This window comes from Hyaena hyaena, unplaced genomic scaffold (genome assembly GCF_003009895.1).
Source record: "Hyaena hyaena isolate Hyena2069 unplaced genomic scaffold, ASM300989v1 scaffold_602, whole genome shotgun sequence".
NCBI lineage: Eukaryota > Metazoa > Chordata > Mammalia > Carnivora > Hyaenidae > Hyaena > Hyaena hyaena.
Genome location: NW_024081229.1, coordinates 957,686 through 1,101,864, shown reverse-complemented (window position 1 = coordinate 1,101,864; position 144,179 = coordinate 957,686). Strand labels below are relative to the sequence as shown.

At 38.3% G+C, this 144,179-nt stretch overlaps 2 protein-coding genes and 1 long non-coding RNA gene across 10 annotated transcripts; 1 reads left to right on the top strand and 2 right to left on the bottom strand.

Annotated features, from left to right (window-relative positions):
• Positions 1 to 10,723: 10,723 nt before the first annotated feature.
• Positions 10,724 to 15,135, bottom strand: LOC120248585. Of its 2 annotated transcripts, none has more exons than XR_005532611.1 (2): positions 15,075 to 15,135; positions 10,724 to 10,997 (listed from the first exon to the last, which is right to left on the bottom strand). It is a non-coding gene; the product is annotated as an uncharacterized LOC120248585 (long non-coding RNA). The 2 variants fall into 2 exon arrangements; XR_005532610.1 differs by lacking the exon at positions 15,075 to 15,135 and adding an exon at positions 11,974 to 12,455.
• Positions 15,136 to 27,615: 12,480 nt separating this feature from the next.
• On the bottom strand, positions 27,616 to 132,115 carry ZMYM2 (zinc finger MYM-type containing 2). Of its 7 annotated transcripts, none has more exons than XM_039256946.1 (26): positions 132,001 to 132,114; positions 130,805 to 130,870; positions 100,793 to 101,294; positions 100,438 to 100,531; positions 95,818 to 96,106; positions 93,700 to 93,865; positions 92,729 to 92,941; positions 79,194 to 79,265; positions 74,918 to 75,068; positions 74,124 to 74,239; positions 70,928 to 71,044; positions 68,774 to 68,924; positions 66,146 to 66,318; positions 58,435 to 58,600; positions 57,854 to 57,888; positions 50,270 to 50,399; positions 49,028 to 49,143; positions 48,246 to 48,429; positions 46,619 to 46,744; positions 45,127 to 45,221; positions 43,237 to 43,405; positions 42,835 to 42,986; positions 31,286 to 31,400; positions 30,310 to 30,561; positions 29,872 to 29,992; positions 27,616 to 28,490 (listed from the first exon to the last, which is right to left on the bottom strand). In XM_039256946.1, exons 3-26 carry the CDS (start codon positions 101,282 to 101,284, stop codon positions 28,298 to 28,300), a joined length of 3,888 nt encoding a protein of 1,295 aa, XP_039112877.1. In that variant the 5' UTR covers positions 101,285 to 101,294; positions 130,805 to 130,870; positions 132,001 to 132,114; the 3' UTR covers positions 27,616 to 28,297. The 7 variants fall into 7 exon arrangements, with proteins under 7 accessions (XP_039112877.1, XP_039112878.1, XP_039112880.1 ...); XM_039256947.1 differs by having other exon boundaries at positions 48,258 to 48,429; positions 132,001 to 132,113; XM_039256949.1 differs by lacking the exon at positions 132,001 to 132,114 and adding an exon at positions 131,732 to 131,831 and having other exon boundaries at positions 48,258 to 48,429.
• LOC120248577 (alpha-hemoglobin-stabilizing protein-like) lies at positions 35,766 to 36,044 on the top strand. Its single transcript, XM_039256950.1, has one exon. The coding sequence runs from the start codon at positions 35,766 to 35,768 to the stop codon at positions 36,042 to 36,044; it is 279 nt and encodes a 92-aa protein (XP_039112881.1).
• Positions 132,116 to 144,179: the final 12,064 nt, after the last annotated feature.

The window sequence follows — 144,179 nt, the reverse complement described above, 5'->3', positions numbered from 1 at the left end:
GTATGTATGAATGTATGTATGTATCATAAGGAATTGCCTCACGTGATTACAGAGGCTGACAAGTCCCAATCTGCAGTTGGCGAGCTGGAGACCCTGGAGATCCAGAGGGGTAAATTCTAGTTCCACGGCCAGTAGACTTTGAGATCCGGGAACAGCCAATGTCTAGTTCAAGTCTGGAAGCAAGAAAAAACAGCAACGTTCCAGCTGAAGGCTGTCAGGCAGGAGAATTCTCTCACCCACAGGAGGGTCAGCTCTTTTGTTCTATTCAGAGCTTCAACTGGTTGAATGAGGCGCAAGCACATTGGGAAGGGCAATCTGCTTTACTCAGCTTACCGATTTAAAAGTTAATCTCATCCAAAACCTCCCTCAAAGAAACACCCAGAATAATGTTTGACCAGATATCTGGGCATCCTGTGGCCCGGTCCAGTTGACATATAAAATTAACCATCATGAATGGTTTGAACCAAGTTTGGGGCTATTAGGAACATTTGTGTGCAAGCCTTTATGGGGACGTATTTTTAGTTCAGAGAGTGCAATGGCTGGGCTGTGTGCTGAGTGTGTATTTAACATTTCAAATGAGCTATACAGTGTTGGCCAAAGTGGTTGTACAATTTTATATCTCTGCCAACAGGGTAGGAGAGTTTCAGGTAGAGCTGCCAAATTCTTGGCAAATTAACATGGGGATAAATATGTTTGTTGAAAATAGAGGAATCATGAAATATATGCAAATAGGTTTTTTTAATGTTTATATTTTTGAGAGAGAGACAGAGATAAAGCATGAGTAGGCGAAGGGCAGAGAGCGAGGGAGATGCAGAATCTGAAGCAGCTCCAGGCTCTGAGCTGTCAGCACAGAGCCCGACGCGGGGCTCGAACCCACGAACCCTGAGATCCTGTCCTGAGCCGAAGTCGGACGCTCAACCGACTGAGCCCCCAGGCGCCCCTCATAAGCTCTTTTAATATCCTGACTTAGCTGATTACATCCTTGGCAGTTGAATCAGTGGAAAAGGACAATCCAGAGTTACCTTTTAGGAACCTGGTGTGTCAGTTACTTGTTGCCACAGTAACGCTGCCTAACACACAGTGACGCGCGACAAGCAGCAGCCGTTTCACCTGCAGGAGCGCAGGCTTCACCCCGTCTGGGCTGGGAGGTTGGCGCCGGCGGGTGTAGCCAGCAGCGCCGGGCAGCCCTCTCCTCCCGCTGCGGCCGCTCGGGGCCGCAGGTGACGCGGGCACGTGGCTGGCGGAAGGCGGGTGGCTCTGCCGCGTTCGCGGCCCGTCTCCCAGCGGGCGGGCCGGGCGCCCTGGGGGCGGGGAGGGGCAGGGGGGAGGCTGGGGGCTCCGGCGCGTCTTCTCCTGCCCCGGCGCCGCCGCGTCTGCGGGCTTTCCGCGGCCAGGCAGCCCCGCTCCGCGCCGAGCAGGGGCCGAGGCCGCTCCTCAGTGACAACCGGAGGCCCCACGGCGGTGCACGCGTCCCCACGGCGGTGCACGCGTCCCCACGGCGGTGCAGCGTCCCCACGGCGGTGCACGCGTCCCCACGGCGGTGCACGCGTCCCCACGGCGGTGCACACGGGAGGGTCAAGCGCCCTTCAGGAAGGCAAAGCCAGCGGGGGAGGTGCGGAGGGAGGGGTGAGGGAGGGAGGGAGGCCCCCAGGGTCCCTGCTGTCGGCGCCCTGGGGCTCCGAGACCTGCCTCAGCGCTTCCGGAAACAGCCGGCACCGGGGCCGCGGGGTTTGTGTTACCAAGTGCTTTACACACGTACGTTCCACCCACCCGGTGCGAAGAACAAGGAACGCAGAGCATTCACGAATCCGCCCTCAGGGGAAGAAATACAGTATGACTGGGGCGCCCGGGGGCTCAGTCGGTTGGGCGTCCGGCTTCGGCTCAGGTCACGATCTCAGGGTTCGTGGGTTCGAGCCCCGCGTCGGGCTCTGTGCTGCCAGCTCAGAGCCTGGAGCCTGTTTCAGTCTGTGACTCCCTCTCTCTCTGACCCTCCCCTGCTCACGCTGTCTCTCTCTCTCTCCTAGAAATAAATTTAAAAAATTAAAAAAAAAAAAAAGACTCGTCTTCCCTTCCCAGTATAGTTTCAGACGGTAAAAAAAAAAAAAAGGACGCTTTTTAGTGCTATGCAATTTTTTTTAATGTTTCTTTATTTTTCGAGAGAGGAGTGCAAGCAGGGGAGGGGCTGAGAGAGAAGGGGAGAGACAATCCAAAGCAGGCTCCAAGCTGTCATCGCAGAGCCCGACACAGGGCTCGAACTCCTGGAACCGTGAGATCGTGACCTGAGCTGAAGCTGGATGGCTAACCAACTGAGCCACCCAGGCTCTCCTTGTAAGTCCATTTTGATTGCCGTACATTAACCTTCTCTTTTATCTCTTCAAACATCCATATTACGATTTCATATGATAATTCCAGTATCTTCAGTTCTCATGGGTCTGCTTCAGTAATTTAATTCTGCTGACTCACCGCTGTGTTCTGTGCATTTAGTGATACGGGCCTGTGAGCGTTTGTTCTTTCGAAGTCTTTCAGTTGGAATTCTTTGAGGTCTAGTGTTGAGTCCTGGGGTCATTATTAACTCAGGAACATTTTGTTCTGTTTGTTTGTTTTGGGGGTGGGTTTTCTCAAACCACTCACATAGTGTAAATTCTGACCATACACCACGTGAATGAGGGTTTGTGGTTTACGTCTCTCAGGGAAGAGTGATTCTTGCCTTCACGAAGCAACTTGAATTCTAGTAAGGTAGGATGCATAATAAAAATAAAACAAAAAATGAGAAAATGACAATACTTAGAATCTGATAAGTGCATGCAAAGAGAAAGAAAACATAGAGCAGAATAAAGGAGCTGGGCGTCCAGCGATGTGAGAAAGCTGATGAGCGTTAATAGATTCAACAGGGTAGGCCTCACTGGAAAGCTGACATTTGGGGAAAGCCTTCAACGAGGTGAGGAATAGCTGAGTGAGGAGTGAGTTTGCGTGCCCAAGGAAACACCAGACGGGTCATGTGGCTTGACCAACGTGGGGGAGGGGACAGAGTTAGTTGATGAGGTTGGAGAGGCAAGATACCTAACGCAGCACTGTAAAAAGTGTGCTTTGCTCTAAGTGAAATGAGGAACCACCGCAGGGTTCGGGTCAGGGACGTGATCTGATCTGACCTGTAGCAGGGCCGCTCTTGCCACTGTGTTGAGAATAGACTGCTGCAGTGCAAGGGCAGAGCGGGCATTCAGGTAACCCAGGCTACAGGTGACAGTGGCTCAGACCAGAGGTAACAGTGGAGGCGGCGTGAAGCACTAAGACGTTACTTATAATTAAAGATAAAGCCATTATGATGTCCTGTCAGATTCATTGTGCAAAATGGTGACAGAAAGAGAGGGTTCGAGGATTCACTTGAGCCTCAATTTCTCTGGCCTGATGGGGAACACAAGGGTTCAAGATAAAGTCCATCCAAGGAATCGGACTGGTACCCAACATTTGACACCCCAAATGACTACAGCTTAAAAATTAGAAGAAGAAAAAAGAATGAGAAATCTCTCCCCTCTTGAAAGACCACAAGAAACTTGGCTGCTTTAATCCTTGGTGCTAAATGGGCAGGGGAGTCATGCCCCCAGGTAACTGAGAGCCAGAGCGATTCTCATGCCCTTTACAGCCTGAATTCACACCACCAGTTTGAGAAAACCTCTTCACACTGAGAACTGGGTTTAAGGTGTCTTCATACTGGGAAAAACACCTTTAAATCCTTTGTAGAGGAATCTGTCTCCATCCTACATCTCAAAGAAACCCACAAATGATTTGCCAGTGAGGAGCTACTGGAGAAGTAATAATCTCTTTCCCTTTGGTCAGCGAGAAAAATTCATTTTTTAATACCGCTTACGCGGCACACGGATAAAACTCATTACGTGCACAAAAGAACTATGACAATAAACAGAAACAACAGACGGTAGAAATAGACCTACCAAGACTGCAGATCTTAGAATTCTCAGACACACAATGTGAAATAACTATATTTGTTATTTTAAAGAACTAAAAGATGAAATAAAAACATGTGCAGAGGGGCTCCTGGGTGGCGCTGTCAGTTAAGCAAGTAACTCTTGATTTGGGCCCAGGTCAGGACCTCACAGTTTGTGGGTTTGAGCCCCACAGCTGGCATCATGCTTCGGGCGTGGAGCCTGCCTGGTGTTCTCTCTCTCTTCCTCCTTCTCTGCCCTTTCCCTCCATTCGTGCTCTCCCTCAAAAATAAACCTTAAAAAAATACATGTGCAGAGAACAAGAAATTATAAATAATGACCAAATAGGAGTTCTAGAAATTAAAAATATGATTATTAAAGTTTAAAACTCAGTCGATAGATTGAACGCACAGCTGAAGAGAGAATTGTTGATCTGAACAATAAGGATCTAGCTGAAGAAGTTACCCAGGGTGCTACATGGCGAGTCAAAGAAATGGAAAGGATGAAACGGAGGTTCAGAGATAGGAAGAAGAGGGAAGGTCTTATATATATGTAACCCATATGCTAGAAGGCAAGGAAATGGAAAAGGAGCAGAGACAATAACTGAAAAGATTATAGCTAAGAATTTGCCTGAATTAATGAAAGATCTGATCGAGTGAAAAATAATAATAATCTGCACATTATACTGAAGGTACAAACACCAAAGCATTAAGAAAAATACAAAAGACATTTAGAATCTCACGGCCTGGAGATAAACTTTGCTAACATTCATTAATAGCTTTTTTCTGGGGTGCCTGGGTGGCTCAGTCGGTTGAGTATCCGACATGGCCGCGAGTCATGATCTCGCAGTTTGTGGGTTCGAGCCCCACACTGGGTTCTGTGCTGACAGCTCAGGGCCTGGAGCCTGCTTCAGACTCTGTGTCTCCCTTGCTCTCTGCCCCTTCCCTGCTCATGCTCTCTCTCTCTCAATTATAAATAAACATTAAAATTTTTAAAAATACTTTTTTCTTAATACATTATGAACCTTTCTCCATGTTATATGCATTTGCTTCAAAATCCTAATTTTAAAAGCTCCATGATATTCTACCATATAAATGTATGAAAATTTGTTTAAACAGAATCTAATTGTTGGACATTTAAGTTATTTCCAATTTTTATTTATTTTAAAGAATACATATTATATGTAAATATCTTCCACATCACTCTTTCTTTCTTTTTTTCACTTTTTTTAAAGTTTATTTATTTTTGAGAGAAAGAGCAAGAGCGTGAGCAGGGGAGGGGCAGGAGAAAGGCAGACAGACTCGGGGCTCAACTTCATGAAACCATGAGATTATGACCTGGGCTGAAATCAAGAGTCTGATGCTTAACTGACGGAGCCACCCAAGTGCCCCTACACCACTATTTCTTTAAGACAAATTCCTAGAAGTGGGATTGCTGGGTTGGTGGATACAAACTCGATTATGACTTTTTGATTCATAGAAGACAACCAGTGGCCAACAGACCCATGAAAAAATGCTCAACATCACTAACCCTCAGAGAACTACAAGTCAAAACTACAATGAGAGATCACCTCGCACCTGTCAGAATGGCTACAATCAAAAACCCAAGAAACAACACGTGTTGGTGAGGATGTGGAGAGAAAGGAAGCCTCTTGCACTGTTGGTGGGAATGCAAACTGGTGCAGCCACTGTGGAAAACAGTATGGAGTCTCCTCAAAAAATTAAAAATAGAACTCCCCTGTGTCCAGCAATTGCTCTACAGGTTGCTTATCCAAAAAACACAAACACACTAATTCCAAAGAATACATGCACCCTTATGTTTATCGCAGCATTATTTCCCACGGCCAAATTATGGAAGCGGGTCCATCAGTAGATGAATGAATAAAGAAGAGGTGGCATATATACATACAGAATGGAATATTTTTTTTAAATTTTTTTTAATGTTTTATTTATTTCTAGGAGAGAGAGAGAGAGACAGCGTGAGCAGGGGAGGGTCGGAGAGAGACGGAGTCACAGACTGAAACAGGCTCTGAGCTGGCAGTCAGCACAGAGCCCGACGCAGGGCTCGAACCCACGAGCCGCGAGATCATGACCGAAGCGAAAGTCGGACGCTTAACCGACTAAGCCACCCAGGCGCCCTTACAGAATGGAATATTATTCAGCCTTAAAAAGAATGAAATCTTGCCATTTGCAATGATATATGGATGGAGCCAAAGAGTATAATGAAGTAAGTCAGTCAGGGAGAGACAACTACCATGCTTTCACTCAGATGTGGAATTTAAGAAACAAAACAAGTGAGCAAAGGAAACAGAGAGAGAGAGAGAAACAAAGCGAGAAACAGACTCTTAACTATGGAGAGCAAACTGATGGTTACCAGAGGGGAGGTGGGTGGGGGGATGGGTGAATGCGAACTAAAGAGTGCACCTATCATGATGGAAAAAATAATGATATTAAAACAAGATATTACAAATTATAAAATAAGTATGCGCTCCTGTTACTAAAAAATAAAATAAAATGTTACTCGTTTAAAGTCAAAAAGAAGGCTTCTGGATTCATATTGTCAAACTGCTTCGCCCCAAAACTGTAATGAGTTAGGCCCCTATCAGCAGCCCAGCAGCTCACGTGTCTCAGCACGTAGGAGGGTTCCTCCTAACTTTACTCCAGTGCATTCACGATAGTTCGGTGAGCTTAATCCCCAGACGTTAATGGACTTTCATTTATGCTTCTGTCCAAAACCGAAAGACCCTGATGCTTAGGAATTAGGGAAAGAGCATCATTTCACTTGCCGCTTAAGAACTAGAGTAACCGAAGTCCCCAAGAACGCAAAAATATGGACATTTGGAAACATTTTCAGCTATTTTAAAACTCTGCCTCCCTGTTTTCCAAAATGACTATTCATTTACTTGAACAAAACATTTTAAAATGCAGTTGTCATCTATTCTATGCCTCCAAGAGCTGGGCAGTTTGTTTTATAATAAATGGTGGCCTTAGCCCGTACCATGTGATTGAAGGGCATTCAGCACACGTTGGAGCCTCTAATCACAGCCTGTAATCTCGTTTTCACATTTCTCTCGGGTATATCCTACTTGACCCTGCTTATTGAAGCACTTTTATTGTGCTGGTTCAAAGGACAAGGGATTGAGCAGAGACAAAAGCGAGGTCTGAGAATTGTTTTTATGCCATGTGCCCAGTCCAGCTCTACCGCTAGATGAATAGAAACCATCTGGAATCCAGCCAAAGCCACTTGATGGAAAACTCTGACTTCCAAAAAGTGTTCCTGGTGCTTTTTAAAAGCATCACAATTTTCCCAGGTTGAAAGAGAGAGGTCTGTCTGCTCACAATGAGAGCACAGCGGGCTAGGTAGGCAGCCACATAACCCAGCGGCCGCCACACTTTCTGTATAGAGCGACACAGTAAACATTTTAGATTCTGCCAGCCAGACGGTCTCTGATGCAGCCACTCAATTCTGCCACTGTTGCGAGAACCCCAGAGAGACTATGTCACCCAACGGGTGCGGCTGTGACCCAATGAAACTTTACCCAAAAGGTCTGTGGCGGGATTTGGCCTCCGGGCAGTAGTTTACAACCTACTAGTGATCTCTGAAGTCTTCTCCAACTCTGAAATTCTTCGAATCTGTCGCTGGGCTTGGACTCCGGGGGCGTGTGGCATTTCGGATTTAGGGCGCCCAATGCTGGCTGGTGTCTGGGGTGAGGGTGGAGAAAAGGGAAGTTCCGCTAATCTCCAGATGCAAACAGATTCAGTACATTGGCCTCAAAAAACACCCGTTGGAAGAAGCTCAACACAGGGTTTTCTCCCTGTCTCTTTCGGCTCCGAGGTTAACGTTTGAATTTTTTTTTAACTCAGTTCCTGTTAAATGTCTTCAATCACGGATGCATCTTCCGGTTCTGCAGGTGTATGGAGTCTGTTCCTACACTGTGTTGTGCTGACAAGTGGCCAGTGGAAGCTTCCAGCTCTTCAGAGGACACAACTGCTCGCAGAGCTGGGAACCAGCGGGCTGAAGTCCGGCCCCATCACTCGGACTCTTCTAGAGTCAGGATGAATCCCCTTCTGATAAGTGAAGGGCCTGCTTCCAGGGCAGCCCCAGAAGGGAAAGAGCTCTAGTTTCTCCCCTTCCTTTCCACCAGCCAAGTTCTCGGAAGGGGGCAACTTTACTTTCTCAAGTTCCCAGTCTGTATTTTTCTTTTAATTTTTTTAAAATGTTTTATTTATTTCTAGGGGAGAGAGAGAGAGAGACAGCGTGAGCAGGGGAGGGTCAGAGAGAGAGGGAGACACAGACTTGGAAACAGGCCCCAGGCTCCGAGCTGGCAGTCAGCACAGAGCCCGACGCGGGGCTCGAACCCACGAGCCGCGAGATCATGACCTGAGCGAAAGTCGGACGCGTAACCGACTGAGCCCCCCAGGCGCCCCTCCCAGTCTGTGTTTTTAAGTCAACATCTGTGTTTGCCCCACTGCCTCTGACATCCTAGACGCCCCCATCTTTTTTAACCGGCACCCCTGCCCTACAGCAACGTGTTTACCGACCGCCAGGCTCCTGGTTGTGCCCTATGGTCACTTCTTTCTATTCTCCTTAGATGTGGCCATTCCCAAAATTCCTGTCCTTTGTCCTTTTCCCTGTGAAGTTCCCCTCCTGAGGTCTCATTCGTTTCTCTGTGATCAACCCCAATCCCTTCCTGCCTTTCCCTTGAGCTTCAACATTTCGTCTAGGTTCCAAACTCAACACATCCAAAGCTGGATTTAGGAAGTGCTTCAAACTCAGTACCCTCCTAAGTGTCCTCGTTCAGCCTGTGGCATCCTTCACCATCCCGAGCTCAAAGCCTCAGAATAATCGTTTATTTCTCCCTCTTCTTCAATCCAAATTGTATCCATTCTTCTGTCCCGGCTCCTCCGCCTGGCAACCCTCCCTTTGTATGTCCGCCACTCATTCCCTGGCCATTTAACCGTATTCTCTGCCTGAACACCGGCCCTCGTGCAGCCCCTCTTGAGCAAACCCACCCGGATTAACATTTTAAAGCTCCATTTTGAAGTCCGTCGCCTATTTACAAACAATCTGTGGCTTCCCACTTCAATAAATCTTCAAGGGCCTCCATAACCCAGCTCCACGCTCTTGTTGGCTTTTTCAGGACCGTGAACTCTGCGCTTCAACAAACGTGGGCCACTCGTTCTTCTTCTAACATGCCCAGGCATCCTTTCTTCAGACTGCTTTTATTTGTCCCTGGTAATGAAACGTCTTCTGTCTAGGGGCGCCTGGGTGGCTCCGTTGGTTAGGTGTCCAACTCTCAGGTCGTGACCTCGCAGTTCATGAGATCAAGCCCCACTTGGGTTCTATGCTGACAGCCTGGAGCCTGCTTCAGATTCTCTCTCTCCCTCTCTCTCGGCCCGTCCCCAACTTGCTCTCTCTCTCAAAAGAAATAAACATTTTAAAAACATAGCTTCTGTCTTTCCTGATCCCCTCTTCAACCACAGTTTAAAATCCAGTCCCTCAATGATATCTCCCCCAACTGCTGCACGCAAACACATTTCTCTATCCCCTACACACCATGGCACTTAACTTGTATCCCTCCCACCTCATGTATCTTACGTGGCACGTGAAATGATGCTCTTTCCCTAATTCCTAAGCATCAGGGTCTTTCGGTTTTGGACAGAAGCATAAATGAAAGTCCATTAACGTCTGGGGATTAAGCTCACCGAACTATCGTGAATGCACTGGAGTAAAGTTAGGAGGAACCCTCCTACGTGCTGAGACACGTGAGCTGCTGGGCTGCTGATAGGGGCCTAACTCATTACAGTTTTGGGGCGAAGCAGTTTGACAATATGAATCCAGAAGCCTTCTTTTTGACTTTAAACGAGTAACATTTTATTTTATTTTTTAGTAACAGGAGCGCATACTTATTTTATAATTTGTAATATCTTGTTTTAATATCATTATTTTTTCCATCATGATAGGTGCACTCTTTAGTTCGCATTCACCCATCCCCCCACCCACCTCCCCTCTGGTAACCATCAGTTTGCTCTCCATAGTTAAGAGTCTGTTTCTCGCTTTCTTTCTCTCTCTCTCCTTCTTTCCCTTTGCTCATTTGTTCTGTTTCTTAAATTCCACATCTGAGTGAGAGCATGGTATTTGAGAAGCTCCACTACAGGACACTCAGCTACTTCTCCTGTAGATAATGAACTCATTGAGGGCAGAAGCCGACTTGCCCATTGTCTGTATCCAGTTAATATTGATTAAATAAGTAAGCATTAATGAAAGAATAATATCATTTTTGCCATTCCTGGAGAAAAGATCCACAAGAGTCTTTTAGGGGTTAGGTTTTTGTTGTATCTTTTAACCCATTTCAAAGACTAGCACAGACATGAACTTCATTGGTGGGTCTGAATAAATATGAAATTAATCTTAACAACAAGTAAAACAGAATGGCGACCTCTTCCTAGTGATCTTACGCTTAAAAACATTTTTAAGTATGCCATAGTAAACTACAGCAATCTTTTATGTAATGAAAAAACCATCAAAGGAACTATACAAAAACACATGATATTTCAATGAAAATGTGGAATATAAACATAATTATATTTGTCTACAAAGAATATAAACATAAGGATAAGGACCAAACAGGGGAAATAATATGCCAAAAGATAAAATTTGAGATCTGTTGTGTTAAAATGTTTCCCCCTCATGCTGACAATTTAATATTCTTTACTGCTCTTACAAAATAATCTGAACCCCCACAATTAAAAAATCCAAAGCAGAATATTTTATCAAGAAGAATATGAATTGTCCAGAAAGCTTTATTTAAAAATCCTGACCTTAAAAAGTAATTAATCATTTTCTACTATCTCTGATACAAAAACGCTTTAATGTCTTTTTGCTTCATGTCTTTGATTTCCTGCAGTTCACCAGAATGTGTTTCCATCAGCCTTTCATTATACAGCGTCAATATGCAGCTGCAGTTCTTTGCTGTGTATTAACTGAAAGCTCGACCACATGACGGTCTCAGACATTTAATTCAATCGGATGGAGAAGCTTCTGGTCAACATAAGCAGACTGGGGGAAGAGAAGAAGAAAGAAGAATGTGAATCTAAACAATTCCCTCTTATTTCAGAAGGCTTGGATTTTCATAGAAGAGGCTTTGAGCAAAACTCAGCTGGGTCTTGCGGGTTTCTACAAGACTACCGTGGAGGTGAGAGTTCAGTTATAAAATAAACCCAGTTCTTTCTTTGGTGACGCTCCTCCCCATCACTAGCTGGGCCGTCCCTCAAACAGGGCGACCCAACGCACACTGCCGAAGAGAAAAACTCTCCTTCGTGTGCGCCTTGAGGAAGAAAAACAGTTGTACATGAGGCCTGAGAAATACATACAAGCTATTCAAGTTGTGAGGATAGGAAGCTGCTTGAATTACCCACCCACTTAAGTCAACACATGCTGTTTTCTTACCCAAAGGAACAAATTCAAGTATACCCAGCGGGGCTCAGGTGACAACAGATAATACTTAAATGCAGATCCTTTACCTTCAAGGTTCAGAAACAATCGACATAGTTTTACTCTTGCTTTGCTTTTTTCTCTCTTTTAATGTTTATTTAGTTTTGAGTGAGAGAGAGAGAGAGAGAGAGCACATGAGCAGGTGGGGGAGGGGCAGAGAGAGACGGGGATACAGAGATACAGAATCCGAAGCAAGTTCCAGACTCTGAGCTGTCAGCACAGAGCCCGACGCGGGGCTCGAACCCACGAGCCGCGAGATCATGACCTGAGCCGAAGTTGGACGCTTGACCCGCTGAGCCCCCCAGGCGCCCCAACTCTTGCTTTTCAACTGAAGAGTTTCGCAAGCCTAGTCAACCCCCGATAATAACAAGAAAGAATTGCTCTTCCCAAGTACCTACCGCGTGCCGGACACCGTGGCCTGCGGCTCGGCCACCCCCACCGCTAGGACTGGGGACAAGAGGCAGGCCAGGCCGCCCGCTGCTGGGACCCGGGCCAGCAAAGGGCACTAACACATGGCCAGAAACGCAGCTGTTCGCTGAACCTGCACTTGGTTCTTGCTGAGCGTCAAGCCAGAGACGCGGCGAAGCCAAAGCACAGAAGGAAGGCCGCACTTGCCACAAGCAGAGGAAAACACCAGGCGTCTTTCCCCAAGCAGCGTCTCCTCCGGCAACGAAACCGGGGAAGTTCCGGGCTCGGGGTGTGGACGCATTCATGGAGGGGGGTGAGCGGCGGGGACTCAACGTGCAAGTGGGGCAAAAGTCATCTCAAGGTGACTGAATAGAGGTCAAGGTCAGGAGGGTCAGCAAGGGTCGATGGCAACAAGTCTCTGGCTCCAGCTGGTCCATTATCTGAGCTCGAAGGGGTTTAGGTCTCGCAGAGATAAGCCGAGGGTGTCCATCAGGGCAATCTTCACTCGTGAATCAGCACCCGGGGTTTTACCCCTGATTTCTTGTCCCTGACGCGATTAGATTTTCTCCGGCCTGATAGTGGCTGTTCTATCTGTTCTTACATTCTCACACAGGCTTCCCCGGGTTGGGGGGGCGGGGGGCGCCTAAACTGTCTATTTCTTACGTCACCAACAAGCTGTGTCTTTTGGGGGGGCAGGGGGAACCCCTAATTCTCTGCTTACATGACCCCACAGAGAAAACCGGCCTTTGCGGAGGCCTCTCAGCAAGAGCAGCGTGCGTGGCGGGAAGGTGCGGGGAGAAGAGGGGCTCCCCCAAGGGCAGGCCCAAACCGCAATCTGGGACGGCCCCCAGCTCGCCTCCTCTGGAGGGCGGCGCAGGCGACCGCCTGTCTGCCGAGTGGGGCGTGGAAATTAGAGGCCTGAGCACCTTCCGGGAGAGGCTGAGTCCTTCCTCCTGCCTCCTTTTTACCCACCACCCCTTCTCCGTTAAGTGTTGTTTGAAGAAGGCCGTTAAAGGGGTGCCGGAGGACGAAGCCCCCCAGCCACCAGCTCTATTTCTGCACCAGCCCCATTTCCGGGGCCCCCACTTCCGGCTGGCAGGTGGGAGGCCGGGCCTCCTCCCTCTCGTCGACTACAACGGCGCCGGAGGTCAAGGTCAGGACGCGAGCCCCGGTCCGCCCAGCGCCCAGGGCCGCGACTCCCTACCCCCACCCCCTGGCGCGCATGCGCCCAGCACCCCGGTGACCCTTGGCCCCTCAGGGCCAGGGCTCCGCTGTTGGTTCAACCCCCGGTGGCGGTGACGCTGTGACTGGGTTCTGAAAGGCTCCTGCGACGTACGTGTCGGGGGCTTCGCACAGCCTCCCGCTGGTGAGGCGCCCGGAGAGTCACGTCACACGGTCCCCGTGAAGTGGACAGTGCGGCTGAGAAACGCGGTTCCGGGATCGGCTCGCCTCGGGTCAGGACAGACACAAAGCGGCGGCGGTGAGGGATGGGGGGGCGGGGGAGAGGTGGGGGAGGTGAGGGAGGGGTGGGGGGGGGGGGGGAGGGGCGGGGGAGGTGAGGGAGGGGCGGGGGAGGGGTGGGGTGGGGGTGGGGGGGCAGCACCCACTAGGCCCCTCCCCTTGTTCCCCTCGGAAGACCCGGGCCGGCTCTGCGCCAGGCCCCCAGCCGCCTCGCGCCCACGCCACAGGCTCTTTCTCCTCCTCGTCCTTCCGGTGTGAGGAAACGCTATCCTGATGCGATCGGGGCCCCTCACACCCCTGCGAGGTCGGCAGGCGCGCCCGGAAGCGAGGCGGCGCCGCGTGACAGCTGCCCTCTGATGCCCGCGTTTCCTCAGGAGAGAAGTCCTGACCGAGCTCCGCGAAGCGAGGCGGGCCGTGCGGGCCGTCAGCCGCGGGACGAGCCGCAGGACTCGGGCGTGGGAAACGGTGTCGTAAAATGCCCCAAATCGCTCCTTCTCCAACGAATGTGGAATGGTTTCCCCAGAGACGTTAGTAACGCAAGTCATCAGGTGTGAGCTAATGTTCTGCCTCTTCAAGACATGTGCCCGTATCTCGAATGTACCAGTTTTATTACGTTTAAACTTTCTTGTTGTGATTAAAAATAGACATAACGAAGTTTGCCATTTTAACCATTTTTAAATGTGCAGGTCAGTGGCATTAAGAACATCCACATAGATGTGCGACCGTCCCCACCGTCCATTCTGAGAACTTTTTCCCCTTTCCAAACCCAAACTCTGCACCCGTTCATCGACAGTCCCCTGTTCTCCCCTCCCCCACCCCTGGCAACCGCCGTTCTACTTCCTGTCCCCGCGGGTTTGCCTGCTCTAGGGACTTCGGTCAGCGGGATCACACAAGATTTGCGTCTCTGTGTCCGGTTTCACCGTAATGTTTTCATCCATGTTATAGCGGATGTCAGCATTTTTTTTTTCCTTTTAAGGTTGAATAATGTCGACTAGGTTTCGCTTATCCATTCATCTGTTGATAGACCATTGGAGAGTTTCCACCTTTGGGCAGTTGTGAGTCAATTTAAAGTGTTTAAGCGATACGTTTAAATAATTCAAGAAGAGAGCAGTACTAAAAGCCGTGCGACAAAAACTAGCAGTCTCCTGTTTGCCCTGTGGCTCCCCAAGGGCAAGAACTTTCATGTCGTTTAGCTCCATTTTCTGCTCGTTTCGGCCATGTTTCTAAAAGTACTTGTAGGGTATTCTTTTGTTTTTAACTTTTTACTGTAACCTGCTGGCCAGCACCTCTCCATCAAAGAAAAGCTGGCTCTCCTAGGGCACACACCCTGCTTACAACTAGAAAGATATCTCCCCTCTACCATTATGCCAATGCAACTACTTCACACATTTTGATAAAATACATTTCAGGGTTTGTAGTACTGTATGCGACAGTCGGGGTCCAGCCAGGAGGCAGAACCCATACCAGTAATATGAACAGAGAAAACTTAACAGGAAGATTTATTAACTAGCATTTAGGGAGATACCTGAGAGAGAGAGAGAACTCTAAGTAATACAGAAATATCAGGTGTACAGAAAATATTTCCAGGCCAGAAGGGGAGTGCCCAGAGAAGGGCCACCTCAGAAAAGCCCTCTCCTCAAGGTGACAGGGTGTGGTTGTGGCAGAGAAGTGTGAGGAGGTGCTGAGGCTGGACTAATACCCAGGTGCCCACCACTGAGGTGCCAGTGAATCTCACTGGGAAGCCGCCTACTGAGAATCTGTTGGCAGCCTTACCATGAAAACGAGGAAATCAAATTCTGAAACTCAAGAGAAGCCCTTCCTCTGCAGTGTCCACCAGTGCCTCCTACTGACAAGGTTTGACATTGTGACATCAGCAAAGGAAATTGTAGAGTCCAGCTCCAACATCAGAAAGCGGGGCAAGGAGGGATGGATGTAGAACTGAGATATGATAGTTTGGCTAGTTACAGAATTCTAAACTCTCTTTCAGAATGTTAAAGGCATTGCACCATTATTTTCTAACTTCACTGCTGTCAAAAAATCCTGATGACGGGGGACCTGGGCGGCTTAGTCGGTTGAGCATCTGACTTCGGCTCAAGTCATGATCTCACAGTTCGTGGGTTTGAGCCCCATGTCGGGCTCTGTGCTGACAGCTCAGAGCCTGGAACCTGCTTCAGATTCTTTGTCTCCCCCTCTCTCTGCCCCTCCCCCACTTTTGCGCTGTCTCTGACTCTCAAAAATGAATAAACATTTAAAAAAAATTTTTTAAGGGGTGCCTGGGTGGCTTAGTTGGTTGAGCGTCCGACTTTCACTTAGGTCATGATCTCGCGGTTCATGGGTTCGAGCCCCGCGTCGGGCTCTGTGCTGACTGCCAGCTCAGAGCCTGGAGCCTGTTTCAGTCTGTGTCTCCCTCTCTCTCTGACCCTCCCCTGCTCAAGCTGTCTCTCTCTCTCTCTCCTAGAAATAAATAAAACATTAAAAAAAAATTTTTTTTAAATTCTGATCACATTCTAATTCCTGATTTTTTGTATATGATCTGTTTTTTGGATTTTTTTTTCTTCCTCTGTGGAAGCCTTTGAGATCTTCTCCATATTTTTGAAATTTAACAATAATGTGTCTTGGTCTGAGTTATTTGCTCCCTGGGCATTCTGTGCCCTTTCAATAGGGACAGTCCTGTTCCCTAGTTCTGGGAACTTTCCCCATACTATCTCGCTGCCATTTTCCACACCTGCACTTTCTCTGTTCTCTTTCTGGAACATCTAGTTGTTGATGTTGGACCTCCTGGTTTGAACCTCTGGGAAGCTGCCCACTGAGAATGTGTTGACAGTCTTACACTGAGCACTGAAAACAAGAAAACCAAAGCCTGAAATCCAAGAGAAGCCCCTTTCTCTTGTGGTGTCCTCCAGCGCCCTCTGCTGACGAGGCTTGACATTGTGACCTGGGCAAAGTGTTTATGGGGTTCAGCTCCAATAGCATGTAGAGCTGAGAGGCAATACATTTTTCTTTCTCACACTTTCCCTTTTTTCATCCTTCTTCTTGGCTTTATTTTTCTCAACCTTGTTATCCAGTTTTTCTACTGAATATTTTATTTCTGCTATTGTATTTTTTAATTTTTTAATCTCGTTTAATATTCCTTTTTCAGCCTGAATGCTTCCTGTATGTGCTTAGCTTTCTTCGAGTATTCTGATTTTTTTTTAAGTTTTGTCTTTTTTTTTTTTTTGCTACTTATACTGTGGCTTTTTCTTCCACCTTTTTTATTTTATTTTGATCTCCATCTTTCGTTGAAGCTTTCCTCAAATGTTTACTTAGTCATTCTTAAAAATGCAAAAACACCGGAGAGGAAGCTCTGTGGGTGTGGGTATGTTTCCTGACTGTTGGAGTTCAGTATATGTTCACTGCAGGTTGTGATGTAAGCGACTGTAGGTATCTGTCTTTTGTCTTGGGCTGGTTGTTTCCCAAGAGGAGCCCTCAGATCTTCTGCCACACAGGCTAGAAGCCTGGTCTCAAGCATCCTGGGCACCATAGGTCCGGACTCTCACTTCCACGCCTGTTTCCAGAAAAGCTTTTCACTCCTGCCTCAGTTATGCCTGGTTTCTGAGACCAGGCCTCTCAGTGTCCCCCTCCACCAAGCGTCCCGTTTTCTGTAGGCACAGGGAAAGGCTGCATAGATCGAGGATTTTGCAAAGTGCTAAATGGCTTCTTCTGTAGACTTTTAGTTATTCTTAAAGTAATTTCTATGCCCAACATGGGGCTCAAACTCATGACCCCCAGATCAAGCGTTGCATGTTCTTCTGACTGGGCCAACAGATGCCCCTCTTTTGTCGACTTTCGAACAATCTCCTGTATCCTAGTTTCAGAGTGTCTGGTGATTCCAGTCTCCTGAGACTTTTGGAATCTCTAGCATTTTGTTAGCTTATCTTCATGCAGACATACATGCTTCACTTTCTAGACACTGCAGTGCAGTGAATAAGCCATGACTGCTTCCTGGAACCCTAGTTCCATCACCAGCTGGTGAGCTTGGGCAAGTTATTTAGCCTCTTTGTACCTCAGTTTCTCATCTGTAAAGTGGGGATAATATACAATAATACATATATACATTAATATATAATATATAATAATATTATAGCTTATAGCAGGGGTTAACACACTACAATCCACAAGCCAAATCTGGCCCCCAGCCTGGTTTTATGGCCTGTGAACTAAGAATGGTTTTACATTTTTAAAGGGTTACAAAACAACCTGCACTCACAGAACATGTGACAAGACGTTAAGAGAACCATAGAGCCGAAAATAGCCCGTGTGTCCTTTTCCAGAAAAAGTTTTCTGTCCCCTGGCTCATGGGGTAGTTGTATTAACTGAATTAATACAGTTGAAGCAGAATAAAATGAAGTCATTCATTCATTTATTCCCAAGGTAGTTTTCAGCAGATCAGTGGCATTTAAAGCCATTGAGACCACATGACACTCCCAACGGATTTTTAGATCAAAGAGGCCCAAGATCTGACCTCATCAGAGGAGGAGGATAGCAAAAAAACAGAACAAAACACTGAGAAGAGCAGCTATATGAAATGGGAGAGAAATCATAATGTAGAACGCTGGAAACTAAGTTTTAAAAAGCATTTCAAAAAGGAGGAAGTGGTCTGTTTTAAATGCTTCTGATATGCTAAGTAATATGATGAATTAGGATTGCCCGCTGGATTTCACAACACAGAGGTCATGGGTGACATTAGTGAGCACAATTAGTGGAATGATGGGACAAAAACCTTCTTAAATAAGAGGAAACAGAAGACAAACGAAAGACCATGGAGACAGAAAACTGTCTTGAGAAATTCTATTAAAAAGAGGGATACAGGGGCGCCTGGGTGGCTCAGTCGGTTAAGCGTCCGGCTTCGGCTCAGGTCATGATCTCATGGTTCGTGGGTTCGAGCCCCGCATCAGGCTCTGTGCTGACAGCCAGCTCAGAGCCTGGAGCCTGCTTTGGATTCCGTGTCTCCCTCTCTCTCTGACCCTCCCCTGCTCACGCGGTCTCTCTCTCTCTCAGAAATAAATAAAAACATTAAAAAGAATTTTTTAAAAGAGGGATGGAGAAATGAGGCGAAGGGAAGTAGTTAGGTTTGAAAGATGAGATCAACAAGAGATTGTACGCTACTAGAAACAATACATATGCACTTGGCAGGTAAAGGTGACTGTGGGATCATTGGAAGTCTCTTGATTGCTTTAACGTTGCATGAATTATTTTCACCGAGTTAGGAATCAAGGTAAGCACCTTAAGCAGGGGTTGGCAAATTACAGACTTGCAGGCCAAGTCTTACCCACAGCCTGTTTTTGCATGGCACACTGGCTAAGAATGGGTTTTATATTTTTAAATGGTTGGGAAATTAAACATGCTTTGTGACACATGAAAACCACATGAAATTAAGATTTCAGTGTCTACAAATAAAGTGTTACTGGAATACAGTCATGCTTTTCATCTACATATTCTGACAGCTGCTTCTGCACTACTAGGGCAATTTAATTTCAAGAGTAGGATGTGGTGCTCTCCTGGGTTCGGGCTGCCACTCAGTGACTTAGTTGTAATAGGACAGTGTCTCAAGTGCCATGTGTATTGCCATACACCAATACTTAATCCCCCCCTTTTCTTTTTTTACCAGTACAAACCTATCATGTCAAAACTTTTTTGAATGTCACACTCCTGAAGCACAATGGAGTGTGCATTAATTTATCAAATTAGAAAGCATTGCCTTTTTATGCAATGATACTATAGCTGTGCTAAACGAATACAATGGCCATAGATATTACCAGACTGTGCATTCATCACAGTGTTTTCAACTCAGAGGAAAGCAGTGGTCAGAAAAATAAAGCTTAATATGGAATTCCAGAATTTCCTCAAAAAATGAAAACATTCACAAACTACAACCAAAATGTTTCCAAGTGGTTCATTTGTTAGCCAAGCAAACCATTCACCAATGGTAAGTTAAACCATATCCAGATAAAATAAGCTTAGCCTTTTAAGTCACTTAAAAATTTAAAAACAAGGTAAATGATTTCAAGCGGCTTTTCTTAGCCCTTGATGAGTCAAAAGATTTTTTTACCAGTATTGCTTAGTTGTCTTTTCAGGGAGTCAATGTCAAGTTTGAAATGATCGAAGAATTAGCTCTATGAACAGTCTGTAGGTAACAACTACTGGCAAGAATATTTCCAAAGGTGAAAATACCCTAATTTAGTGAGACCTGAAAAAGTAATCTAACATGTATGCAGTTGTGGCCAAAATATGTATGGAGTATAAAAACTTGGTTGAAATGTAAATGTTTAAAGCCTATGGTCGTTCGTGGTATTGTCTTCAGCAGGTAATGAACCTGATTATCAAGGGTGAAGTTCATTCTCATGGACTGAACCCTCATCAGTCAGTTCTGTGAATGTGTCAGAGAAGCAGCTGAATATCCGCACTTGCCCTACTGCACAGCAGTCTGATGGCTTCTCAGTAAGGTGCTGTGAGGTTCTGAGCTCAGGGCCATTACACTGAAGAGAGCCACGCTGAAGAGAACTCAACCACCACCATTGAACACTGAGGAACTTGGGGAATTAGCTTCTGTTACAGGCTTGATAACGGGTCCTCAAATTCAACCTACTATGACAAGGCAAAACAGTGCTTCTCTAACAGCCACGTTGCAGTGATTCCCAACAACTCGTGCTGCTGGAGCCACAAGTCACGCCGCTTACACTTGTCCTGCTGTTGGAAGCCAACAGCGGCTTCTCTACTCCCACACGGTTTCACAGCAGATGCGGCTTCCGGGTGCACACCACAGCTCCGGCGGTGCCTGTCGCAGATCAATGCGAGTGTAAAGGAGAATTCCCTATTTCAAAATTCATTCAACTGTGCGTCTGAGGGGATTCCATCTAATTTTCAATTGGAAGTGATTCATCTGCAACGTGACATGCTAAAAGGCAACTGTCAAGAATCTAATTGGGTAAATGCCTTCCGTGTAATGAACACGCTTGATCAAAATCATGGACTGATCAGTATTTGGCAGTACTTATGTGTGAAAGGTATTTTCAGAGATGAAATGCACAAAATCTAACAGATGAACATTTGCAAGAGATTTTGATAGCTTCAAATTCCAGTTCAGCCAAATGATACTCCTCCCCAAAAGCATTCCATCCTTCCCAACAGATCAGTATTACTAGATTTTGAATTTTGTCAATAAACTTGTGGGAACTTATTTTCTTTTCAGTACCTACATAACCTCCATGTTGCCCAAAATATGGCTTCTCCGGTCCTTTACAGAGTTTGTTGGCTTCTAAGCTTAAGTATGGGGGATGTGTTAGAGATTTGAAAAGAGGGAGAGGTAGGAAATAGAAATCTAGGAGAGTGAGACAATGGATGGACTAGAGCATTGTTGGTCATGGTTGTGTGTCTCTCAGCCATGCCAAGCTGCAGATGTGCAGGTAAGGGCAGACGAGGTTGTGTTGTTGGTGTGGCAATTACTGGCTTTGCAAAGTCTATCTCCATTTAGCCATCTGGTTTCTGTCTTCCAAAATGTTGCTGCATCCTCAACAATGACTTTTGTCTTGGCATATGCTTACTAAACACTCGTTTTGTCATTGAAAAGCAGCAAATGGATGACCAGTGTAGACTGAGAGGATTACCTACTTTCATGTCTGTAACAGTAAATGGACAGCAAAAGGTTAAGTAGCACTATGAGCTTTCCTATATAAAGTCCAAAATTTGGATCACAGCCCCAGCACTGTTTATGTGACCCTAAGCATTTACTGATCTTTGAATTGGAGAGAATACAAACAAACCTTATGGGTTATCACACCAAAAAAGCACACCAATAACTACTGATTTTATTCCCACTCTTCCCCCACCCCCCAAAAAAGCCTCAAATGTATAGAAAACAGGCAGAGAAATAGGTCTATCTCAGATAGTCCACATTAGTTTACTTATTTCAAAATGAAAAGCATGTGTCTCCATAGCTCACGACCCTCTGGAGCTCAATGTGAGTAAGCTTAAGTGGCATTTGAAAACAAAATGGGTGCTTAGATTATCCATAAATCCTTCCATAAATGTGGAGCTTTCCTTAGTGAGTTTCCTAGAGGGCTTTCAAACTTTGACTGAAAAGCAGAAGAAATAGATTTTATATTAGTCATCCAATACCCAAAGACAAAAGTTTCACGAGGAAAATACCTTTATTGTGTTCTATTCCACTCATTTCTATTTTTAAAAATGTTTGTGGGCCGCTTTTTTTTTCGGGGGGAAGGGGTACTGTAGGCCTTCAGGGTTTTAACCTAGGAATTAAAAATGCAGCTCTATGGGGCAGATGGGGGGCTCAGTCAGTTAAGTCTCTGACCGGCTCAGGTCATCATCTCGGTTCTGGAGTCTGAGCCCTGCATTGCGCTCTCTGCGGTCAGTAGAGGGCCTGCTTCAGACCCCCTGTCCCAGTCTCTCTCTGCCCATGCCCCACCTTCTCTCTCTCAAAAATAAATTAAAAAAAAAAAAATGCAGCTCTGAGACCCACTGTAAATCTTACTAAACCAATCTCTGAGGACAGGTCAGAAATCTGCATTTTAACAAACTTCACAAGTGATTTTTATGTGTCTATATTTTGAACACTACTACAAACTGAGGCCTACATCCCAATCCCCTAGGCCCTCATAAATGGAAGGTTACAGAATTTACACAGGGTATACTGTATACATATACACAGGGTAAGTTAATGACACACCCACCCACAGAAACACGAGCAAGTGTTCAAAGGCACACCAAAAATTAGGCATGACCTCATCGATCATGGGCCCTGTTTGAATGGTTCCTTAATTGTGCTCATTAATTTCAAAGTACTTAAAATCATTAATTCATTCAACAAACATTTGTTAACAACTAGCTTAAGCCAGGAACTTGTATAGGTGCTTGGGATATGGTAGGAACAAAAAACTCCGTCTTCATGAGCTTACCCTTCTAATGAAATACCTTCTGCTGCTGCCGCGTGGTCATAGCAAACTGAATTGAAAACCACTAATAACCTTTGAGAACCTTCAGTGTGGAAGACGTTCCCTGCTGGCGCCTCTCCCTTTCCAGAGCGCCTGATAGGGAGAGCTGGAGCTGCAGTCAGGAATTGAGCTGAGAGTAGGATACTGATAAATGACTTGACTGAATATTAGTTTTCTTTCTTTTTTAAAATTTATTTCTGAGAGAGAGACAGAGCCCGAATAGGGGAGGGTCAGAGAGAGAGGGAGACACAGGATCTGAAGCAGCTCCAGGCTCTGAGCTGTCAGCACAGAGCCCGACGCGGGGCTCAAATCCACGAACCATGAGATCATGGCCTGAGCCGAAGTCGGATGCTTAACCGACGGAGCCGCCCAGGTGCCCTTAGTTTGCTTCCTAATACAAGCGATTGTTCTTATTCGGACACTGCCTCACTCTTTCATTTCTCCCCCTGACTTAATGTGCCTGAAAGAATCATCAATCAAGTTATTGTTGAATGAATCAATGACTGGTCCCATCGCATGACTGCAGCTCTTTGTAAAGGTCTATCACCGGTGAAGAATTATGCTCCAAACACAAATGCAAAATGGAAAGTAAAAGTAGTTATTTTTTAAGTTTCAGAATTTAATAATGGTTCTGGAACTGCCGTTTTTATTTATGCTTGTTCTAAGCATTCCTTGCATTTTTTTCTTTAAATATAATATGCAAATTTTACAGACAGCCTGTAGTTACTTCTATCAAAATTAAGCGATAAGAGAAAACATACTATTTTATTAAAAGAAAAATACTAGATAGAACATTAAGTTTAATTACAGGCCTGCAGTTCCTTGTTAGCAATTTTGAGATCTGAAAAAAAAGAAAATCTTGTTTTTGCTGTTTGTGACTATAGCCATACAGTTTATTCCACTTACTGTGAATATCTGATCTACTGCTGTAGACAATGATTATGGGGTACTGCCCCGGGACCCCACTGTGAGGATGTTAAGTAATCTATATATTTTTGAAAAGGGGAAATTTCTCAATTCTAAAACTCCCCAAAGTTTTCTGACCAAGGGTCATCATTTACTCACAGTAGCATTAACAAAGGGGGGGGGGGGCGTGCAAGTGAAGCCCTGTGAAACCCTGTGCTGTATACTATTGCCATCTGCTGACATCAATTTAGAACTACAAATGTGTACTCAAAATGGAAAGGCTTAATTTTGCTTATAGGGTTAAGAATAGTACATTCAAGAGTTAGAAAATATTTGAGAGGTTCTATTTCCAAAAGTGTTTAGTGTGAAAAAAAATCCTTAGTGGATGAAGTTCTAAAAAAACATCCTTAGTAAATTGCACCTTGTATGTTCCTTCCATCCATATAACATAACCTAGAAGTTGAATTACTCACCTTGATTCGATGTGGTTTAATGCCTTTTAGAATCCTCTCTAATGCAAGATGAGGGTGCTCTACGCTTCTCCTTTGGGTGCTATTTTTAACTACTCATGTTGTGCGCTGGCCTGAAAGCCAGAGATGAAGACTGATGTCAACAAAATAGTCAGAAATCATGCCACTGGCCATCTTTAACAGAGCTAAAAGCACTATCAAGAAGGTTATAGGAATCCAATGTTTTATATAATCACAGGTGGTGGTAATGCTATGAAACCTACTCTAGACCATAAAAGCCTTTTAGGGTTTTTGAGTATACACAGTGTTCTCTGTTGTAAACTGTCATGACTATATTCTATGTTCCTTAGGAGATTAAATGTACGTATAACAGCGTATCTTGCTTACAACCCATAATTGCAACACTAATGTCTTCTTAATCTTTTACTTTCTCTTCCTCCTTAACTACCATGGTTGGCAATGGTTCTTTGGTACAAAGGAAATATGTAATGAAAATTCACTGTTTAAGTTTTAGGGTAGTAAAACTTAAGTTTTATTATGCTGAGTTTTCTTCCGAGGAGTTATTTGAATAGGACTTATAAAAATCAGGTCTGACACAGTGTGTGTTAAGGCTATTTTAGGAAAGATCTTTCCCCTCCAAGAAAATGTGTTTCTAAATAAATCATAAGGCTTCAAACATAAATCTCTAAGATTTACTACTAACACTCTTAAATCATATATCGGCTGTGCTTAATTTGAAACTCCACAATCAGAAATCAAGGCAATACCTTCATTTTACAGATAAAGAAATTGAGGCCCAAACAGAAAAAAGTATGCAGCTGAAAGTCCCAGAAAGAGCTGTAATTATTCTTTTCACTGCACTATGATAGAAAATAAAATACACTTGGTTAGGATTTACACCTGCCTTCCTTCAAAGATACAAAGACCTCTGATTCTAGACCCAGTCTGTGGCCCTCTCTCTCTTTGGTTCTATTCTTAATTCTTTATTTACAGATTAAATCTCAGCTTCTCTTTGGTTCTTTTTCCTCAAAAGGCCTAAATTCATGACCTTGTTTAACTCAGTAATTCATTAGGACACTTTCTGCCCAGATTTTAAGGAACAACTTTCTCTTGTCCAGTTCATTATAAGGCAAGGAATCAATCACAGCAACGTATTTAGGGTGTCCCTCTAACATGTAGCTTCTAAGAAAAAAACAAACAAGCAAACAAGAAACAAAACAGTACAAATTGACACACCACTTGAGATGCCTCTACACTCAGACCCAGACTGATGCAGTTAACCTGTTTTGGGCATCAACTTCTAAATTTATAAGATTTTGTTAGTAGTATCATTTTCAAGTGTGATAAACCCAGAAACAACAAAAAGTACTTAACACTGGAAAACAGCATTAAAAATGGCCTATTCCTAAAAACATAGAAAACAGAATAAGTGAAATTCAAAGAACTTCTCTAAAAATGAAAAAGGGGCTTATTAAGGGGGGAAATCCAAAAGTATTATAATTTAGTTAAAGAAATTTATTCTTTAAAAATATTTTCATGTACACTTTCATGACTATTTTGTCTGAGGGGAACAAGGACATTATCCTACAGTCAGTGTTAACTTAGAACATAAGTGACATATTTAAAACAATACATTTTGGAAATAACTGGCAAAATAAAAGTGTAAATTTTTATAGTGATTTAAGACTGCATGATATTTAAGATCTCAGATAAAATGAACCCATAGTAGAGTAGTACAAACCAAAAATTTGCAATTTTGACTTCTCCATTATTGTAAACCTTAATACTATGCATAAATGAGTTTACCTCATATCTGAATTATCCCACAAATGAGTCACCCCATTCCATATTGGCCAGGACAAACGGAAATTCCATCAGAAAAGCAGTGACAAAAGTTTGAATGCACAGTACAGTATGCATCTTCTTTCCTGTCTCAAGATGTTTAACACACTGGTGACAACTTGTATAATAAAAAGGCTTCTTATGCAAAAAAAAAAAAAAAAAAAAAAAAAAAAGTTGAGCTTCTTGCCTAGAAAAACCTTTTAATGTCTTATATTACCTAATACAGTGTAAAACCTAAAAATTGTGTTAATGAAGATTCAATCTGCATGGGAAATTCACTTTTCTCAATAGGAATAAAAACTTTGATTCATTTTAAATGGCAAAATCTTCAGAACAAAAAAATATAGCATCTCCAATAGACATCTAAAGAAAATAAAGTTATATTTACAGGATGCTATAATCAGAAATCATTAAGAAGCAAAAAGAAAACTACCACCATTTCCCTGTCCTTTTTCTCAGCAGTCAGCTATGACCACACAAACTAAGGACATCCAGGAACCAATGAAATGTATTCTAGGTGAAATTAAGTTTCACAGAACAGACAATTCTTATAAAGTTTTGTTTTTCTTTTCCCCCTGAGAGTCAAGTTTATCAGTCCTTAGATTGCATTCAAGACAAAAAAGCCCTAAATCCTCAATCATGTCAAGATCAAAGCTATGTAGACATTTCTGTTTAGAAAAGCTAATGTACAATAAAGGAGATGTAAATAGCAAGACAAGGTGCTTAATGGTAGTACCATGGCAGAAATGTATGGTATGTGGTAAAATAAACATTAAGTGACATTTGGGGAAAACATTATTGCTCTTGATGGAATATAGCACCACTCTGAAGAATAAAAGATGGTTAGGATTAACCGCCTTTTAATCAACAATATGCATTTATAGGAAAAGTGCTTAAAGTACTTCTGGAAAAAGGTTAAGTGTGAGGAAATTTTTGTAGTATATATTTTAAATGTTACCCACTTTTCTTTAAATAGACAATGAGCAATCTATTTTAGTAAAGTAGTATCAGATTTGCTGTCAGTCTATCAAATCAACAAATATAAAATTAAGGGACAGAAATGTTATTCAAACTTATAAAACAAATTAGAACGTTATAATTTTATGCCAAAAACATTTCTGACAATTATTGCTTAAAAATACAGTGATTACCATTGTGAAATTTTCTATATCCTGACTGAGAAAATTTCTTCTGAATGCTAACATTTAACTAAGCAAAGGAGAACATCTAAGGGATGTGTAGACATTGCCTAATCACTGTGGAAAATAGCCCAAATTCCCCCCCCAACAATTTTAAAAAACTAATGTCACCATGGTGAGTCAGGAATCAGAAACAAAACAATATAATTACACACATGCTCTATGAAGTCAGCCAAATGGTTTCTTTATAATAATTTGCAGCAAGCATATTGCTCAGTCTCTATAAAGTAGGTTTCTAAGTAAACTTCCTTGTTCTAAAAGAAAAGGTCTGAACGGATAAATTGCTATGCAGAAGCACAAAGTTTTAAAATGCTTTTATCTTCTATAAGAAGTAATTAAACTTTAAAAGCCAAACAATCTAACATCAAATGTGATTTCCTCTGAGACAGACTTTATCCATCAGTTTCTTTTTTCTTCAATCATCTGAAATATCAGAATTACTACACTGGTAATCTTCATTGTAAAATGATACTATCTTATTTAAACTTGATTAACTTTCTATAACAACTATTTTAGGAGTGGCATCTCTAAAAATAATTTTATCCAATGTATCCATCAGTCATATTTAAAGGCAATATAAAAATCCTAATAAAGTTGGTAAAGTTTAGAGTACTACTCAGATACTGCAACATGATCTGTATCTTTAAGGGGGAAAAAAGAAAAATCAAACTTCTATAAATGAATGGGATTTTGGATATTTATGGTTGGCACAGAAAACAGAATTTTGTACTTTCATTGGACATTTTTACAAAGAAAATGTCTCAATGATCATGTTTTCAACATCATTCTTCATATATATATATATATATATACACACACACATATATACATACATATATATATACACACACATATATATATATATATATATATATATATTATTGACTGGGGTGATGCAGAAAGCCACAAATGAGAAAAGGACACTAAGGTTTTAATAAAGGGAACAAAAACTTGTTTTCACCAGTATAGATTCACATTACAGTACACCAATATTGACAGCATTCTCTTGTCTATTTTTGGTACAGAAGGTGGTATCTCTCTACATAACCTTGTAAGGCTTCAGTAACTAAAACATAAAACAAACAAAACCCCCAAAAAACAAAACAAAAAACCCAGCCTATTAGTTTACAGTTTATTTTAAAAATTCTGAAAGACACTGCAAGTTCTAAACTTTTAGTAGTGCTACCCATACACAACCATCTGGTAAAGAACCCAGTAAAAGAGCCTCCTTTCAAGGAAGCTTTGCAACAGTAGAGTTGTGCAATATGGATGTTTCTTACTACAAGAAAAAAATTATACATGGCACATTCTCATTCGTATTTTGTAATGTAAAAAGTTACAAACATACCTAATCAAATAAATAATAATAAAAAAAAAAGAATTTGAATGTATTTGTTAAGTATCCTAAAACCACTACATAGAATAATGGCAACTTTCACTCACAGATTATTTACATGGTAATACCCAGTGTGGGTACACTGCTACAAAACTCAAAACAGAAGGAGTAAACTTGAAATGTTTTCCATAATAAAGATCTAGCAGCATGACTATCTAATGCTGTTTTATCCCGATTGCTTCTGAAACGTTCCTTTTTAGTCTGTGTCTTCATCCAGTTCATAATTGTCTTTATCATAAATATCTTTTACTAAAAGAACCCGTACAAGCATATTTTCCAAGGTGTTTCGGTCCAGTGAAGTAGATGTGTACCAGACAGGGCTATCTGTAGAACTAGAGCATTCTGGTTGCAAATAAAAAACATCCATTCTCTGATTAAGATTCTGTGGACTTTGGGAGAAAGGAGAAAGTCAATTTCACAGTATATATACAAAATTCCCCACAACTTTCTTTTCTTCTTCCAAGAACAATTCTGTTACTACTAACCATATTATGTGGTCAGATCATGTCTCATTACTTACGTTAAATATTTTATCATTAATATATTTTGAAAGTTAATTTCTGTGACTAAAGATTATGTTCCCACCAATATAAATTATTATTTCACTGAATCCAAAACACCATCAAAACAAACAGTATATTTAATCTTTTGAATATTGCCACTAAACAAGTAGAACACTGCCAATTATAATTTTATGATCTATCAATTATAACATGCATTCCAGTTTCAGAGATATTAAATCTGAAAAATGTGTCTTAACATTGATGAAATATAGCAGCTCGTAAAATAAAAATACCTAATAGCATTATATAATAGAAATTTAACTTTTAAAATACCAACAACACTGAGATAGGGATTTCCAACTAACAGTTACTACCATCAGAGCCACCCCAAACCACTGTCCGAAATATTACCAGCATCTGCAGGTGACATCATTAGTTCTTAAGAGCTAATTTAGGGACCTAACTATAATTTATAAAACTTGACATAAGAAAATGGTGTCACAGTTAGTTCATATTAACTCTTTGAAAATTAAAGAGTATATATATAAAGCAATGGACAAGCATAAAATAATTTATGATCTCTAAACATTTCACTGGTTTAAAATTTTCTAAAATGCTGTTGGTCTTAGATTGGGGGAAAAAGTGGTGGTATAGTTGAAAACCATACATAGTGTTTCAGAACACTATGTAAGACCTTCTCAAAGGAATATTTTCTCTTAAATGTAAGGATTTCATTTTCATCTCCATCTATCTATTCTACCTTTGAACATCCCTTTTCAAACTAGCCCAACCCTTGTGTTAAGTTTCATAACACAATAAAACTGTATACTATAAATACTATATAAATACTGTAGATCCATTTATTTATATATAGTATATGGCTGGTTTCTGGCTATAACAATAGAATGGAATAGCTTCAGTAGAGACTCTGTAGCCTAAAAAGTCTAAAATACTTACTATCTGACCCTTTACAAAAAAAGTTCGTGCCCTATGCTTTATATAATTACTGGAATTGCTGTAATTTAAAAGATGACAATAAGAGTAGTAATTTCACTAGACAACAATTTCTTAACATATGCTTGAACCTTAAAATATAAAGTATAAGCTAGGTATTTTTAATATTGAGACTTATAAACATTACATGTGAGTGAGAAGTGAAACAAAAATCTAAAAAAGATCAGTGAAAAAAGTCACCTCTTAATAGTGTTAAATTCAAGGCAGCTAACCTATACTACCATTTAAAAAGTTAAATATCATCAACACTTACCTTTTAGACAAGTAGCATTCAAACATTTTCACAGGACATCTAGAAGGATTGGCTGTATTTTCAATTTGTTCAAATACTGGCTCATCATCTTCATGTTTTCTTTTTCCAGTAGTAATTTTATCTTAAAAAATAAAAATTACATGAACTCTCTAAGACTAATTTTTTCTTGAAGAAAAATATTTTTACTATTCACTCCTTGTATCTGTTACACCAAATATGTGGCTTCTGGTAAGTCATGATTTTTCAAACAAAATGAACTAATAAGAAACTAAGCCTAACCCTAACCCTACTCAAACTACTATTGAGAAGGTCCAGGTGGTCTTACTTTGTGAAAATGGCAGCCCTGAGATTCTCGACCAGTGACCCACGTGCTCTTTACTAAGGCAAGTCTGGCTATCGGTGCCACAGCAATCTGAAAATAAAAATCTGTTACACTACCTTCATTATCTGTTCCACATAAGGAAGACACCTGGTATCGAAGACACGCTTTGTTTTCCATTGTTAAAGGATTTTTTTTCCAGTGCCTGAACACGGTGCCAAAGGAGAGTCTTAAGTGTTGCTCCACTGTTTTCAGGCCAAAATACTTAGTGTTGAAGTAGAACAGGGTGTTCAGAAGAGCTACTGGAGAGTGCGAGCCTAGTTGTTTTATCCTCCAGAGGTAATCCTCTTCAACTCGAGAAAATATTGACCCTTAAACAGAGAAATATTTTTTAAAAATAATGATCACTTAACCATCTAAAAAAAATAAAGTTAATTCAAAAACAAACCTATTTCAATCCTCTATTCATACCCAGTCAAAACTGGAATGAATTCCAGAATTGCCGATGCAAAAGACGCTAGGCAATGCCCACGACTGCGGAGCTAGCATCTCTGGAGTAAGGGACTGGGTGTTCGCTTCTGCTCTTCTATAGGACAAGCACTTGATACTCAGAAAGGAATTTAAATCTGCATGATTGCTGGGGAAAAATTAGGTGACTTCCATTCACAAACACATTTTCTTCACCATCTCAGATTTCTTACAGAAATTTGTATCACAATAGCCACTGTAGGGCTTAAGAATGTACATCCAGTTTCTTAATCCAGAGAAAGTAGGTCACATTTATCACTAAGTTCTTCATAAACACTAGTTATCAACTACATCAACAAAAGGTGAACAGATAAGTTCATAAATAAGTACTCTGAAAAACATGCTAATTTAAATTATTTCCTATTTTTAATATACCTTCTGTAAAAATAAAAATCCCAGTAGCAAGTTAGCAACACTTTTATTTAAACAAGGATTACCTCCTTAAGAACCAGAATACTCAGAAGGAGGCGCAGATACAACAGTACATAAATTACATAAAAAACTCTCAATCCTGAAAAATTAAAATATATATATTTTACACACACACACATATATAAAGAGCATTACCATCTGGAAGTATACTTGGTTGCCAGCTTCGAAGTATTTTATTCAATTCTTGCTCAAATGTCTGGTATCCTGGATCAATAAATATGTTGTCTTTTCGATTACTACCACACAAGTACTACAATAAAAAAAAAGTTTCTTGAAGGAAAACCAACGTATTATAAAGAGTGAATATATACTTATACTCTGTATATCTTAAGAAAGAAAGAAATCTTAGATCTAAAAAATCCACAGGCATACTTACATAACAGAAGAGCTACTGGCTTAACTATGTTTCTAGAAATCATAAAGAATCAAAGTTACCAATTACTCTTTTGCTTAAAAAACTCAAAGCTGAAATACAAACCCAAGAATCCAGAATGTAAGAACTGGGAGAAATCTTCAGATTGTCAGATAAAAACAGAGTATCTGGCTCCAATGTTCATTATATAGAACATGGAGAAAACAAAATGAGATTTTCAAGTAAGAGTAAGTTATTATTAAAGAACAACTCTGAATGGTACAGATGGGATGCAACGTTACTCTGCAGCCATCTGCAGATCCCTTCTAGCACTTTGGTAAGGAATGCTTTTTTTTTTCTTCCATCTTATGATCATTTTTTATTAATTATTTTAGAGTATAATAATGTAGAATTATATATGTTCTGTTCTACAGTTAGGTTTTTGGGCCAGTGATTTTCAATCTTACCTACTCATTGGAATCACCTGGCTAACTTTTTTTTTTCCCGAATAGTTTATTGTCAAATTAGTTTTCACATAACACTAGGAATGCTTTTTTAATTACTGCCTCCCTTTAACTCCTGTGAGTCAGTACAAATTTGACTCTAATAACTTACTATGACAAATCTTAACAGTGAGAGTTGTTAAGGAATGATTTAAAAACTAAAGTTTGCAAAGTCCATCTCCAGTGGAATCTAAAAATAACATAATGTAGAAGTGAAATGGCAACGAGAGCACAAAGGGAGGCGCCGGGAAGCTGACAGTCTTAAGGCCCATACGCTGTGCATAAAGTGGTACAACACTCTGAGGGTAGACGATGAACTGAAGATCCTAGGGCAACCACAGCAAAAAACAATTTTAAGAGGCAAAACACAAATCAATAGTAGAGATAATAGAGAATCGTAGAAAATAACTAATTCAAAAGAAAGCAGAGGGGAAAAAAACAACCCAAAAAAAGTAAAGATAAAACAAATAGAAAACAACCAAAAGGACAGATTTTCATCCAATGGCAGCTGTGATTCCACTGAGTATAAAATATCTAAACGAGGGGGCGCCTGGGTGGCTTAGTCGGTTAAGCGTCCGACTTTCGCTTGGGTCATGATCTCGCGGTTCGTGGGTTCGAGCCCCGCGTCGGGCTCTGTGCTGACTGCCAGCTCAGAGCCTGGAGACTGTTTCAGTCTGTGACTCCCTCTCTCTCTGACCCTCCCCTGCTCACACTGTCTCTCTCTCTCTCCTAGAAATAAATAAAACATTAAAAAAATAAATAAAATAAAATAAAAAATGAGGTAAGAACGCCCACCATCGCTTCTGTTATTTACCACGATTCTACAAGTTCTAGTTCAAGAAGAAATAAAGCAGAGTTGCGAGTAACAAGCAATAGAGAAAAATAGGANCCTCTCTCTCTGACCCTCCCCTGTCTCTCTCTCTCTCTCTCTCTCTCCTAGAAATAAATAAATAAAACATTTAAACAAAAAAAAATCTAAACCAGGGTGGCAAATGAGAGCCAAAACTGGTCCAGTTCCTATTTTTGTCAATGAAGTTTCCTTGAGGGGCGTCTGGGTGGCTCAGTCGGTTGAGTCTGTCTGACTTCAGCTCAGGTCAAGATCTCGCAGTTTGTGAGTTCAAGCCCCACATCAGGCTCTGTGCTGACAGCTCAGAGCCTGGAGCCTCCTCCCAATTCTGTGTCTCCCTCTCTCTCTCTGCCCCTCCCATGATCATGCTCTGTCTCTCGCTCTCAAAAATAAACATTTTAAAAAAATAAAGTTTCCTTGAAACACAGACACAATTGACATTTGCGTATTGCCCAAGTCTGTTTTCACACTGCAATGGCAGAGCTGAATGGGCACATGATATACCAGTATGGCCTGCAAAGACTAAATAAAACATTTACTATCTGGTTCTTTATATAAAGGGGAAAAAATGTTTGTTGGTCTAAACATACCAAGACAAAGATTGATCAATTGGATTAAAAAAAAAATCCAGGCCCAACAATATGCTGCTTAACAAGAAAGCTACTATATTTATTTATTTTTTTTAAAGTAATCTCAAAAAAAAAATAAATAAAAGTAAAATAAAAAAAAAAAAATAATCTCTACACCCAGCATGGGGCTTGAACTCACAACCCCAAGATCAAGAGTTGCATGCTCTTCCAACTTAGACAGGTGCTCCGAGACACCGACTTGAAATATGCAGACACAGATAAATGAAAAGTAAAAGAATGGAAAAAAAAAAAAAGTCCCTCGTCGGGCTCTGTGGTGACAGCCCAGAGCCTGGAGCTGCTTCGGATTCTGTGTCTCCCTCTCTCTGCCCCTCCCCCACTAATGCTTTTTCTCTCTCTCTCTCTCTGTGTCTCTCAAAAATGAATAAATGTTTAAAAAAAGAAAGAAATTATTTCCCCCTTATTGCTTGACTTCTGGCTGAGAATTATTTCATGGTCATTTCTCTCATTTTGTATTCTGAATGCTGCTTTACGGTAAGAACAAAAGATATAAATTGCTGTTCCGAACATGAGGAGTTCACTTCTGCAATTGTTTTATATAATGGGCATCAAGTTTACATTAAAAAAAAACTATAGTCCCATTAAACAGGTTGAATTGTGATACTGTATTTTAACCAATAATATTGAGGATTTCCAGACAGATACTTTTATAGAATTCTTGCTCTCTGACTAACCCAAAAGTAGGAGAGGGGCCTGACATTGTCACTTCATTGATTGCCACGCACTTGGTTTGGCATCCTATTTGCAAGGCATTAATTAAGAATTTTTGTTCTACCATTTTGAAATTATATTGACTCTCTTCCTTCTGACTAGCAGGACTAAAACTAGATTAGTTCAGATGATGATCTGCTAGTCTGAGTTTTGATTCTTATGTGGTGGGGTTTTTTTCTTTTTCCATTCTTTTATTTTTCATTTAACAAAAGGAATACTATGTTATGGTATAGCCATTATTCTCCATTAAGACAGTCCCAATTTACAAACACCTAATCTGCCCCATCACCAAAGCCCAATAACTCTTGTTTTTCAGAAGCAAAGGAGAAGCCATCAAAGACAGCTACACCTTCTAGAAGTAACCCTGGAGAAAATGCTGTGACGGGCCAGGCCTGTCTGAAGAGTATCAATCTTTTTTTTTTTTTTTTTTTTTTTAAGTTTATTTATTTATTTTGAGAGAGAAAGAGAGAAAGAAGGAGAGAGAGAATCCCAAGCAAGCCCCTCGCTGCAGGAGTAGAACCATGAGATCATGACCTGAGCTGAAATCCAGAGGCAGACACTTAACCAACTGAGCCACGTAGGTGTCACAAGAGTAGCAATCTTATGGGGCGCCTGGGTGGCTTAGTCGGTTAAGCGTCCGACTTTCGCTTAGGTCATGATCTCGCGGTTCGTGGGTTTGAGCCCCGCATCGGGCTCTGTGCTGACTGCCAGCTCAGAGCCTGGAGCCTGTTTCAGAGTCTGTATCTCCTTCTCTCTCTGACCCTCCCCTGCTCACGCTATCTCTCTCTCTCCTAGAAATAAATAAAATATTAAAAAAAAAAAGAGTAGCAATCTTAATAAAAAATTTTACTTAAAAATAATTACTAATTACAGAATTATTTGAGTTAATAAGTATTCTCTTTCCAAAATATAATTCCTGTACAAGGATTCTGGTTTCTCATTGTATTTAGAATGCTTTGGAACAATATTTGAGAGAACTAAAGATCCACAGATAATTTTGGAAGCACTGCATAGAGTATCATTAAACAACAAAATATAATGTGATCTACACATATAAATCTCTAAAATTTCTAAAATTAAAAAAAGTTATAATTAAATATTTAACCCAATATATCTAGGTTTATTTACTTATTTATTACTTAAGTTTATTTATTTTGAGAGAGACGATGCAAGTAGGAGAAGGGCAGAGAGAGGGGACAAAATATGTTTTACATTTTTAAAATAAAAATTCTTTAAAATCTTATGTGTTTTACACTTAGATCACTTCTTATTTCAGATGAGCTAAGTTTCAAGGACTCTGTTTTCCTATGGACGAAAAAATGCAAAGCAGGTAGGTATCTATTTACTTAAGCAGAAATCCTGGCAGTGGTATTTGAGAAGCAGAATATAAGTCCACTATAACATAGTTGAAAGTGATGTGTTTTAGGCTTTAGCCTGCCAAGTCCTGGAAATACCTGCTTTCCTCATGGAATAAGGAAAGAGGGTATCCCTGGGGAACCCTTGTACGTGAGAACCAGTGCAGCCACAGAATTTTTAGTGTTGTGATTTTAGGCAGATGGCCCTTCTTCAGGCCAATAAGTATCTCATTTCCACAGGAATGAAGGAATTTAATGTTCTGCTGAATCAGCAGGTCTTCCCTAATCCTTCTGTCCCAGAAGCAGCCAGGATGACTACGGTGGATGACTGGGTGAACTTCTACATCAATTGTTACAGGAAGCAGGTGACGGGAGAGCAGCAAGAGGAGGAGAGAGCTCTACAGGAACTTGGGCAAGAGCTAGATACTCTGTCTGCCCTTTTCCTGGCCAAATATATGGCCTTCCTGAAGTTCTTGTGAGCATCTAAATCACCCACTGTCTTCTCCCTAGCCAAGAAACCCAGGCCTGTATCCCAAAGAAACTCTTAAATCCTGCCTCTGTACTCTTCAAGTGCTCAGACTCTACCTTGACACTTAAATAAAGACCAAGTTTGGTTTGCTGGTCAAAAAAAAAAAAAAAGAATATCATCTGTTTTAGAAAATATGTTCAGCCATTAACATGTTTATTTAGTCATAAACTGTCACTAATACAGTATTATCGACATACCGACATACCATTCCATGAGAATAACACTGTTTAAATAGTATTTGTGTGTGTGTTTCAAATCCTTGAGCAGAACATATTATAGCTTTTAAGTCAGACTGCTTACCAGATTCAAAACATATGAGCTATATATAAACTCAGGTGAGCTACTTAACTTTCCTTCATCATCAAAAAATGGTGACAAAAGTAGTAAGGTTGTTGAGAGGACTAAATGACATGTCAAGCAATTAGTACAGTGCATGGAAATCAGTAAATAGTCCAAAAAAAGTAATCTCCAATAACTACTCCAATGTTCAGTGTTCACCATACAATAAACAACTAATCTCTCTTGAAGAAACTAAGGAAAGGATTAGCAAAACTCTGAATGCATTACACCACTGCTATGAAAAATGAATCAAATTCTTAAGGCCCTTCTAAATCAAAGATTAAATAAATTTTAAAATGTTATATGTATTTTAATAGCATTCAAAAACCCTATGTAGAACTCAAATTAACAAGCTACAAGTGAGTTTACTCTATTTTTTAATTTAATAAATAGAGTTCTAACTCTCCTTTTAAAAAAAAAAAAAAAACCAACCAACCAGAATTCATCCGGATAAGAAATTTTGGGAAAAATTTTGGAAAATGAGAATAACTATCTAGAGTAAACAAAGAATTCTCACAAATGGAAAGTGATAAACAACCCAACAAAGGAAAAATTCACGGAAAAGGAAATTCAAATTCAAACCGCCAACGAACATAAAAAGATCCTCAATTCTTTTGGGAAGCAATCTCATGATAGCTTTTAAAATAAAAAATACATAATAAATTAAAAAAAAATTTAAAATAAAAAATACATTGGGGCACCTGGGTGGCTCATTCAGTTGAATGTCCAACTCTTAAAATTTCAGCTCAGGTCATGATCTCCCAGTTTTGTGAATTTGAGTCCTGTGTCAGGCTTTGTACTGACAGCACAGAGCCCATTTGAGATTCTCCCCTTTTTTCTCTGTCCCTTCCCTGCTTCTGTGGGCACGCTCTTTCAAATAAACAGACTTTTAAAAAAATAAGTAAAATTTTAAAAATAAAATAAAAAATAAAAGCTTTTTCTTATGATCTAATAATAATGTCCTTTCTGAAATCTTATCTCATAGAAATAAGATCTTTAGGATCAGGGCGCTTGAGTGGCTCGTCAGTTAAGCATCAAACTTCGGCTCAGGTCATGGTCTTGCGGTTCGTGCGAGCCCTAAGTCAGGCTGTGTGCAGACAGCTCAGAGCCTAGAGCCTGCTTCAGATTCTGTGTGTGTCTCTCTCTGTCCCCCCCCCCCACCCCAGCTCCCCGCTCACGCTCTCTCTCTCTTGCTCTCAAAAAGAAATACAATATTTTTAAAAATTAAAAAAAAAAGATCTTTAGGATCATTATGTAAGATCTGGGGAAGAAGGTATACATTATCTATAATAGCAAAATTTTATAACACAAAAGGAATGCCAGTCATGGTTGAAATGACTAAATTAAATGTGGTATGAACTATGCAGTCAGTTAAGTCTGTTCCTACTGACTTAGAGGGACTGCCACAGCGTGCTGAGAAACAGAAGGAAGGAAGCTGTAGCACAAAAGTAATATGGCTCCATGTTCTTAGTTGACAAACTATTATATCTTTTGCCATATTCATAAAAACTATAGTGAAGCATATACATTCAGCTGACCATGGTGCGGTGGAGAAGACTCAGGAATAGGGCATCCACAATTCAACTGACCATACATTTGGTGTGCAGCACACATGTTCACAAGTGTAAGATAACAGTGATGAAAGAAGGATCATGATTTAGGATCTTGTACAATTTTCTTTTTCAACAATAACCATTATCCTTGTACAACGGGGGCGGAAATCAGCTGTTCTGTTTATGAGGGAGGAAAAAAAATGCTGTGCTCCCCTTTCACACAGTACTAGTTAAACATCCATAATTACATTTAAATTTCTCAGTATGCAGTACAGAAGTGGCTACCTATTTATTCCCTACATTCACAAGACTTAGGTCTCACAACGAAAGATGTTATTCCTTCGAGACACAAATCTAAGAAAACACTACTTCTTCAACATTATCTTTTTTGTCAGATGTGAACAAAATCAATAAATGCAACAAAAATATGTACACTTTTCCAAAAATAGTTTCTATTTCTGTACACATCCTTGAAGTAACATTAAACAGCAATGATTTCTGTAAAGTATATTTTAGATAACTTATCTTTACACTCAGGTTTGAGATTGTTTTTTAAAGCTGCTTATAAATACCATACAGTCTTTTACAAAATTAAATCAAGTCTGTGAAAATATGTCTAATGATGAGAACAGTAAAACAACTTCTTTTAATTGTAAAAAAAAAAAACCATTCTAAAGTGTACAGTTTGGCAGTAAAAGAATTTTTTCAGGAAACATTTTTTAGTAAAATGTAAAGAACCTGTTTATAAAGGGGGGAAATTCTGACATATGCTACAATATGGATAAGCTTTAAAGGCATGCTTAGTGCAAAAAGCCAGTCACAAAAAGAGTAACACTGTATGATTTCACTTCTACAAGATACCCAGAGTAGTCAAACTTATGGAGACAGAAAACAGAGTGGTGGCTGTCAAGGGCAGAGTGAGGAGAGAATGAGTTATTGCTTAATGGGTATAGTTTCAGTTTTGCAATATGAAGAGTTATGGGGATGGATGGTGGTGATGTTTGGGCAGGATTACAACTGTCCTTAATATCCCTGACTTACATACTAAAAACAGTTAAAAGGTTAAGTTTTATGTTATGTGTATTTTACCACAATAAAAACAATTGGGAAAAAAAGAACCAATTTAAAGACATAATTTATAATCCTTTCTTATGCAATCCATTTAGCTCTCAAATCTCTAATAGTATTTGGAGTTCTAATATTTAAAGAATCCATTCAATAAAAAGCAATCCAGGGGTGCCTGGGTGGCTCAGTCGGTTGAGTGACTGACTTCAGCTCAGGTCATGATCTCACGTTTCGTGGGTTCGAGCCCCATGTAGGGCTCTGTGCGGACAGCTAGCTCAGAGCCTGGAGGCTGTTTCAGATTCTGTGTCTCCTTCTCTCTCTGACCCTCCCCTGCTTATGCTGTCTCTCTCTTTCTCTCAGAAATAAATAAAACATTAAAAAAAAAAAAAAAAAAAAAAGCAATCCAGAGATTCAACTTCCTATAATAGGGTTATAGGGAAACCAACCAATTCTCTTTACTTAAATAAAATGAAAATATTTTTTAAAATTTGTGGAATGCAGTTAAACTAGTTAATAAAGGAAAATGTATAGCTTTAAATGCTTTACAAGAAAAGAAAAACAGTCTAAGATCAATGATCTTAAGCTGGAAAAAAGAGAACAAATTAAAAAAAGAAACAGAGATCAGAGATTCCAAAAAACAGAAAACAGAAAAACAACAGAGAAGAATCAATGAAACCAAAAGCTGGCTCTCTGAATAGATCAAAAAAAGAAAACTGATAAACTTTTAGTTAGATCAGGAATATAGTCAAACCAGAACCCTACCCCACTAGGCCCAATCCCACTAGCCATTTGTTTTTCACAATGTATAAACTAAGAGCTATATTTTTTATGATTATAAAGTTGTATTTTTAAGCTGCTATCTACCTATCAACATCAACCTAGGCTAACAAATATGTGACAACTTTGATGAACTCAAAAGAAACAGTGATGTAAATAACCTTATAGAAGTTAAATGAATTGACTTAATAATAATTTAAAACTACCTCAAACTGCCCCCCCCCCTCAACACACACACACACACACACACACACACACAAATCCATGGCTTCACTGGATTCTGTCAAACACTTAAGAAAGGAATAATACCAACGCTCACAAGTTATTTCAGAAAATATGAGAAAGGGGAGTGCCTGTATAGCTCAGCTGGTTGAGTATCTGACCCTTGATTTCAGCTCAGGTCATGATCTCAGCGTCATGGGATCAAGCCCTGCACCAATGTGGAGCCTGCTTAAGATTGATTCTCATTCTCTCTCTCCCCAGCTCAGGAAGGAAGGAAGGAAGGAAGGAAGGAAGGAAGGAAGGAAGGAAGGGGAAAGAAAAAGAAAGAGAGAGAGAAAGAAAGAGAGAGAGAGAAAGAGAGAGAGAAAGAGAGAGAGAGAAAGAAAGAAAAGAAAAGAAAAGAAAAGAAAAGAAAGAAAGAAAGAAAGAAAGAAAGAAAGAAAGAAAGAAAGAAAGAAAGAAAGAAAGAGAAAGAAAGAGAGAAAGAAAATAGGAGAAAGGAACACCTCCCAATTCATTTTATAAGGCGAGTGGAATCACCAAAGCCAGGGAAAGACCTCTTCAGAAAACTATGGACTAGTATCCTCAGTGAACCTCTGCAAAGTCATTAACAGTAAATTAGCAAGTTTAATCAGCAATATATAAAAAAGATAATATATCAGATCAAATGCAGTATCTCTCTGAAATTCAAGGTTGGTTTAATATCTGAAAATTAATTAATATGCCATTATTAATAGAATAAGGGAGAAAAACCATATGATTATCTCAATAGATGCAGAAAAGCAATTGACAAAATTCAGTAACCAATTATGAGAAAAACTCTCAGTAATAAAATAAAAGGTTAAAAAAATTCTCAGCCAATTAGGAATGGAAAAGAACTTCCCTGACCTAGTAACAGGAAACTACAAAAAACCCACAGGAAACATCATACTTAATGGTGAAAGATCTTTCCCCAAGAATTAGAAAAAGGTGAGGGTTTCTGTTCTCATCATTTGCTTTCAATGTTGGGAGGAGGGAGGAGGTCTGAGGTCCCTAACCAATGTAATAAGACAAGAAAAAGAAGACATGCAAATTGGAAAGAAAGAGGCAAAATGGTCTTTAACACCACCTACCAAAATGAATAATGAATTGGTACATAGAGAATATAAGATAAAGATACAAAAATCAATTACATTTCTATATGCGAAATAGTGTCCAAGGAAAGGAAAGAGCTAACAGAGCAGAAAGTATGTGACTTTAGGGCGGTGAACTGAGTGGAAGAGAGATGGGTAAGACAGAGACTTCTAATTTTGTTGTCTTTTATTATGCTATGACTTAAAATTATACTATCTAGATACTGGTTTTTAAAGCTGAATTTCTAGCAGAAGCCATTTTTAAATGAAATTTTATGCAGAACCCTAAAACATACCAAAAAGTGGAACTGCATTGAAACAACACATATAAGAGCCTAGAACTCAATCTCCTTCCTTCCTGCTGGGTTAACTTGGAAGAACCCTAGTATGTTCTTTAACACTTTTACAGATGATTGATCTGAACAACAGAACTATTTCTAAGTGATGATATAAATGTTCTTTCTTAAAAAAGATTGTTCCACCTTCTTAAATACATACACACAATAAAAAGCAGAAGAAAATTGGATACACAGATCTATTGTGTACTAGTTGTTGACAATTATCCAGGTCAACAAGTGCCTTCATTAGGGACAGCATGATATAAGACACAATTCCTAAATGCTCTGAAGAAGAGTCTTTATTATGTAATAAGTAACTTATTTTGAAACCAGACAGCTGAGATGGTTTCCCCTATTTCCTACTTTTTATCTTTTTTTATGTTAAAAAGGGAGTGGGATGGGTGGGAGAGCACACAGCTCTATAAACCCTGAGCCAGAACCACTGAGGCCAGATATGTTTTAGAATTTAGATATGTTTTAGAGTTCAAATATCATATGCTTGCACGTATAGGAGGATTAGGAGGACCATGGGGGAGAAGAAGTGGGGAAATAGTGGGGGAGAGGGAGAGAGACAAACCATGAGAGACTCTTGAATGCTGAGAACAAACTGAGGACTGATGGGTGTGGGGGGGGGGGGGGTAGATGGGCATGGAGGGGGGCACGTGTGGGGATGAGCACTGGGTGTTATATGGAAACCAACCTGACAATAAACTATTCGTAAACTAACAACAACAACAACAAAAAAAACTTCAACAGAACAGTTTCCTTCCCAACAGGCTGGAAAAAGGTCAACTTACACGCTACCTGTCAATTGCCGTAACATTGTTGGAAACGAATCTGGCTGTACCTGTTAGCTTTTATCTTGGGAAACCTACCCTATAGAAATAAAAACATTACATAAGGGTGAAAAAAAATATCCTTTATAATATCCTAGTATTTTCAAATAGAGTAAATTCCTTTTTGTCTTCCTTGGCAAGCCAAGAAATCATTATGTTCCATAAAGCTACCCTTAATATTCTTAAAATGTAACATTTTTCTCTACCAAAACTACCCCAACAACCTTTTTTTTTTTTAAGGTTTACTTTTGAGAGAGAGAGAGCGCGCACGCCAGCCGGGGAGGGGCAGAGAAAGAGAGAGGGAGACACAGAATCTGAAGCAGGCTCCAGGTTCTGAGCTCTCAGCACAGAGCCGGACATAGGGCTCAAACCCATGAGCTACAAGATCATGATGTGAGCCAAATTTGAATGCCTGACCGCCTGAGCCACCCAGGCACCCCTACCACAACAACCTTTCTTATTAACATTAAATCCAAAAGTAGCCATCAAACTACTAACCTCCTGTATTCCAAGGCAAAGATAATAGATGCTATCAGGTGCATAACTCTCTCCATTTGGCCGTCGGATCTCGTTGACAAAATGGGCTAACCCATAGTTAAGCTCAGCCGTGGTATGAGAGAGCAGATCCTCTTTCAACTTTACTGATTTAGCTAAAGAGAAATAAAACATTAGTAATTATTATTTATTCTTCAGATTAAGAAACTTCCTCTTTTTTAAGATTAAGAAACTTTCTGAATTGATTTATCCTATATTAGAATTTAAAAGTAAAATGAAAGCTACATTTAAATGTACTTAAAATATTTTAAGCTACATTTATGCGTTTTTTTTAAGTAAAGGTAGTTAATAACAAAAATCTTAATTTGAAATAGGGTGTAAAACAAGCAAAATCAGAACACTTACGAGATTTTAGCTCATCTAATACCAGAAGATCTTCATCAAGCTGCCTGGTTCTGACCCAGTGTTTCCATGCGTTCACGCCATACGTATACTTGAAGGGAAAGCTGCATTCTGAATTGTCAGAACTATCATCATGAGACTGGTATCCGGATACAGCCTTTCTCTTGGCTCCCTACATAGTAAAACAGGACTGTAGAATCTTTTTGTAAAGAAACCTGTATTATTTCATGACTTTATGTACGCCATCTCTCAACAAGTGCAAATTAAGAGAAATAACATTTACTTATATGCTTAGAATCGACTGGTATTCCAAAATCTAAGAATAGCTACCTATAAAATTACTTGAAATATATGTCCAGAAATGTCATATTTCTACATAAACCACTTTGTATAACAAAATCATAATAACTCTTGCTGTGAAGAGTCACTGATAAGAAAATTAAGATATAATTAATAAATTAATAATTTGAAAAAGATTCTAAATATTAAGGTAAGAGAGAAATTGAACTTTTCATTGATTCCAACTTATGGAAATGACTACTCAACTCCTTTGACTTTCATGATGGCATTATTTACTATATAAAAGTTTTAAATTCTGATGTAGTACACCTAATTCACCTATTTTTTCCTTCTGTTCCTTGTACTTTTGGTATCCTATTGAAGAACTATGCCTAACCCAAGGTAATGATAATTTAGGCCTATGTTTTCTTTTAAGACTTTTATAATTTTAGTTTTTACATTTAGGTCTATAACCCATTTTGAGTTAATTTTTGTGTACAGTGTCAAACACAACTCTAACTTCAGTCTACTGTAGGTACTCACTCCTTTTTCAGTTTTTTTCTTTCTTTGTGGGAAAATTTGTGAAAGTCATCCTTTTTGTTTCTTTTGATCTTGCTAAAGCAGAAATATGTAAAGTTGTTGATGAAGTACTTTTTAAAATCATATGTTAACAACATTTATCTGGTCCACTGAAAGAGACTGTCCATCATGTCGTTCTATATACTAGCATGCTTAAAAAAAGACCAGGTATTATAAACGGTGTAACTTAACCTCGCAAATTAGCCTCAGCAGAAATAAAAGTGGAAAAAACAGATCCCTAGGAAATAATTTCAATTCTTGTCAAAGAGCTGAGTTTACTTTTTTAGCAAATATGTCAACCTTTTGTTAGGATAAAATTAAAAAGAAAAACTTGGGGTGCCTGTGTGGCTCAGTGGATTAAGTGCCCGACTTTGGCTGCAGTCATGATCACATGGTCCATGAGTTCAAGCCCTGTGTTGAGCTCTGTGCTGACAGTTCAGAGCCCTGAACTTGCTTCTGTCTCCCTCTCTCTCTGCCCCTCCCCAACTTGCGTGCACACGTGCCCGCACTCTCCGTCTCTCAAAAAATGAATAAACAGGGGCGCCTGGGTGGCTCAGTCGGTTAAACATCTGACTTCGGCTCAGGTCATGATCTCACGGTTTGTGAGTTCGAGCCTCGCGTCAGGCTCTGTGCTGACAGCTAGCTCAGAGCCTGGAGCCTGCTTCAGATTCTGTGTCTCCCTCTCTCTCTCTGACCCTCCCCTGCTCACGCTGTCTCTCTCTCTCAGAAATAAATAAAACATTTTAAAAAAATGAATAAACATTAAAAACAAATTAAAAAATTAAAAAGAAAAATTAAATGGCAATAATACTTGCTCTTCTATGAGGCTAGAAGTAAATACAAGACATTTTTATTACTTAGAAAATTATTTTATTATTTAGACATTAATTCTTAAAGTCTTTTTACATCTAAGGGAAAAAAGGTCTTCCCATATTCTCAGGCACAGCTGTGGGTCACTGTATCCTTGCTCTACAACTAAAGAGGTATCACTACAAAGAAATAGTAGCTGAATGCAAGAACAGTATTAATTTATACCTTTTTTTTAGATCGAGGTCTAGGCTGTTCCTCATATTCTTCTCCAAAAACAGGTGGTAATAAAAATTCATTTTCCATATCAAGTTCCTCAGCAGCTAGCAATCAAATCAAAAGAACTTTTATTTCCAAATATAACAGCACAGGCTTACAAAAACACTGCCAACAAAGAACTAATAACAGAATATAAACAAACACTTATATACGGGGGGTAACCTGTTCTACAGGGGAGGGTAATCCACCCACCACCCTCCTTGAATTCTCTATTTGAGAACTGTCTATGAATTCTGATAAACCCTACTCAGACTCATAAAACACATGTATAATGAGGGTGCCCAGGTGGCTCAGTTGGTTAAGCGTCCTACTTCGGCTCAGGTCATGATCTCACGGTTCATGGGTTTGAGCCCCGCGTCGGACTCTGTGATGACAGCTGGGAGCCTGGAGCTGCTTCAGATTCTGTGTCTCTCTCCCAGAAAAAAAAAAAAAAAAAAAAAATTAAAAAAAAAAAATCTAAGATCTAAATGGTTCTCAATACAGGAGCACCTGGGTGGCTGAGTCACTTAAGTGTCCAACTTTTAGTTTCAGCTCAGGTCATGATCTCATGGGTCATGGGACTGAGCCCCACATCAGGCTCTGCACTGACAGTGTGGAGCTTGCTTGGGATTTTCTCTCTCCCTTTCTCTCTACTCCTCCCCTGCTCATGTTCTCTCTCTCTCTCTCTCTCAAAATAAGTAAAGATTTAAAAAAATTAAAAACAAATGGTCTCAGTACAGATCTGTCTCAACATATCAAGTCTTTCTCAAAATAAAATGATTAACATTCTTTTTTATATTTATTTGTTTATTTATTATTTATTTATTAATTTTGAGAGAAAGAGAACTCTCCACTACCAGTGAAGAAGTCAAGTCAGACACTTAACCCCCTGAGCCACCCAGGTGCCCCAAAATGCTTTACACTGTATTCAGTGTATTTATTAGCCATCAATAGATTATGAAAATAATGAAAAATGGAATATATTTCTTTTATAACAGAAGACTTGAAAATAATTTTTTCCCTTTGAAGGTGAACAAAGTCTTATAAAAAAACCATTTTATTTAAATATTTAAAAAGAAACAGTCATTACTAGGGGCACATGGGTGGCTCAGTCAGTTAAGCACTCAGTTAAGTACATTAAAAAAAAGAAACAGTCACTTCTTTATCCTTTCCTCTATTTCCAAAGTTTTTTTACACTGAATTACTTTGAGAAAGATTTTTTTTAGGCTCTAAGAAATTTTCTTTAGGTCCCTTCAATTCAATCCTATACCTCATTTCAGAAATTAACGGTTTCATTTTGTTTGGGTAAAAAAAAAAAAAAACAAAACAAATATAAACAGTAAAGACAATAACATGAACATTAAATGGTTAATGATCATAACCACAGTCATGACTCCATAACTAAATTCCATAACCATAGTTTACATTGAAAGAATAAAACAGCATACAGCATTTTGAGTACCTCTGGGGAAATCTATTTCGATATCCAAATCTGGTTCATAAGGTACATCAGGCATACTGGACTGTGTCTCTGGGTCAGAGTTCTTCAAGAGATCTGAACCAATTATGTCTGTTTCAATAATTACACCTGTAATCAATTCATTATATAATTAGAAATCAAAACACCTATGTTTGTACATTTAATCTGGAAAACATATGCAAACAATATATAAAGAAGAATAGATACATGTATTAACATGTCATGAAAGGAAAAGTTATATAGCTATCTTGAAATGCAAACTACTATACAATTGTTACATAATCATGAGTACATGGAAACTTTTAATCCTTTAAGTTTCTGACTGCCCCTCTTCAAAAGTTAATTTGACAGTAAAGTAATTCCAGTATGTATAATATTTCTAAAAACAATCTCTTACCAAATAAGCTAATGAGGGTGGATAACTGCAATTTTCAACACTCTTTTTGAATTGTATCCTAGGTTCATTTCGTTACAACTGCTTTCTAATGTTCTGATCAGTTGCTTTCAAACATTTTTATATTGTAACCCACAGTAAGATATGCATTTGATCCATTTCAGGGTGGTGACAGCAGACAGAAAGACAAACACAGACACACACACACATACACATACACATACACACATACACACACACACACACACATAAAACAAAGGTTTCACAAAACAATACCCTCTCTATGAGATTAACAGTGACATTTTTCCCATTTCAAAATCTTCCTTAAAAGGGGCGCTTGGGTGGCTCAGTCGGTTGAGCGTCCGACTTCGGCTCTCATGATCTCACGGTTCATGGGTTTGAACCCTACATCGGGCTCTGGGCTGACAGCTCAGAGGCTGGAGCCTGTTTTGGATTCTGTGTCTCCTTCTCTCTCTGCCCCTCCCCTGCTCACGCGGTCTCTCTCTCTCTCTCTCAGAAATAAAAACATTAAAAAAAATTAAAAAACAAAAAACAAAAAATAAAATCTTCCTTAAAAAACAAAACCACTGGTGGTAACAAAGTCCTTCACAAACAAGGTTACATTATGAAATAGATAATTTATAGTGTTTCTATTGTACACGAGGGTAAAGGGAATTAGGCAGCTCGTGGTTGAAACTGGAGTCTGGGTGCTATCAGAGGAATAAGGGTAGGAATAAATATTCTAAGAGAATCATCCATGGCACACTCATCATATATACCATTTGGCAAGCACTGCCCTAACAATAAGCCCTCGTTTAGGTAATGCAAATTAGTTTACCAAGTATAGCCCACAAACAAATTGGGGATGACCATTACAAAAGAAGAGTTTGGATCACTGTTAAAGGCTACTACAAGTTGTTTTTGTGTCTGAGGTAGTCCATTAAAACAGGAAATATTCTCAGTTAGTTAATTTTAGAAGTCAAATCCTATTATAATTACAACAGGCACCATTCAAATTCCTGCTTGAAACCCGAGCTTGAGGGAAGAGAGTTTGGGGCTAGCTAGAGTATGGGTCTCTTAAAGCACTGTTGCAATGCCTCCCCCATTCTGCTATCAACTGCTATCAAGTTGAAACCTGATATGCTCTGGAACATACTTTAACAATTACAACACTTATTGAGAACCAAGGATACACTTATTCACAAGGTGAAATACAGTGCAGCTCACTGTTGATGTTGGCAGCTTCTGTCTTCCCCTCATCTTCAGCCATCATATCTGTCATTGTAAGCAGCTCTGCATCGAGAGAATCTGAAGAAACTTTGTTCTTCAGCTCCTCAACTGCTGCAGGGATCTTCTCACTGCTGTCCAATGAGGCAGGCAGAAAAACAGGAACCGGCACCTGATTAACCAAAGTATTTACTGTTAAGTTTACTCCACGTTTAAACATGATTTTCCAGGGGCACCTGGTTGGTACCGCCAGTGGAGCATGCAGCTCCTGATCTCAGGGCTCTGAGTTTGAGCCCCATGTTGGGTGCGAAGATCACTTAAAAACAAAATCTTTTCTTAAAAAAAAAGATAATTTTCCAAATTAAAAATTATTCTAACACACGATCTTCTTTATAATATCACACTGGATAAAAGCTTTGGGAAAAAAACCCCACATATCAACTGTAACAGAGAAAGCCCAGAATACAAGCCAGCTACTTTTTAAAATAAACATTAAAGAAAAATAACTGAGGTACTTCTGCCCCCCAGAGGGCAATAACAGACAGCCAAGCCGTGGCATTACAAGTGTTTTAGGACAAAATACTGTAATGATAATATATACAAAATTCTATTCGTGTTTCAGTTTTAAATCTTACAAGTTAACTGGTGTTAAGTGAAGACCCAACACTCTGCTCTACTGGCCTCACTGACACAGTAGCTACAACGACATGCCCTCCCCACCTGACACCCGATAAACTTCCTACTGAAAAAGAACGCAGAGTCTGACTTACGGGAACAGGAACTGTGGTAGGAACAGGAATATTCTGGCTGTACATGTGCATAGGTACTGGGATGTACACAGGCACAGGAATAGGCACTGGGACATATTCTGTCTTCCAATTATCATCTAAAAATACAAAATGCGTTTAAGTAGCACTTATGTATCATTACTCAATGTTAAAATAATTTGGTAGCAGAGAAATATTTAAGTGCCTCAGTTCCCATTTAAAAGAAATTCCCAGTTTCCACAAAATTAGGTAATGTAAAAGCAACAAAACTAAATACAGTAACTGTAATAAAGAGTGTAAATAGAATTTAGGTCTTTTTTTAATACAAAGAAAACATCCTTTTAAAATGTTACATAGTTCCAGATGTACTATTAGATCCCCCTCATAACCCCTGCAAAAATATTTATCTAATCAAACAACAAGGATACATTTAAATCTCATAAAAACACATATTTAAAAAAAAAAAAAAAGGCAAACCATGAGACTCTTGAATGCTGACAAAAACTGAGGACTGATGGATGGGTCGGGGGGGGGCGGGGAGGAGATGGGCACGGAGAGGGGCACTTGTGGGGATGAGCACTGGGTGTTATATGGAAACCAACTTGACAATAAACTATTTGTAAAAAACAAAAACACATATTTGAATTATTTCATCTCATTCTGACAAGGAAATAGAACGGTTAACATTACAGGTCACTCTTAAAGAGATGATCTCACAGGGAACGCTGTTAACTTTAGTGAATTTTAGCCCCAAGGAAATTTTTAATATAGCTTTTCACCTGTGACATAATTTATATTCCTTTAACACAGATTGATTTTCATTAGTGATTTTAAATATTGTGCTGTATTCTCAAGGTAATATCTAAAATTGGATAAGCAGGGGCGCTTGGGTGGCTCAGTCGGTTAAGCGTCCGACTTTGGCTCAGGTCATGATCTCACGGTTCGTGGGTTCGAGCCCCGCATCAGGCTCTGTGCTGACAGCTAGCTCAGAGCCTGGAGCTTGTCTTCCGATTTTGTATCACTCTCTCTCTCTGACCCTGCCCTGGTCACGCTGTCTCTAACTCTCAAAAATAAATAAAAAACAAAAAATAAATAAATAAAAAAAATTGGATAAGCAACATCAACAGAAAATGACAAAGTTACCAAGCAAATACATTCCATAGACTATAATCTGAGAAGAGCATAATTTCGGTAAGTGAAGTGTTAAGTATAGGGTAGTATATAAGTCAAATTTTCCTAAGTTACCTGTCTGACAAGATTTGGTCTGCATGTGAGGTTTACAATAAGTAGCTTTCGTCATTGTTAAAGGTTTGCAAAGAACGGCTTTGTTCTTCATCTCTTTGTTAGGTGTTGGAGAAGGAGGTGGAGCTGAACCCTACAGAGAAGCAAAGGGAAACAGTTTATTTTTTGCCTCTAATTTTTACTACTTCCTGGTGTTTAATGAGTATCTAGGTCATGTGGAGGGAACACACAAAAGTGTAAAAGTGTAACTAGATTGTTATTATTATGTTTACCATAGTCTTACTAAAAGGATCAGTATGAATCTGTCCTAACTACAGACAAAACCATAGTAATCCTTCATTCTACAGAACTGTGTGACCTTCAATGGACACCACCAGCGTAGATTTTAAAAAAACCATAAACAGACAATTGTCACTTTAAGTAAAAAGAAAAAAAAGCAAGGCTGTTAACCTGAATTTTGAAAATAATTAGGCTCTTTAACTTATCTGAGAAAGTGAAAAGTTCTTATTTATTATGGCCATCTGATACATAATAGTTTCCTGTACTGGATAAATAGCTTATAGATCTATATACTAAATTTTAAAAGTTAAATGAAATGGTGAAAAGAATTACCAAAAATATTATCAAACTTCAAATTGTATATTCTTATATCCCAGCAACTGCAATTTCAGAAACTTATTCTAGATAATAGTCTCTCAGATGTTTTCACCATGTTCACTGTAGCATTATTTAGAATTGAGAACCACCCCCCACACATACACACAAAATCTAAAACAAGCTAATGATCTGTCCATAAGGGAGTAAACATAAGGTGCTCTCCATACCACCTGATGATAGAGGAAAAAAGGTACAGAATATTTGAGGTGCTTAAGTTCTAGACAGTCACCATGAATACTACTAAACCATTACTCCAAAAGGAAATACAAGGTGAGGTTCCTGCAAGCCTCTGGTCACAACATCAACGCATAACCTTGTTTCTGTTGAAACACCCTTGATTTCATATATATTTCTTACAAAGAATTATATGCAGATTCTTCATAACACATTATGATAATAGCATTTTTGTGTGTTGTACTATGATTACGAACTCAGATGTGTACACACACACACAGTACAGATACAGTACACACATACCATACAGTACTCATACTCAGCCCTGTTAACACATACTATATATTGTACACTAATGCAAATAAAGTCCTAGGGAAAAAAACCCAAAGATTAAACATTTAAAGTTTTATAAAAACATTAACATCTTACTCTTAGCGGACCTGCAGGATGTACAATGGGGCAGTGCACTGTGTGGTTAAACCTCTCAACCTTTGGCGAGCCCATAAAAACCAAGGGAAAGGTTGATGACAATTATTCTGCAGAAGAGGAAGAAGTCGATGAGGGTGACATGGTGACATCTGGCAGTTCTACCTCAAGAGTTTGGCTCTTGCAACTTGTTGATAATATCAGCAACTCCCTCCCAAACTGGCTTCAAAACACTAAGTCAGCCTTGTCTGCTTAACTTTTCTCACCTCAAATCTTTTAAGCATCTTGATGTAAGGAGCAAACACAGTGGTGCTTAAATTTGAGGCTTTGTTCAAGCAGAGTCACATTCTTCCACTCAGGTCACTGACTGTTTCCCAAGGCTGAATTCCATTCCAATATTGCAGCCACTGTTAGAAGACTAATTCTTGGGAGTCTCAGGCTGACTTTCGTCACTGAATCTGATTGCTTTTCTCGGTCATCTTGTCCAGGTCTTCATCGGTGGGCTCTACTGCCTTCTCTACGAAAACTTCCTCCACATCTTCTTCCTGCATGTCCCCAAAGCCTTCTTCACTTACTTGGTGCAATACCATTATATTTTTAACACTGTTCTTTTTATTTTCTGTAACACTTCAAAGATTGAAATTTTTCAACGCAGTCTGGTCAAAGAATTCTCCAACAATTATTACAGTAGCTGCTTGATGCTGTCCTACACTGTGGCAAAATAATCACAGTGTGTATGGTGACTGACTTCCAGTGATCTATCAGGGTGGTTTCCTTGTTGGTGTTGAGAGCCTCGAAAGCTTTCTCATGACGTAGGCCTTGAAAGCTTTAATTACACCGAGACATAAAGTTTGAGGGCATAAAAGGAACTACACTGAGATAGGCCTTTTTGAGTTCTTCAAGGCAACGGATATTATCCAGTATAAAAACCTCAAAGGCAAGGTTTTCATTCTGGACACCACATTCAACCTCTAGGATGAAGCACTTGAGAGAACCGAGCCCAGAATATTTTAGATAACCATCCATGTATTTTGTCCCACCTCCGATGGGCTGGCGTACAGTTTTTTTCCCTGTAACTGTTCATGGCTATGGGGCTCTATGCACCATGAAGAATTTACACATAAAGTTACTCTTGGCACTGGCACACTATAGCAAGGTCGTATGATCTCTCTAAATGACTTGAAGTCAGGGGCTTTGGAAACGAGGGGCTTTGTATTCTATGGGTTCACTCGCCACTGACCTTGTGAGAGCAAGCCAGAGTCATCTGTGTTGAAAACCTGCTTGTCTGGACATCCCTTTTTCCTGTGGTACTACTTAGCTGGTATTCTTCCACAGCATCCTGGTCCTGATCTGCAGCACCCACCTTGCCTGCAAGTTTAACATCTTTCACACCATTTTTCCTTAAAATGTGTGAGCCAGCCCCAATAGGCAAGGAGGGTTTAACGTGTTCGTGATCCTGGGAAACATGTCGTAAGCTCAAAGTCTCACAACAATGCCATTTCATTGTTTGTTTTTTTTAAGTTAGTCCTAAGTCCATGAATCCATAAATAGAGTAACTGTTCCTTCTTTTCCATAGCTTCACCATGCACTATAGGTTTTATTTTAGCACTTGGAGTTGTCTCATCTATAGATTGGTGAATTTCTTATTCCTTTTTGTGGGTGTACCATATTGTTGATTCACGAACATTAAACTCACTGTCAATTGAGTGAACACACATTATTTCCTCCGTAAGGCAAAGAGCAGCCTTCCTGTGCTTAGGAACACTAGATAGAATTTTAGTACTATGTTTAAGGGATCTTTTATAAAGCAAAATCACCAATAAAAAGGACAAAATATGAGAAAAGTGGTACTAATTAGACTATGAAAAAGACACCTGTTTACTGGATGAGCTGACAAGAAAGGAAAGCCTTGCCTTGTTCCATCTCAGTGGCAAGATGCACTTCAGGAAGCTCACATTTTTCACCACTCTGCACATGTCTTTGAAAGCATCATGGGTATTGATTTAGGGATTACAAATACATCTTAGAGAACAGTCAAATTTGCAAATATGAATGAGGGTCAATTGTACTTAAAACATTATTACTGTTTAATAAATTTATCTGGGGGCACCTGGGTGGCTCAGTCGGTTAAGCATCTAACTTCAGCTCAGGTCATGATCTCATCATTTGTGAGTTCAAGCCCCACATCAGGCTCTGTGCTGACAGCCTGGAGCCACCTTCTCCTTCTCTCAGTGTCTCCTCCCCCATTCATGCCCTGTCTCTCTCTCTCTCTTTCAAAAAGTAAATAAACATTAAAAAAATTTTTTTAATAAAAAATAAATAAATAAATTTATCTGTGCATATTTAAAGGTGTGGAAAGATAACTTTTTAAAAACTGTTTTCAGGGGCGCCCAGGTTGGTTGAATGTCTGACTTCGGCTCAGGTCATGATCTCACGGTTCAATGATTTGAGCCCCACGTCAGGCTCTGTGCTGACAGCTCAGAGCCTGGAGTCTGCTTTGGATTCTGTGTCTCCCCCTCTCTCTGTCCCTCCCATGATCACGTTCTCTCTCTCTCTCTGTCTCTCAATGATAAATAAACATTTAAAAAGTTTTTTTTAACTGTTTACGGTAGATATATCACAAATTACAAATAATACATTTGGCCACAGGGCTGGTACTAGTGTGAACTTATTCTATATTTACCAAGATTTCAAACCACATAATTAATCAGCTAAGAAAAAGAGCTATGAACAAGAACCTAGGGAATTTAGTTCTAACACTATTGCTGTAAAATATCAGGCAGGTGACTCAATCTCATGTCTCAATTTCCTCAATTGTAAAATGGGAAGAATAATTTAACAAACAGTTATTGCATATCTACGGTAAAATAAGACTAGGTAAGTTTAGTCCAAATTAGAAAATACCCTAGAGTTCCCACATAAGAACAAGGGGTCCAAAATCATATGTATCCTAGATTACTCAATGTTTTACTTCCTGTCAGTCTAGAAACATTACATCATGTCAAGTAAACTGTCACCTGGGGCACCTGAGTGGCTCAGTCAGCTAAGAGTCCGACTCTTGGTTTCGGCTAGGGTCATGATCTCAGTTTCATGAGTTCGAGGCCCACATTGGGCTCTGTGCTGACTCTGCAGAGACTACTTGGAATTCTCTCTCTTTCTCTCTCTGCTCCTTCCTGGCTCATGCTCTGTTTCTCTCAACATACATAAATAAAAACTCAAAAAAAAAAAAAAATTATTAAAGGGGCACCTGGGTGGCTCAGTCAATTAAGCAGCTGACTTCAGCTCAGGTCATGATCTCGCGGTTTGTGAGTTCAAGCCCTGTGTCGGGCTCTGGGCTGACAGTGTGGAGCCTGGAGCCTGTTTCAGATTGTGTCTCCCTAACCCTCCCCCACTCATGCTCTGTCTCTCAAAAATAAATAAATGTTAAAAAAAATTTTTTTAATTATTAAAAAATAAACTATGTCACCTGGGAAAGAACTACACTTGATAAGGCTTCTTTTCTGCTAGTCAACAAACAAGACCTACATCTATTTATAATACTGAAGGAGGACCCAAAACAATGAAATTATAATGACAAAAGCTACCATTTGTTGAGTATTTGCTTCATTCCAAGGACTATGTGCTACAATGTTTGTATCTTCCTAAAATTCATATGTTAAAATCTAATACCCAATGTGATGGTATTTGTAGGTGTGGCCATTATGTGGTGATTATGTCATGAAAGCATAGCCCTCCTGAATGGATTGTTGCCCTCATAAAAAATATCCTAGGGCACCTGGGTGACTCAGTCTTGATTTTGACACAGGTCATGATCTCATGGTTCCTGAGATCAAGCCCTACATTGGGCTCCACACTGAGAATGTGACGTCTACACTGGGCTCCGCACTGAGAATACTCTCTCTCTCTTTCAAAATAAATAAACTTAATAACAACAACAACAACAACAAAAAACCCTAAAGATTCCTCACCCCTTTCTACCATACGAAGACACAGTGAAAAGATAGCTATTTATAAACCTGGAAACAAGCCCTCACTGTTATCTGCTAGCAACTTGATTTTAGACTCCCAGCCTAATTGGGAAGAACTGTGACAACTTCTGTTGTTTGTAAGCCATCTCATTTATGGTATTGTGTTACATCAGCTCAAATGGAGTAAGAAATTATGTAAAGCACCAAATTTACATAACTCACGAAATGAGTAATGTAATTCTCGAAACATTCTAAGAAGTAAGTCTTTTAATCTCTCCCACTTTACAGATGAGAAAACTAAGGCTCAGAAATTAACAACCTGGTAAAGATGCCAGAGCTAAAAATTCTGAAGTCAGGATTCAAGTAAATTCATCTAACAACAAAACCTATGTTCTTAAGTACTATAACATACTGCCATTAGGAAGTCTGGAACATAGCAGCTACCATGTGTTTCATACTTACTATGTGATAATCCCGAAGTAGGTGCTATCTTCATTCCCATTTTACAAATAAGGAAATTCAAAGAGAACTTGTGTGAAGGGACTTGTCCAAAATTATACAGCTAAACTCTCACCCTTTGAAGTGTATGGGTGAGGAATTAAGATTCCAAAAGCTTAGAAGGAAAGGATGGGAGAGGACTTTTATACGACAAAAGGTAACAGGTGCAATAGCACACTGACTTATTCTTCCCTAGGCCATCCTGTCTGTCAGAATACTGTGGTTCAAGTGCTCTGAGAGGGAAAAAAGTACTGAATTTTGTGCTGGTAAAAGGGGTACCTTAAAGCCCTTTGAAACAAGGCTGGAAGTTGCCTTATGGATATACAAAGTTAACAAAATAGGGAGTGACCATCCTTATACTCCTTATCATAGATAAAAGTGCCTGGTACTATCTGGCTAAATACTTCAAAGTATTTATACATTATCTGATTTTAAATGTATTTCTCCACAAGGCAGAGGGGATGCCATACGGGGGAGGAAAGCAAGGGAGAAAGCACTCTTACTTTTCTAGGATCTTAACTAGTGACATCAAAAACAAAACTGAATGGAATAATGTAAAAACTCCAAATTTTCCTCTATGTCAGTGATCCTATATTATGGTTACATATTAAAATCACCTGAAGAACTTTCCAAAAATATAGAATTTCTGAGTCGGGGCCTAGGCATTGGAAAGTTCTGAAAACTCTACAGGTGATTCTAAGAACCACTGATTGATTCTTTCTTACCAGGATAAAAACTAGCCCAGAGGCTTAATATAATGCTAATAAATGACTCCTATGGAGTTTCCCTTTCTTTTTCTTTTTTAAAAATTTTTTAACATTTATTTATTTTTGAGACAGAGAGAGACAGAGCACAAGCTGGGGAGGGGCAGGGAGAGAGGGAGACACAGAATCGGAAACAGGCTCCAGGCTCTGAGCTGTCAGCACAGAGCCTGATGCGGGGCTTGAACCCACAGACTGCAATATCATGACCTGAGCCAAAGTGGGACGCTTTACCGAATGAGCCACCCAGGTGCTCCTGGAGTTTCCCTTTCGTAAGGATACCAGAAATACCTGCTGCATTCAAACATTGGTTAGAATTGTTACTCAGCATACAAGAGAGTAGGCCCACTGTGCTTCAAAGTATAGCAAAACATTATTTCTTCTCTTTATTCATTACTCATAAATGGCCACTTTCAAACTACTAAAGTCTTAAAATGCTAACATAAAATCAGAATTTGATGTATTATACCAAAAGACTAAAGAAAAAAGAAAAAAAATCTACAGGACATATTAATGAAAGTTATTTCTCATATGTAAAAACTCGTAAGTTCTGGCCTGCGACATATGTCTTCAGATACCTATTTGAGAAATATATGCTCAAATCCATTAACAATCTGGCCCAGCCCATCTTTTTACCCTCATTTCCCTTGAGTTCACCACGGGTCCCCCTTAAGTTTGGCCCTAATGAACAGTTGTGCATGCCCTTACCACACCGCTCCCACGTTCCATCCCTTTCTACCCAGCAGCCTGCTGCTCAACTGTTGAGAAGTTGTTTCACAACCATCAGGAACAGACACAACCATTCACTCATTTCAAACATACTACTGCTGCTGCCAAAAAGATTACGGGCACTTCAACTTAAATACCATGTATATGTCTATCTACCCCAGTGTGGAGAGAGGCCATAACTAATTCACCTTTATATTCCTCAGTATTTATGAAAGTATTTGTTTTAATACTGGGTAATTCAGCTGAATATTTCAACTGTCCCAATAGAGGAAAGTAAAATTCTTTCTTTTATTATGATCAGATTAAATTGGACTATTTATTTACACCCACATTAAAAAATCAACACTTAGTACTTTACTTAAGCAAATACTTACTGTCATTTTGGCTCTGGACGTCTGACAACCCTGATCTAAAAACAAACAAATTTAAAATAAGACAACGCTTTCTTCACAAGGTTCTAAATCTATATTTCTCGTTGAATGTTACTGATTTTTAAAAGTAGTTAATGAAGAAAACATTTTAAGCTATTTTAAGTAAAGAATATAAAATCTGAGAGCTGAAATACAAAGCTAACAAATGGAATTAACCCTTTTCCCATTTTGTCCTTTCAGAAAGTATTTGTTGCTTTGGAGTCAATACCATGTTCTTATGTTTAACTCTTCAATAAATCACAACTTGTAAAGTGTTTTTATTGCTCCTCCCAACCTACTTTCAGCAGATATAATGTGCCAAAAATGTTTTCATTAAAAAATTGCATTGTTTTAACTAGCACTAAATTTTTAAAAGAGGATAAAATAAAAAGCAGTATATATGGGGCACTTCCCCCCAAACTATGTAATTTGCTATTAAGCTATGTCCAAAATCAACTATTCATTATCATTACTTTGAATTCAGATCTAAGAAACTAAACACTGCTGTACAGGTTTTTCAAGTTACTACCTAAAGTACTACATACCGTAATGTAAGTTTTCAGGTCCTTTCTGAGTTGTCATGTTGGGCTCGTTTTGCTGACAGTAGAAACGCAGTAAGCAGTGTTGATCACAAAAATGCTTCATTTCCCCACGCCACTGTACTCTCTCTTTAAGTGTTCCTTGAGATTTACAACAGTCACACCTTGCAGCCTTAATAAAAAAAAAGGAAGGTATCAGACATTTCAAATTAGAAAATTTTAAAAATCAGATATATATTTTAAAAGATTTCTAAAAGTTTATCAGTAATTCTGCCAAATGTGATAAAACAATTTCTGATAAAAAAGATAATATGAATCATAGGCGTACAAAATGCACAATAAAAGTGAAAAAAATGTAGCAGTTTACCTAATTGTCAAAATCCCTTTCTATACTTACCAGAAGTTAAAGACCAGCAATACAAAGACAGGATAGCCCAAAAAAGTGAACATTGGGAGACCAAATTGGTACAGTGTATTTTAATATTTTAAAATAATTTTGAAATATTTTGATGACAATGACATCAAATATATCAAATATAATGACATACTGGTAGAAGTTTCCTATAATCATATTACACTGAAAATCTCTGATTACTAAACAGATTTCCTGTGTTCAACTGATAGCTCATGAAAAATCAATTTAAAGAAGCTGTGTAGGACCAGAAAAATTCTGAAGCAAGCTCTTATGAGAAAATCATGGGTGTTAAGTTGAAGTATATTCAACAGTTTAATAATTTTAAAGAGCTTTATTAAATACAATGATTTAACTATTAACAAGAACTTCAAGTTCATGTTTTAAAATACTCAAAATACTTAATTGAAAAACAAATATACTTTAAGACAACAAATCTGACCTACCTCTACGAACACAATTCAACCCCAACTAGCCTAACAACGTCTTATGCAAAAATAAAAATATAAATAAATAAATAAAAATAAAATTCATACATAAAAAGTTAAACCTTATGATGGTGACTCCATAATACAGAGACAGATTTTTATTTTTTAGTGATCCCACCTCTCTAAATTTTGCCCATTATCACTAAGTTTTAACAATTTGATCAATGAGTGGACCAAAAGATATGAATGATTAATTTCAAATACAGTTCTTTTCATAATTAATTGATCCAGTTAAAGTAGAAATAAATTACCGTATGTTTAAAGTTACCCTTTGGTTTAACTAACAACTTAGAAGTCTTGATAAACCAATACATATTAAGTTAATAATACTCATGTAGTTTTTCCTCATTACTCTAAATAATCTATAGTTCTATACTGTAGGTTTTGAAATTTCTCATTTTATGTCTCAATATGAGTTCTACGAATAAATGCTATATCAAAATTCCTAGTCAGGATTATTACAAATGATTTTGTTGATAAACAGGTCTTATATAACAAACATACCCCAAGGTTAGAACACAGGCTCTTTTTTTTCTCCAGGTCAGGTATTTCTCCTGCTGAATAAATGTTAAATGAATGAAGATTTGTAGTATAAATTATGACTATTAAGTGATGCCAATATCACATCTCTTGTCCAAAAACTGTGAGCTCAAATTTATATTGCTGGTAATACTATGTGGTAACTCAGTATATTTAGCGCTTATTATCAATGAGGTCATATTTTACTCAATAATGAAAAATGTCCCTGGTCACCACCCAAAAACTATTCTTTTAAATAACCTTTGAAATATTAAAAGTTTCAGTGTTTGGTTCCTTTTTCACACTTTACACTCAAAGACAAAGCACAAAGGAAGAAATCAAAAGCTTAATATTCTAATTGAGGCTAAATAGTGTAGGAACATAGCAAAAGTGAAGTTGTAGCCCAACTACCTCATTTGAGAACCTGAAAAATAAAAGCCCTGCATGTTATATCTACTCCCTATAATCCTCACCACAATGCTGGAAACGGAAGTCCAAACAGATTAAGTGACATGTGTAAGGCCAAACATTAAAAATACAAAGACAGGATTCAAGGCAGACAATCCAAATCAAAAACTGGGCTTTACTTAGTATATCAAATTATAAAGACAACAGAAAGACAAAATGAGTTAATATGAGTAACTAGAGAATACAAATCCTAAGTAAAATCCTGCAAGAAGGTTCTCAATCTAATATCTAAAATCCAAATCAATCTGTGTAAAGCTTCTTCAAATCACCAGATATACTATGCTAACTCTTAAAATACTTCCATTTACACAGTAATTTAGAAGGTCAAGGACATAAAGTCCCAGCACATTATACTCAAAGAATCTGAACAATGAAATCTCTTCTTTGTTTTATTATTCTAGACATTTTGATTTTGTACTTGAAGCTCCTTTCTTCCAGAAGATTCAAAACAAGTGAATTTGATTTCTCTGTATCTGAAGAGGAGCAAAATTAATGCCAATTTGCAAATAGAAACAAAATATGTATACACATTTTCAGAACGGAAGGATAACAGCAATACTCAATCCTAATTCCAAGTTTAATGTCATAATCAAAGTTTTAAAAGTTGTCAACTGTTTTTCCATTTCCTTTTTTCTTTTATAGCCACTCATGCAAATTCTGGGTGCAAGTGTTTGGAATTGAGCTGAAAATACAATGACTAATTGGGAAACACTTAAAATTGACCATCATTCCTTACCAAAACCACTTCCACCCAACCAAAGAAGAGAACTCTTAGAAAAGCTGAACATTTCTATGCAAAAGAACTGAACTATGACTTAAGTTGCTGGTTTAAAAAATACTACTTCATCATCTATTTAGTGGTTTCTCTATCACTGTGAAAAGTCAGGGATTATCTGTTATAAGGGGTGGGGGTTGGGGAGAATGGATAACTGTCACCGGTTCAAACCACCTAAATAATATGCAGGTGCTAAATTCTTAATTCAAAAATCTTAATCCAACACCTCAGCTAAGACAGGAATTTCTCCTTCAATAATTAACAAAGGGTCATTCACTCAGCCTATGCGGATGAAGTCCCCTATTATCTGGCAGCTTCAAACTCTAATTTTGGGGCAAAATACATATACATCCCTGTAACTTTCCCATCTACTTGTTTCCCATTTCACCAATCAGACCTAATTTTACAGGATGGGGGGAGGGTCCATGAATATGAAAGAAATAGGGGATTTTACAGTCATTTAAAAAAATAATTTTTATGACTTCCCAATATCTTCCTAAGTCCACTAGAATTATTTACTTTTTAAAAATGCAGTGATAAAAGAGATGATTGTATGCAGAGCATTCAAGTGTTAAGAATTCTTCAGTTATACAAAAAGCAGATCTAAAGTAAGAATATTAAGATATTTCCTTTCTAAAATTATTTCAGAAACAAATAATAATCTTTTAAAATTAGTACTTCTAGCAATTTTTTTTTTTACAAAAGACAAAATTTTATTTATTTATTTTTTTAAATTTTTTTTTGTTTTTTTCTAGGAGAGAGAGAGAGACAGACACAGCGTCAGCAGGGGAGAGTCAGAGAGAGAGGGAGATACAGAATCTGAAACAGGCTCCAGGCTCTGAGCTAGCTGTCAGCACAGAGCCCGATGTGGGGGCTCGAACCCACGAACCGCAAGATCATGACCTAAGCGAAGGTCGGACGCTTAACCGACTAAGCCACCCAGGCGCCCCACAAAAGACAAAATTTTAAAAACCCACTATTTTTATTGAGCTCTTTCTATGACTAAGATTTACTAAAACATACATATTAATTTGATCAAATCCCATAAATCATACTTTCATACTATTAGAGGGTATTTAAATTAAAGACTTTAATACTCCTACCATTTACTACTGACTTGGACAACAAGTGAAAACCTGTGTTGAAAAACTGTAATATGAAGTAATAACATTTAAATCAAGATTATTAGTTCTACTAAGTATTGTGAAGTATTCTGGAGAAACAGTAAGTAGGTCATTTGAATTAACTTCATTAAATATATCACACTCCATTATAATACTAACTCCTTTCTCTCCCCAAATTTTAAACTTATAGAGATCGAAAGAACGATCTTCCCACCTGGTTTCACAACATGCCTGGAAACATTTATTTTGAGGAAAAGTAAAATCTACTTCCTTCTAAAGAATTATCTGGGAGAAGAAAAAAATGTTAATTTTATTCTGATCATCTTTTGCTTGCATGTATTTCAATTTAGAAGAGAGAATATTTAATAAACTTCTATTTAAATCCAAATGTAAACCACTGTAATGCCAAAAACAGAGATCATTCAAACATCTAGTCCAGTAAAACAAACATAAGTCAAAAAATTTCAAGAATTACAAATATTTAAATTTAATTTAAATAAAAACATAAAGTTACTTATACTCTAGATAGTCTCTCAAATTGAAGCACAAAGATAAGAGAAGGTGGAAAATACAACGTATGTGCTCCTCTGCTAGGTAGCAAATGCTCATGACTGAAAGTTAACAACTGGATTGATTTAGCTGTTTTGAAAGTTTCCTTGATGAGACACATTTTAAAAACCCGTTTTTCTAATAAAAGCTAGATTGACTGTTAAAAGGGTCTCATTTTTTTAAAGAACTAAAACCTAAAACTTTTGAACTTCTTACATTTAAAAAGTGGAAGAGGAAAGAAGGTCAAAATAATCATAATCTGGTGGGGACTCAACTTCCTACACTTCTGAGAGGATGACAGGGTGGGAGCAGTGAACAAGGTGTAGAAAACACACTGCGACTCAAGTCGGAAGTCACAGAACGAACGGATTCTCTGATGAGAGTGCTGGCTGCCTTCACAGAGAAGCCTGTTATGAATGAGGAGGGGCAACTCTTCTTCATCTCAAAGCTGGTAATTCTACTGATCGTATAGAAAAATCATCATGACTTGCTTTAACAATCCCTCCCATACGACAAAAATGCTCTCACCTTTCTTCCTCAGGTTAGTATAGTATGTAATAATGTGATAGTGCATATTATGCACACGTTGCTGGGTTTTAAATAAGACAAATAATAATAAAAATGTGTTTAAGGTATAGAATACAGACATTAAACAAACAGATAATTACAACTGGTTATTTAACTAACATGTTCTTATACGTTCTAAAATACGTTCAGCAAAATTTCCTCATTAAACATTGCATAAATAAAAACATTAGATATAATAATCCTTTCAAATAAATAGCAAAATGGAACAAATGGCAACATCTAGAATAATGTGGTCTTTTGCCAAAGACACTCCTTTGCTTTCCCAAAACAGGCGGGAAAAACCCACCAAAAGATTTCTCTATTTTAATATAAAAGAAAACAAGAATTCATTCTTTCAAAGAAAGAAGCCAAACAGAATTACTTTCAGTGTCCTTTGAACAAAAAACAAAATCCTCCGAAAAAAAATTTTTTTTTAAATTAAAGGCTTGGATTCACAATTAGGCAGAAATTTGTACAATGAAATAACAGAGAAATCATTATCACATGGTAACAACTTTGCCTCTCAGACTATAAAATAAATAATCAAAAGGGTAACCGTAAGAATAAAATGGAATTCTCCCATCTATGGCCACTTTACTGTTTTGAGGTTATCCAAAACAAATTTTCAAAAATAAAACCTCCTAAACAGTGAAGAGTGTTCATGTGTGCTAAAGTTGAAGGTTTAAAAAAAAAAAATTTTATGATTTATTTCTGCTCCTCTTCTGAGCAGGGGAGGGTCAGAGAGAGGGAGACACAGAATCTGAAACAGGCTCCATGCCGTGAGCTGTCAACACAAAGCCTGACGCGGGGCTCGAACCCACAAGCCACGAGATCATGCCCTGAGCCGGTTGGCTGGCCAACCTACTGAGCCACGCAGGCACCCCTAAAGTTGAGGTTTTAAAGGTACTAAAGTAACATTTTGAGTGACTGTTCTCAAAATTGCCACCATAACAGAATGATAGACTGGTTTAAAATAAAAGAAATGCATGTCAGAGGGTGTTAGTATGTTTGTCCTGTATGTTTTTTTTTTAATTTTTAAAAAATATTTATTTATTTTTTAAGAATGAGAGAGAGACCGAGCACAAGCAGGGAAGGAGCAGAGAGAGAGGGAGACATAGAATCTGAAGCAGGCTTTATGCTCTGAGCTGTCAGCAATGAGCCCAACGTGGGACTCAAACTCACAAACCCAGAGATCATGACCTGAGCCGTTATCAGATGCTCAACCGACTGAGCCACCCAGGCGCCCCTGTCCTGTGTGTTTCTAAAATCTGAACCTTAACTGTAAGACTTAAATTATTCAGAAGCAAAAGTAAAATAATGAAGTGCACCAAAACTCTAAGCCTCCACAACCTCTCACAACTTGGAAGGCATCTTCTTTTTATTTAAAAAATGTTACTTAATATATGCTGAGTTGTAGACATTCAAGAACTACACCATGAATTCTTGTAATTCTCCTATAAATAGTATCATTTAATGATAATCACTTTCATTAAGTGAACTAAATAATATTCTACCTATTTCAGCCATTTTACTCTATTTCCTTTAGCAATATTTCAGTTTTGAAGTTATGATGATGTCTGTCTTCACAGGCTTTAGAAGTGAAACCATAATGAAGTTTTAACATTGAGATGGTTTTCCATATTATGGACCTATGAACTGATAAACAAAAAGTTTGTTTATCAATCTCTTGGGTAATATCCGATTAAACAAAGCTCAAATTTACACTCATTTTCTCATATAAAAAAACACAATACAGTGGACAAGTGATTTATCTTCACTTTTCTAGAAGTAGATTCTTTTTTCTAATTTTCAAAAAATTTTTTTAAAAAATTTATTTCTAGGAGAGAGAGAGAGGCAGCGTGAGCAGGGGAGAGTCAGAGAGAGAGGGAGTCACAGACTCTGAAACAGGCTCCAGGCTCTGAGCTGGCAGTCAGCACAGAGCCCGATGCGGGGCTCGAACCCATGAACCGCGAGATCATGACCCAAGCGAAAGTCGGACGCTTAACCGACTAAGCCACCCAGGCGCCCCTCTAGAAGTAGATTTTAGTAAGACACATAAGCACACACACACAGTTATTCATAGTTTCAAATGAAATATTTTTGGTCTCTATCATAGAGTGTCTTCTCAATTTGAAACCCTCCAAAGATCTGCAATTTAAAAAGTAAAAAAGAACAAAGTGTTTTAAAACACATGATAAGTGCCTAAAACAATTACTTGCTAATGTTCAACACTGATCGCGTTCATCAAAAATACTTGTATTTGTGGGGTTGCCTGGGTGGCTCAGTCAGTTAAGCATCTGACTTCGGCTCAGGTCATGATCTCACGGTTCATGAGTCCAAGCCCTACATCAGGCTGTCTGCTGACAGCACAGAGCCTACTTCAGATCCTCTGTCCCCGCTCTCTGCCCCTCCCCTGCTCTCTCTCTCTCAAAAGTAAATATACATTAAAAAAATAAAAAGAGATCTCTTTTAAAAAGTTTCTATTTGGTGAAATAAAGACCCAAAAATTTTTAAAGAAATAATCCATTTTGTCAAAACAGTATAGTTTCAACTGAAAACAAAGATACTGTTTTGCTGAAAACAAAGATATATCCTAATTTTGAGTAACAGCTAAGTTATAAAACAAGTAAAAATGCTACTTCAAGTTATAAAGAGAAATGGAAATGACAAAAATTTTAATGAATTCCATAATCTGGACTGAGGTTAATGTGTGTACATTTTTTACATAAATAAGCTACCATGAGAGTAATAACTGTAATGTTTTATCAAAGATTGGTTGAAGCAGCTGCTGTAATAAAAAGTTTTAGTTACTTGCCTTGTAGTACCAATCCTGGAATTTCTTACAGCAGTCTTCACTACAGAAATCTCTCACGACACCATCAAGTTCTTTAGTTGCTCCCTTCTTACACAGTTGAGAGCAATAGTTGCAAGTAACACATCTCAATCCTAAACGTCGCGCAAAATCTTGTTTATACAATAGTTTGCAGCCTGAAAAATACAAAATTTTAATATTAAAACAAAGGAAAAAAAACACATCAAGAAAGTGCTTATAAGTCAAATAGATCATTAGCTTTACAAAAGAGTCTATATGTTCACATATAAAGTCTTTTTCTCCTAATCAAAACTGAAATATATTATGATCAACAACAACCTATAAATATTGGAACAGAATATGGAATATTTTATTAGATCTCATGTGAATTCAAATAATGTTCTAAGACTTTCAAATCTAGCAATGTTGCATAACTATTTTGTTTGCTCTATTTAAATATAAGTATCATATAGTAAACACACCACAAATAGGCATTAGAGAAATGAAAGAATGTAGACTGTTGAGAAGCACTGAGTAAACATAAAGTTATACTCAGCTAAGTAGTCATTTTACCCAAAATTTCTAGCCTTACCTTTCTCTATCACCCTACATGGACCTTCAGGGAAGAAAAACTGGTTTATAGACTTGTTAAGGAAAACACTATTATTCTTTTGATAATATATTTCTTTTGTCTATTATATGAATGTGGTATTTTAAGTGTTTTTACATATCAGCCTTAATTGCTATAATATCTCTCTCTGTAAGAATTAAATAAAGTTTTGGGGCACCTGAATGGCTCAGTTGGTTAAGTGACTCTTAATTTCATCTCAGTTCATGATCTCACGGTCCATGGGACCAAGCCCTGCATCAGGCTCAGTGATGGCAATGTGGAGCCTACTTGGGCTTCTCCCTCCCTGTCTCTCAACTAAACTTAAAAAAAAAAAAAGAACTAAGTAAGTTTCCATACTTTTACTCATGCTGTGCCACTAAGAATGACCTTGCTCTCCTATCTACTGAAATCCTCCCCATTGCTTAATGAGGAGTTCCAATTACACCTACTACACAAACTCTGCCATCTAACCCAGTTTTAAATAATCCTTCTTATCTGAACTCAAACTGTACTGTTTTCTATTACCTTATTTGGCAATTATTTATATACTGTCCTATGACTTGTTTCTCTGTTATCTTAAACTGTATTTAAAAATCTTTTTAACATTTTACCTTTATTAAAGCTTTATCTTTCTAATTAGACTTTGCTGGTGGTATGACATGTTCTGTTATTTCTGCCAAGTTCCAACAGAGAACTAGGTGTAGTCAGAGAAAGCACAAAATATATTACTGAAGAGGAAAAAGACACACATCCTTTTTAAACTTTTATTGCCTAAAGATGCAAGTCCCTCTAATTGAAAACTCTCTTTAATGTCAATTCTCTATATGCTGCTATTGTCTATTCATTTTAATAAAATCCACATAATCTAAATGATACAAGATCATGTATGGGTATGTTAGCCATCAACACCAGTATGTTCAGATTTATGAGTCACTAAAGATTCTCAATGCATACACATTTAGGTATAATAAGTTAATCAATCTTTTCAATGAAATATTATGTTATATTTCATCACAGCTGTGATCTTAATAGTGAACATGGTTACCTTTCTCATTCCAGGTGAAAGGTATGTAATTAACCCTATAAAAGCAGGAGTGCCTTGTTTTATAAGCAGTACCCTCTTTTATATGTAACCTTATTGTGTGAAACGTAGAACATAGTAGACAAAGGCACTAACTGAATAGACAGATCATCTTTTGGGCTTTTGGTCATTCACCACTGCTGGCACTTAGGACTTTTCAACCTTCTTCTTGCCCTAACAGTAGAAAACCATATAAAACATGGATCCAGGGGGAAAAAAAACCTAACTAGGAAACACAGATGAGGACAGCAGATAGAAAAGCTGGGAGAGTTCTGTGCCTAGGACCAAAGAAAGAATAGAAAGTAAAAGCCAGTGTAGAGCAAGTATGTGACATTTAGGGGAAAAGTAGTAATAACAAGAGCCCCAAATCCATAGTTACAATCCTGGTTCCTATCTCTGGAAAATTAGAACTGAGAACAGAAGTTCATTTCTATAATCAGCTGCGTGGCACCAGAGCAACAAAGGCGGAAATGAGAGGAAAAAGACTTCGTGAACATACAAAAGAGTCAGCATTTGCCTGGCATTCCAAATTGAAAACTAAAAGTATTTTTCCATTGTAGTAATGCCTCATATGATTTTCCTTCTGGTAGACTGAAAATCTTTGTAGGCTAGGCAATAAGCTGGGCAAGAAAATGAACCCAATGGAAAATAATTCTATTCCAAATCCAAATTTGACATATGATAATGCTTTTATTTTCAAAACTTCTTTTCAATGGAAAAAAGGTTGTCAAATTTTTAGAGATAAAACACCTTGAGGCCCAGAGGTCTACAAATTAAAATAACAAAACAAGTCAGAAAATCAAATTCAATTTTTTTTTGTTCAGCTACACTAAAATTATACAGCTACCCTGGACACACATCATTATAGATTTGAAAATAGTTTGGCAAAAAATTAACATTAAATATTAATAAAAGTTATGAACACTGTATATACACTTGCCTTCACTACAGAAAGGTCTCTTAACGCCAGAGAAATTTACTGTTTCATGAAGAGTCTTCTCCTCTTGACAGTATTCGCAATATGTAACTATGCAATGCAACTTCTTATAGTCATCTGAACAAGTTTTGCTGCAGAATTGATGCACTTTGTTCTAAATGCACAACGGGAACCTTGGTAAGTATATGATAACCACCTCAAGAAAAAGTTTAAGAAATAAACAAGCCACTTTTATTGAAATAAACTTAAATCATTTACCTAGTTAATGTGATTGATAATCCCTGGGGATACATTTTCTATAGGCCACAGGTAGCTAATTTAACTAATTTCACTGCTATATTTGGACATAACTCCACAAAATTCAATACCATTATCTACCCCAAAATTACTCAGTAAAATAGTAAAGGTACCACTAAAACAAGATGGAAGTCTGGTGTTGCTAAGGGAACTAGAGGAATGGGCAGAAAGCAATGGAAGATAAAACATGGGTAAACTACAAAATGATAAGAAATATGACATTAACACCAGTTTCACTCAAAAAGAAATATTCTTTGTGGGTATAGTCAAGTAGACTCCATCACATTCCTATCACAGACCTATTATGGATAAAGTACTCAATTTGGGGCCATCATAAAGTATGCTACTAAACTTGAGACTGAGTTGGTCACCTTAAATGGAGCTAGGATAGTATTATTTAGTTATTTCTCCTGGCCCCAAACCTTATTATAAAGCCAGAGCTATACTCTCCAAATATGTAGCCAAACGCAATCAAGTTAAAATTTATAGGGCAGCAACTTTTCTCCTCTATTATTATGGAGGATACAGACTAGGTCTAATCCGTCTACCTAACCCTTGGCAAAGATAGCTGAAGACCAAGATAAGGAAGGTGAAAGAGTCTAGGAAGCAACTCAAGCAGTAAGGCAATCATCAGTGGAAAATTGCCCCATCCTGGACATATAACTTATAAAAGGAAAAACAGCAACAAAGAAACCACAACTGCCAACCATGGAATGAGAAGAAAGAGGCCCCTGAATTCTCAAACACCTGAGGAAATGGCTCAACTCTCATTCAGTTTGGTAGACAATATTTATTAACTCCTTCTAATACTTAACCTCTCCATGTAAATAAAAGCAACACCAAGACTACAGAAGCCACGTAGCTCTAACATGGAGATCGATAGAAAGGACCTCCATTTCATCTAGTATTATCAAAATTGAGTTCAGGCAAGATCTTTATCCCCTATGTGATATTATCCCATGTGTTTGCTTATGGATTTCATTCCTCATTCCCCACCACTCCTTTATTCTTACTAGGCCTTCAGAATTTCCCTGCTCTGATTTAGAGGGAATCACAGTCACTAAAAATCATACTGGGTGCCAAGAGCAGTCTCCAAGAATAACTGGTTTAAATGCTTGAGCAAGTACCAAGCTAAATAACAATTTATTGTTAGTGCTATGTCTTATACACCATTTCATCACATATTCCATGTCATCAAAAAGGGAGAAAAGAAAAAATGGCCAAAGATGAACACTGATCAAAAAAGCAGTGTTCAGCCAGGTCCACCTGTCTGTTAATCCATCCATCCGTCAATCCATCCATCTTTCCATCACTACTCCCTTATTTAAGTAAACAATAATGATAGGATTTTTGCAAATGGCAAAAATATATGTAAAACTAGTTAAAGAAAGAGTGATGAGAAGGGAAAATAAAATAAATTTATATTAGGATTCTTTTATTAAAACAATTATAAAATGTTAAATGACAACATGTTAAGTGACTAATAAATCCTAATTTGTACAGGTAGCAGGCAATTCAAAATATTATAGTTCAAAGACAATATTTATTAAGATGAGGGTAAAAATGGAAAAATGAAATACAAACAGATGTTCCAGGTATGTAGCTAAACAAAGTAACATTCCATACACTATTACAAACATAATGTCAATATGTGAACATGACTTCAATAATTTTTGTTTGACCTACAAATAAACATGCCCTTGGTTGATGCTATTCCCACACAAAAGTAAATAATTCAATCATCACAAATTCTGAAGAATCCTTATCCACTACTTAAGAGATCCTCAAACTGAAACACCATTATTATTTTACTATACTCTCATTTAAGCAAGATAATATAAATAACAAAACTGAACTTACCTCCCATTCCAGGATTTCTGGCTTTGAACAAAAGGAATTTTTGCAATAGTTGCATTTTAACTGAATATCACTTGGAGCTACAAACTGGCCATTTGAAGATGACTGCATACTTAGAGCCTAAAACAAAGAACAAAACATACTGAGTCTGACACAGATTTTAGAATTTTTAACTACTGCCAAATATTAACTATGTCCAGAAAACAGTATCTTGCTTAAATATTTCCTCAACATATAAAATTACATTTCTGAATTTTGTCTTTAAAAATTACACTAGTGGGGTACCTGGGAGGCTCAGTAGGTTGAGCATCCAACTTTGGCTCAAGTCAGAATCTCACAGTTCGTGAGTTCGAGCACCCCTTCAGGCACTTTGCTGTCAGCACAGTCTGCTTCAGATTTTCTGTCTGTCCCTCCTTCTGCCCTTACCCCATCACGTGCGTGCACACACGCTCTTTCTCTCTCAAAAATAAATAAAACATTAAAAATAAAAAATAAAAATTAACACTAGTACACTAAGTTTTATGAAATCAAAATTCTTTTACTACAAGATTACTAAGACCTATTTAAAGTAATATGAAAAAGGAAACAATATGCAGTTCAAGTATGATATTTTTCTCTTTAAGAAACTGTAAACAAGTAAGAGTTAATAGTTAACCAAGTTCTGAACAAGTAATTAAATCTTTAAAAAAGACTAGCTTCTAGTTCTCTCCAATAGTTATTTTAAGTAGTAATTTGTCCCATATGCAATACTGCTATCATTTTCATTCCAATTCCATCAGGGAAAACAGCCTATAATACTTTTTAACACTGGTCACTTTTATTTTTCCTTTTACAAAGTTAGGGGAAAAAAGAATTAACAGACTGGTATCGGTAACAATAGTCTTAATTTTGTTACATTTTTAAAAAGTTCAAACAATATACAGAATATGAGAAGATATAAGCATATGAGTTTTAAAAGTTTTGTTCTGGGGCACCTGGGTGGGTCAGTTAAGACTCTGACTTCGGCCCAGGTCATGATCTCACGGTTCATGGGTTCAAGCCCGATGACGGACTCTCTGCTGTCAGCTAGCTCAGGGCCTGGAGTCTGCTTCTGATTCTGTGTCTCCCTCTCTCTCTGACCCTCCCCTGCTAATGCTGTCTCTCTCACTCTCTTTCTCTCTCTCTCTCTCTCTCTCAGAAAAAAAAAATGTTAAAAATAAATAACTAAAAATAAAAGTTTTGTTCTAATTTCTAACATGAACAGTGACTATATTGGTACTTAATCTTCATTATCTAATATATTACATGTTACATATAATCTTCGGAATATGTATTTTTTTCAGGGTGGCAGGTAAGAGAGGAAAAAAAAACATTTATTAAAAAAACTGGGGGGCATTTGTGTGACTTAGTTGGTTAAGCGTCCAGCTCTTGGTTCCAGCTCAGGTCATGACCTCAGTCTGTGAAATCAAGCCCCCGGCAGGCTCTGCACTCCTGCTTGGGATCCTCTCTCTGCCTCTTCCCTGCTCGCATGCACACATGCACACTCAAATAAACAAACATAAAAAAAAAAAAAAAAAAAAAAAAAAATGTTTTTAAAACATTTATTAAAACTTCTACATACAACATACAACACAATCAAGATTTGTGAAAAAAAACAAAACATGCAGATTTAAGATAATAACTGTCAGGTGAATAAATTTTTTTAATAAACACCAGCAACAGTGTCCTTGAGTTTCAAAAACAGTGCAAGTCCATTAAATTTAAGTAATCTTTCAAAACAAATGAAATACTACCCTATTGCCTTATTTTGAAATGGAACAGCTTCTAATGAAGACATTAACATAAAGTTCAAAATCTATGGTTTGCTTTAAGATATCGAGAAAGGAAAAAATGCTGCTTGTCTGTCTGTCAACACTGTATTACACTGATGCAGTTATAGTGATGAGGCTGCCTACTTGCTCATCTGGGTAGAAGAATCTACATTAAGTGTTTAACACATACAATGTATATATACGAATGGTCTCATCAAATCATAGGCAATACAAGTTGCAGTTAAATGAAAAAAGCAGTTAAAATATTTTCTGTTAATATTTCAAACATCAAAAAGTAATAAAGAAAGGTGAAGGCTGAGAAGCAGCACGCCAAAAACACGTTATTCTCTCATCTAATCCTTCCTTATTCCTTAATTTCTAGTTTAGGAAAAGCCAAGTCAGAAACAGTATTTACCACTCTAAGGATTTTTCAATAGCCACAATCCCAACTTCCAAAATAAAAGTTAAGTCTTGAATATAGCTTATTACCTCAACTCAGTGGAAGATATAACTATTAATGAAAACGACATTCACCTGGTTGAATTAAAAACACCTAAGATTAAATGCTAATAATGGTTATAACTACTGTTACATACTTAAGAGACTATACTTTCAGGTTAAATGACAGAATAAATACAGTATCTGCAACATTGTGTAACTGCTGGAAGATTCACTATCATGGAGCATCTCTTTATGCACTGGCTTGAATCTCTGAGTAAAGACCATGAATTTTTCACATATACCAGGTAAGCCTACTCATGCCACTTAACTAATGCTAAATCCCATTTCAACTATTCCTTCCTAGTGGTCAAACAGTTTAAGTCTGAACATTTCCAGTAATATACCTGAAATTATCCATAATCCCAACTTTGAAGAACTATGACAGAAAGTTCTTTACCTTTATGAAAATGAAAAAGGTCTCCCTAAATTGATCTTGTATTAAATTAGGGCCCATTACAACAAGTCCAATCCCCCTTGTAATTGGTATATTTCTAATATATGAAGAAAACATTTATGCTCATCACTTCCAGGCTAAATATACCTACATCCTTCACCAATTTATCATAAAACAGAAGTCTCCCTAAGACTAACAGGTTATTGAATCCACTGACTAAGGAAATACTACACATCAGACACCGAGCTCAATTACACTAAAGTTTATTTAGTGTAAATAAACTTCAAGTCTGTTATATAAATTACAATTGAAAAGTCAATCAGATTGTCCACGCCAAGCAGCAAGCATCTGCAGCCACGTCTATTACTGTGACTCTAGAATCTGCACCCAGAAGTTTGGCCCTCAACAAACTACATAGAAGTTAACATATTAAATAAAGATGAAGCATATTACACTGCTTATCTCCCATGTGTATTTTGTTGGGAGTAGGAGTGATCCAAAATAGATAACAAACCTGAAATTTAGCCACACAACTGGAATTGCAAAAGTTATACAGTTTCCCATCAGGCATTGTGGCTTGATATTGAGGTAAAGAGTTTCGCTTACAAAAATGGCAAATAATTCCCAAACCTAGAAGAGAAAAGGTACATATCTGATTTCATATAAAAGTAATAAAGTCTAAAAACAAATCCTAATTAAGAATAATTTTTAATGGAACCTTCTATAAACTATTCTTTTATTAAAATAAATTTCCAAGATTATGCTCACCTCAAAAAATACTTTTATAAAGAATCCAATATCATGTCTCCAAAACCTATATGGATATATGAAACAATCTCAGTTTTAAACTGAGGAGAAAACATCTTTGCTAAGAATGCAGACATGGACAGAACTGCACCAGTAATTTAAAAAAAATTAAAGAAATATGGGATGGTCAAACACTAAAAAAGTCTGCAGTGGGGCATCTGGGTGGCTTAGTCAGTTAAGTGTATGACTTCAGCTCAGGTCATGATCTCCTGGTTCATGGGTTCGAGTCCCGCATTGGGCTCTGTGCTGACAGCTCAGAGCCTAGTGCCTGCTTCAGATTCTGTGTCTCCCTCTCTCTCTGCCCCTCCCCCGCTCACACTCTGTCTCTCTCAAAATTAACATAAAAAAAAATTTTTTTAAGTCTGCAATAAGAAAGTTTAATGTGATTATAAATAAAAAGCAGGTAAAAACAAGTATTAAAACAAAGTTAAAGGGAAAGTGTAGTTAAGAAATTAGTCATGTTATTAAAGTTTTTTAACTTTCCAAATACCTGAAACTTACTTTGTGATTTTGCATATTTTGTCTTGTGACTGTTCATGCAAGCAGTTGAACAATATGGCTCCATATATCCATTAGGACCTATACATTGAGTCATATCAAAAAACCTGCACTGTGTTCGGCAACCAGTACAAGTGGTCAGTTTTCCATATTTCTACAATTTGAAACAAAAAAGAAAATTAAGAAAGTCACAATTTAATTAGGAAAAAATATATTTTTCAGTACACCTTTTCTCTCTGCAAAACAATTCTGTTAATCTCTAATCAGGTTTAGTGGGTCAGAAATCTTCATCTGGATGCAAACTGTTAACTGCAATGCTTCTAAATTAGGTTCAAACAAAAGTAATGATCTTAGCTAAGTCTCTTTCAAATCCTGGGCTTCTCACTATTAATCAGTTTAATAGAATCCCTATATAAAGGTAAGTAAAAACTGAAAAAAACAAAGACATGGTGTTTTCTGTTTACCATGATGACACACTTCTTTGTCATCTGACAGAAGAAATTAAATGTACCTATAAAATATAACCCTTAATAATCAAATGACTATGGTCCTTCAGAGAAAAATCTGACGTTAAATATTTTTTGCACTGACCATGCTGCTGTCCCAAGAACTTGTGGAACTTCTCTTAAAACCAATTAACCACCTATGTGTACTGCATTTAAAACCTCATTCAACCACAATAAAACACCAAATTAAAAAAAATTTTTAGGGGCGCCTGGGTGGTCAGTCGGTTAAGCGTCTGACTTCAGCTCAGATCACGATCTCTTGGTTATGGGTTTGAGCCCCACATTAGGTTCTGAGCCTGAAGCCTGTTTCAGATTCTGTGTCTCACCCTCTCTCTGCCCCTCCCCTGCTCACACTCTGTCTCTAAAATAAATAAACATATAAAAAAATTATTTTTAGTTTTTTTTAACTAAAAAAATCATTCAACATGGTTTTAGGCTATTAACTAAAGCTAATAATTAGTCAATAGATAAGAATAGTCAATCCTTCTGGCAAGAGTGAATATTTGCCAACACAGAATTCAAAGAAACAAGGTAAAATATGATGATAAGACTAAAGGAGGTACACTTTGAAAATTACTAGACAAAAACAATTATTACTGAAATATACACAGTCTTACAAAAATACAATTCAGATGAACTGGTATGTTTATATGAACAACATGAATTGTCACAATTAGAAATCAAACATAAGGAAAAGCAATAAGTGCAACTTCTATTTGAGGTCTCTTCTGAGTGGTAATACAATCATCAGAACTAGTTAAATCAAATATCACGTATCATGTTGCAAAATAATTGTATCCACCTTTCTACCTGATGTTCAGATTATTTTACTCATCGTCATACTTAACAACATCCAGTACACTATGATATTAAAAGGCCTTAAAATATGCCATGGATGGATAACTAATAAATAGACATTAAAGATGATAAGCAGGCCAAAAATAAAAGGGGTAAACCGCGTGGACAAATTTCATGAGCGCCACAAGATTTTAGAAAACGAAGGTATTAAGTTGAAGGGAAATAACCAAAACAAGTAACATCCACATCAAAAAAAGAAAAAGAAAAAAACTTTCTTACTATGCAACAAATAGAAGAGATATTAAAACAAAAACAAAAACAAAAACAGCTATTTATGTGCCAGGAAGGTATGTTATATGCATTCTGGTACTATTAAAACAAAACAAAACTAAACAAAACAATGCTGTCTGTTTCTCATTTACTTAAGTATCGTATCACTTCAACAAAGCCCTAAGATTTACTTTTCAAGGTAGAAATCAACCCATTCTTCAACCTCTGATAGACTGCAAAAGGAAATACTTAACAGGAAAAGAATGGAAACAAGGAACAAAAAAACAAAAACAAAAAAAAAGCTGCAAACCTATTAAATCTAATTATGACTCTCCCAATGTTACAAAGAGGAGATGCTGGTTATTGTTTGAAATGACAAAATATTTTCCTGAGGCCTACATAGTAATTTAAATGTTTATAATGGGGAAAGGATAAAGAAAACACATCAATAAAACAATGAAGGAAAAAAGAATGTTTAAAACTTGGCACCACAGTACAAAGTAGGAATACTAAAGTTATCAGGACACTTGCCATTAGATCACAGGATTATAGAGAGAAAAAGCGAGTAGCTCTCAGTAGATGTTTGTACAACCCTGCATGTAGCAGCACCCACAAAGAATTCTTTTATCAATATAAATGAAGTCCAACCATCTAATCTAATCTTGGATTAGATTTTTTTTTAACTTATTAGAAACATCCTTCAAGTTGACAATAATTTTATTGGCAGAATGGTTAAGTAATTAGTAAGTTTTAAGACGTACCAATAAAAAGTAGACCAGTTGAATTGGGTCAAGTAAACAAGGAGCTAAGCAACTGGTCCACACTGACAAATACTTTTATCTGAAGAGAATGAGAAAGTACTATCAGAAAGATAGAATCATTAATATTGAAAATATTTTAACACAGCCACTTTCACAGCCACCACTACTTCAAAAATAAAAGGACTCATTTAATGAAAGAACATTAGCAAAAAAGAAAAAGATATTCGTTCATGCCATGTTTTCTGTTTTATATGTAAACAATCAAAATAATCATATTTAAATTTCATTCATCCTATAAATTATACATTAAGTGCTTTTAAAAATAAAATTAATTGTAACAAATTCATAATTATTATATTCTTCATTCAGGCCTGGGAGAAAATAAACCTACTTATAAATTCAGTGTAAAAGAATAAGGCAGAACTAATTAAAACAAGATACTGGTATGGCAAAAGGTAAATATAATGGGGAGTTTACGGCAAATTGGTTCATTTTCAGTATACTCGTTGAAAAATGGTGCCTTACATTTAAATTTTAACCAATTCCATATGCATACCAAAATTAATCATCACATGATTTTAAAACCTCCCCTGAATTTTTCCTTTTACATGTAAGTAATACATTTCTTTTACTACATTTTGACCAAGTCAGTGAACCACATGGGAAGGTAACTCAAGAGATAAAGACTTAATGTACATGAAACTGAGGGGCACTCTATGAAATGTCCTATAGTATTCAAAAATGTCAAGGTCATGCAAGACAAAGACTAGGGAACTATTTCAGATTAAAGCAGATGGGACTTCCACTCCAGCCATGCAAGATGGGAGTATCAGATTTAACCTCCCACTTTTAAAAACTAGAAAACTATACAAAAGATATGAAACAAAGGCTTTTAAACATTCCACAAAACATAATATAACTCATTATGTAGAAATTAAAAAATCAAGCTGTGGAAACAGATCTAGAAATGACAGCTATGAAAATAGAAAGCAAAATGTTACAAGAGCTATGAATAAATATGCTTAAATATTCAAGAAATCAGTAGAGGAAAACATGAACATAATGAGGCAAGGAAGAGAAGATATAAAGAAGACCCAGATGGAACTTCTAGAGATGAAAAATACAAGATCTGAGATGTAAAATAAACCACATGGACTGACAGTTGATTAGCAAAGATTAGTAAAATTAAAGACACAACATTAAACACTCTACAAAATGAAGAAAAGACCAAAAAGATAAGACCAATAAATAATAGAGCCACACAGACCATGGAACAATAGCAGGAAATCTAATATATCTGGAAGTGGGGTCTCAGAAGAGGGAGGGAAAGAGAGACACATTTTGAAGGAAATAATGGCCTATGATCCTGGACTGGATCCTAAACAAGAATAATTTTTTTTTTTCATTTGCTATAAGGGACCATCAATGTTTAAAATTCGAATAAGGTCTATAGATTAATCACATAGCAGCATTATTTCAATATGAAATTTCTTGTGCTACAGTTATTATTAACTATATACATTTATCATTCACATATTAATTTATACACTAACTTCATCTGGATTAAAGAATATGAATTTAGAAATATTTACAAAAAAAGGGTTTTTAATATCTTTAAAGTAGGCACAAAAGAAAAGGGTCTTTTATATACTAGTTAAATGCTTACTGCAGACAAGGTACTGTACATAAATTTTATCTGGAAATAATTTTTAATTAACAAATACTTAAAAGCAAACAAGCATATCACAAGAAAATACATGTAAAGTTTAGTGAAATAAAGTCTGCCTAGGATAACGTAAGAAAACAATCATCATCTGACATATTTTAAGTTCATAAATTTTAACATAATACTTTAAAATGCACATGATTTTTCAGGTACATAATAAAGACAGTAAGAAATACATGAAATTATCAAGGGCTTAACCACAGCTACATCCTGCTTACCTCAGGCTGCATTAAGAAAGAGTCCTGCATGTGATCTCGAACCTCCTTCAGGAAGCTTGGATGGCTACCTACCTGAAAAAAAGATTTTAAAAGATTTTATAGGAAAAAAAAGTAATAATTTGATGCTAAAATAATACAACAATTAACAAATTATCAATAGACCCTTAGACTTCACTTGCCTCTATTTTGACATAGCCAAAAAGAAAAATTACTTATTTCTCTTAGATAACAATGTATTCTAAGATCTCATTACAGCCTATGGTACCTCAAAGCATTCTAAATTAAGTGACTTAGAGGCTATGTAGTTAGTTTTCATTATCAGCAAATGGGTTGTTTTGGAAACTGTTTTCAGAACACGTGACAGCTTACAGCACATATAAATTTACATCTTTATTCCTTGCAGAAAAGCATCCTGCTTTCCATTAAAGTCAAAATACTATGCAAGAAAATGGAAAATAAAATACTGAAAGAGAAGTGTTTTAAGTATTACAGTTTCCACGGCCAGGACCTAAATTATTAACTACCTGTATCAGTATATTCCAGAAACTAACTCGCCAAGGGAGGCAGAAACAACAATGGCAGCCAACTTAAAATGTTAGAGACAAAAGCCAAAAGGGGAGGTGAAAGCAAGGATAAGAAAGGATCACCACTCAGTTTTAGTTTCTGTAGCTAAAGAGGAGACATTCACTACAGCATCATGTGTAGTGGTCTCCAAAGATGTCTGACTGTGTCCCTTTATCAAGTAACAATGTATGTATGCATGGATTTTCATTTGCTTACTTGTAGATTATGAACCTGCAATATTAAACAGGTTCATTAAACAGGAATTAAACATGAAAATAATATTTTACAGAATGGAAGATGAAACATTTTAAAGGGGCGCCTGGGTGGCTTAGTCGGTTGAGCGTCCGACTTTCGCTTAGGTCACGATCTCGCGGTTGGTGGGTTCGAGCCCCGCGTCGGGCTCTGTGCTGACTGCCAGCTCAGAGCCTGGAGCCTGTTTCAGCCTGTGACTCCCTCTCTCTCTGACCCTCCCCTGCTCACGCTGTCTCTCTCTCTCTCTCTCCTGGAAGTAAATAAAACATTAAAAAAAAAATTAAAAAAAAAAAATAAGTTTTATTTTATTTAACGATAGTATAAAGAATATTTTCTATATCTACTAGAACAGGATCATTTGATTTCAGCAGAGGCTACGTGGGGGCAGTAAGGAGATGATAGTCCTGCTCCTCCCATTTAGGGTGGCTGGGCAAAAGCCCGGAGTGGAGCCAGAACCCCTGCCCGCATCCAGCAACAACAAGGAACTCCTCCCACCTCATAGGTGTCAACAGAGGCCAAGTGGAGAGCCTGGATTTCTACCTACACCTGGCAATGCTGAGGCCAGCCAAAGCAGGTTTAAATAAGATCCAGAATATAATAACATAATACCCAAAATTTCCAGGCTTCAATTAACAAAAATCATGTATCCTACCAAAAACCACAAAAACAACAATTTAAATGGAAAAAGATAAGTAGATGATAACAAAGAAAGTACAGAGATGTTAAAATTATATGACAAAGATTTTTTAAATATTTATTTTGAGAGAGAGAGAGAGAGAGAGAGAGATCTTAAGCAGATTCAGTGCTGTCAGCAAAGAGCCCAATGCAGAACTCGATCATATGAACCACAAGATCATGACCTGAGCTGAAATCAGGAGTTGAACGCTCAACCCACTGAGCCAAGGTGCCCCAACAGCCATAATAAAAATAAAGAATAAACAAATAATTTATTCTTCAATAAAGAATAAAAATATTTAAAAATGAAAAAATAGAAGTTCTCAAAAAAAAAAAAAGAAGAAGAAGAAGAAGATAGAAGAACCAAATGGAAATTCTAGGAATGAAAAAAACTAGTAACAGACATTTTAAAAATCAATGGATAGATTAAGGTATGTCAAAAGAACATAAGAATCAAGTGAAAGTGCTCCCAATGGCCACAGCTAGAAAATTTTGATTAACAAAATAAAGCTGTATTTTATTATAGCCCCAAATCATAAAATACCCTTTGATGTGATAATGTTGGGGTTCAGTAGTAAACAGTCAAGAAAGAATTCTTGAGTTGTCTTGGTGCAAAAGGGTATTTTTTTTTTTTTAATGTTTATTTTGAGAGACAGAGACAGAGAGCAGGAACAAGGAACAGTAAAGAGAGAGGGAGAGAAAGAATCCCAAGCAGGCAATGCTCTGTCAGCTCAGAGCCTCAAACAGGGCTCAATTTCACAAACTGTGAGATCATGACCTGAGCTGAAATCAAGAGTTCGGATGCTTACCCAACTGAGCCACCCAAGCACCCCTAAAAAGGATGATTTTATTAAAGCACAGGGACAGGACCCTGGGTAGAAGGAGCTGCACTGGGGTTGTGAAGAGTGGCTGATTATATACTTTCAAGTTGGGAGGGGGTTAGGGGCAGCATAAGCCTCTAAGTTTGGAAGCAAGGTTTCTAGGACCTTGAGAGGCTAGCTATTGTTAGGAAAAGGTCATTTACTATAGTCTACTAAAACCTACGGAGACCTTTCAAATAAATATCATGAAGCCTTAGGCTTGAAAGATGCTTGCTAACATACATCTTGGGGACAGAGATAAAAAGGAAGCTCCCAAAGGAATTTGTATATGTTAGAGGAGACTTCTAGGGTCCTGAAGGCAGGCTAATGTTCAACTAAAGTACCAACATGTAGTCCGTTAAACTCTTAGAGGAAGGTCACTCTGCTGTCTCAGGCCTTGTCAATGGGCTGTAAAGGGTAAAGAAACTTAATTGCTTTACTTATGCCTTTTTTTGCCACATGACCCAAGAGTCCCTACTGATGTTAATAAATGACTGAATAAAGTAACAATGTAAGAGTTAAAAGACAAATCTCTTGGAACCTAGGTGGCTCAGTCGGTTAAGCGTCTGACTTCGGCTCAGGTCATGATCTTACAGTTCGTGGGTTCGAGCCCCACGTCGGGCTCTGTGCTGACAGCTAGTTCAGAGCCTGGAGCCTGGTTCAGATTCTGTATCTCCCTCTGTCTCTGACCCTCTCCTGCTCATGCTGTCTCTCTCTCTCTCTCTCTCTCTCTCTCTCTCTCAGAAATAAAACATTAAAAAAATTTTTTTAATAAAAAATAAAAGACAAATCTCTTAGGCAGAAAACTTCCTAGTATCTGTACACGCCACCCTAAAGGAGACAGTGATTCACTTTCAAGAATACAGAATGGAAATGGGGGCAAGGGAGCTTTATAATGGAGAATTCTGACAATACTACTGCAGCAAGGTGATACATATCAACTTCAGCAGTCATTCTAAATCATGTTGACACATGTACCCTCGTGATATGATGAAAATGGGAAAAGAGTAAAAGGTAAACACTAATAATTTTTGTAAATTGTGGTAAATTTTAAAAATTTGTGGTATTCCTCCTGAAAACCTATCAGTGATGAGAAAAAAATCAGACAAATTCCAATAGAAAAGCATTTTACAATATACCTAAATCATCAAAAACAACAAAACTATGAGAAATGTCACAACCAAGACCACCCTAAGGTTTCATGATTACTGAATATAATGTTGTAATTTAGATACAATCCTAGAGCAGAAAAAAAGACATTATATAAAAGTTAAGGAAATGCATGGGTCTCTGGGTGGCTCCGTCGGTTAAGCATCCAACTTCAGCTCAGGTCATGATCTCAGAGTTCAGGCCCCACATCGGGCTCTGCACTGACAGCTCAGAGCCTGGAGCCTGCTTTGGATTCTGTCTCCCTTTCTCTTTGCCCCTCCCCTGCTTGTACTCTCTCTCAAAAACAAGCATTTTTTTTTAAATTAAGGAAATCCAAATAAACTATGGACTTTACATAATGCAGGCTCATTAACTGTAACAAATGTTATCTTAACTAATTTAAGGTGTCAACAGAAGACCTTAACATGAGAACTCTGTTCTACCTGCTTAATTTTTCTATAACACTAAAACCATTCTAAAAAAATTATTAGTAAACAACAAGAAAAAAAACAACATATAGCAGAAGGAAGAAAACAGAGGAAAGAACCAGTGAAGGGAAATATAGAAATTTTCCAATCTGAACAGAAAGAAAACAGACTTGGATGGAAAATATAAAAAACAACAGAGCCTCAGGGATCTGTAAAACTGTAACAAATATTTAACTTTCATGTCACTAGAGTCCTGGGAGGAGAGGAAAGAGGATAAGGCTGAAAAAGTTCTCAAAGGAATGTCTGACAACACTGCAAACCAGGCAGAAGATAGATACCTACAGACAGAAGAGAAGGAGCAAACCCCAGAAGGATAAACTGAAAGAATCACAATATATCACAGTCAAATTCCTGAAAAATTTTAAATACTATTAAAATTTGGATAAAGTAAAGACAAAGGAAAAAAATCTTGAAACCAGCAACAGAAATGACATAGCTATAGGAGAAATATAATTGGAATTACAGCCTAGTGGGGCGCCTGGGTGGCTTAGTCGGTTAAGCGTCCAACTTTCACTTAGGTCATGATCTCGTGGTTCGTGGGTTCGAGCCCCGCGTCGGGCTCTGTGCTGCCAGCTCAGAGCCTGGAGCCTGTTTCGGAGTCTGTGTCTCCCTCTCTCTCTCTGACCCTCCCCTGCTCACGCTTTCTCTCTCTCCTAGAAATAAATAAAAATATTTAAAAAAAAAAAAAAAAGGAATTACAGCCTAGAAAGACAGAAAACTTTTAGTCAACAGCCCCTCTACTTGATCCAAACACCACAGGAGCAATGTGGCACCAACCCAGCCACACTAGAAAGACCAAGTAGAAAGTCTAGATTCCACCTTTGCCTGGCTGGAATGAGGTACCCCATGCCAGCAACCCAGTTAGGGTGATGTGAGAAAAGTTCAAGTAGGGAGCCTGAACTTCTTAATCTATCAGGAAGTAACAAGCTGCCCTGTCACCTACCCCCTCAAGATGAGAACTAACAGAGTCAAACTTTCACCAGCAGTAATAAGGCCAAAGTTGAAATTACTTACAGTCTATAAAGAACAGAAAGAAAGTGAAAAAAAGGTGAACAAAGCCTAAGGAACCTATAGGATAGATTAAGCAGACCAACATGTGCATTGAGTACCATAAGAATAGAGAGAACAAAGCAGACAGGTTTTTTTTGAACAAATATTGGCTGAAAACTTCATAAACTTGACGATGGGAAAGAAATCCACAAAACTGAAGAACCTGACAAATTATAAGTAGGATAAACTTAAAAGACACACAACAGGACAAATTATAATCAAATTGTTGAAGGACACAGAGAATCTTGAGCAGCAAGAGACAGCTACTTATCAAGTACAAAGAATCCTCAGTAAGATTTTCCCACCAGTTTCTCAGCAGAGACCCTGGAAGCCAAAAGGCAGCGAGATAACATATATAAAATGCTAAAAGAGAGAAACTTTAAAACAAAAATACTATACCCAGCAAAACTATTATCCAAAAAGGAGAAATAAAGACGTATCAAATAAAAAACAGGTAATTTGTTACCATTAGACCTACTACTCTACAAGATAACTAAAGATAGTCAAAGATTTAGGGTGAAATGGAAAGGAAACTAGACAGTATCAGAGTGGACAAAAAAGGCTCTTTAGAAAAATAACTACATGAGCAAATATACAATGTAGTATTGGTGTACTTTAGCTTTTAAGTCCACTTTTTATTTCCTACATGATTTTAAGGATAAATGCACAAAACCTAATGGTAAATCTATAATTACACAACTAATGTTTAAGATGTAATTTATTATAACGTAAATGGGGCTGGGGCTAGGACTATACAGGAGCAGAGTTCTTTTCTTGTTTTTTTTTTTTAAAAGCTTATTTATGAAAGAGAGAGAGAGAGAGAGAGAGAGAGAGAGAATCCCAAGCAGGCTCTGCACTGCCAACATAGGGCTTGAACTCACAAATTGCAAGATTTGAGCCAAAACCAAGAGTCAGATGCTCAACTGACTGTGCCACCCAGGAACCTCTATAGGAGCAGAGTTCTTAAATGCCAATTAAGTTGTTATCAACTCAAGTTAGATATAAATTTAGGATGTTAAATGTTAACCAAATTCAGCAGCATACTGAAAGTACTATGCAACACAACCAAGTGGGATTTATCCTAGTAATGTAGAGTGGTTCAATGTAAAATAATAAACCACATGAACATAATGAAGGTAAAAAAACCACATGATAATCAAATGGTAAAATAATAAGTTTGACAAAATCCAACATACTTTTATGACTAAAACACTCAACAAACTAAGAATATTAGAAAATTATTTCAACATAATAAATGCCATATACGAACAACCCACAACTAACATCAGACTCAATGGTCAAAGACAGATGGCTTTTTCTTCTAAGATTAGAAGCAAAACAAGGATGCTCAATTTCATCACTTTTTCTAGTCAATAAAATAGTGAAAGTTCTAGCCAAAACATTTAGAAAAAAGAAATAAAAGGGATCCCAAAATGGAGGTAAAACTACTGCTATTTGCACATGACATAACTGTATGGAAAAAATTCCAAGGGATCCACAATAAAGCAACTAGGGCTAATAAATTCAACAAAGTTGCAAGGTACAAGATCAACACAAATGTATTTCTAAACATGAGCAATGTAGAATCTGAAAAGGAAATTAATAAAGCAATTACATTAACAATTGTGTTAAAAAGAATAAAATTCCTAGGAATATACCCAAGAAAATGAAAGACTTGTACACTGAAAACTATGAAAAAACTGCTTAGAGAAATTAAGAAAGATCTAAATAAATAGGAAGACAACCCATATCCACAGACAGGAAGATTTAACATTGTTGAAATGTCAATACTAAACGAAGCCATCTACAGGATCAATGCAATCACTATCAAAATTATTTTTTGGAGAAATGGAAAAGCCAATCCTCAAATTCACATAACACTGCAATGAACCTAGAATATCCAAAAAAAACTCTAAAGGAGAAAAAAGTTGGAAGACTCATTTCCTAATTTCAAAACTTACTACAAAGTTACCATAACAATGTGGTTCTTGCATAAGAACAGATATGTAGATGAATGGAATATATATGAGTCCAGAAATAAGCCTACCCATCTATGACCAGTTAATATTTGATTAGTGTGGCAATATTCCATGGGAGAAACAATAGAACAGATGATGCTGGGACAATTGGATTTCCACATACAAATGAATGAAGCTGGATCTGTCTCATATTCTAAAAATTAATTCAAAATGGACAAAGGATGGGGCGCCTGGGTGGCTTAGTCGGTTAAGCGTCCGACTTTCACTTCGGTCATGATCTCACGGTTCGTGGGTTCGAGCCCCGCATCGGGCTCTGTGCTAACTGCCAGCTCAGAGCCTGGAGCATGTTTCAGAGTCTGTCATCCCCTCTCTCTCTGACCCTCCCCTGCTCAGGCGCTCTCTCTCTCTCTCTCTGAGAAATAAATTTAAAAAAATTAAAAAAAAAAAATGGACAAAGGACCTCAACATAAGAGTTAAAATCATAAAATTCTCGAAGAAAACATAGGGATAAACCATCTTAAATTTTAATTTTGCAAACAAATTCATAGATATGAACCAAAAGCATAATCAACAAAGAAAAAAGACGTTAATTGGACTTTATTAACATCAAAATTTTTATACATTAGAGGACATTATCAAAAAAGTAGAAAGGAAACATGGGAGACAATATCTGCAACCATATATGAAATAAGGGATTAATATTCAGAACATATAAAAAAACTACTACAAATGAAAAATAAAAGGAAAAACAATGCAATTCAAAATGGGCAAAGGACTTCAATACTTTTCAAAGAAAATATACAAACTGTCTTAAACACATGAAAATATGCTCCACAGCATTACTAATCACAGAAATGCAAATGAGAACCATAGAGAGACCACCTCACACCTACTGAGAGGATTATAATAAAGAACAAGTATTAAAAAAAAACAAAGTAGTTAAGTGTTGCAAAAGACATCCAGTAAATGAAACCCTCATGTATTGCTGTTAAGAATATAAAATTATCAATACAGTTGTTTTGGAAAACAGTTTTACAGTTCCTAAGAAAGGTGAACAAAGAATTACCCTATGACCCAGCAATTCCACTCTTAGGTGTATGCCCACAAGAACTGAAAACTCAGACTCAAATACTTGCATGCCAATAACCAAAAGGCTGGAAACAACCAAAATGCCCAGCAACAAATGAATGGATAAACAAAATGTGGTCTCTACCTGAATATTATTCAGACATAAAAAGTAATGCTACAGCATGGATGAAACTGAAAATATTATTCTAAGTGAAATAAACCAGACATGAAAGGACAAAGTAATACGACTTCATGTATATGAAATATCTAGAATAGACAAATTCATGAAGACACAAAGAAGAGAGAGAGATTACCAGGGACCAGGGAGGTAGGAGAAAATGAGGAGTTGCTAGCTTGTCAGTTTGGATCATTGAAAAGTTCTGAAGATAGAGGCAATGATTGCACATTATATGCAATTAATGCCACTCAACTGTATACTTAAAAACGTTTCAAAACAACTAGAAATTTGGTTATATATATTTATCACAACTAAAAAAATATTTTAAAGTTATTTTCCTCCTTTTTTATGCTCTGGAATGATTTAAAGTAGCACTCAGATTACATTAAATATGATGGAATTTCCCTTGTGGATTAACTCACTGATAGCTATCGCTATTTCTTCTATGGAAAGTCTGCTTTATTGTATTTTCCAGAGTCAATTTAAGTAAATTAGATTTTCACATGCACAAAAATATTATATTCATCAAAAATTACTCAATCTGGGTTTTCAGCATTTTTATATAAAGTTGCACACCAAGTAGTCCTTTTATGATTGATTTTCTTCAATTTCCTGTTTTAATGCTTCAGGCTACCTTGTCATTTCTTATTTTTGTGAATTTACCCATTTTTAAACTTCTTTTCCTGATTAGGTTAATGATCAGCTGGTCTAGTTTTTCATAGACCTAATTTATCATAGAAGCAGTATTCTGAATTATTTTGATACTGTTTTTACTTCTTAAGTCATTAATTTCTACTTTTACCTTTATTTTTTTCTTCTCCTTTTAGTTTGTTGTCTTTTGAGTAACTTTTTGAGTTGAATATTTAATTCATAATTTTCATTTTTTTGCTTTAGCCATATAAAGATATGAATTTTACTCAAGCATTTTTTAAAACAAATATAACATTGATATCTTAAAGAATGCACCCAAAATATTAAACACAATGTCATTTATGAATACTAACGGGAAAATACCAAATAAAATATTAACAACTACAATTAAACATTTAAAATATTAATAATGACCTGGTACGGTTTATTCTAGCAAGGCAAGAATGGTTACATGGATTAGGAAATTCATTACAATAATTCATATATTAATAGATTTAAAGGAGGGAAGAAATCATATAATCACTGCCAGAGACACTGAAAACCTTCAAAATTCAACATTCATTTTTGGTAAAATACTTAATAAAACAAAAATCAATGGGTACTTCTTTAATATATTTAACATATATTTACCTCAACCATAAAGCCAACATCTAATTTAATGAGGAAATACCAAAAGCATTCCCACTGGAAAAACAAAAATACCTACTACTTCCACTATTTAAAACTCTACTGGAGTTATTAGGAAATGCCATTATGCAAGACAAAATAATAATGGGAATAAGAAATGTAAAGGAAGATCTAAACTTTCTATACATGCAGATGATGATATTTTAGTTAAAAATCCAAGAAAATCAACCAATAATGATGATTTAGTTAGACAGTAGGTATTTAAAATCAATTTAAAAATATATGTAGGCATACATATTATGTATACACACACAATAATGGAAAATAAAACCTCATTTAAAATAGCAATAAAAAGATAAAATATTTATGAATAAATTTAATAAGAACACTGATATAACAGAATGAAATCCATTGTTCTATGATAGGACATTCTGACATAAAGATGCTGATTCTCAAGAACAGTCACTTGGACGGAAATAATATTTGACCTAAAATTTAACAATATACCAGAATAAATTCCATTACATGCATTAAAGATTTAAATATTAAAATGAAGACTTGCAATCACTAGAAAGAAAATAAGAAAAACACTCCTTTATAGTCTGGGAGTGAGGACAGTATGTGAAACAAAACCAAGAAGCAATAAAACTATTAATTTGAAAATAATTAAAAATTTTACATTACAGGGTGCCTGGGTGCCTCAGGTCATGACCCTACATTGTGAGATTGAACCCCGAATTGGGGCTCCAGGATGAGTGGAGCCTGCTTGGGACTGTCTCTCTCTGCCTCTCACTCTGTCCCACCTCTCTCACTTTTTATCTCTCTCAAAATAAACAAACTTAAAAAAGATTCTTAAAACAAAATTAAAAAATAAAAATTTTACATGGCAAAAAATTTTTAAGCACCCAACCACAGTTATATATAACATAGCACGATATCATTACATATTAATGCCACTTAATAAACATTATAAGAAGTCAAACCATGTTAGAAGTCAAGGGCAGTGGTTATCTTTGAAGAGGCAGAAGGGAGAGTAACCGGGAGAGGACACAAAGAGGCTGGTAATGTTCAGGTTCTTGAAGGAGGATCTTAAAAATCAAGAAGGCTCAGATTTCATTTTTTAATAACACTATGAGACATGGATTCCTATTTCCACAACTTTACACATGGTGAAATGAGGCAAGACACAAAGGAGATTGAATAATTTGCCCAGGACACAGATGATTGGTGGGGCCAGAATTTTAATGCAGGCCAACTAAAGTCAGCACTTTTAACCAAACCTTCTGCATATCAGAAGATAATAAATGCAACATAATCATCAACATCAAATACTACAGTGAGGTCTTGAAGATTATAATTAGTCTGATCCTTTCAATCACCATAGATCTTTCCTTATGCTGACGAATTTGCTTATACTGCCACCTCAATGCAAGTCCTATGAAAGCAGGGCCTATGTTTACTTTACTTCCCACTGTACTATTTCCAGCAACTAGGACAATACCTGTAACATGGTAGGTGGTAAAATTATTTGTAAACAAATTACAAATGCATTTTGCTCATTAAAATAAATATTCAATTTAATGGAAAAAACTGAGATCAAAAACCCCCCAAAAATGGGTAAAAGATATAAAACAGTTCACAGAAAAGGAAAGACAAGTAGCTCTGAAATATGAAAAACTGCTCATCATCGTTCCTCACAAAAGGAATGTGAATTAAAACTATATTAACATACCATCTTTACCATCAAAATGATGTGTTAATATTCTCTGCTGGAGAGGCAATGGAGAAACAGGCACTCAACATGTATTACTGAGAGAAATACAAACTGGTACAATTATAACAGAGAGGAGTATAACAATAGCTAACCAACTAACATATGCATTCCTTAGGCAAGCAACCAGGTTCTTAGAGTCTACTCTAAGAGTCTACCCTAAAATCATACCTCCACAAATACAGATAAAGTGTATCAGGTTATTCACCACCTGAATAACCAGGACTAGAAATAACCTGAATACCATCCAATAGCAAAGTGATCAAATAAACCATTATATAACCCAGTGCTGTCTGGGGTATGACTAACCACTAGCTCTTGGGAGATTAAGGAAGACCCCATAATTTGCATCATTTGTCATGAAAATATCCCACTATGGCTAATTTCAGGCTACAAAATGAAACTGGAGAGATACACAGAAGCATACCATTATTTCTAAGATTTCCATTGTATAAACACAACAGACACAGATAACTTTAAGAACACAAATAATATAAAAATACAATCCAATATTTAGGAAGTTATAGGTTTTATGTACTTCTTTTATTTTCAGTATTGTTGAAGTCTGAATTGTGTTCCTCTCAAAATTCAGATTTTTTTTTTTTTTGAGAGAGAGGGCACAAGTGAGTGAGGGGCAGAGAGAGAGAGAGAGAGAGAGAGAGACAGGAGAGACAGAGACAGAGAAGCCAGCCTCACCCAAAATGGGGCTCTAGCTCCCCCAGTGCGGGACTCAAACTCACTAACCATGAGGTCATTCATGCCTTGAGCCAAAGGCTGATGCTTAACTGACTGAGCCATCCAGGCACCACAAAATTCATATCTTTAAGCCCTACTCCCAATGAGATCTTATTTAGATTAGGGCCTTTAAGGGGCAGTTAAGGTTAAATTAAGTCCTAAGAGTACAAGCGTAAACATACAGGACACAAAGATCCTTATAAGAAGAGGAAGAGACCAGAGATCCCTTCTCTTTGCCCCCCTCCCCCACACCCTCCTTCTGCAAAGAGGAAAGGTCATGTGAGGAAACCACCAAGAGGAGGCTATTTACAAGCCTCAAAGAGCAGCCTCGCCAGAAGCCAACCCTGAAAGGTACCCTGATCTTTAATTTCTAGACTCCAGAACTGGGAGAAAATAAATTTGTTGTTTGAGCCCTCAAGTCTAGTATTTTGGTATGGAAGCCCTAGCAGACTAATATAAATTTATCTATGTTTATATAATTTATTTTTAAGAATGTTTTTAATAATCAGCTCACAATTTTGCTGAAAATTTAACTCAAGCAGCCATGAAAAAAAAAAAAAGAGGAAGGCCCATATATCATTGATAGACAATGTTTCCAAGATATACTGTGAAATGAAAAATGCTGCCTTTTGTACAGGAAATAAAGAAACTAAGAATGAATTACATACTTTCTTAATTCTTCATGAAGAACAGAAAACAAAATAGTAAGAACTGAAAAACTGATACCTATAAAAAATAAGTAGGAATCAAAAGAAGATAGAAACAGGAGCTGGTTTTCTCTGAACATATTTTTTAATGTACATTTTACTTTTGAATATACATTTACATTTATGTATATATTCAAAAATAAACTAAACCAAAAGACCTTAAAATTGAAATATAAGTAATCTTCTTAAACTAAGTTTTGAAAAATCCTATTTTCAACCCCTCTTCTCCAACACTCCAAAAATATTTCTTTTTATTTTATTTTTTTAAGTTTATTTATTTTGAGAGAGACACAATGTGAGCAGGAGAAGGACACAGAGAGAGTAAGAAAGAAACAGAGAGAGAGAAAGAGAAAGAGAGAGAATCCAAAGCAGGCTCTGCACTGTTAGCGCAAAGCCTGATGCAGGGGTCTAACACTCAAACCGTGAGATCATGACCTGAGCCAAAACTAGAGTCAGACGCTTAACCAACTAAGCCTCCCAGGTGCCCCAGCAAAAAAAAAAAAAAAATATATATATATATATATATATATATTTATAAAATTTCAAAAGAGTAATCATTCTGCTAGCATTTACCATTATAAGTAAAAATCACAATTTCCAGTAATTTACATATATCAGTATTCATTTGAGATATGTCCTCTCCAAGAGATGAAGACAATAATGGAATTAAATGAGATTCCAGGATAAATCTAGTTAATAAATAAATGCTGCTAAAATAAACTATTACAGCAATTAAAACATACTCAAAAGAATGGCCAATTTTGATTAGATCATGAATTACCTGTTTGTATTCACTGACACAGCTTTGACAGCAAAATCTTTTCTGCTGACCATCAATCACCAGGACATTATTTCCAGCACCTTTGCTGGGCAGGTACTCTCCACACTGTTCACAGCAATTCATTATTAAACCATTGGCCATTCTGTATCTATTAAAGCAGTGGTCACTGCACAGCTTATGAGTCATATTTTTAAAGCTAACTTCATGGCGAATCTAAAAACAAACAAAATTTTAAAAAATAAATGAGTATCACAAGTAGCTAAATAACAAGGTGCTCCAGTAGAAAATGCCTCAATAAGTTTTCCGTGGAAGGCTTACTTAGGGAAAAATAAAGACAAAGTACTCATCATGATTCTTGGAACTAATCTTTATATACACAAGACATGCGTGTATGGCCGACAGGTAAGCATTAGTGACATCGCTTTACAAACTTCTCTACAGATATCTAAACATGATAGGAAACAACCCAGTTTCAAAAGTGCTAGTATAAAACTTCTAAAACAACGAGATTGGAATCTTTAGACAAATCCAAAAGGAACTATAAATAAAATACATTGTTCTAGAAAGGTAGGAGAAAATATTATAAATAATTCAAATGAGGTATATATAATACACAGGTGTCTTTGAATACAATCAAATGCAAAAACTTTAATACTATATTAACACAATGTGAAGTTATTGAAAAATATTCCCTCCACTTGTTCTCCTTCTGGAGCATGATAGTTTGTGGTCCAGCCTCTATATTTAAACACTATGGTTTTGTCTCTACATGTTCCAAACCTCCGGAAAAAAAGTTAATATGATATTTTAATATTTCCTAAATCATTCTCCCAATGGGAGAATGGGATTACATAATGAAGTACATATCTTAATTTTTAAGGAAACATATACTGATGATGTCGTAACTACTAAGTAAAGCTAAGAATATTCCCATTAATTAGAACTAAGAGAAAAGGCACAAAAATACAAACCTCTGTTAGTTTACCACAAATTGTGCATCTGGATTTATTTAGAGCCCCTTTAGTAGGGTTCTGCTTGTCTTCATAGAGAGACAAACAGGACGTGCTGCAGAACTCCTGGAAGGATTCACTTGAATCCACCTGGGCCACAATGGTTCCTTTCATTGTGGTTATATCTCTGAAAAATAAGTGGAGCAACTTAAAGTAAAACTGTATTTGAAAGGAAATCAAATACAAGAGTAATAACTAACATTTCTAATTTCCACAGATTTTATCTTGGGAATCAAACACCATTTTTAGATCTATTAAATCACTTTTACTATTTAAAAACTCTTGGCAATAAAATGGGAACACAGCAGATTACGAAGAAAAATTATTTTATACTATTAAATCTTTGTCAGTATCCAATTTATCTTCAAACTTCTTAACAAGGCATTCAGACACTAGAAACACTTTTAAAAAAAAGTTGGTTATTATTTATATGAAGTTTAACATCAAAGCCTAATTTCCTGAGATCTAAATTTATAATACCTAGTCAACTCCTTTCCCATAGGTAAACAGAAAACTTGAACGATCTAGGTCACAGAAATATGACACATATTCTAAAGAGGATAACTGAACTTAATTAAGTACACCCCCATAGCCATTACCCAAAAGAAACCCAACTACCATTCTATACAGCTAACTGCAATTAGAAATGGTAGGAAACAAAACTGAGGACTTGTGAAGCTTTCCTTTAATAAAATTCTGAATTTTAAGGTCCTATATTACAGTATTCAAAAGTCTACTACTATAAAGCAATCTAAAAACTATGTTACTGGGGCGCCTGGGTGGCTTAGTCGGTTAAGCGTCCGACTTTCACTTAGGTCATGATCTCACGGTCCGTGGGTTTGAGCCCCGCGTCGGGCTCTGTGCTGACTGCCAGCTCAGAGCCTGGAGCCTGTTTCAGTCTGTGACTCCCTCTCTCTCTGACCCTCCCCTGCTCACACTGTCTCTCTCTCTGTCTCCTAGAAATAAATAAAACATTAAAAAAAAATAAATAAAAAATAAAAAAAAAATAAAAACTATGTTACTATTCTAATACTTGAATTTATGAAAGTTGTACAGAGCCCTTTCCAAAGTTCTAAGATCTAAAACCATCTTCACAAACTTGGGCTGCTTCCAGAGACGGTACAGAAAGAAAGCCCACCTGGTTTGACTGTGCACATAATATACCATATTCCACCTTTTTTTTTTTTTTTTAAATTTCTGAGAGAGAGACAGCGTGAGCAGGGGAGGGTCAGAGAGAGAGGGAGACACAGAATCTGAAACAGGCTACAGGCTCTGAGCTGGGGCTCAAACCCATGAACCATGAGATCATGACCTGAGCCGAAGCTGGACACTTAACCGACTGAGCCACCCAAGCGCCCCCATATTCCACTATCTTTAACTAGTGAAGCAAGACCTAACAAACAATACAAGAGAGAACTGTCTCTCCCCAAAGCTATCAAAAAAGTGGTACCTGAGTCTTAAAACAATGGGTATTATAATGATTTGATGTTCAAAACAAGAATAAAAACATAAAATCCTAAGACTTGCCAATTTAAAGTAAACTTAATATGAAGATGGTACAAAATTTCACCTATTTTAATGTGATGTAAATTACAATTTTATCCGGTTAGAATTCTAATAATTAATAATGCAAATAAACATGCATTTTGACAAATTCAAGGAGTTCAATGGAGATGAGAGACAAAATTAATTACAAGGGCCTAGTATCTAAAGCAACTCGAAACACTCACCAAATAAAAAGCCTTTTTAATCATCAGCCACCTGGTGGTAGTAGGCAATCTTCCAAAGCCACTGCAAATTTGAGTTGTTTTAAGATTCAACAACTAGCTTACCAATTTTTCAAACACCATAATTCGCCTCTAAAACTCTCATAATTTTCCTACAATTATATACCACCAATATTCAACCATATGGAGTTATGAATGTAAGCCTTACCTACACTTGTGGTGAGCAAAGCAGAGCCTATATAACCTACTGGACTTGTCCAATCACTATGATGTACACCCGAAACTAATGTAACACTGTGTATTAACTGTATTTCATTAAAAAATAAAGAAAGAAAAGAAAGGTAAACCTTACTTTTTACACATAACACAAAGTTTCTTTGGAGCAGGCTTGTGAGAGAAGGAAGAAAGGCAGGTGGTAGAACAAAAGAGATGAGCTGATCCTTTTCGTTGATAAGCTGTCTGTCCCTTCTGTAAAGGTTTTTTGCAGTTTGCACAAGTGACTTTAACTGGTTTAGTAGGCTGTTGTTGTTGTGCAGAAGGCTGGAAAATTTGTTTAGGAAGCGAGGCCACTGGTGATAAAGAATCCACCCCTGGTTGTTTCTGATTACGAGGAAATGAAGCTGACTGGGAGATCCAAGAATCTTAAAAACAAAATGCACAAGGAAGACTAAATGAAACAGGTATTTATACACATCAAAATTTCTATCAGAGAAAGTTTTAACTTCCCATCCTGTACAAGTTTAAGACATTAATAAGGCAGCAATGTAGCAGAGATAAAAAACAAACTTTTGTTTGTTTGGATTAAGAATGCCTGGTTGACATTTAGACTCCACCTTCTAAACCAGAAAGTTAAACTCTGTACCTAACTCTTCTCTGAAATGGAAATGGCGCCAAACTCATAAGAATGGTAACATTAAATGATATAATACATGCAATAAAACACAGTGAGTAGGATAGAAGCATTAAAAAATATTAGCCATTATTTATTAAATAATTTATAGAACATTCCTTTAAGTAAGGAACACATACAGTATCAACATAGAACTTGATCATGAAAGTTGTAATAAAATCTTGGCCAATCAAACACTTGACAAATACAGGTCTGGTGAACTATATATATGATTATATTCAAAACATCTTTTTAAAAACAGCTTTTCCCAAAGGGTCTGGGTGGCTCAGTTGGTTAAGCATCCAACCCTTGATTTCAGCTCAGGTCATGATCTCACAATCCTGAGACAGAGCCCCACAGAGGGTCCACACTGAGCATGGAGCCTGCTTGGGATTCTCTCTCCCCATCTCTTTCTGCTTTTCAACCCCATTCATGCACATGCACACATGTACTCCCTTCTCTCTCTCTCAAAATAAATAAATATTTTTAAATATAAAAACAGCGTTTTCCATGTTTATTTCCATGGTCTCTAAATAGACCACATAATACCAAAGAAATTAGAGTGTCACACAGAAATGATAAGCCAACATATAGTGACCCATCCAACATCATATTCCTCTCTCACTGCAAACCGTTTCAGCATAGAACAGAATTAAAAGATATGTGCAACATTTGACAGCAGAGTGCAGAATAATTTATTTTTTCTCTCATAAGCTGGTATTTAGCAGGAAGTCTCCCGCTTACTAGTTATTGCTCCACAGATCTCTCACCACACTACCAACACCATAACCTTTTTCCTTTTGAAAGTTTACAGGCCACCATTTCTAGGTTCTACTATTGTCTCTAGCAATTTTTTTCTTTTTTAGGTTGTTACAAATTTTCAACTTCCATACATAAGAAATTGCCCTTCTGTATGAAAAACAATTGTTTGGTTTCTTTTCCCCTTCCACAGGAAGTACAAATTTATCTAGAGCTCAGGAAGCTTCTATATTTTCAAAACCTTAAAGAGGGAGATTTCCTGGTTCCAACCCAGTCCATCAACCTAATGATTTCAAGGGGCTACATAACACTGCTATTGAAATTGGACCTTGCTCCAAAATACCCCTCTCCACAAAATTTTACTTCATACATAGAGTAAACAGTGCATTCTGGAATTCTGTTATTCTGCTATGATCAGGATAACAGACCAGTTTTAATAAATAGGTAAAAATATTGACAATGAAGAAAATACAGTTGGCCCTTGAACAACATGGGTTTGAACTTGAGTCCACTTGTATATAGACTTTTTAATAGGAGAGTAATGTAAATGTATTTTCTTTTCCTTTTGATTTTCTTAATACCACTCTTTTCTCTAGCTTACTTTACTATAAAAATACAGTATATAATACATATCACACAAAATACATGTTGACTGTTATCAGTAAGGCTTCCAGTCAACAGTAGATTACTAGTTCAAAACAAAACAAAACCAAACCCAAAGACTAGTAGTAGTTACGTTTTGCAGGAGTCAAATTATATATGGATTTTCAAGTGCATGGGGGGTGGGGAGGGAGGGGAAGTTAAGAGTCAACTATGGTCACTAATTGGCAATTTCACCTTATGAAGAGCCTTCAATCAAAAATATTTGAACATACGCTCAATTTTATAGGTTTATCACTTTAACATACACTTAAAGAAACAATTTAAATTTAAGGGTATTATCTTGATTTTGAAAAACCAGCATTTTTTTCTAATTTAGTTTTAGACCCTGTATAAATAAGAAGTCTCCATTTACCTATTTTTCAGCTCTTATATATTTCTACTACTTTCAAATTTCCACATCCTCCAACATCGAAATACTTTTAGGAAGATAAGTTTTGTCTAAACCCTCTATTTTATTCACAGGACGTAAGGGGACAGCAGTTTAATTTGCCTAAGTCACAATTAGTCTGAGAGGCTAGTATATATAGCCAAGATTTTATAACTCCCTATTACTAATAAAAAACAGCACATTTAAAAACATGAGCTAATTCGGAAACAAAAGAGCAAAAAGGTTTATCTGTTTAGTTTTTCTAGTAAGTAGTATACATTCCATTGTGTAACAGCTTGAGTAATCAGGAACACAACTCGATTTTTTTAGATTTTTTTATTTTTTTTTAAGTAATCTCTACATCCAAAATGAGGCTCAACCCCATAACCCCAAATCAAGAGTAACACACTATACAACTGAGCCGGCCAGGCACCCCCAGGAACACAATTCTTACAATGATATGCCCCTTTGACTGAATATTCCTAAAGAAATAAGTATCTCTAGATACATGCATAAAAATATTCTTAAGAGTTATTTCAATAGTAAAAACTGGAACCAGGCTAAATAGAGAATAAATCAGACATATAGACCTGATATAGTCTATATATATATATATAGGAAACAGTTTACAAATGTACTACTCTCAATGGTGAGATTATCTCCTTCCTCATACTCTGATATTAAGATATTTATAATTACAATAAAGACAAAAAACTTATTTTGAAATTAATTTGAGCATTATCATTTATTAAACTTTTCTTTGAGCCAGAAGGTTACAATGAAAGAAACTAACATATAGACAGCTGATAGTATAAGTTGGTAAGACTTTTCTGGAAGGCAATATGACAACATATTTCTACAACTTTAAAATACTCATACAAACTCACAAATGCAATGCCCTCCACCCAGACCTGCCTACAAAAATACATATATATACATAGAGGGAAAGAGTCTTGGAAAGCATGAGAAATTTTCCAAATTGAGTAATAAGTAACATTATTTCTTTCAAAATCACTATAATCCAAATAGATATTTTTTCAACCAAAAGTCTCTGGAAGGATACGGACAGTGATATCCTTTGACCTCAAAACGTCTCTTCTAGGAATATACTCAAAGAAATAAAGAGAAATTTGAACAAAGATGTTCATCATAAATCTATAAAAGCAAAATCTGGGAAACTGTGTAAATACCAAATATGGGAATGATCTATCCATATCCACTATGCAGTCATTAAAACTTGTATATAAATGTTAATGGTATGAGAAAATTTAATATTAAATGGCAAAAAAAAAAAACCAGGAAGTAAATTATTCAGAGTTGCATTTCAACCAAGTGATAATACAAAGCAAAAAGAATGAAAGAAAACCACACAAACAACTTATGTGGTAATCTTCAGGTAACAATACTATCAGGGATTTTTTCCCCCTCATTTTTTTAATTATAGATTTTCCAAAAAATTAAATATCACTCATAACAAAAAAAAAAGAAGGAAAAAGGAAAAATAACTAGCACTTTATAGCATTCTACACTCAGCTTTAGTCATTCTTTAATATTCTCCACAATTTCTAGGCTGATAAAGTCGCTAATGAGCCTAAAAAGATGAAAAAACAAGAGAGAAACAAAAAGAAGGATATATGAGAGAGACAGACAGACATATAAAGGTTAGGGGGCAGAGGTGCAAGAGAAAGGGGCATACATGGACATGGTCATCAAAAAGCCAGGGTTCTTATAACTTCTCTTTTTTAATGTTTTCACAAAGCAAAACCGTCCAAAGAAAAATTTTTCGAATAGTTGATAAATTTGCCAACCTTCAAATATTTAAAAAAGTAATAAAATGTTAGTAAGAAAAAACTGAAATCAGATAAACAGTCAAAATTAAACCCCAGTAAAGTAAAAAGAAATCTAAATGTGCCTATTATACAAACTATATTGCTCCATAAGTGTGTTTTTAATCTTTTTTCACTATTTACACATTACTACTAGACAGAACCAGAATTGTATTAGTAGAAAGTAATTACATGATAAATAAGATGCCAAACTGTTAGACTTCAGTGGTAGTTAATGTAAAGAGCATTTTTCTCCAATCCTTTAAACATAAATTTCTGTGATTTTCTAATAATCTGCAGAAAAATACACGGTTTTACATCTCTATTAGCTAAGATTTCAAACTTAAAAGTCAAAAGAATTAACTTATCTTACATGAGTACAGTAACCAGGGTAGTACCAATTACTACAATGAACAAAGAATCAAGCAAATAAATTCATTTACATGGGGTATATCACTAGCTGCTTACCAGGATTATGATGAGTAGCAGATTCTCCATTCTGAAATACGTCTCCTGCCACATTCATTCTACCAGGATTAAAAGGTCCTACTGCAGTCTTGGTCTGTGAAGTTAAAGATGGGGTGTATGTTTGTATATTAACACCAAAATTACTTGACTGCAGTCCGTTAGAGACATCTCCCAAGTTGGTATTCTGCAGTGATGTTACATGTGTAATCATTAAGTTCATATCTCGCCCGTCAGTATTTTCTAATTGGCCATCATTCACAGAGCTTACACCTGTTTCTAAGGTTGTAACATTAGCAATCTGAATTTCAGAGTCTGGTTCTGTGGTGATACCACTATTACCCATTCCTGCATTTACCTTACTTCTTGAAAAACTGGAAGTGGAGAAATCCACATCATTGGTTCTGTTTTTAGATTCAGGAGGTCTCCGTTCAATAAAATTGGAGGAATTTTTCTCTTGCCCTTGATTTGTTTCCATGTCCTCTTCATCATCAATGACAATTGTCTCACTTACACTTCCCTTCTGAGAAGACAACTCTTTTGAGGATGGAAGAATTTTGGAATCATTTCCTTGCAGTTCTTCATTTTTTGATGATGTAAATGTTACAGTCCTTTGATCAGCTACCACTGGTGCAGAAGGTGGGGGAGGTTGTACAGGTTCGATAAAAACAACATCATCATCATCTTCCACCGATGAGTTTTGAAATTTGTTAGATCTAGAAACTAAAGGATTAGGTGGACCACTAAACGAATTTCCTACATTCGTGAGACTAGTTGCCATGGTCGTGCTCCCTAATAAAACAGGAGTCTGATCAGTCAGTTCTAATCCTCCCACTGAACCTGTGTCCATGCCAAAAAACCTGTTAAGGAGATGGAAAAAAGAAAAAGAAAACAAATGTCAGTATAAGCTTTTGTTATTCTAACTGAAAGAACTATTTATTTGGTTTTTATTTGTTTTTAAAGCTTACGTATTTTGAGAGAGAGAGAGAACGCAAGCACGTGTGACCAAAGGAGAGGCAGAGAGAGAGACAGAGAGACAGAGAGAGAAGAGTCAATCCCAAGCAGGTTCAGCACTGTCTATGCAGAGTCTGAAGCGGGGCTCAGGCTTACTAACTGTGAGATCATGACCTAAGCCAAAATCAAGAATCAGACGCCCAAAGGACTGAGCCACCCAGGCACCCCTGAAGAACTTTTTAAAGGTACTTTTCCTTTTTATTCTAAATGACAATAATTCTTATTTAATGAGGAAAAATTTGGTATCCATTCTGTCTCATTCACTAAATTGCATATAGTTTACATGTGAACCTCTTGCAATATAAAGAGGTTAATTATCCAATTTTCAGTAATGATATGTAGTATATTCTCACTTCCACCACCTCCTTTCTACCATACTATTTAAGCTATAAACTTTACCACTGAAAACCTGGATAAATCCTTCAATGTGTTTGAACAGTAAAATAACAAAAACACGGCAATAAAAATCCCTTCTGTATACATTTAGCCTGGTATCCACTGTATTAAGTAAGATGATACGATCTTATCCCTCATTTCCCTTGCCTCATCTTTTTCTAATCCCTTTTTTTCATATTCCTTGACCCCCTTACAACTATATAATTAAATCCTTCTGAGAATCTGAAATCATTCTTGACCTTATCCAGAAAACTTAAATCCTTATCTGCCAGGCACTATTGCTCTGTGCTTTATATCCATGTATCAGGCTGAATAATAATGGCCCCCAAAGATATCAGATCCTAATCCCTGGAACCTGTATGTGTTACCTTATTTGGGAAAAGGGTCTTTGCAGATATGATTAAGGTCAAGGATTTAAAAACAGATTAGCTAGGGGCGCCTGGGTGGCTCAGTCAGTTAAGTGTCCAACTTCGGCTGGGGTCATGATCTCACGGTTCGGGGGTTCAAGTCCTGCGTCCGGCTCTGTGCTGACAGCTCAGAGCCTGGAGCCTGCTTAACATTCTGTGTCTCCCTCTCTCTCTGACCCTCCCCTGCTAATGCTCTGTCTCTCTCTCTCAAAAATAAATAAATGTTTAAAAAAAAATAGTAATAAAAGAAAGCAGGTCTTACTAACATGAAAAGATCAGTAAGATTACTGTTGACTGAAAAATATTACAAAACAGTATTATTACTATTATGCTACGCATTCCCCAAAAACCCATACACACATTGTATTTTTCCTAAAGTACATACACTTTTATGTAAATTCATGAAAAAAAACTCTGAAAGGATCACACTATACTGATAGACATAGTTTATGGAAGAAGCAGGGAGTCTGAGTAAGAGAGGTGATCAACAAGTTGCACTTCAGATTTATTATTTTTTAGAGAGAGATGAGCACACAAGCAGAGGAGAGAGGCAGAAGGGCAGAGGGAGATGGAGGGGGAGGGGGAGGGGAAGAGGGATGGTGAAGGGAAGGGAAGAGGGAGGAAGAGAGAGAATGAGAATCCCAAGCAGAATCCGCACTCAGCACAGAGCCCAACAAGGGGCTCATTTCCATGATCCTGGGATCATGACTTGAGGTGAAATCAAGAGTCAGTCAATTGACTGAGTCACCAGGGATCCCAGCAAATTGTACTTCAGATTCAACATTAATCTAGAAAGAATTTCAGGCAGCGAAGCACCTGAATGAATGATGGGAAAAATATGGGCACCTCGCTGGCTCAATCAGAGGAACATGCAACTCTTAATCTCAGGGTTATGAGTTCAAGCCCCACAATGGTTGTAGAGATTATTTAAATAAATAAATGTTTTTTTAAAAATAAATAATGTGGAAGACAGGAGTAACAGAAGATACTATAAAGTTGATAAAGCATCAGTTAGATGAAGGAATTATCACCAGATACAAGAAGAATACAGATTAAGCACTTTTCATAGACATTAAATAGGGGTATATTAGCCATTTTATGAAAACACTGGGTAGATCATAACTAATTGCTCCTCACTGAATGTCTAGAGGCCAAAAACAGTGACTGGGCACAGAGTACACACTCAGTTTTCCCAAATATTTGTGGAAAGGCCAGAAGGCAAAAAAAAAAACCCTCTAATTCACTTTGATTACCGGAGTTATTTTTAAGTAACAATTATTTAATTGTCAAGTTATACAATTCTAGTCCTTTATTTGATGTATATTGTGCTAGTCTCCGACCACTTAAACTAAGTTTAGTTTCCAGAGGGCACCATATCCTATTTAACATAATAATGAATTTTTTTTAATAACAAACAGTATTTTATAGGAATGGCTCTATTGTATTTTCACTTAAATGTGACAAAAACTCCTTTTGAGTTAAATAAAACAGATTTTAACTTTTCTATAATAAAGCCATACTTCAGATATATTAAAACTACCATGGCTCCAAGACAACAACAGGACTCAAAGAGCAAGAACTATGTCTGTATCAATCGGACGACATGTTAATCCTGACAAATGGCAGAAGATACATTTATATCTGCTTTAAAGAAAATGGATAATTCTATCTAAAACTGTAAGGGGTGACTACTTGCTTGTCACAAAGATCTACAAATTATCATTCCATACCCTAAGATGTTTTAAATATTTTCATAAATTAAAATACATACACCATTACTCTAAAGCAGCTCCTCACTAAGGAAGACTTCTTCATGGTAAAACAATAATATATGCTAAGGGAAACCTTCACATAAGGTGTTCACATAATTTTAAGTAAACATGAAAAAAAATTTTAACACCATTACAGAAAGCATTAAGAGTTGAAATATGCTGAATAACATTGATTCAAAATTTTCATAACCCCATTAAATTTTTAAAAAATTAGTGCATCCATCCAGTAATATTTAACATTCATTTGAAGCTTGTTATGATCCAAATATTCATGTTAAGGCAATTCCATGAAGGAAATCACCATTGCGTTCTTTACACAGATCTTAAAACAAGAGGTGCTGGCTGGTTCAGTTGGTCAAGTGTGCAACTCTTGATCTCGGGGTTGTGAATTGAAGCCCCAGATTGGGCCTAGAGCTTACTTAAAAATCATCATCATCATCATCTTCAAATCATCTTCAAAACTAAGTTGCCCAAGACCACAGACAAGAAGTTAGACATCAGGATTTGAGTATTCATAGATATGCAATATGTAATTAAATATTAAATAAAGTAATATAGCACAGCTCTCATTAATAAAATATTCAGTTAACACAATAACCAAATCAATATTCAAAATATACAAGTATCCATGAGAAGAAATATCAAGCCTGGGGCGCCTGGATGGCTCAGTAGGTTGGGCATTCAACTTCAGTTCAGGTCATGATCTCATGGTTTGTGGGTTCGAGCACTGTATTGGGCTCTGTGCTGACAGCTCAGAGCGTGGAGCCTGCTTTGGATTTGAGTCTCCTTCTCTGTCTCTCTCAAAAATAAACAAACATTTAAAAAATGTTTTCACTGTGCTCTGAACACACATGTTCCGTCCAGCTTGTTTGGTGGGAACTGAGATACAGGAGCAGAAACGAAAGGGTGTCCAAGGCCTCCATTTCTCTCTGGGCGCATGCAGAGAACTTGTGGAGGACCGTGAACTTCGGGTCCAACAAGCTGAAGGGTGGTGGAATTGAAGGAGGTGAGGGGTAACCACTATTTATCATAATAAAACAATGTGTATGGCCTCCGTGTCGGGGGTCCCCAAGAAAAAAAAAAATGTTTTCAAAAAAGAAGAAGAAATATTAAGCCCAACAGGCTAAACAAGGATTTAAAAAAATGGACTTGAATTTGCAGTTAATACCCATGTGCCATAAGGTAGGAAGTAGCCTCATCAATGTAATAATTTTCAGAGGAATAAGGCATAAATCTACTGACGTTATGAAATGCAGAGGCTTTTAATGCATGAGTTCTCTGGATCCTTTCTATGGTTTTAGCACACCTAAAACAGAAGACAATTTCCAAGACAAAAAAGCTAGAACTGACTTCACAATACCCTCTGGTGGATGGCTGCTAGGTATCAATTTATTCTTCTCAGAAGAAACAGTGGGGCACAGAATAGAACTTTCTTTACCACAGTTCTCTGCAGTAATCCACTTCTCAAAACAGAGTAACTACTCAACTATAACAACTGTTCTCAAATCCTAGACTGTAAATAAATTTGGCCACTTCTATATGTCACTGAGAATGTTTCAACCACCAAACACTTAATTTACTCCTTTTATCTGATTAAAAGTTGACCTGATTAAATCTGATTAAAAGTTGACAACTTCTACATTATCTATATAAAGCCTATTCCATTTGGCCACATTTCTCCATCAAGTTAATTCTAATTAGCTATGTTACACTGAGCAAATTCCTTTACTTCTCTGAGCTTCAATTTTCTCTACAGTAAATGGTATGAAAATAGTTCCCAGGGTTATTCTTAGAATTCAAAGTGATAATCAGATGCAAAAATCAATTAGCAAACGGTTAACTCCTAATAGAAATTTTTGCCCGTACCTCAAGATTTCAGTAAGTTTTTAATTAATTTTTAAGCTCCCTTGTGATATTCTATCACTGTCACAGACTAAATGTTTGTGTCCCCCCAAATTTATTACACATTAAAGTGGTATCAGGAGGAGGGGCGCCTGGGTGGCTTAATCAGTTAAGCGTCCGATTTTCGCTTAGGTCATGATCTTGCGGTTCGTGGGTTCGGGCCCCGCGTCGGGCTCTGTGCTGACTGCCAGCTCAGAGCCTGGAGCCTGTTTCAGTCTGTGACTCCCTCTCTCTCTGACCCTCCCCTGCTCATGCTGTCTCTCTCTTTCTCTCCTAGAAATAAATAAAAAACATTAAAAAAAAATAAAAGCAGAATAAAAACAATCAATTTTTAAAAAAATAAAAAATAAAAAAATAAAGTGGTATCAGGAGGTAGGGCCTTTGAGAGGTGATTAGGTCACAAAAGGAGGAACCTTCATGAATGGGATTAGTGTCCTTTTTATAAAAATCACCCCAGGGAGCCCCCTTCACTCTTCCCCTACGAGAGGAAAGCGTGAGAAGACAGCAGTCCATCTAGAACCAGGAAACCATTTGACACCAAACACTAAAACTGCCAGAACCTTCATCTTAGACTTTTCAGCCTCTAGAACTGTGAGAAATTAATGGGGTTTTTGTCGGTGGTATTTGTGTGATAGCAGCCCAAATGAAGACATTCATCATAAATCTTCATAAATGTTTTACAGTTGTATTTGGTCTTTGATTCAACAAGAATCAATTAATACAAAACTTGATGTTCTCATGAAAAACAAGAAAATGCTGACATTCTTAACAAATAAAATATCAGTATTTGCTGAGAAAAGCTTATGAAAGTTCAGAGAAAATCACAAAGAAAGCACTTCCAAGTGAGTCAAGAAAATCATCATTTTCTCACTGATAAGCCTATCTAAGAGCCTTCTAGATACCATAAGTTTTAAAAAGAAAAGTAAAGGTGAATTCTTCTCTGTAGCAAAGGTTACTAGTCAATATGTGTTCATAGTATTTTTAATAGTTCTGAATCAAACTGACAAATTTTAGGTGCGCCTGGGTGGCTTAGTCGGTTAAGCGTCCGACTTTCACTTGGGTCATGATCTCGCAGTTCGTGGGTTCGAGCCCCGCGTCGGGCTCTGTGCTGACTGCCAGCTCAGAGCCTGGAGCCTGTTTCAGTCTGTGACTCCCTCTCTCTCTGACCCTCCCCTGCTCACGCTGTCTCTCTCTCTCTCCTAAAAATAAACAAACATTAAAAAAAAATCAAAAAAAAAAAAAAAGAGTAAGTACAGAGATTTAAAAAAAAAATTTTTTTTTTTAATGTTTTATTTATTTTTGAGAGAGAGACAGTGTTAGCAGGGGAGGGTCAGAGAGAGAGGGAGACAGAGAATCTGAAACAGGCCCAGGCTCTGAGCTGGCTGTCAGCACAGAGCCCGACTTGGGGCTCAAACCCACAAACCATGAGATCATGACCTGAGCCGAAGTCGGACGCTCAACGGACTGAGCCACCCAGGAGCCCCGAAAGATTTTTTTAAAAAGGAGGAACATCTGGGTGGTTCAATCAGTGGAGCTTCTAACTCTTGATCTCAGTTCAGGTCTTGATCTTATAGTCATGAGTTCAAGCCCCCGTGTTGGGCTCCGCACTGGGTGTGGACCCTAAGTATTTAAAAAAAAAAAAAAAAAAGACAAACCTCACAGACAAGAACAGGGGAGAATTCAACAGTATGGAAAATGTTAGAAAAGGAGGAAGGCCAACTGGAGCAGCCACTCTGGAAAACAGTGTGGAAGTTCCTCAAAAAATTAAAGACCAAATTACCTTATGACTCAGCAATAGCACTACTAGGAATTTATCCAAAGGATACAGGAGTGCTGCCTAACAAGGACACATGTACCCCAATGTTTATAGCAGTGCCATCATACCCAAAGTATGGAAAGAGCCCAAATGTCTATCAACTGATGAATGGGTAAAGATGTGGTATATATATACATATATATAGTATATGGAATGGAATACTACTTGGCAATGAAAAAGAACAGTATTTGCCATTTGCAACAATGTGGATGGAACTGGAGGGTATTATGCTGAGTGAAATAAGTCAGTCAGAGAAAGACAGATATCATATGTTTTCACTCATATGTGGAAGTTGAGAAACTTCACAGAAGACCATCAGGGAAGGGAAAGAGGAAAAAAATGTATACACACACACACACACACACACACACACACACACACACACACACAGTTACAGAGGCAGAGGCAACCCATAAGAGACTTTTAATACAAAGAGCAAATAGAGAGTGGAAGGGAGTGGAGGACCAAGGACAATGCGTGATGGGCACAAGGAGGACACTTGTTGCGATGACCATTGGATGTTTTATGTAAGTGATGAATCATGGGAATTTACCCCTGAAGCCAAGAGCACACTGTATACACTGTATGTTAGCTACCTTGACAATAAATTGTATTTAAAAATATATAAAATAAAACAGAGACAACATAAATTTGTAATAAAAAAATGTTAGAAGATGAAAGAGAGAAGAGCATGGCTGGGGCGCCTGCATGGCTCAGTCGGTTAAGCGTCCGACTTCGGCTCAGGTCATGATCTCATGGTTCGTGGGTTCGAGCCCCACGTCGGGCTCTGTGCTGACAGCTCAGAGCCTGGAGCCTGTTTCCGATTCTGTGTCCCTCTCTTGCTCTGCTCATTCTCTGTCTCTCTCATTCTCTCAAGGATAAATAAACATTAAAAATAAAAATAAAAATAAAAAAAAGAGAGAGAGAAGAGCATGGATTCATCATGATTGAATGCCTCAGTAAGTTAAAACTCTAAACACCTAATAAAGAAAGTTTTGAAATTACTAGATTACAAGTAAAGTTAAATTTATAGTTAATATTTACATGTCATAAGGTAAAAAGTATCCTGATCACCACAAAATTTTCAGAGGAACAAAGCAGTATGTCTTAAGTATGACATGAAAAATAAATCAAGATAGGTATCAACAAGATGGCAGAGTGGGAAGTTCTAGGTATGGGTCCCTCCACCCAAGTAACCACTGAGATGGACAGAGTGACTAGAACCAATTGTGTACCTCTGGAACCCCACTGAACACTCATAATCACCATGGGAGTGCTTGAAGAAGAAAATACTGATCACTCATAAGTGAGCAAAATTCACGGACCAGCAACTATCCCCCATTCCTCAACCCAACGTGGCTAAGAGGTCAGCATCCCATATTCCTGGTGGGTCTGATTGGTCAAAGAACTGGCAGTGAGGAACGTCTAAAATCTTTGGAGCTATGTTTGGGGTGGTCTAGAGCAGATCTTCTGGTTTCAGCCCTATGGGCAGGAGCAGCTATCCCAAAAGCATCTATCAGATTTAATGAGACAGAATCCTTTATTTCATTTTTTTTTCATCCAGATACTTAAGGCAATTTTTGTCTGATCACTAGTTCACCATAGGAATAATGGAACAGAAACTTCAATGACCACAACAAGGAGAAATATATATTCTGTAAAAAAGTTACTTAGAAAAAGTCAGAAACAAATGGCTCCATCCCTCGACAAGTAAAAATCAGCAATCTGTGAAGACTGGGAGAATCAGATATCCAGAATTACACATAATGTACTCAGAATATTATAAAACATACAAAGAAACATAAAAGTATGTCCTATTCACAGTAATAAGAAAATTAGAAACCATCCCTGAAAAATCCCAAATATTGGAAAAACTAGTCAAAGACGTTAAATCAACTATCTTACATATGCTCAATGAGCTAAAGGAAAGCACTGATAGAGAACGAAAGGAAATCAGAAAACAATGCAGAATCAAAATGAAAATACAAACAGATACAAATTATAAAAAGTAATCAAATAAAAATTCTGGAAATGAAAAATACAATAACAAATGAAAAATTCACTAGGATCAATGGATTTTAAGAGGCAGATGAATCAATAAACTGAAAGACAGAATAATTCAAACTATCCAATCTGAAGAACAGCGGAAAAAGAAAATGAATAGAACCTGAAAGATCCAAACATACCCACATGTGTATCATAAAGAGAATGAAAGGAACAAGAAAAAATATTTGAAGAAATAATGGTGGAAAAAGCCCCAAATGTTGGATGGTACACATCCAACAAACTCAACAAACTCCAAGTCAGATAAACTGAAAAATCTCCACAACAAGGCACATAATAATCAAATTATGGACACCAAAGATAGAGACTTTTAAGAGAGAAGTAACTCATCACGTGCAACGAATGCCAAATAATATTATTTAGATTATCAGCTTCTTATCTGAAACCATGGAAGCCAGAAGCTAGTGGAATGACATATTTAAAGTGATCAACAATAACAAAAAATGTCAACTAGGAATTCTATATCCAGCAAAAAAATTCCTCCAAAATTAAAGACAAATTAAGACATGTCTAGGTAAACAAAAGCAGAAGGAGTTTACTACCTGCAATGAAATGCTATCCTTCAGGCAATAATAAAAACACACTATAGAGTAAATTGAAGCCATAAGAAATAAAGAATATACCTATATAGGTAAGAAATTACCTATATACATCAATAGAAAGCCAATATTACTGTACTTTTAGTTTATAACTACTTTTTCCCTGTAATTTACAAAACAAATAAAACACAAACACAACAAACATTATCAACAAACACTGAATGTAGTGACAGCAGTGCTCAGCAAAAAACTTACAGCTATTAACACCTACACTTAAAAATATCTGAAATCAATAAAGTTTACACATTAAGAAATCAGAAACCGCAATCTAAACCCAAGCCTAGGAGAAAAAATGCAATAAAGATTAGTGCACCATTAGAGAAAAAAAAAAAGAGAGAAATCAACAAAATAAAAGGTGGTTCTTTGAAAAAATTAACAAATATTTAGCTAGACTAAGAAACAAAAGAAAATCTCAAATTATTGAAATCAGAAATGAAAATAGGACATCACTACTGATTTTATAGAAACAGAATTATAAGAAAGCACAATGAACAATTGTATGCCAACAAATCAGATAACCAAGATAAAATGGCTAAATTCTTAGATATACACAAACTACCAAAGCTGACCCTGAGAAGAAATACAAAATACAGGGGCAGATGGCTGGCTCAGTTGGCAGACTCTTGATCTCCAAGTTGTGAGTTCAAGCCCCACGCTGCATACAGCAATTAGATTGGGTAATATAAATATAAAACCTAGAAAGAACTACAAGCATGGAGATTAAATCAGTCATGAAATATCTCTGAACAAAGAAATGACTAGGAACAGATGGATTCATTGATAAATTCTATGAAACACTTAAAAAATTAACATTGATCCCTCTCGAATTCTCCCCAAAAAAACTGAAGGAGAGAACACTTCCAAACTGATTCTACAAGGCCAGCATTACTCTAGTATCAAATCCAGACAAAGACATTACAAGAAAACTATAAGCCAACACACCTTATGAATACAGATGAAAAAATTCCCAACAAAACAGTAGCAAATCAAAATCAGAAACATATTAAAAAGATTATATATTATGGCTGTGTGGGATTTATCCCAGAATGCAAGGGTAATTCAATTTAAGACTAATACACTATGTTAATAGATAGAACGGGGGGGGGGGGCACATGATCATCTCAATTGAGGCAAAAAAGTTTTCTGACAAAACACAACATGCTTTCACAATAGAAATAATAATCTACAAAGAAAAGGAAACTTCTGCAATATGATAAAGGCCATATATGGAAAAAACCATAGCTGACATCACACTCAATGGTAAAAGATAAAATGCTTTTCCTCTAAGATTAGAACACACAGATGCCAGTGCACCTGGGTGGCTCAGTCAGTTAAGCATCCAACTTTGACTCAGGTCACCACCTCACAGACCATGAGTTCGAGTCCTGCGTCAGGCTCTGTGCCAACAGATCAGAGCCTGGAGCCTGCTTCATAGTCTGTGTCTCTCTCTATGCCGCTCCGAGGCTCACTCACTCGCTCTTTCTCTCAAAAATAAAATAAAAACATAAAAGAAAAACCCACACACAGATGCCTACTTTCATCATTTTTATTTAACAACAGTATAGGAAGTTCTGGTCAGAGCAATTAGGCAAGAAATAGAAGGCATGCAAACAGGAAAAGCAAAAAGTAAATTCCTTTCTGCAGATGACATGATCTTATATTTAGAAAACACAATCAGGGGTGCCTGGGTGGCTCAGTCGGTTAAGCATCCGACTTCGGCTCAGGTCAGATCTCACAGGTCGTGGGTTCAAGCCCCGCATCAGGCTCTGACAGCTCAGAGCCTGGGGCCTGTTTCAGATTCTGTGTCTCCCTCTCTCTCTGCCCCTCCCCCACTCATGCTCTGTCTCTCTCTGTCTCAAAAATAAACTATTAAAAAAAAAAGAAAACACAACCAAAGTTTCAGAATACAAAATCAACATGAAAAATCAGTTGCATTTCTACACACTAACAATGAACAACCCAAAAAGGAAATTAAGAAAACAATTCCATTTACAGTAACATTAAAAAGAATAAAATACACAGAAATAAATTTAACCCAAGAGGCTGAAAGACTTCTATTATGAAAACTATAAAACAATGTGAAAAAAATTAAAGACACAAATAAATGGAAAGATATACCATGTTCATGGATTGGAAGATTAACATGAAGAGGACGATATTACACCTAAAGCAATCTACAGATTTAATGCAATCCCTATCAAAACCCAAATGTTTTATGCAGAGTGTCATCCTAAAATCCATGCGGATCTCAAGGGACAAGAATCTTAAAAAGAACAAAACTAGAAGAGTCTCACACTTTCAGATTTCAAAACTTATTACAAAGCTACTACAGTACATTAAAACAGCTTGATACTGACTTAAAGACAAATATATAGGCCAATGAGGTAGAATAGAAAGCCCAGAAAGAAATCTCCAGATAGCTGGTCAAATTAATTCACAAGAATGAGAACATTCAATGATAAAGGTCATTTCAAAAAAAAAAAAAAAGTACAACAGGACCCTGACACCATATACGAAAATTAATTCAAAATGGATCAAAGACCTATATTTAAAGAATTAAAACTATAGAACTCTTAAAAAAAAAGCTTCATGACTGGATTTGTCAATGATTTCCTGGATAAAAAACATCAAAAACACAGGCAATAAAAGAAAAACTAGATAAACTGGACATCATCAAAATTAAAAATGTTATGCTGAAAGAAAAATACTGACAATCAAGAATGTTCTACCTAGTATAGTTTTCCATCAGGATTTAAGATAAAGAATCTTCCAAACAAACAAAAGATGATGGAGTTCATCTTTATATGAGCTTTCAAGACATGTTAAAGAGAATTCTCATGCTAAAACAAAAGTACACTAATAATAACAGGAAAACATATGAAAAATATCAAATTCAGGGGCACGTGGGTAGCTCAGTCAAATAAGCATCCAACTCCTGATTTTGGCTCAGGTCACGATCTCACAGTTCATGGGTTTGAGCCTCACGTCAGGCTCTGCCAAGAAACAAAACAAAGGGTAAAAGAGAGAGAGAGAGAGACGCAAACCAAGAAACAGACTCTTTACTAGAGAGAACTAATGGTTATCAGAGGGAGGTGGATGGGGGGACAGGTTAAGCAGGTAACAGGGATTAAGGATGCACGTGTTGTAGTGAGCACCAGGTGTTGTATGGTAGCACTGAATAGTTATATTACACACCTGCAACTAACATTACACTGTATGATAACTACTGGAATTTTTTTTAAAAAAACTTAAGATGGGTGCCTGGGTGGCTCAGTTGGTTGAGTGTCCGACTCATGATTTCAGCTCAGATTGTGATCTCATGGTCATGGATCAGCCCAGTGTCTATTCTCTCTCCCCCCTTCTTTCTGCCAATCCCCACTCACGTGTGCATGCAATCTCTCTTTCTCAAAATAAAAAAATATTTAAATAAAAACTTTAGAAAAACAAAGGTTTAACAATACAGGAAAAGCCTCATACTATCAATCAATGTAAACCGGCATAACTTCTATGGAGGACACCTCAAAAATTATTTTTACTACGCAATTCCACTTCTAAGCATCTTTCCTACAGTTATCTCATTTTTTAAAAATAAAACATAGAACGTTATTTGTTGAAAAGTAAAAAGATTGAAACATGCTAAATTTCTCTCAAAAGACTGATAAACTGAATGATGATGAAGACAATACAATATTTTACAGTCCTGGACAGAAGGCAGCTCTAAAAATGTCCTTACATACTAATATGGAAAAACGTCTCATATAAATTAAGTGCAAACCAGGTACAGAACAATGGAGAACACAAACACCATGCATACACAGATAGGCATATACACACACATATGCATACATTATCTCTAGATAAATATCTAAGAGAAGGATGACAGTGGTTTGCTTCTAGGGAAGAGAACCATGCCAATAGGTTGGAGAGAAGGCAAGTCTTCCTTCTCACGCTTTACCCTTTCTACCTTTTAAATTTGGAAACATTTCCATATACACTTGGAACTGATTAGGGTTTCACTGAATTTAAAGATTAATTTAGAGGGGCACCTGGGTGGCTCAGTCGGTTAAGCCTCTAACTTCAGCTCAGGTCATGATCTCACGGTTGGTGGGTTCGAGCCCCGCGTCGGTCTCTGTGCTGACAGCTCAGAGCCTGGAACCTGTTTCAGATTCTGTGTCTCCCCCTCTCTCTGACCCTCCCCTGCACATGCTGTCTCTCTCTCAATCTCAGAAATAAATAAAACATTAAAAAAAGATTAATTTAGAGACAGAAAAATTAACATTTTGACATTATTGAAGCCTTCCCATTCAGACATATGCATGCCTTTCCATTCTGGTTATCTTATATGTCCTATGATGTTATTTTATAAGTTCCTTCATAAAAGCCTTGCATATTCGTTATAGTTATTCTATCTTCCAATACTGACATGGATTTTTTTCCCATTACCTTATAAAATGTTTATATAGGAAAAAAAAAACCCACAATAAGATGTAAAAAGGTACAAAGTAAAAAATATACATACTATTTTTACATGTATACTTTTAACAGATATAACAACGAATTGATATTCATACTTTAGAAAGAACAAATTAAGCTGACAAAAATTTAATTATTTAACAATATCCACTGTTCACAAGAATGTGGAGAAATTAGTGGAAATGCAGTTAATACAGTGGTCCAGTGGAAGACAATTTGGCAGTTATCTATTAAAATACATATGCATATACTCTGACTCAGCAATTACTATTCTCACATCTACCATCAGAATTTCCCCTAGCAAAAACACACATGAACGCAGAGAAACTACTACACATATATTCTGTGCACTGTCCATCAACAGAATGTCTAAACTGTGTTATTAAATCCACCACATGAAATATCACACAACCAAAAGGTAGATCTTTATGTACTAACTCGAAGATACCTAAGACATACCATTAAGTGAAAAGAGGAAGTTGCAGGAAGATATGTAGAGTATACATGTTTTTAAAATGCACATACAAAACTACTATATAATTCTTATGGGTACATATTAGTACGTGCACTGAAAAGTATTTGGAATAATAAACACTAAATTGGTAACACCACCACTAATCTCTGGGGAAGTGAAGAGAGGGGCCAAGAGACCACTGACTCATGACTTACCAGATGGATTAATACCCTCATGATGCTTACAATATAGCCACAAAAGGTTTTTTTTTTTAATTTTTTTAATGTTTTATTTATTTCTGAGAGAGAGAGAGACAGAGCATGAGCTGCGGAGGGTCAGAGAGAGAGGGAGACACAGAATCCGAAGCAGGCTCCAGGCTCTGAGCTGTCAGCACAGAGCTCAACGCGGGGCTCGAACCCATGAACTGTGAGATCATGACCTGAACCGAAGTCGGGTGCTTAACCGACTGAGCCACCCAGGCACCCCAAAAGTTTTTTTTTCAACAGATCTTCACCAGTTATCTAAAATGATGCTACAGTGGTTTTAGAAACTGATAAAAATAATTAATATACTACAAATCCACTCAAGAGTTATGACAGAAGAGTGCCTGGGTGGCTCAGTCATTAAGCGTCTGACTTCAGCACAGGTCATGATCTCACGTTAGGTTCTGTGCTGACAGTGTGGAGCCTGCGTGGGTTTCTCTCTTCCTCTCTCTCTGTCCCTGCCTTGGTCTCTATCTCTCAAAAAATGAATAAACATTAAAAAAAAAGTTATGATAGAGTCTAAACAAAAATCCCTTCGATCTAACAAATGAATAAATCAATTACTCATTCAGGTTATCTCTAGGGCGCAGAATTTCTAGGCATATGGAATAATTTATTTCCCATAGGACCACAATTTAACTGCAAAATACTTTCAAGTAATTTTAACTTTCTTTGGGGATTTCATCCATTCCCTTGATTTTAAATATTACCAGTACCCTAGTTTCCTTAATTTATCTCAATCACGAGGTTTTAAAGCCCAAAACTGTCTACTTCCTACATCTAGTTAACTTGCTTTCTTACTCTTGTATCCGCACCTCCTCCAGTCGTCACCTGCTGTGTGTCTAGCTACTCACACCAGAAATTTGGAGGTCATTCTTTTTTTTCTCTTCCAGTCATGTCATCCCCAAACCTTATCCTACTTCCAAAATAAATATTGAAAACTGTCCATTTTTTTCTTTTCAAATTTTTATTTAAATTCTAGGGGTTTTTTGTTCATTGTATCAAGAAATGTCCACTTTAATCCATCTCTTCTGATACCTCTTTAGTCCTAAAACTTTGCCATCATTTTGATGCTGGATTACTGACATTATCTACTATTATTTCCCAGAACACCCAAAGATCCATTTAAAAATTAAATCAGACAACACCAATTGCTTCTTATGTGGCTTTCCAGTGTACTTACGAGACAACCTAAGATTTTCCCCAGCCTATAACATTCTTGCCTAATTTTTTAAAAATTTTTTAAAAAATATTTCGGGGCGCCTGGGTGGCTTAGTCGGTTAAGCGTCCGACTTTCGCTTGGGTCATGATCTCGCGGTTCTTGGGTTCGAGCCCCGCGTCGGGCTCTGTGCTGACTGCCAGCTCTGAGCCTGGAGCCTTTTTCTGTCTGTGACTCCCTCTCTCTCTGACCCTCCCCTGCTCACGCTGTCTCTCTCTCTCCTAGAAATAAATAAAAAAAAACATAAAAAAAAAATTTAAAAAAAAAAAAAAAAATTTTTTTAAAAATATTTCGGGGCGCCTGGGTGGCTTAGTCGGTTAAGCGTCCGACTTTCGCTTGGGTCATGATCTCGCGGTTCGTGGGTTCGAGCCCCGCGTCGGGCTCTGTGCTGACTGCCAGCTCTGAGCCTGGAGCCTCTTTCGGTCTGTGACTCCCTCTCTCTCTGACCCTCCCCTGCTCACGCTGTCTCTCTCTCTCCTAGAAATAAATAAAACATAAAAAAAAAAAATTCTTAAAAAATATTTGAGAGAGAGAGAGAGAATAAGCTGGGGAGGAGCAGAGATGGAGACAGAATCTGACGCAGGCTCCAGGCTCTGAGCTGTCAGTACAGAGCCAGATGCAGGGCTTGAACCCACAAACTGAGATCATGACCTGAGCCAAAGTCAGACGCTTAACTGACTGAGTCACCCGGGTGCCCCGATTTCTGCCTGATTTGATCCCTGCCTACATGCTATGCTCAATTTCAGCATTGTTCTTCCTCACTTTGATCACTACGGTTCTGCTAAACTAAGCCTTCTTTTAGTTCGTGGAAGAGCCCAAGATCCTCCTTGGCTCAAGGGGCTCTTTGCACACAATATTCCTCTGTCTGAAACCATCTTTCCTGAACATCTTTTCCAGGCACTGTTTAAATGTCACTCCCTAATATCCTGAGGCAAGGGAAACAAAATCAAAAATAAACTATTGAGAGGCACCTAACTTGATCTCAGGGTAATGAATTCAAGCCCCACACTGGGCCTCGATCTTACTTTAAAAATAAATAAACTACTGGGGCTACATCAAAATAAAAAGCTTCTCAATAGCAAAGGAAACAATTAACAAAACTAAAAGTAACCTGGAATGGGAGAAGGTATTTGCAAAGGACATATCTGAAAGGTTTAGTATCCAAAATATATAAATAACTTATAAAACTCAACACCCCAAAAACTAAATAACCCAATTTTAAAAATGGGCAGAAGACATGAGAGGGCATTCCTCCAAAAAAGACATACAGATAACAACAGACATGTAAAAAGATACTCAACATCACTTACCAGGAAAATGCAAAACAAAACTACAATGAGAAATCACCTCATAACTGTCAGAATGGCTAAAATCAGCAACACAAGAAATAGCAGGTGTTAGTGAGGATGTGGGGAAAGGAGAACCCCTCTTGCACTGCTGGTGGGAATGCAAACTGGTGCAGCCACTCTGGAAAACAGTGCGGAGGTTCCTCTAAAAGTTAAAACTAGAACTACCCTATGATCCAGCAATTGCACTACTAGGTATTTACCCAAAAGATACAAAGACACTAATTCAAAAGCATACATGCACCCCAGTGTTTACAGCAGCATTATCTATAATAGCCAAATTATGGAAATAGCCCACGTGTCCATGACAAATGGATATAAAGTTGTGGTACACACACACACACACACACACACACACACACAGAGTGGAGTATTACTCAGCCATAAAAAAAGAATGAAATCTAGAGTATTATGCTGAGAGAAATAAGTCAGAGAAAGACAAATACCATATGATTTCACTCATATGTGGAATTTAAGAAACAAAACAAATGCACAAAAGGTAAAAAAAAGAGAGAGAGACAAACCCAGAAAAGACTCAACTATAGAGAAGAAACTAATGGTTACCAGAAGAGAGGTGGAGGGGGGAAGGGATGGGTTAAATAGGTGACGGGGTATTAAGGAGGGCACTTGTTGTGAGGAGCACTACATGTTGTATTAAGTGATGAAACATTGGGTTCTACACCTAAAACTAGTATTACACTGTATGTTAACTAACTTGAATTTATATAAAAACTTTAAAAAATAAAAGTAAATGTCACTCCCTCAAGATCTTCCTCTGTCAAACACCATTGACCCATCATCCCTGGTCTAAATAAGTTCTCCCTTATTATACTCATTATCACACACATTTCTTCAGCTAGTTATCCAATTTGTAATTTTGTTTATGTTTGTTTTCAATTTGTTAACTTTATTTTGAGAGAGACACACGAGTGTGGGAGGGGCAGAGAGACAGTAAGAGAGAATCCCAAGCAGGCTCTGCACTGTCCACACACAGCCTGGAACCCTGCACTCAAACTCACAAACCATGAGATCATGACCTAGGCAAAAAATGAAGAGTCGGACGCTCAACCGTCTGAGTGCACCCCGGGGCCCCTGTAATTTTGTTTACTTTGTCATCTGTATCCCCCATTAGACTGTATGTTCCATGAGGGCAAAGACCTATGTCCTTGTCTATTACTGCATCCTCTGTACTTAACACACTGCCAGGCCAAAATTTACTGAATATTTTTCTCTAATAAAGGGAGGTAGCAAATTACTTTTCTGGATAGTTCTTTGTTTTTGTTTTTTCTGCTATCCCCCTATTGCCTCCCTACAAGTAAATTCTAACTCTCTCTCTCCCCCTCCTTCCTGTGGTCTAAAGCACAATCAGTTCACCCTTGAGCTTCAGTTTACCCATTATAGAATACGAAATTAAAATAATGTCTCCAAGGGCGCCTGGGTGGCTTAGTCGGTTAAGCGTCCGACTTTCGCTTAGGTCACGATCTCACGGTTCGTGGGTTCGAGCCCCGCGTCGGGCTCTGTGCTGACTGCCAGCTCAGAGCCTGGAGCCTGTTTCAGTCTGTGACTCCCTCTCTCTCTGACCCTCCCCTGCTCCCGCTGCCTCTCTCTCTCTGCTAGAAATAAATAAAACATTAAAAAATAAATAAATAAAATAAAATAAAATAAAATAAAATAATGTCTCCAAAAGTTGAAAAAATAAAATCTCTGCCCTGTATTTGGTTATGACTTTTTACTACTTCCATTTCAACCTACATAATTGGTAACATGGCTAATCTTAGACCCTAATAAAAAGTTATCATACCCTATCCTTCTTTAACCCTTAGCCAAAGAAGCTAAATAAACCCAAACTTCCTTCTCTATACATAACTTAAAATCTACAATAACACAAGTAAACTTCAACTACATATGTTAACTTGGAAACAAACATTCATTTATTCCTAAAACACTTGGTATTCCTAATCTATGATCTAGTGTAATCAATGTCTTTGTTTTCCAGTGTTTCTTTTAACATGATTGAGTAGAGGGCTTTAAAAAGAATATATCTTCTTTACATGAATTCAAAAGTGCCATGATTAAGACCAATCTTACTTAAAAATAAAAATGGAGGGGGGGTGCCTAGGTAACTCAGTTGGTTGAGCATCCAACTCTTGATCTCAGGGTGGTGAGTTCAAGGCCCACACTGGGCTCCACTTTGGGCTCTATGCTGGACATGGAGCCTACTTTAAAAAAAAAAAAAAGACTCATCTAACCTAAAGAAACGATAACTGCATCAATAAGCAAATGAGATCACAGATTCAAAAATGCTTCAGGTACTAAGAATCTATTTATCCAATACAGATTATTACTAAAAGCCTATTCCTTGTGTTTTTTAAGACTCAAAACTCATAACAATTTTTACTCGCATTCTCTCCTAGAGATATGTTCTCCAGAGGTTCACTGATTGGTCTTAAAATGAAAGGAATACAAAAAGAATATGGAGTATACCAAAGAAAATCTGTTTTCTCTCCCATGGTAGACAAATTACAGAAAGTAAGTATATAATCCTACCTATCATTTACAATTCAATGTATTTTTTTTTTAAATATTTATTTTTGGGTGCGCACAAGCAGGAAAGGGGCAGAGAGGGGAACAGAGGACCCTGCACTGACAGGCTGACACTAGTGAGCCCGATGTGGAGACAGAGCTCATGAATCACAAGACCATAACCTGAGCCAAAGTCGGACACTCAACTGACTGAGCCATCCAGGCCCCTAAGTTTGTTTCTTAAACTATCTAACAAATGGGTGACGCTCTGAAACAAAGGCAGTCTTATTTCAGTTTATCCCTTTTCTTCAGCCCCTTCATAACTTGAGTTCTACTTTTTTTGTCGCTGAATTTTATCACACACCTAACATAACACTAATAACTACCAATTTTTTTCAAAAAATTTTTAATGTTTTATTTATTTCTGAGAGGGAGAGACAGTGTGAGCAGAGGAGGGTGAGAGGGTGAGAGGGTGAGAGAGAGAGAGAGAGAGAGAGAGAATCTGAAATAGGCTCCAGGCTCTGAGCTGGCTGTCAGCACAGAGTCTGACATGGGGCTTGAACCCACGAACTGTGAGATCATGACCCGAGACGAAGTCGGACACTTAACCGACTGAGCCAACCCGGCGCCCCAACAACTACCAATTTTAAAGGACATACTTCGTACCATGCTCATTACAACTACCTTAAGAAATATGTCATAATAGATATCTTCAGTATATTATTACACCACTTTGCAGATGAGTAAACTATTTTGTGTAATCAGGTAGCTTTCCTAAGTTATACTGCAACTGTTAGGTGCAAAATCAGTGTTCGCGCCTAAGTCCATAATCCTTTCACTATAGGTCATCTATCAATCACAAAGAACTGAGACTTATTAACTATTCTAATATACCGAGCACTAGAATTCAAACATTAATCAACTGAAGACTTTTGCAACCTAAGGATAGGGAAGGAATTACAAGATGTCAGACTTGTATAGAAAATGTCAATTACTGATAATAGTATACATGCAAAATTAGTATGCTAAACAGGGAGAAAAATTATAGGAATACATTTAAAAATATAAACATTTCATATAAAATGGGATAAGGAAGAACTTCCATTTCCTCTATCACATATTTTTTAGTACTTGAAGATTTTAGTACTTAAGGACATGTCTGACTTTTACTTAGGTATTTATTATTAAGGTTTATTTATTTTTGAGAGACAGAGCACAAGCGGGGAGGGGCAGAGAGAGAGGGAGGCAGAATCTTAAGCAGGGTCCAGGCTCTGAGCTGTCAGCACAGGGCCTGATGTGGAGTTCAAACTCATGAACCGTGAGATCATGACCTGAGCTGAAGTCAGGCGCTTAACTGACTGAGCCACAAAGGCGCCTCTGGGACATGTTTTATTTTTATAACCAAAATATTAAAAACTGTCCTTTCTGGGGGTGCCTGGATGGCTCGATCAGTTGAGTGACCAACTCTTGATTTTGGCTCAGGTCATGGTCCCAGGGTTGTGGGATGGAGCCTAGAGTCATGCTCCCTGCTGGGCATGGAGCCTGATTGGGATTCTCTCCCTCCCTCCCTCTGCCCCTCTCCCCTGCTCGTGCTGTCTCTCCTCTCTAAAATAAAAATAAATAAGGAAAGAATTGGGGCGCCTGGGGGGCTCAGTTGGTGGAGCGTCCGACTTCACCTCAGGTCATGATCTTGCAGATCACGAGTTCGAGCCCCGCGTCAGGCTCTGTGCTGACAGCTCGGAGCCTGGAGCTTGTTTCCGATTCTGTGTCTCCCTCTCTCTATCACCCTCCCCTGCCCACACTGCCTCTCTCTCTCTCTCTCTCAAAATTAAATAAAATGTTAAAAAAACTTTTTTAAATAAAATAAGGAACTGTCCTTTCTGACATGCATATAACTATTCATGTCTATATTTTCTGTTACGCATCATCATTTATATTCATTCATTTACATGATTGTCTCCTCAAAATGAACAGAGAACCTACATAAAAACCACATGTAACATTTCCTAACGGCTTTCTTTTTAAGGGTTTTAAAGCTTAGTTCCTATATTGTTTCACATGCCAACAAGAATCACTCAAATTTTTTCCTAAGTAAGAGATGTGATCGTGGGGTGCCTGGGTGGCTCAGTCAGTTAAGCAGTCGACTTCAGCTCAGGTCATGATCTCACAGTTTGTGGGTTTGAGCCCCGCATTAGGCTCTGCGCTGACAGCTCAGAGCTTGGAGCTGCTTCAGATTCTGTGTCTTCCTCTCTCTCTGCCCTTCCCCTGCTCACTCTTGGTCTCTCAAAAATAAACATTATAAATTTTTTTTTAAAAAGAGATGTGATCAGACTGAGCTTTAGGAAAAATTAATCTGGCTATAAACTGAATAAGGAATAGGAAGAAAGCTGCCTTGTAAATATAAATCCCTATTATCTAACAAAATGGACTATGATGAATATACAAAACTAGAGAGAGCTGAGTGACTTAGGATATAAGAACACTTAAAGGTCTCAACATTTGAGAGTCTAGTGAGGATAAGTGAAGGAGACGGTCAGAAATAAATATAAGACCATGCTAGTTCACAAACCCAGAAATCAAGAGTTTCAAGGAATATTAGATTCCAAATCCTACAGGATTAAGACAAAAATGAAGCACTTAAGGATGTGACAAATCACTAGTGACCTCAAAAAAAAGGGACACCTGGGTGGCTTAGTCGGTTAAGCGTCCGACTTTCGCTTAGGTCAGGATCTCGCGGTTCGTGGGTTCGAGCCCCGCGTCGGGCTCTGTGCTGACAGCTCAGAGCCTGGAGCCTGTTTCAGTCTGTGACTCCCTCTCTCTCTGACCCTCCCCTGCTCACGCTGTCTCTCTCTCTCTCTCCCCTAGAAATTAAAAAAAAAAAAAAAAAGATGTGTATAGTGTTGTAAGTGAAATCAGCAAAATTTCTTTCGAAAACTATGGGAAAATGAAGCAGAAGGTGTGCAAAAGATTCTGCAGATTCTGAAGGGTAGAGCACTGTAGCATTCTTAGAGACTAACAAAAAGGCAGGCAGAGAGAAGTCAGTGAAGAGAAAGAGAATTCCTTCCTTCTAGTATCAGATGAGCATTCAGGGAGTTTACTGGCAAGAAATTCGTATTTGGTCTATTCAGACACATTACAGATCTCAGCCAGTTACATACCCTGTATTATTTTTAATTCTTATAAAAATCACAGAAAAGTAGGCGTTATACTCCTCATTTATCAGATGAGCAGACCAAGGTTCATAGATTAAATAACTTACCAAAGATCACAAACTAGTAAATAAATAGTACAGCAAAACTGGTTTTGTTTTATCAGGGCATAATTTGCATATGATAAAAATTTACTCACACTAAGTGAAAATTTTTATTTTTTTATTTTTTTTAATATTTTTTATTTATTTCTAGGAGACAGAGAGAGACAGCGTGAGCAGGGGAGGGTCAGAGAGAGAGGGAGACACAGACTTCGAAATAGTCTCCAGGCTCTGAGCTGGCAGTCAGCACAGAGCCCGACGCGGGGCTCGAACCCACGAACCGCGAGATCCTGACCTAAGCAAAAGTCGGACGCTTAACCGACTAAGCCACCCAGGCGCCCCTAAGTGAAAATTTTTAGTAAGTTTATGTACTTATGCAGTCATCAACACAATCCAGTTTAAGAAAACTTTCATCACCCCAAAAATTTCCTCATAAGCAAGGGTAGACATGAACCCAAATCTCCGTCTCCAAACTCATATCAAACTCTAAATCCCCTAGTAACATCAAGTAATGAAAATAAAATTTTTAGGCAGAAAAAACTCTAAAATTAAGTACCACTAGTTCCCCTTCCATGTGAAGTCCCAACATACCACTAGAACCACACCCACATTCCATGACCTCAGCAAATTCAAAAGTTAACTAAAATTTGGGTATGCCTCATATATACAGCAAAAAAAGTACAGACTATTTGGCATTTTTTTCTAAATGCAAAACGGGTTAGAAATGCAGAAGACAAACGAACACTTAAATCCAGGAGGAAGACAGGGTGAAGACGGCTGGACAAGGACGTGAGATCCAAATGAAGAGAATAAGGCACCACAGAAGTCAGGGGGTGGGGTCGTGGAAGACAAAGACCTACTTGAACAGAAGCTTCTCCTTGATATGCAACATAAAACCGGAATGAAATGACTTCCTAGGCAGGAGTTAAAACTTAAGAAACAGAACTGCACAATATTAAGAGACTCAAACAAAAATAAAAACAAAGGGAGACAACATTTGTAATAAAGCTGTAAAGTTAAAACTAGATTAATTTTATAGTAATGATTTTATAAAATTGAAAGAAAAACAAAATTGTCATTACTTTAGAAACAGAACCATGAACATATAAGAATTTAGATACCATGTGAGGGACAAAAATAATTAAAATATAACAATAAAGGTGCGCCTGGGTGGTTCAGTCAGTTAAGCATCTGTCTCTTGGTTTCAGCTCAGGTCATGATCTCATAGGTAAGGAGTCTGAGTCCCACGTCAGGCTATGAGCTGACAGTGCAGAGCCTGATTGGGATTCTATCTTTCCCTCTCCCTGCCCCTCCTCTCTACAGAGAGAGAGAGAGAGAGAGGGGGAGAGAGAGAGAGAGAATATGACAATATACAATACAAAGAGATCTAAAACAAAAGGATAAAATAAAAATTTACATTTTTTTAATGTTTATTTTTTGAGAAAGAGAGCAAGGCCAGAGAGGGGCAGAAAGAGAGGGAGAGAGAGATCCCAAGCAGACTCCGTGCTCCAGCACAGGGCCTGAGGCAGGTTGGATCCCACAAACCATGAGATCATGACCTGAGCCAAAACCAAGAGTCAGACGCTTAACGGCCTGAGCCACCTAGGTACCCCTTAAAATTTTATTTAAACTCAATTTTCACTTCTAACATTTCTTTAGTTCTATAGAACGGGAAACATTACTTACTAATCTGTTCATCACTGGCCTAACCAAAAATTTACAACTTCCAAATTAGGGTCCTAGAATGTAGTATTAGAAGTCCAGATGAAATGCTCTTCCAAGCATTGAGGCAAAGAAAGGGCTAGCCAACTATTAACAGAACATATTCTGTATGATTACTTGATATATAGTAAATGTTATAACACACAATTTTTTGAATGAATGATTTCTACGGTGCCCTAACTGATTACCCTGAACTATTCTCAGTCCTGTCCAGCCAGCTCAATAATCCAAGAAACGCCACTCTTCTTAGTCAAAAGACATGCTTCTTAGAAATAAATGATTATAAAACAGTTACAGTATTACAAAAAATAAGTCTCTTTAATATCTTTTGGTTACAGAACCATAGTATCAGTTCCAAATTCTTATAATGTTAAATCCAGAAAACGTGTCTATCAAGGTGACTACAGCAAAAGTAATATACACACAGCACTGCCATAGTGTAAAAAACCTGAAGAATTTGTCTCATTCTGTCACATTTTGGGAACTTTCTTCTCTCTGAAGTAAGCACCACAATCTTACTTAAAATAGCCATGTAAGTATTTTTTAATACAACCTAAATGTATAGTTAGGAAGAAATAAGTTTACTCTAAGAATTGTATCGTTCTCAATTATTCTAATGAGGTTGCAACAATTCTACTCCTATGGAATTATAATTATCCTTAAATTACAATTTAATATTAATTTTAAATATCAGAATGGCGCTAAAATATGTAATAATTTAAGAAGAAAATGTTTTAAAATGTCTTAAAAATTAAGATCAAATTGACATATAACATTTTATGAGTTTAGGTGTATTTTTTAGCCTTTTAATTTAAAAACTTTTTAATGTTTATTTCTTTTTGAAGGGGAAAGAGAGAGAGAGAGACAGAGAGTGAGTAGGGGAGGGGCAGAGAGAGAGGGAGACACAGAATCTGAAGCAGGCTCCAGGCTCTGAGCTGTCAGCACAGAGCCTGACGCGGGGTTCAAACCCACAAACCACAAGATCATGACCTGAACTGAAGTTGGAAGCTTAACTGACTGAGCCACCTAGGCACCCCTTGACCTTTAAATTTTAAATTCACATAACAAATTTGACCTTTGAATTCACTAGGAACACCAGAGGAAAAAAATCTAGAAGCCTCTGGAGAAGAAAAACCTGACCCTTGGCAGTCTATTGATATTAAAAGAGTGGTTAAAATTCTCTAACAGGAATGAAACTCTTCAAGAAGGATAAACAGAAACTAGGTAACATGATAATGAAACACATGTTCAAAAGTTTTTTCTTAACTGAGAGCTATGAAATATTCATTACCTACTTATCCTAATATCTATCCAAAGTTTACTCCTATATCATTTCTTGTAACAGTAAGTATCAATACTTAAAGGACACTAATCAAATCAGTAAAAATATCCTTCTTCCAAATTAAGGACTGTGAATTTTTCTTAAATTTTATTATTTCTAACTTCCAATGTACTGCTATGAAGTTAAAAATAAAATAAACTAAGAACAAATCCCAAACAAAATCATGTGACCAAGAGATTTTGCAAACCTCTCTACACGTCAATTTTTAACTCAACAATAGAGTTCTCCTTTGGTTTACAAAGTTTTTTTCTGCAGTTCCAAAGTGTTAAAGAAAACTTGAAGCAAAAAATTAATAGATTTTAAAATATGCAATCAAACAATAGATAAGCTCAAAATGTGTTGCAATCCAAATTTTAAAACACATTTTTAGATGACCAATTTCTCATATTACCAAGTACGTGTTTGGTGCTGGCTCTCATAATCCCCTTCCCATTTCTATTTTAATAACATAAACCTAAGATTACAAAGCGAATTGCTTAAAAAACATGTTACAGATTTTTTAAAAATGTGCAACTCCAACTACGTAAAACAATTTTTTGCCAAATCAAAATAAAAAATAAACTACAACTGTTACCCAGAATTCCCTAGATCAAACTCATTAATTTATCCAACAGCAATTTTTCTCACAGACAACTATAGATCTTACATATTAGTTGTACATAAGAACTTTTAGATTTGAATAGTTCAAACTCCTGTTTGAGACTAAAACCCCAATTCTAGAGGCGCCTGGGTGGCTCAGTTGGTTGAGCATCTGACTTCAGCTCAGGTCAAGATCTCGCAGTTTATGAGTTCGAGATCCACGTTAGGCTCTGTGCTGACAGCTCAGAGCCTGGAGCCTGTTTCGATTCTGTGTCTCCCTCTCTCTCTGACCCTCCCCTGCTCACGCGGTCTCTCTCTCTCTCTCTCTGTCTCAGAAAGTCAAAGTAATCTCTATGCTTGTTTACTAATTTAAAATCCCCCAGACAAAATACTATTTGAGAATCCACTGGGCTCACCTAAGAAAGTACAGGCAAACTGAATATGCCTCTTCTTAAACGTTATTCAATATAATAATATGTATATTAGTATTACTGTTAAAGGGGCAGGCACAAATACTAATCCCTAGAAGACAAAAAATATAAAATTTCTTGATTATACAGGTTTTGACAACAAAGAGAGAGTTCCAGTATTTCATATGTATTCTTTCCATCACAGTAATATGCCATCCATCTGATTTTAAGACTTTGTCTCAAATGCATTAAGTGTATGCACTCATGTACTTCAAACAAGGGCAAACTAGAATAATCTTTAATAACACTGTTATACAAACATGGTACATTAAGCTCCATATCCACACAAAAGTCTGAAACATTCATATGTCATCATCTGTGTGACATCTGAGTGAAACAGGGTTGTCTCACCACATGAGGTACAAAGGTCTGGCCCATGAAATTACATCACAGGGAAAAGTAGAGACCACCTTGTATCTTTCTTCCAAGTGTTTAAAAGGGCAGACAGGAGAATGGGAATACATACTGTCTGGATGCTCTAAAGAAAGATGCCATAAATATGCAAACCATCTTTAACTGCCAAAACACTTCTTAAGTGTACATAAAAGCACCTAACTCACATTAAGTGCCTGAGAGTAAGTATACTAAAGAACTTATTTAGCCAAAGCCAATTTAAAAATCATGTTATCTTTATCTTAATGCCTTACACATTAAAGCACCATTAGTTGGTGTTTTTTAAGCAAAGGAATTATAAATTCTGAGCTAAATCATTAAGCATAACAAGGACCACATTTGGATATTATCAAAAGAACCATGGCCTTCACTAGTATATATGTGCTGACATTACGGATAGTCCAGATTACACATTTTATATGTCCTCCTCTCCAAATGTCTATTAAATATAACAAATTACCAACCTTTCCCACATCAACATCACTACTGAGAACAAAGGAAAAAAATATGACAAAGTTAAATCTTTCATGAAACTATGTGGTGATAAAATAAGCACTGCCCATCTATGTGAAAGATCTGATCCTTGATCCGTTACGTCTGAATGATCTAATACCTGAAAAGACCTTCAAACTCATGAGACAAGTTATACTCATTCAAGTTGCAGTATTTAGGAAACAATTACAGACTCTAAACTGTATACAGACATATTGAAAAAAAGAACATATTACTCTTGATTCAAGTAGACAGTTTTCAAACAAGGCAGCAAAATAATTGATAACTGCAGTTGTAGTACTTTTTAAAAAGACACTCAGTAAAATTCGAACATTTGCTATTTGTTTACACACTCTTCTCTAGGAAAAGAACAGAAGCTGAGAGAATTCTAACCTTGGCTTTTTCAGTGTTTCAATTTCCAAATGTGTAAAAGAATATTAAGCACTTTAAAACAGGTCAGCATAGTAGCTAAACCTGGGCACAGTAATCACTGCCTGTTTTATACTACTACTACTTCTACCTGAGTATCTTCCTATGTCTCATTCTCCTCTACAAATCAGGAATAAAAAACAATACTTGTATCACTGGTCTCTTACAGTGTCACACTATCAAGAAAGGACCTCATTTTGTGAGGACTGAATTAGTAAATGCACATTAGAAATCAGTTTGGATATGTGTTGAGAATTCTAGAACTAAGTAACAGGTACACAAAGGTTCAGAATACTATCCTCACTCATAAATGTAAAGGTTTCCATAATAAACATTTTTTAAAACTTAGAACTATGCTGCCATACCATAAGGGCTCAACATGTGCTATTTTTATTACTCTGCAGGATACTTGCTAAGATTAAAGGAGATAATACAGTAAAGTGCCTTGCACTGTGTCTAGAATGCTGTGTATTAAAATGTACATTAACATCCTCACATTATGGTTCACAATCAGCATTCAGCAAATATTCATCGTCAATTAACTACCTTTTGAACCTTTTGGGACTTAAAATCTAAGCATAAGCCACTATATTTGTGACTCATCTCTGACAGAGACCTACAACAGCAACTGTCCAGGAGATACAATGTGTCCAGGGCTCAGGAAATACAATGTGTCCAGAAGGCTAGTTTTATTGATAACTTGTAACTAATTTCAACGGACAGAAATTTTGACCGGCTTCGTTTAATTTACTGTCCAGCATATTACAAGACCGTGTCTTAAAACGAACACATTACAAGCATTAAACAGCAACTCAGGTGACACACTGAGGAATGACTCAAGAGAAGACTAAGAGATTCCCTGGAGCAGTCGGTGGGCCCGAGCCGCCGGCACCCCCTCTGGTGAACCAGCTGCATGCACTGGGCCCCGACAAGAGTGGCTTCACGTTCTCGACCAACTCATGAGCCCTAAGAGTCAAAACGTGTCTTTTAAAAGAGACACCAACAAAAGTTAATCGACTCTAGTATTCCAGTCCCTACAACCAAGGACCCGTGGTAAAGGAAGAAACTGCCGAAGACGGTTGCACGCACAGCATCCGACGCGAAAGAACGTCAATTCCCACTTCGGAACTCTAGAGGGCACCAGAAATATGCCCTCGTTCGCACCACCCCTCCTCCCGGGTAACGTGAGCAGCTGCAGGAGCCCGTCGTCTGGTTGCTGAGGTTGGTATTGCAGCAGCAGGAGAGATGTCTGCAGCGGTGGAAACAGCAGCGCCCACTCCCAGCTGCCTCACCAGCCATCACCCAGGCTTCACCCCGGGGGCAGCTGCCACCCACGGAAGAGCTCCTCCCCCTCCAAACGACGGGGACACACCAGTCCCGTGGCTAAACCCCTACAACCCGACAACGTCCTCTAAGAGCAACAAATTAAGAGGCGAAGGACTCACAATGGGGGTGTTTTCCTCACTTTCTGCCAAAGATGCACCAGATAGGGTGGAAGGCGATGCCTGGTCCTGGGGGGTAAAAGGAAAAATGCAAAATGGATCAAGAACATCTAACCAGGTGGGAGAACCAAGCCCGTTCCACCAGGACGCCGAGAAGGGACTAAGAGGTCAAGGAGGTTTGGCCCTTCTATTATTACTCTCCAGCCCGCGACCAACAATCCCCTCCTACGTAAAGTGGAGCAAAACGGCGCAAAATATATATTTGGGACCAAAGCCCACGTGAAAGGCAAAATCCGGAGGGAGGAGGCTGGAGGGCACCAAGCCTGCTACTGGGAGGGAGGGGGGGGAAGGGCAGACGTTCCCTCGACGCCAGCAGGGGAATTGTACTCCCTCCAAAATTTGCCCACCCGGCGTCAGCCCCGGCACTCGGGGCACCAGTTCGGAGGCGACGGGCGGCTCACGTCAACGCTGGGCTGCTATCCCCCATATTTGCCCCAAGCAGTTGCCCTGGGCCCGAGACTTGCCCCCCCCCCCCCTGCAGTCGGCGACCGGCAGCGCTGCCTCCCCGTCCGCCATTAGAGACCCAGCCAAACAATACGTATAGAGCAAGAGCCGCGCAGCGCAGCCCAGGGAAGAGAAGAGCGACGGAGGGGACCCGGTGGGGGAAGAGGCAGCACCCTCGCCCCGAAAAACTTGGGGACCTCGGGCTACCGCGGAGACAGCGGCAGCGCAGCCCGGAGAGCGGGAGAACGAACTGAGGCGCCCCTCCCCCCACCCCCCCACCTCCTCCCGACCCCCCACCCCCCCGCCAGAAAGAAAGGGAAAAATACCCCGCGACCTCCCACCGCCCCGGCCCGGGCAGCCCCCGCCCCCCGAGCGACCCCCGCCGCCGGCGTCCTCCTCGGCCAGCCCTCCCGGCCTCGCCCTCACCCTCGCAGCCCCTCGGGCCGCACGCGCAGACGCCTGTGACATGAGCGGAGCCCGGAGCGGACCCCGAGGCCCCGGCGCGGCAGCGGCGACGGCGGCCGCGCCGCGGGGTATTAATCCCGGGTCGGTGGGAGGCTCCGGAGGCTGCCCTCACCCATCTCCGCCTCCCCAGTCGCCTCCGCCTCCGCCTCCTCCTCCCGAGGCTGCGCTGCTCCCAGCCACCCCCACTACCGGCGGACCTGGGCTGCGAAGACAGCGGGGATAAGCCTCACCCGGTTCTGGCTGCGGCTCCGCGGAACGAACCTCCCCTCCCCCGGCCCACCCCCCTTCGGCAACACGCGCAACTCCGCTCGGTCCAGTCCCGGCTTTAGCGCTGGTGAGGAGGAGGAGGCGGAGGCGACGGAGGCGGCGGCGCTGCGGCCGAGCCCGGGCAGGCCCCGCCCTCCGCGCCCTCGTTGGCTGCCGGGGAGGGCGGGCCGGGCCGCCTCGGGCTCGTCCATTGGCTCCGTCTGCCTTCCGTCAGGACCCCCTCCCTCGAGGGGGTGGTCCGAAGGGCCGTCCGTCAGGCGCGGGCCACACCCCCCGGCGTCGCCGTTCCCCTCCCCGCCTCCGCCCGCGCTCGGCCCTCGGCCGCGTCCCCTCCCCGCCTTGCCCCCGCCTCCCACCCCGCCCCCACCCCGGGGTCCGTCAGGGTCAGGCAGCCCGAGGCTCGCCGCCCGCTGCACCGGCCCCGGGCGCCGGCCCGGGGGGCCCGGGGGGCGCTCCAGGGCCCGGGACAGCCCGACAGCCCCAGGCCGTGGCCGCCCGCCCTAGCTCGGGCCTGGGCGCCCCGGCCGCTGCGGCCGCTCCCAGCGACCCTGCCCGAGGAGAGACGCGGCCTCGATGTCCCCAGCGCCCTCCCTGTCCCGTTCCTCAAGCCCCCCGAGAGGGGCGAGCCCGCGCGCGGGCTGGAGCGCGCCGGGGCTGGGAGGTCGGGGCGGCGGGTCAAGCGGGCTCCCCAACGTGCTGCGGGGAGTGGGGGCGCTTCCACCCTCGCCTCACCCCCGTGGGGAATAGTCCCCCCACCTCCCGTCATGGCTGCAGGAGGAGACGACGTCCTCCATTTTGTCGGGACTGCTGTGGGAACTTGGGGCCGATTCAGAGCCAGGCCCCGTGGGGCGGGCAGACGTGTGCCCGCGAGGCCCCGACTGGGCTCCGCCATTCGGCCGGGGGGACAGCCCCCGATTCCGGCGTCTGCGTCCGAGGGGCCCTGGGGGACGGGCGCCACGGTGGAGGGGCCCGGACGCCGCTCCCCGCCTCCACCAACCAAGATGGAGGAAGCCGCGGGCTCCCCCGGAGCTGGGCTCCCGCCTGTGGGAAGGGCCGGAGCCTCCCCTCGGTGCGGCCCTCGGCGCTGCCGTCGTCCCCCTGCGCGGCCTCTCTCGGCTGCGCTCCCGCGGCCTCTCCCCGGCCTTCCCCGGCCTTCCCCCGCCTCCTGCTCCTCAACGCTCGAGGGGGTCCCCACGCCACCGCCCGCTCCCCGCTTCGCCCCCGCGGGGCCGGCCTGGCCGCGGGGAGCCCCGGGGCGGCCGTGCCCGGAGGGGCCCCGTCCGCGCGGGGGCTTCTCTTTTGTTCATCGTCTACACCTACGTCTTCGGCGCACGTCAGGGTGCCGTGCAACAGCCCAGATTCCGTGGAAAGATGAAAGCGAGGCCTCTCTCGTCTCACCCTAGCGGTTGTTAGTGGGATTACAACGGACGGGGTTGGGGGTAATAAATGGATGAATAAATTAGACTTCTCAATTTCATGATCATCTAACACCGCTGCCTATTAATAAATAGACGTGTTATATTACAGTTTAAAGTACAACGCGATGATGATGAACATGGATTTTTTAATGGGCTAATCATCAAGTTTCAGTAAAGGCTGCCGTTGAACATGTTTTAGACGCCGCTTACATAGCATAATCTAGTAGAATTGAGATTTATTCATTCACTATGACTTAAAAAACCAAATAATACTCCCACCTAGAGCTAACGGCAATAAATATACTGTTCTTTATTTACGTTGGAGAAAATCCAGCATGTATTTCAACCAGCTCAGAACAGTATTGCTTGCTTTTATTTTTCAACATTTTATATCATAATTGAAAATTTTGTCAGTTTTCAATACAATATCCTTGTAAGAATTTATATTACACAGTGCTCTTTTACATTGACAATCTTGATGTCACCATCTTCACAACAGAAAAACGCTCTATTACCCAATGCAAGGCAACGTTGTAATAATTCTGTGAAAACTCACACCATCCCTTTTCTGTTACCATATACCACGGCAATAGCTAGTACTCATTGAGTTTATACTTGAAAGGCTTGAATAGAGGTACCCAGTAAGCTCTATCATAGACTTAAATAATACATTGGCTTTCCACATGTTCAATTTGAGGAAGTTCTTTTTTTTTAATGTTTATTGATTTATTTTGAGTGAGAGAGTACATGAGCATGGGAGGGGCAGAGAGAGAGGCAAACAGAGAATCCCAGGTAGGTTCCTGCTGGCAGCACAGAGCCCAATGTGAAGCTTGAACTAACCAACCCTGAGATCACTACCCCGTGAACCACCCAGGCACCCCTAGTTTGAGGAAGTAATAAACTGCTACCAATTCCCTGGCATTATTGCCATTTTTATAATTAAATTAATTAATAAGAATCATAATTACAGTAGGATATATTATTGACATTTTGAATCCCTTCATTTCAATCTATTTGCCCAGGAAGGGGCACATGGGTGGCTCAGTCCATTAAGAGTCTGACTCTTGACTTCAGCTCAGGTCATGACCTCATGGTTCATGGGTTCCAGCATTGGACTCTGTGCTGACAGGGTGAAACTTGCTTGGGATTCTCTCTCTCCCTCTCTCTCTGCCTCTCAACCGACTGAGCCACCCAGGCGCCCCTAAAAAGGTTTTAATAAAAATAAGTAAATCTATTTGTCCAGAAAATGTTTACTGGGTACCTGCATAATATCAGGGAGAAATCTAGTTAAAAGCTTAGAACTGGTAGAAAAAAAAAAAAAAAGACTTTGTATGTCACAATTTAAATAAAAATTACGCTTAATTTTATATAAAAGTACTTTCAAAATAAATATTTGATATTTTTAACAGCATTATTTAATATCCATAAAAGTAGAAACAGCACAAATGTCCATTAACTGATTGAATGTATAAACAAAAGTGGAATATCTATACAAAGAAATATTATTCATCTGCAACAAGGAATGATGTTCTGATCCACGGTACAGGATGGATGAACCTTGAAGACAATATGCCAAGTGAAATAAACGAAAGTCCAAAGACCACTCGCTGTATGATTATGTGAATTGTCTAGACTGCGTGTACCTATGAAGACACAAGGCAGATTATTGGTTGCCTGAACCTAGGGAAGTGAGGAGTGTGTGGAGGAGTAACAATGTGTAAAATCGTGGTGGTGATGGTTGGACATCTATGAATATGCTAAAAACATCAAATTGTTCACTTTAAGTGGGAAAAATCTATGGTATGAAATTATAACTCAATAAAGCTGTTACCAAATGTGTGTATATGTGTGTGTGCACACGTGTGTGTGTGGAGTTATTCAGTACTAATCACAAAAGCATACTAAGCATTGAAGGAAAGCAACATAAGAACTTGCTTGGCCACTCAAAACCTTGACCAAATTACCTTCTCTCTGAGCCTCAGTGTAGTCACTTTTTTTAATGTTTATTTATTTTGAGAGGTTGGGGGGGGGGAGGAGAGAGAGAATTCCAAGCAGGATCCAAGCTGTCAGCAGAGCTCAATCTCATGAACCGCGAGATCATGACCTGAGCCAAAGTTGGACACTTAACCGACTGAGCCACCCAGGCGCCCAATAGTCACTTATGAAATAAAGTAATGCAGCATTGTTGTAACGACCAAATAACTTCTGTGCAAGTGGTATAAAAATGTTAGAAATTGCTGAGACAGTATATTTTGAAGGTTCTCATCACAAGAAAAACAAATTGGCAATTGTATAGTCATGGATATTAACTAGACTTATTGTGGTGATCATTTATTTCTTTCCCTCTCTCTATATATAAATACAACTATACTGTATGTGTGTATGTGTGTGTGTGTGTATAGAAGAGCTTGCCAGTTATTGACATGCAATATAATACTTATTCAGAGCACAGCTTAGGAGCCAGAACATCCAAGTTTGAATTCTGGTTTTATCCACAATTAGCTGGGTGATTTTAGCAATGTACTAATGTTCTAAGCCAAAGTTTCAACGTGTGTAAAATGTAGGTAATAATTTCACTTTCACATAGTTTTGGGGGGGATTCAATAGTCATACACATGCGAAATTTATACCTCATACTTGTTAGGTCCTCAAAACTTCAGCTGTTTTTATTATTGATAACTGCCTTAGTGGAATATTTTTTAAATTCTTTATAATATTTTGTGAGGAAGAGAAACATACTGATATCTCTACTGTCAATATTATGCTAGTGCATAATCTAAAAAGCATCATCATCATCATCATCATCATAGCAAATCTTAGAAAAAATGTACTTCAAAGCAAAGTCCTTCTTTTTCTTGGAAAGGAGCTTAGTATAATCACATAGTATGTCTCATCTTCCCAGTATGGACAGTAGGAAACTAGAAGTTCAGAAAGAATTATTTGAAGCTGGGGATTGGAGAGCTAATGTGGACTAACAATTTAACTCTTACCGTTGAAAAGGAAATAAAAAGCGGGCGCCTGGGTAGCTGACTCGGTTAAGCGTCCGGCTTCGGCTCAAGGTCATGATCTCACCATCCCTGAGTTGTTGCTGGTGTCCGGCTCTGTGCTGACAGCTCAGACCCTGGAGCTGCTTCTGATTCTGTGTCTCCCATTCTCTCTCGGCCCCTCCCCCATTCAAACACAGTCTCTCTCTCTCTCTCTCTCTCTCTCTCTCTCTCAAAAATAAACTTTTTTTTAAAAAAGGGAAGGAAATAAAAGGCAGTAATTTAACTAATGAAGCACTGAGGAAATTTTTCTGTAGGAGAAGGAAGAGACAGTGAAAGAAGCTCACCGTGGCTAATTGCTACATAAAAATAGTACACCTGGGTAGGCTGCTTCTAATGGCATTAAATAAAAATAATATCAAATAAAAATTGTTAGTTTTAGCATGTTTGACTTTCATTAATTTTCTTATACTGAATGTTGTTTGGTATCATATTGTAGCAATCAAAAATCTTAATAATGTTGTTTTACCATTGTGAAGAAAAGATGAAGTCCTGATAAATTAAAACAAGCCAGTTGTGCAATTTTACTTAACAAGCTGCTTGTATAGTATTTATAGTGCCAAGAATTGTGTATGTTCACTGTAAATAGTGACTCATTATCCTCTTAACTCTATGAAGTAATTAATATTACTCTCCCACTTTTACATATGAGAAAAATGAAGCAAAAGAAGGTTAGGGAGGCAGAGCACCTGGCTGGCTTAATCGGTAGAATGAGCTACACTTGATCTTGGGGTCATGAGTTCAAGCCCCATGTTGGGTATAGAGCTGGCTTTTTAAAAATAAATAAATAAAATGAAGGAAAATAAAAAGGTTGGGAACTTACTCAAGGCCACATAGCTACAAAGTGATGGAGAAGCTCTCATGGTCCGAGGATTCTTGGTTCCACAGTCATACTCTTAACCACCCCAGCATTCTGCCTCTCTAGGATAGTCTTCTCCTAATTCTTTTTTTTTCTTAATGTTTTATTTATTTCTGAGAGAGAGACGGCGTAAGCAGGGGAGGGTCAGAGAGACAGGGAGATACAGAACCCGAAGACAGGCTCCAGGCCCTGAGCTGTCAGCACAGAGCCTGACATGGGGCTTGAACCCACGAACCGTGAGATCATGACCTGAGCCGAAGTCGGATGCTCAACCAACTGAGCCACCCAGGCGCCCCCAGTCTTCTCCTAATTCTTAAAGTTTAACTCTTAAATATATCATCTTAGATACTTTAAAACACAGTCCAAAATAATGCATTCTGGAGAAGTGGCTTTTAAACTTTTTTGACCATGACAACGCTACGGTATATTATACAGGGACCCACCTATTCCTGGATAACAAAACAAGTTTCATAGTAGAATTATTTCCTTTACTACCTAAGATGGACTTCGATATTTTCTATTCTAGTCTATTTAAATCTATAGTGTTTCTTCCGTTAAAAAAAAAATAGTGATTCCAGCCTTCCAAGTTGATTTCATAGATTATAAACTGTGGTTTGAAAAACACTCTTCTAAAGAAAGCAGATCATGGATATAATCAAGTTCTAAAACAGAGGTAAAAACACAAGAGTAATCCAGGATGAACTATAGGTTGAAACACTCATTTTTTTAAGTTTATGTGCTTATTTTGAGAAAGAGAAAAGAGAGCGAGAGAGAGTACCCATGCATGCATGTGTACAGATAGGGGAGCGGCAGAGAGAGAGAGAGAGAGAGAGAGAGAGAATTCCAAGCAGGCCGCACCCTCAGCACAGAACTCGAAACAGAACTTGATCCCATGAAGCTGGCGATCATGACCTAAGAAGAAATCAAGAATCCGATGCTTAAACCAACTGAGCCACCCAGACGCCCCAAATTTCATTTTCAAAAATAGAGATTCAAGCTGTTATTCTTCCTAAATATATGAGTTCCTTATTCCTTCCTAACAACAAGCTTTATTTACACTCGATAAAACTGTAATGCAGCTGATTAACCATGTCTCTGGAAATGCAATGTATCAATTTAGAAGAGAACGCAGAGTTGGAGTGGATACTGATTCCACCATTTATTAGCTTTGTGACCCTAGACCTTTCTGAGCTTCAGTTTCTTCTTCAATAAAATGAGGGAATTGTACACACTATGCCTCTAAAGGAAAATCCCCTTTTCTTATCCCGTGGGATCCCAATACCTTCAACCAACCCTTTCTTACTTTTCCAGCTTATTATGAACACTCCCTTCCTTTTGTCTCAGCTCCTGTGGTGATTTTATGAAATAATAAAATATGGCAACCCTTATATTGTTTGCAAACATTGCATTTCACTCTTCCTTACCTGGCTCACGCTGGAGTACAGGCACGCATGTTCCTCATTCTATGTCCCAGGCAGCTTTGCTCACCCGAGGGCCTTCTGAGTTTTAGAGGTACTCACTGGAAAATAGAAGCAAATTTTAAGAAAGAATATTATATTAGATGACTATGGAGGCCGTTTCCAGCAACCCAGTTATATGATCTTATAAAAATCATAGGCTGAAGGGGCGCCTGGGTGGCTTAGTCGGTTAAGCATCCGACTTTCGCTTAGGTCATGATCTCACGGTTCGTGGGTTCGAGCCCCGCGTCGGGCTCTGTGCTGACTGCCAGCTCAGAGCCTGGAGCCTGTTTCAGTCTGTGACTCCCTCTCTCTCTGACCCTCCCCTGCTCACGCTGTCTCTCTCTCTCTCCTAGAAATAAATAAAAAAAAAAATAAATAAAATAAAATAAAATCATAGGCTGAAAACAATGATTTAAAGTTTAATTTTTCCCCATTATGGGTTCCTCATATTAAAGTGATTATATTTTGAGTTTCTGTGATAGGTAGTTATTCTCTAAGACATTAAAACCTAAAATTAAGCAGGTTTGACAGTTTGAATTTATGTATTTATATTTTTAAATATTTTTCCTGTTTCCATAGCAGAAAAAAACAAACACTTGGAAAACCTGAAAAATGAGAAGGAAAAAAATTGCCAATAATCCTTGCACCCAAAGATAACTATTGTTACCATGTTTTTCAACATACCTTACTTTCCAGAGCAGTTTTCGGTTCACAGCAAAATTGAGCAGAAAGTACAAAGAGTTCCCATATTCCTCCTGTCCCCACACATGCTCAGCCTCCTCCACTCACATTCCACACCAGAGCCGTACATTTGTTACAGTGATTGAAACTGCATTGATATGTGCTATTCACTCAAAGTCCATAGTCCACAGCCCACATTGGGTTCACTCTTGGTATTGTGCATTCTGTATGTTTTGCTAAATGTATCATGACATGTATCCACCTTGATAGTATCTTCTAGAATAGTTTCACTACCCTAAAAATACCCTGTACTTCATCTGTTTATCCTTCCCTGACCTCTAACTCATGGCAACCACTGGCCTTTTAGCTTAGTCTATAGTTTTGAATTTTCCAGAATGTCATATAGTTGGAATCATATGTTAATATAGCCTTCTCTAATTGGCTTCTTTTACTTAGCAATAAGCATTTAACATTTCTCCATGTTTCTTCTGGCTTAGTAACTCATTTCTTTTTAGCACGAATAATATTCCATTGTCTAGATATACCACAGTTTACCCATTCACTTACTGAAGCACATCTTGGTCATTCCCAAAATTTAGCAATTATGAATACAGCTGCTATAAACATCTATGTTCAGGTCTTTGTGTAGACTTCAGTTTCCAATTCATTAGGATTAACACAAGGATTGAGATTGCTGGATATTACTATAAGAGTATATGTAATTTTTTAAAAATTTGGGGCGCCTGGGTGGCTTAGTCGGTTAAGCGTCCGACTTTCGCTTAGGTCATGATCTCGCGGTTCGTGGGTTCGAGCCTCGCATTGGGCTCTGTGCTGACTGCCAGCTCAGAGCCTGCGGCCTGTTTCAGTCTGTGACTCCCTCTCTCTCTGACCCTCCCCTGCTCATGCTATCTCTCTCTCTCTCCTAGAAATTTAAAAAAAAAATTTAATGTTTATTTATTTTTTAAAATATTTTTTTATTTATTATTGAGACAGAGAGAAACAGAGCATGGGGGGGGGGAGAGGTAGAGAGAGAGGGAGACACAGAATCCAAAACAGGCTCTAGGCCCTGAATTGTCAGCACAGAACCCGATGCGGGGCTCGAACCCACGAACCGCGAGATCATGACCTGAGCTGAAGTCAGAGGCTTAACCAACTGAGCCACCAGGTGCCCCAAGAGTATGTGTAATTTTTTAAGAATTGCCGAAAGGTCTTCCAAATTGGAGTTTTGCATTTGCACCAGTAATGAATGTTTTTCCTGTTGTTGCACATCTTCATCAGCATTTGGTGTTGTCAGTATTTTGGATTTTCACCATTCTCATAGTGTGTAGTGGTATCTCATTGTTTTACATTGTTGACATGTTGATATACCAATATTTTTCCACTTTATTTTTCCACAGAAAAAATTTTTAATCTTATTTGAGAGAGAGAGAGAATGTGTGAGGGGGAGGGAGAGAGAGAGAGTGAGAGCGAGCGAGCAGGAGAGGGACAGAGAAAGAGAATCCCAAGCAGGCTCCATGCTCAGTGTGGAGCATGATGCAGGGCTCAATCTCACAACGCCGGGATCATAACCTGAGCCAAAATCAAGAGTAGGTCACTCTGCAGACTGAGCCACCAAGATGCCCCTTTTCCACAAAGTTTAAAAGCATTTATACCACAAAACTATCTCTTGGTAATTTTCTTATGATGTGGCGTAGACATGAAGAAAAGTTTCTCTAAAGAACTGGTGAGATCAGAGGAATAAGATCGCCTGTGAAAATAGAGTCAATCACCTTCATTTTGCTTTTGTCAGATGGGTAAAAAAGACTTTAAAAAGAGATGCATACAGTAGAGATTAATAGGAAGCTACAAAAAGAATTGCGCTTTGGCTTCCTTCTACCAGTAAAATATGGGTAAGAAATCAGGTTCAGGGATCCAACCATGAAAAAGTGACACTTTGGGATACACTGCATACTCATAATAGGAAGATAAAAACACTAGACATACTTATTTACTATGTGATGTGATATAAAATAGTTTGTGGAAAAATGCTTTTGAGACCCTATATCTAGGGTGGTAAGGAACTAATTTTGGATCTAATCATCAGTTGTTTAAGGAGATAGAAGTGTACAAGTATAGGGCAGGTCGGCAAAGGAGAGGCTGTCTGCCTGATCTTCATTTGTTAAAGGTCATAAGGAAAAAAGATTGTAATCCACATTAGAGTTACCAAACTTGACATGACAGAAAGGTTTTATCAACTAATGTTTCGTGGTGGTAATAAATAATTGTCATTGTTACCAGCTCAGTGTGGAACTTGTATTAAGGTCTTTGTTCATTCGTTCCACAAATATTGAGTGTCTGTCTTATGTCAGACACTATGAGTACTGTGCATAGAAGAGTGAATAAGAAGGATGTAATGTCTACCCTTCTGGAATGTGCAGCCTAGACTAGAAAGTGTCCACAAACATGGAACCAGCAGAATAAATGAAATAATTACAGATGAGTGCGAGGAAGGAAATAAACAGGACTTCTTTATAGAGAATAACAGTGGAGACCTAGACACCTGATCATGGAAGACCTTTCTGAGGCAGTAACATTTAAACAGATCTGCCAAAGGAGAAGCCATTAGAATAACCAAAGGAATATTGTTCTAAGTAGCAGGAAAGGCAAGAATTAAACCCATCTCAGGAACTGAAAGATCATAGAATGGAGAATAGTAGATCAAGGGAAAGAATGACCAAAGATAAGCGTGAAGAGCTTTTAAATATTCAAAAGGGAAGTAGTAAAGAAAGGATATAAAATCCAAAGTTCTTTTCATTAAAGGCCAAAAATGCTTCACAGTTCTGCCCGCTAATCCACCTTCATCTCCTCTCTGGTTCCTCTCAAACAGCCAGCATGCCAAGCACCTTGGATGAGTTATTTTTCCCCAACCATTCTGGAAACTTTTAATAGACACTGACTTTATCCTCAAACTAGTGAAAACTTGACTTCCACTCAGTCTGGTGAGCTATTTCATTTTTAAGTCGGAAACTTCACATTTGGGTACACACACCCCTGGGATTTACAGACACTCCCTGAATAGTACAGGGGCAAAAACAGCTTTACAATAATCAGTTTCCACATCCTCAAAGTCAGCAGTAATTTCCTAAAAGTGACCCGCCTGAGAACTCCTTGGGGTAAAGCTGTGCTTCTCCCACTTGAAAACAAGAGGCAGCCATGGTGCCCAACAGAAGGGCAATTTGAAATACTGGTGTCAGTTTTAACGTAAATTAATGTCTCTTATGACTGAGTAACAACTTTTAAAAAATTCTTCCTTTTCAACAAAACTTAGGGATGTCAACTGATAAGTCCTTAAAATAACTTATGACAACAGGTGGTGTTTTGAGTTGAATTTTGCCCCTCCCCCCATAAATATGCAGAAATCCTAACCCCTAGTACCTTCCTCATGACCTTATTTGGAAATGGGGCCTTTACAGAGGGAATCGAGTTTTTAAAAGGTCGAAAGGGTGAGTCCTAATCCAATAAGACCGGATCCAAATCCAGAGGGGAAATCTGGACACGGAGACACGCACAGAGGAAAAGACAACAGGAAGTCACCCCGAGAGAAGACAGCCACGTGGCTGCAACGATGCAGCTACAAGGCAAGGAATGCAGAGGGTCCCCAGTGACCCCCAGAAGCTGGAGGGGGCAGGGAGGGGTTCTCCTCAGAGAGCTTGGCTCAGCCGACAACCTGATTTCAGATTTCCAGCCTCCAAGCCTGTAAGGCAAAAAACAACAACAACAAAAACCTGTACTGTTTTAAGCCACCCAGTTCTTAGTACTGGCTGTTTTAGTAAAGCAGCCCCGGGGGGGGAAGGGAGGGGTGTCTGTGTGGCTCTGTCAATTAAGTGACTGACTCTCGATTTCAGCTCAGATCATGATCTCACAGTTGGTGAGTTCGAGCCCCACATCTGGCTCTGTGCTGATGGTACGGAGCCTGCTTAGGAATCTCCCTCTCTCTCTGCCCCTTCAGAGCTCTCTCACACTCAAAATAAACAAATAAACTTTTAAAAAATGTTAAAAAAAAAAAAAGCCCTAGGAAATGAATACAGATTTCTATATATAGCTTTTAGCATGTCATTTCCAAAGAGTTCAAAATAATTGAGAAACAGCATTAAATGAAACACGTAGTTTTTTTATATGACTTATTTTATTTTATTAATAATTGACTAACTACAGGGGCACCTGGGTGGCTTAGTCGGTTGAGCGTCTGACTTTCGCTTAGGTCAGGATCTCGCGGTTCGTGGGTTTGAGCCCCGCGTCGGGCTCTGTGCTGACTGCCAGCTCAGAGCCTGGAGCCTGTTTCAGTCTGTGACTCCCTCTGTCTCTGACCCTTCCCTGCTCACACTGTCTCTCTCTCTCGCCTAGAAATAAATAAAAACATTGAAAGAAGAAAACTTTATAAAAAAAAATAATTGACTAACTACAGTGTGTACAATGTGCTCTTGGTTTTGGAGGTAGATTCCCTGATTCATTGCTTACATATAACACCCAGTGCTCATCCCAACAAGTGCCCTCCTCCGTGCCCATCACCCATTCTCCCCTCTCCTACTTTAATCTACTTATTTATGTTAACCAGTTTTCTCATAATTTACATCCATAAAACTGACAAGGGGGGAAATAGAATCTAGCCCATTATAGCAAAAAATAACATTCATCCAGAGA

Coding starts and splice junctions, on each gene's coding strand:
- LOC120248577 (XM_039256950.1), top strand. CDS start 35,766: ATGGCCCTTCTTCAGGCCAATAAGTATCTCATTTCCACAGGAATGAAG.
- ZMYM2 (XM_039256944.1), bottom strand. CDS start 101,284: ATGGACACAGGTTCAGTGGGAGGATTAGAACTGACTGATCAGACTCCT. Junction 96,107..100,437: donor TGCTACTCATCATAATCCTG/GTAAGCAGCTAG, acceptor TTTGTTTTTAAG/ATTCTTGGATCTCCCAGTCA. Junction 50,400..57,853: donor CGTCCAGAGCCAAAATGACA/GTAAGTATTTGC, acceptor GCTTCTCTGTAG/GGTTCAGCTCCACCTCCTTC.